Source organism: Saccostrea cucullata, unplaced genomic scaffold, assembly GCF_032062105.1.
Source record: "Saccostrea cucullata isolate Sc308-1 unplaced genomic scaffold, CSIRO_AGI_Scuc_v1 ctg1087, whole genome shotgun sequence".
Classification (NCBI taxonomy): Eukaryota; Metazoa; Mollusca; class Bivalvia; order Ostreida; family Ostreidae; genus Saccostrea; species Saccostrea cuccullata.
Window position 1 is genome coordinate 106912 of NW_026925623.1, and position 144179 is coordinate 251090.

General features: G+C 32.7%; 3 protein-coding genes across 3 annotated transcripts; all 3 read left to right on the top strand.

Annotated features, from left to right (window-relative positions):
• Window positions 1-50209: 50209 nt before the first annotated feature.
• On the top strand, window positions 50210-89857 carry LOC134269378 (unconventional myosin-IXb-like). Its single transcript, XM_062751573.1, has 21 exons — window positions 50210-50338; window positions 52813-52878; window positions 52966-53193; window positions 53438-53552; window positions 53831-53984; window positions 56113-56221; window positions 56331-56442; window positions 64991-65059; window positions 65152-65275; window positions 65791-66022; window positions 66278-66445; window positions 66612-66754; window positions 66946-66996; window positions 67177-67243; window positions 67605-67660; window positions 67767-67916; window positions 68252-68381; window positions 86487-86681; window positions 88080-88199; window positions 89440-89523; window positions 89783-89857. The coding sequence occupies exons 1-21, from the start codon at window positions 50243-50245 to the stop codon at window positions 89855-89857; spliced, it is 2544 nt and encodes an 847-aa protein (XP_062607557.1). The 5' UTR covers window positions 50210-50242.
• Window positions 89858-94410: 4553 nt separating this feature from the next.
• On the top strand, window positions 94411-95622 carry LOC134269376 (uncharacterized). Its single transcript, XM_062751572.1, has 2 exons — window positions 94411-95364; window positions 95477-95622. The coding sequence occupies exons 1-2, from the start codon at window positions 94412-94414 to the stop codon at window positions 95607-95609; spliced, it is 1086 nt and encodes a 361-aa protein (XP_062607556.1). The 5' UTR covers window position 94411; the 3' UTR covers window positions 95610-95622.
• A 2801-nt stretch (window positions 95623-98423) lies between these two features.
• Window positions 98424-117069, top strand: LOC134269379 (chitin synthase chs-2-like). Its single transcript, XM_062751574.1, has 16 exons — window positions 98424-98500; window positions 99105-99128; window positions 100992-101108; window positions 101185-101300; window positions 101409-101499; window positions 101635-101788; window positions 101984-102124; window positions 102928-103063; window positions 106470-106670; window positions 109157-109384; window positions 112376-113091; window positions 113694-113884; window positions 115748-115919; window positions 116101-116201; window positions 116435-116634; window positions 116744-117069. Exons 1-16 carry the CDS (start codon window positions 98424-98426, stop codon window positions 117067-117069), a joined length of 2991 nt encoding a protein of 996 aa, XP_062607558.1.
• Window positions 117070-144179: the final 27110 nt, after the last annotated feature.

The window sequence follows — 144179 nt, forward strand, 5'->3', positions numbered from 1 at the left end:
TCCGTTTCCAACGGAAGACCTAATTGTTTTCGTTCGTTTTTTTTCCCTATTATTAAGGTCTTCCGTTTCAACGGAAGACCTTCTTATTTTTCTGTTGTTTCTTTTCAACTTTTCTTATTATGGTCTTCCGTCTCCAACGGAAGACCTTATTGTTTTCGTTCGGTTTCTTTTTCCCTATTATTAAGGTCTTCCGTCTCCAACGGAAGACCTTATTGTTTTCGTTCGGTTTCTCTTTCCCTATTATTATTATTTTTTTTTTCTTACTGATTTTGTGCACGCGATTTCTCAGAAACGGCTGGACCGATTCTCACCAAATTTTCAGATCTGATAGATATTTATCTGAACCTTGTCGGAAATTTTTCGTAAGTACGTCGTCACTTCCGGTCGTGAGATATGGACGATTTACTGATTTTTAGAGGGTCAGCTTGTCCTGAGATCTCCTCCTAAACGACTTAAGATATCGACTTGAGATTTTCAGTGAAGGTAGAGGAAGGATAGTAGATGTGACATTTTGCATATAGAGCTTTCCAGGTAAGAAGGCATCGACGCTCGCCTGGGATCGAAAAATAGCCTCATACTCATCTCGCAAAAATTGACACGTTTTCTTTTATATCTTTTTACCTGTTAATATTTTGTTAAGACATATATAATAAAAAATGTGCAATATAGTATGACCTTTCCATTGATATCAAGTAAACGGGGTTAGTCCTTCAAATTAGGGGCATAGAGGGGCCAAAAATCTCTCGTCTTTAACTTTTTTGTTTTTCAATATTTTCAAATGATATTAGTATAGTTGATAGAAACATTTCTTATTAGGCTGAATATATAATTCGTTTGTAAATTTATAAATTCAAACTCGAGATATTAACATTCAAAAATCTGAAGCGGGAACTAAATGGCGGCGGTCTCTGTCAATTCCGACATTTCGCAATAGCTGTTAACAGAGGCAGCCAAGCGTTTGCTTGAACGAAAGTAACATAAGGAGCAATGAAATGTGTAGGGATACTTGGATTGTCACGTCGTAGGTTCGTTGCAATTCTGTGTCAAACTACATTCATAATCCAAGGTCTCCTTACACAGTTACAAGTTTTCTTTAATTGGTTTTGGTTGTTTCTCAAAGTAGAAAAAAGAAAAGAATTAATGTGCAAATTAAGTACGCATTGATGATATTATCTAAATCAAAAGGATTTAATCAAAAGAGAAAAGGATTCCATGATGTTTTATCAAAGATCATAGTCAAAGTCATATCTCATCTTATCGAAAATTCGGACGGAAGACCTACTCGTTGCTCGCAACGAGATCGCATCTAGTTATTATTATTCTTACCGATTTTGTGCACGCGATTTCTCGAAAACGCGTCGATGGATTTTCATGAAACTTTCAGCATTGATGACAAATGATATGAACTTAAGACGTCTTTTTTATTCGATGACGTCACTTCCGGTTCGGAGTTTTTTGCGATTTAGTGAGTTTTAGAGGGTCATTTTGTCCGGCAGTTTTCTCAAAAAGCACTCAACGCAGAAGCATGGAATTTTCAGTGCTGATAGAGCAACCTTTGGAGATATGTATTTGGTATATCTCAACCACCGGAAGTACGAAACGCCGACGCTGGCTATGGTCCGAAAAGAGTCCTATAAAGAATTTAAAAATTTTAAACACCTTTTCTACGATAACTTTTTATCTAGAAATATTTTGTTAAAGCATGTAGAACAAAAGAAGTGTAAAATTTGAAGATCTTTCAAATGATATCTCGAAAAAAGGGCTGGCCCCTAAAATTAAGGGCCAAGGGGGGCCGAAAGTTTTTCCTTTATATCTCAAAAAGTATTGAGAATTTGTAATACCTCAAAGAAGCAAAGTTGTAAGATGTCAAGATTAATCTACCGTATTCAAAACAATACGATCGGCGTCGTAACTTCCGGCCGAACCGGAAGTAGTCTAAAAACGCGTATTTTTGCCATTCTTGACAAGTTTCGGGGTAACATATGTCACTGGAAGCCTAAAATTTCCGTCCGTTGTTGTCACTTCCAGCGGCGTCGTCACTTCCGGCCAAACCGGAAGCAGTCGAAAAACGCGTATTTTTGCCATTCTTGACAAGTTTTGTGGTAACATATGTCACTGGAAGCCTAAAACTCTATTTTCCGTCCGTCGTTGTCACTTCCGGTTTAACCGGAAATAGCAAAAATTGCTTATTTCTGCATTAATCAACATAGCTTTAGATGATTCAAACCATTTTAAAGCGTTATTTCCCCTTTTTTTTTTTTGTTAAAAATTAAAGCTTCTTCCGGTCAAACAGGACGGAAGACCTACTCGTTGCTTTGCAGCGAGCTTTGCTCTAGTTATTATTATTCTTTTTTTCTTACCGATTTTTGTGCACGTGATTTCTCAGAAACGGCTTGGTCGATTTTCACGCAACTTTCAGATATAATAGATATTGGTCTGAACCTTATTGGAAATTTTTTATAAGTACGTCGTCACTTCCGGTCGTGAGATATGGACGATTTACTGATTTAAAGAGGGTCGGCTTGTCCTGGCAATAACTAAAAACGAATTAAGATATTGACTTGAGATTTTCAGTGAAGGTATAGGAAGGATTGCTTAATTGCTTTTTTGAGTCTTTTTCTTTCCAGCGCAAAAGGGGTTGAAGCTCGCCTGAGCTCGTTATAATTATTATTTTTCTGACCATCAAATTTTGTGAACGTGATTTCTCGAAGACTATTGGGTGGACTTTTATGAAACTTGCAGGAACAATGTGTTGCTATCTGAAGTTATTTTATCCTGGAGATTTTTTGTAAATTCCTTTCTGGTGCCAAGTTACGGACAATTTTCTGATTTTTAAATGACATTTTGTTCGCGGATAATCTGAAGAACGGTAAAAGATACCACTGTGAAACTTTCAGGGATTATAGATCGTGATAAGTACTATCCAAGACGCGATCTTTTGTACGTCGTCTTTACTTCCTGTCGTAACAACATGCAAATTCAAAAAGTCGAATTTTTAAAACTTTTTTGTTTTTCAATATTTTCAAATTATATTAGTATTGAAGATAAAAACATTTCTTACTAGGCTGAATATATAATTTGATTGTAAATTGATAAATTCAAACTCGAGATATTAACATTCAAGAATCTGAAGCGGGACCAAAATGGCGGCGGTCTCTGTCAATTCCGAGATTTCGCAATAGGGGTTTACGGAGGCAGCCGAGCGTTTGTTTGAACGAAAGTAACATAAGGAGCAATGAAATGTGTAGGGATACTTGGATTTTCACGTCGTAGGTTCGTTGCAATTCTGTGTCACACTACATTTATAATCCAATGTCTCCTTACAAGTCTTCTTTAATTGGTGTTGGTTGTTTCTCAAAGTAGAAATAGAAAGAATTAATGTGCAAATGAAGTACAATATCTACATCTTTTGTTTTGCATCACGGTAACACATAGCTTAAATCACAGTTATGATTAATATTTTTTCAAGAAAAAATATATATACATGTAGTAAGTACAAAACGTGACCACTGTTTTCCCATGAACACTTGTGTCATATTAAATTAATAGAAAGGACAACTGTTACAATAAGAAAATATTTTATTTTTAAACAGAACAATTTTTCATTTGACCTTTATAAACATTTTATTTTCTCAATGCATGTTATTGAACATAATGGAATCTTATTCATTGACCCTCGTAGGGCGATCGAGGGATTTTTTTTCGGTGAAACATACCACTTTTTTCTTGAAACTGTAAGTAATCGGAATGGTCAACTTTCGTGATTGAAAATTTTAAAATTAACCATTCATAGCTGTTTCACTGCTTTAGTGTTATTTGCCTATATACGATATGTTACATGTATGTGTTAAATATACTTTCCACACTTCAAAATTTAGGCGATAAGAACGCTCTTTTATTATTTGATTGAAGCTATCTCACCTATTTAAATGAACATTCCAAGAGAAATTCGCTAAGATTTACTCGTTGGGGGATTCCAGTAACGTGATGAGCCGAGCGTAAGTGTTTTTTTCCAGCTCCGCTGTTTGTCTCTTAAATTTGTCTTTTTAATCTTCGTGTGAGATCTTCAAAATAGTTAAAAACTGTCCAGCTGTTTAGAAACAGCTACACGTAACTATAATTGTGATTTGTAAACTTGTAAACTTTTGTTGTAAAGAAACAGTGATTTTTCCCAACACCATATGTACCGTGAGTAGCTACTCACAATGTCAACAATGTCTATTACAACGCAGAAAGATGGTAAAAAATCAGAGAGTGGGGGAATCGATAAAAAGGCTAAGGGTGACAAGAATACGCCAGACAGAAAATTGGTGCAATTGAACCTCCAGTCAATTCCTGCTTCAATTAAAAATACGGTGGTGTCAGGAAAAAATGCCGAAAAAAAAAACATAAGAAGTAGCAGCTCTGATTATGAGTCAACAAGTGGTGTCAGTATTGCATTGAGTGAGCTCAGTCTTATACAAGAAGGCATATCGGATATAAGGCGAATAATGATCAGTAAAGATTATGTAAAAGAAATGGTTGCTTCAATTGTGACCGAATTAAAGGGTGAACTAAAAAAAGAAATCCTCGCTGAAGTCAAAGAGTCACTCATACCTGAAGTTAAACAGAGCGTGACGGAGCAGGTAAAGAAAGAATTCGGGGAAAAGATAGACAGAAAAACAAAGGAGTTTCAAGATCAGACCAAATATATCTCAGAGGGGTTTAATTTAGAGTTTGTAACATTGAGAGAAAAATTTCACGAGCAAGCAAAAGAACTCAGGGCCCTAAAAGAAAATTTGAAACGCTATCAATATTTGACTGAAACAGCAGTTACTTTAGCAAACAGCAATCAGCAGTATTCACAAAAATACGATATTAAGTTCACCAAATGGAATGAGCAAAAAAACGAAAATCTGCGTGCAGATCTCTGTGCAATCTTGAAGGAGACAGTAAACGTTGATCAACAACCAACAGATACTAGCCATACACAGAGTCCCAGGATCGGGTGGTAATTTCGGACCACGGCCAGTCATCGCCAAATTTAGAAATACCGAGACGAAAGTGATGGTCATAAAGAATCGCTCAAATGCGGAGTTGAAGAAGCGTTTTGTGATGCACGATCACGTAACTCCTATGAACGCCAAACTTATAAAAGACTTCAACGAGGACGAGCGTATTGAAAGTGCCTGGTACTTTAATGGCAAAGTGTTTGCTTTGGATTACGATGGAGACAGACACCGATTTGACATCCTGGACAGTGTTTCTGACAAACTTAAACACAAATAGCACGATTTATGCTTAAACAGCTGGAGTACGAAAAACTTTAAGAACTTTTAAGATCGGGATCGGGAAACAGTAAGTTTGTGATCGGGATCGATTGAAGCGAGAGAATGCGAAAGTGTGTGACATGGTATGTGTGCGAATATTATCCACATTTCTTTTGTTTTGTTGCTTATTTCTCCAAAAACCATATACTGCATTCGACATCCGCTTCATTGTTTAAGTATTTTTCTTTCATTTTGTATCAGATTCAATGTCAGATAATATAAAAGTTGTTACAGTGAACTGTCAGGGCCTTGCAACACCATCAAAACGACTAGATGTTTTAAATTTTTACAGAAAAAAAAGGATATTCGGTTATATGTCTGCAAGATACTCATTTTACTACAGAATTTGAACCATATGTTGAAGCGCAGTGGAGTTTCAAATGTATATTTAATTCTTTTAAATCTAATGCAAGAGGGGTTGCTATAATGTTTAACAATCATTTTGAATTTAAAATACACAGTGTAAAAAGTGATAATAGTGGGAATATGCTGGCATTAGACATTACAATTGAAGATAATAGAACTACTATCATAAACATATATGTTCCCAAATGTGATAATCCAGATTTTTATGACACAGTTAGAGAAACTTTTCTTGAATTTGATAATGAATATCTGCTACTTTGTGGCGACTTTAATCTTGCCTTAAACCCTTCTTTAGATACTTTCAACTATCGTAGTGTCAGTAACCCAAAAGCACGCGAGAAATTATTAGAGGTTATGGAAGATATTCAGTTAATTGACTTCTATAGAATTTTATACCCAGAAAAAAATATATATACCTGGTTGAAAAAAATCCATTAAAACGAGGTCGCCTTGACTATATCCTTCAGGGTTCTCCATGAGCTGTTTTACTGTGTTGCTCCCGACACAGTAAAATTTTCGCCGACACAGTAACGATTCAAATTTTATGCGTGCGACACAGTAAAGATTTTGCCGACACAGTAAAATCTGTGATAATTAGAAAATCTAAACATAAAAAGTTCCCTAACTAATTCTTTAATCGAACAATTTTACCGTCTTTCAATTCTAAACCGTGGAGCACTTAATTACAAGGGCTTCACCTTGCTGATTAATTATCTCCTAGACCCTCACCGGACTTAACGCATCAGGGAACACAAACAAATAATTTGTTTTCACACTTCCATAACGGTTAATTGGTAGTTGCAAAAAATACATTGTATCATTTTTGAAAAAAATATTTAAATATGTCTTTTCTATAAAGCCACGGCTCTAGATTTATGTTACATGTAGCATCGTATCGAAGTCATTTCATTGATGTAAATAAATTGCTTAAAATTTTCAACATTTTCAAGGACCTCTTAAAAGTATTTTACCATTCTAAAGTTCGGTAATTCGTTTCAGACAACGGACAAGTAATCACTGCAAATTTACTTTCAAAAATATTAAGTACAAGTAGTTCGACAGTATCGACCAGAATTTCCTCTGCTTTTCAGAACATGTTTTTACTTCTATCAATTTGCACGACCATACCATTTGTGTAACGGATTATCGATTTTTAAAAAGCATGTATATGCATTCTTTTGTAATTATAATGAATAGTGATTCAGTTGCGAATTTAACCGCGAAAATATCGCGAAATTTTAGTGTTTCGCGTAAACTCTGCAACACAGTAACATTTAAAATGATGGAGAACCCTGATCCTTATTTCAGAAAGTCTTTCAAATTTGGTTGAAAACTTAAACCTGAAATATTAAACCTGGTTACAGATCTGATCATTCTTCAGTTATAATTGAATTAAAATTTAATGCTTTTGAAAGAGGGCGAGGTCTGTAGAAATTCAATAATAGCTTATTAACAGATAAAACATATGTTGAAAAAGTAAAAGAAACTATAAAAAAGGTAGTTGCCCAATATTTACAAGTTCCAAATAATGATGGTAATCAATGTAATGTTCAAATTGATGACAGTCTGTTTTTTGAAGTCCTTTTGATGGAAATTCTAGGGGTAACTAGGGGTTACTATTTCTTGTTCATCTTTTAGAAAGAAAGAAAGACAAAATTCAGAAAAATTATTACTTGAGGAGCATTTAGAAACAATGGCAGAAATCAATTTTGAACTTTAAGAGGAAAAAAAGCTGAGCTTTGAAAATTTGAGAAAAGAAAAATTGCAGGGGCATATTATAAGATCACGAGATTGATGGATTGAGGAAGGGGAAAAACCAACAAAGTATTTTTGTAATTTAGAAGCCAGGAATTTTTTAAATAAAACTATGAAAAAGGTAGAATAGAAAGGGAGGGTACAATATATAATCAGGCTGAGATCTTAAATCATGTGAAATTATTCTTTAAACATTTATATACAAGTTCAGATTCTGAGCTCTTAGATATTAATTTAGAAGAAATTATTCAAGGACAAGATGTCCCAAAGTTAGATAAGCATGCATCTGAGAAACATGAGTGTGATATTAATGAAAGTAGCAGAAGTGTTTAAAAATATGAAAAATAACAAATCTCCAGGTAGTGATGGTTACACAGTTGAATTTTTTAAATTCTTTTGGAACGATTTAAAAACTTATTTACTAAAGGCAATTAAATGTATTTTTATCAATAACGAGCTCCCAATATCACAAAGATTAGGTATAATTTCATGTATTCCAAAAGGCGATAAACCTAGACATTTTCTAAAAAATTGGCGCCCAATAACACTTCTAAATGTTTTATACAAAATAATATCAGGATGTCTCGCACAAAGAATTAAAACAACGTTAGATTATTTAATATCAGATACTCAATCAGGATTTATGAAATGGAGGTATATAGGTGAAAATACAAGATTCATGTATGACTTAATGCACTACACAGCTTCTAAAAACATTCCAGGTTTATTAGTTTTGATTGACTTCGAAAAAGCCTTTGATTCAATTTCATGGACATTTACATATAAAGTTTTGAAGTATTTTGGTTTTGGTTCAAAGATTATAAACTGGGTCAAGATTCTAAATTTTAATTTTAAAGCTTCTATTTTACAAAGTGGATTTTTATCTGATCAGTTTGATATACAAAGAGGTTGCAGACAAGGTGACCCTGTTTCTCCATATTTATTTATTCTATGTGCAGAAGTTCTGGCAATTTTAATTAAACAGAATAAGGACATTAAAGGTATTGTGGTAGATAATAAAGAACATCAATTATCTCAGTATGCTGATGACACTTTTCTTGCTCTAGATGGTTCACAAAAATCCCTTTGTGCTGCTATTGATACCATTGATTTTTATTCAAAACTTTCAGGATTGAAAATCAACATATCAAAAACTAAAATAGTGTGGATTGGATCAAAAAAGTATTCAAAAGAAGTTTTCCATCACACAAGGTGGAAACTAGAATGGGGAACTACAACTTTCAACTTACTAGGATTTCAGTTTCAGTTCATCTTAAAGAAATTGTTGATATTAATTATGACTCACAACCACCTAAAATAAGAGCTTTGATTAAAGAATGGAAGCGAAGAATCCTAACTCCAATTGGTCGCATAACTGTTGTTAAGACTCATATCCTACCTAAGCTTAACCATTTATTTATTTCTTTGCCATCTCCTAGAAAACAGTTTTTAGTTGATTTGCAAAAAGACCTTTTTGAATTTATATAGAAGTCCAAATCGGATAAGATAAAGCGATCCCTTGTCACACAAGACTATCTTTCTGGAGGTTTAAAAATGGTCGATTTAGATAATTTTATAATTGCTTTAAAATCTTCTTGGATGAAAAGGTTAACTCAAAAACAAAAGCCATGGATGGAAAAGCCATGGATGGATTTTTTTTTGCATTGAATGGAAAAGATGTTATTGAGAAGCTATTACATTTTGGGGATCTGTTTATTTTAGAGCATTTACCTCCTAAAGACAATGCTTTCTGGCAAGATGTATTAAAATCATGGCTGGAAGTCATGAAGTGTTTAAATAATTGCAAATGTGTAAAAACTAATTTTTTAAATATCCCGGTGTGGTACAATTCTAATATATTGGTTGGCAAACGGTCTGTATTTATCAAAAATTGGTATGAGGAAGGTATCAGAGTAATTGGAGATTTTTTAGATAGCGAAGGAAAATTTTTATGCTTTGATTCTTTACAAAAAAGTTTTTGCCTCTTACAAACAGATACAAATAAGCAGATTATGCAATATAATAGTGTTCTTACTGCAGTATCAAAATATTTGAAAAGTATGTCTATTGACAAATCTTTATCCACAAAATCTTTCAATACACTTATGCCATTTTATTATGAATTGTTGTTACAGTCAGAAAAATGCACTAAGCCAATATACTCCATTTTAAACACAAATAGTGTTAAACCTACATCTACATCAAAATGGATTTCCATTTTGAGTATTTATGGGCAGTGTAATTTTGAAATACATGATGTTTTTAAAGTTTGTTTTAAAGTAACAAGTGATACAGCTGTTCAATGGCTGCAGTTTAGAATACTGCATAGAATTCTTCCTGTAGGTTATTATCTTAAAAAGATTAATATAAAAACTACTGATTTTTGTACTTTTTGTAAGAATGAAAGTGAAACAATCCAACATGTATTTTTATTTTGTAATAATATTTTGGCATTGTGGAGTAGTCTAAGCCAACATATATATAGAACTACTTCAAAAAGGGTTGGATTTAACATTAATAATGTTATATTAGGAGAGATTCCTTTGTCAAAAAATAATAGAGCTGTAAATTTTATTATACTATACACTAAACAATATATATTTACTTGTTTAATGCAAAAGAAAATGCCAAATCTCAGTCGCCCTTTATCTCATCTAAGAATCAAATATAATGTTGAAAAATTTGTTTCAATCCAAAAGAACAAAATTGTGTATTTTAATTCCATATGGTCTACATGGAAACCTGTTTTTGATGAGTGACAGTTCAAATGTAATTTACTATTGTTAATGTCTTTCTCTTTTTTCTTTCTTTTTTATCTCTTTTTTATCCTCATATTGATAAAAGAATATATATGTATTTAATAATTTGGATAATTTATGCACAATGTTATAAGGTGTTGGAGGAAATAGTGACAAATTGAGTTTATGTATTTTTTTCTTTTTTTTTCTTCTCTCTTTTAATATTATCTATAGAAGGATAGTGGATAGTGTAAAAGGGTGAGTTTGTGTGTGTGTGTGAGGGTGTGTGTGTGTGTGTGTGTGTAAATGTAAATATGTTTCAGTTATCTCTTTGTTTATTATGAGAAAAAAAAATTAATTAAAAAAAAAAAGATTTACTCTTTGCGTTTGGCGCGAAATAATGAATAGTGACACTCCTTTCATAATTCCTTTAACAATTTCTTTAATAAGACAGATAAACTGTTGCAGAATTTTATGTACATACAAGTGAAGTAAGAGTAGTTGTTCAAATAGCGTAATCGATAAGCGTATTGGACTTTCGCGCTAGTGACCCGTTTCAATTACCAGTGTTTCCAAAATATGTTTATTCCATTTTCAGCTCTATTTTATGGGTTATTCGGACGGAAGACCTACTCGTTGCTGGCAACGAGATCGTTTCTAGTTATTATTATTTTTCTTCTTCCTGGGAAAATCTTGTAAACTACACATCCGACTTAAGCAAAACCTCTTTAGGGTCAGTAGGCATGTTATGTAGATTTGCGGAACGACGGTCATTTTGAGCACCCGCAACACCTGAAATGACCAATATAATGAAATGAAATGTTTTGAAACTCATAATGTAAGGATGTATTAGTAGTGTAAACAAGATGATATGGTCAAAATAGCAGGATCTCATGTGCATGCACGTGCGCTTCGCTCTGATTGGCTGAAATTAAAGTTTCAATATCTTTCTTATTTCTGGATAAAATCCTCTGAAATTTTGAACATAATCATACATTACGAAGATCTATAGCATGATAATTATATTATAATTATCATAAAAACAGGCGCATACGCGTGTGCTGCAATCTGATTGGCTGAATCTTTAAACGCCTATAACTTTTTGGTTCTCAACCAAACAGGATGAAATTTAGAATATGAATAGGCATGATGGAGTCCTACATTATGCTACTATAAAAAAAATGAATGCAAGGAAATGCATGCACGTGCGCGCGCACAAATCGTAAAATAACCGATATATTTTAAAATTAAAAACGATAACATTTATGTTTTTATGATTCTTTTAATTGATTCTCACAATATAAAGATATATTAAAGGTTTGGACAACTTGCCATGATTACTTGCGTGCGCATGCAATACGTTAAATGACATATAGTAGATATCATTGTAGTTTTTATAAATCTTTGATGAAATCTTTCGATACTGAGCACATTTCTAAAACAAATGGCACAAAAAGGGAGTTGTGGAGAGTTTGGGGAACATCTGTAACGGTCCCAATAAGAATTAGAACTAGTTTACCTAGCATCAAGTATATACAGTCTTGTTTTCTATAAGAAAAAAATCCATGTTTGTTCCTTTAAGTGGTACTTTGTTTGGTAAAATTAAATCCCAAAATTATCAGTGGTCTTTATACTCTGATATCAAGATATTTTAAAAGGTACTTTTCATTTATTAAAAGATACTTAATAGTAATTTAAAATGGATACAGATTGGTGAAAATATGAGTAAAATATCTTTATTAAAAGATGAAATATAATGAATTATTTAACACATATTTAAAAAAATCTTTTCAAGAAGGGCGGATTACTCTACAAAATCGTTACTACTAGATATTAAATTTAAATAACCGGCTTTCAGTATATCATTAGTCAAATAATTAGTCATTTTACAAGTCACTATTTAATTTCTTGCACAGTGTGTACGTGTATTTCATCTTTTATTAGTTAATGAGAATGTCTAGTCCTTAACAGTAATTAAAACTTAATAACTGATTTTTTAGCCTTTTAATGAAAATAATAGAAAAAGGTTAGGAAGAAAAGTATGAAAAATTTTATACTATTTGTTTTTAAATCGAAGAATCGAAGCCAAATCGTGTTCAAAGCGTGAAATAATCGTGAAGATGTGTACAAAGCGTGTAAAAAACGTGCACAAAGCGTTGCTTGCAGCCTTTCGTGTGCAAGACCGTGCAGCCTTTTGAGCAAAGCATTTCGTGCAAACCTTGTATCTGACTTATGTGCTCGACTTGTTATGTGCCTGTTCTGACTTTCAAACACGAAAGGGTTATAAAACCACTAGATTTAACAAACAGGAAGTTGAATTCTTCAAACCCGTTCATATAGACCGGAATTTCCATTCTCTAACTAAACACATCAACCTTCCCCTCAACACACAAGTAAGAATATTGGAATTTATACTGAAAAAAATAATTGTCGACGCAAATGTGCTAGTCAAACGGTACAAAATAAGGCATTAAAAAAATGCAGAATCAAAAGACTAAATAATAAAGGGAAAAACATTAGAACTTTTAATAATGAAGAAACTCAAAAGAGATATCCCAAGTCCTCAATTTTCTAGAGGTTTATACGTTGTCAAATAGCTCTAAAACCATTTCTTTCATGTGGTTCAAAGGCTTTAATGAATTAATTTAAATATTTAATTATTTTTATGTGTATATGTTTGAAATTTCGAATTTGAATAAAAGTTTTTAATTTTGAATTAATGAAACTAAGAGAATTTTTTAAAAATTCATTTTGGAGATCAATTAAGAGAAAAATTGATTTGAAATTGGGATCTTTTGTAGAAGTGACTGATTTAACAATGTACTGAGGGAATATTGAGCTGAGGATATTCTCTCTCTCATTATTTTAATCATAAACTTAAACATTATACATTTATTGACTGAGTTCGAGGGCAACATGAGTTTTGTAGGACCCAAGAACCAAACTTTTCGCCGAAGGCCGTTAGGCCTGACGGATAAAAGTTTGATTTGAGGGTCCACAAAACGCATTTTTCCCGAGAACATAGTCAATAAATGTTTTGTTATACCTTTCATTTTATTTTATTTGACTTACATGTATTTTGTTCTGTCTTCTGTGATGTAATCTCTGGTCTGTCACTTTTGAAAACCAATGTGATGCAAGGCTCTCTTAAGTTTTTAGACACGTCTGATAAAAAGTCGAAATTTTTAATCTCATAAAAGTGTTTTAAAATGACATTTTGAAAAAAAAGTGATTATTTTTTTCATTTAAACATAATAAGCAATCTAAATTAACATAATATATAATATATAAGATTTCTGGTGCAATACTATGATACGGAAGTCTTTACACACTTTTTATTGTAATATGATCATACACCGAAGAAACTAAAACACATATGTATTGAAATCATGTAATTTCTTATAGGCATGGATACCTATAATTTTTAATTAAAAGTATTTTTGATATAAAATCTGAATTGGAAAATGCATAGTAGGTGCTGTAATTCGCATTTCCTGAAAATCTATTTGAGATTTAATAAATTTCCCTATACAATCTTTATTCCTTGTTTATTTACTGCCTACATTTACAAATTAAAAAAAAAATTAATAAAATAAACAACTACATAATGAAACGATTACATTCGTGTTTTACTTGCTCTGTGTATTATGCTTTATTATTTCATAATAAGGCTATAATTATGTTTTGTCATCAAGACCAGCATTAATTGTAGAATGGACAAAGCCAAACTGAAAAAAAAAAACGAAAATTGGTCTGATGAGTATTTCGATTGCTATGCAATAAAAGCAGTGTTCAGAATTACTCAACAGTAAAATGTATGACTTTTCATAGGAAAGGTGAAAGGTGATTAAAAAGCCTAAATTAGGTGCGAAGTGATGAAGAAAGGTTTGTCAACGCATCTTGATGTACCATTTTGATAAACTTGAGGTAATCACATTTTGTTTTCAATATAGATGTTATACACTTTTTGCAATCTCTCTACCGCTGACCGAAGTTCATTGCGGTCTGGTTTTTACATTGCCTGCAGTGGAGTAAGGACAACAGCAACGACGGGTTGTTGTTTATCTTCTTGTAAACCCCCTAGAATGTATTATCGGTCGTCAGAGTATCTGGAATGGATTCAGACAACTGTAAAGATAACACTGACCTGTTATTGAGCCACCTTAATATCTGGTTATTCTTACCTTAAATGATACCTTACTATCATAAGAACTGTTGTACATAATATTATAACAATAACATTCACCTTTAAGCTGAAAGAAAAGGATTGCCTGATTGTTTTTTTTTCAGATTCAGCTGGAAAACTTAACGTTTTTGTTTTCTTCTTAATGGCACATGCCCAACTCCTTTATTTTTTCGTCGTGCTTATAACCAACACAATGAATTCAGAGCTTATCAAGACTTTCTCGCAAGCAATAACATATACCACCTCTATCGCTTATTCTTAGTTATCGTCATCTAACAACAAAGTTCTGTGATAAACTTGATGAATTCAAATTTACAATCGTCAACCTCATTTTTTTAAGCAGCACTATGCCTTCATCACTAGCATACAGATTTTATATATCTTAGTTGCATCAATACACAAAAGCATGTTCTACCGTACGTCTCAGTTTATAAAAAAAAAATATCAGTGGTCTTGTTTTAATTCCTCACCTCGCAGATTCTATGGTTGATACAAAGACCTTGTCAGCAGATAAAATTTATCATTTTATCAGATTTTGACTAACATTTTCATACTAATTGTTAGTCCATTATTTGCACACTGAATTGACGACAGATGTTTTGGTTAAAATTGAAGCATAATATCAAGGCTGACAATGTCATTCAATATGTTTATGATTTTTTTCAAAGCCTCCAGAATTTTCCTTACGTTGATATTGAGGAGATAGGAAAGAATGTTATTTGATTGATATGTACAGGTATTTATATTACGATACGATTTGCATTTTTAGATCCTTCACTTGAACAGGATACTTAGTGGGTAATTTGCCGAAATAAATTAGGTGACAGTTACAGTCTGTTTTTAAATGGAATGAAAGGCACAGCAGGGGAGAACATAATTTCATTAATGTGAAAACTTAGGGATCTCATATTTAATTTATTTCAAATTTATATGCTCACGCCACAGTTGCAAATACAAACTTTAATAAAAAAGAAAAGAAGGAACTTTAAATTTTTGCAAGTAAAGATAACATCTTCTATAAAAAAAAAACCTTTGAAAACAGAGCATTTCTGAGATTTATAATAGCTTTTTCAATAAAGATTTTCAACCATGTATGTTTTCTTTATAAGTAAAACTAGATGGTGTCATGAGACGGTGATACCCGCACTGAGGTGTTTGCCTCTAAACAAATGCACTTCAAGGAAGAATTTAATATAATTATATAATTTACATAATATATGTATTCGTCTAATCAAGCATATAAGGCATGTGACCAATGTGTCTCTTATGGGTATTTTATATTCTTAATTCGTATTTATTATCAGTCTGAAACAACAGAATTTAATTAATGATGTAAACTAGATTTTAATAAAAGGGATTATATGAAATTTTGGCCCACCATTGGAATTTTTTTAAAATTTATTTTCTCATATAGATCTACAACAAATGATATTATTCAAAGTAGTAAAAGCATTTTTGATATTTTTTTTTTTCAAAACATGCAAACTTTTTGCTAAGTTAGGAAAAAATCTCATCGAAACCCGCGTATTCCCGATCAATTTTCCCCCTATTCCCTATCACAAACACACACACACACACCCTCCCTCACACACACCCTCACACACACACACAAACCCTCACTCACAGACACACACACACACACACAAATACATACAATATGACTGCATTTAATAAAAAAAAGTGCGTCAATGATAAGTTTCATGACTTTGTGTGAACCTACCCTCCTAAAATTGAATGTAAAAACAACGTATTTGTCAAATCAATCTCAGTAATTGACCACTTTAAGCTATTTGTATATATTGATATTTGTTTAAATTTAAAAACAAAGTATTAGTTTGCAAACATTATACAAAAGACGGCCTGGGAAGGAACGAGAGGAAGTATTGAGTTAATACATCTTTATGTCTGAATCGCTGTAAACTCTTCAAATAAATGTTTACCTCATATCTGACCTGTCCACATTATTTTCAAGTCGCATTAAGAAATATGCAGAAGATTTTTACATCATAAATCTTCTCAAGAACAAGAAGGACATTATTGTCCCCCGTTTTTGCGCAAGGGAGGGAACATTAAATATTATTTGCTGTCACTATGTAATCTTATTGACAGTATGTGCAATGTGTGATGTTTCCGAGCATGCTATGACTTTTTACCCCTTGACCCCGATGTTTTACCTCATTTCCAAAAATGAAAATATCATAGGAGGTGCATATTTCACACAAATCTGCCATAATTATGACATCCTATTTTTAAACAAGACACAGAAAGCAGAGGACCACATTCCTATAATTTGCCTGTTAGTTATCTTGATATGGAAGCATCCTCAAAAAATAAAATGTAGATTCAACATTTTTTTGCTACGCTATCATCAGGCAGGGACATACATGTACAGGTCTAGTGTTTGTCATGTCAGTCTTTGATCCTTCCATCAGTGTTCCATCACGCTCAAAGAAACAATCAACTATAGTTTTATCAAACTACATATTCTGACAGATATATTAATAAGAACTGCGTCAACATACTGTGATCTTGCCCTTTCCTTTGCCCTAAACTAACTTTTCTTAAACCAGTGTTTACCTCTGTTTAAAAGATCTAATCAGGAGCTTTTTGCATAAAAACGTCATTTTTGAACCCCATTTGACCTCCAGGCAAAATGATAATTCCGAAACCTTACTGCACATCTACATGACAGTAGCAACCCTCTCCCAAAACATGATTAAGCTACTGTGCTAAATGTAGAAGTAGTTCAGGGAAAACGGAACTTTTTGCACAAAAACGTCATTTTTTGATCTTACTACACATCTACATGATATCAACAACCATCTCCCAAAAGATGATTAAGGTACTGTGTAAAATGTAGGAGGAGTTTGTGGAAGGAAACTGTGACAGACTGACGGACAGACGGACATTAGTAGTAACAGTATATCCGAAACTTCTTCATAAAGTGCAGGTAAAATGATGAAAATTAAAGCAAGGCTCTAGTATTTTTTTCATAATTTGGTTATATAATATTTTAAATATTATTTTTTTAATGTTCCAATGTACTATATATCATAAATAGGTGCAGTCCCATTACGACATTTAAATGGGAAATCAAAATTCAAGAAACCACTTTTCATAAAAAAAAGTCCCTGTCTTAAATTAAATATTCTTTAAATAGGAAGTATTTTCGTGTAAATATGAACATATTATTTTACTCTGCTTTCAGGTACGCAGGTATTGATCTATGAGGGAAGCCTAGTGGGCTGATTAACTATCATAATTCACAATTTTATTTTCAATTTGCCGAAGATGTATAGGAGATTCAACCTTTTAAACTTTAAAAAAACACTGAACCAGTCGACTAAACTTGCCATGAAGTCTTTTTAAGGAAAGGGGATTCAAAGGACTATATTCTGTATTGAGTAATAAACTGCCCCTCGCACAAATCAAACTTTAGTTGATAATTCTAAATGTCATAGGATCTCAGTTTTGTTCGATAAAATAAAACGAAAATGTAAGATCAGTTTTACATTTTTTTCCTATCAAGATGATAATTACCTGCTATGTGGGATTTAATAAGGGACATTTTTAATGCATTGATAAGTTTTTATGTTTATTATGCTAATATAGTTTTAAGTTGCAAATTATTTTATTTTCTGGTATCATGAGTAATAATTTTTTTTGTAGGTCGTCACAATACAATAAACATTTCCCGTCTTAATTAGGCCCCGCCTCTTTTTCTAGCCGTAACAATGCTGCGATATGCATTAATATTGAATTTATTCCGAACAACGGCACATATGTTAAAACAAGAGGCCCATGGGCCTTATAGGTCACCTGAGCATTATGCAACAACTTTCCAGTGATTAAATTTAATTCATCATAACAATTCACTTAGCAGTTGCTTAGTTTGTTTACTCAATACCCATACACAAGGTAGGGGAACAAAAAATGCATTTCAACTAATCAGTTATATTCAGCAATAATCAGTAGTGCCCCTACTACACATGAACCCCTGACCCTTAGGCCTTGATATTTGATTAATACCAAGGAGCAAATTTCAAACCATTCATTCATTTTCAGTATATAAGTACACACCCCCATATTACCCCTGACCCTGGGGCCTTGAAATTCACAATTCTGGAAGATTAGGGCCCTTGTAGATAATAACTATATAGGTAGTTCATCTGCTTAATACCCTAGAGCAGAGAAGAAAATTTTTAAAGATTTAATGAATTTTCACTATAAAATCTATAGAGCCCCGCCCTAACACCAAAACCCGACCCTGGGGCCATAAAATTCATAATTTTGGTAGAGGCACTCTTGCTCATCATAATTATGCACTTAGTTAGTTTATTTAATACCCAGGAGCAATGAAGAAGATTTTCAAAGAATTCCTGTATTTTCACTATATAATCAATAGAGCCCCACCCTAACACCAGAACCCCTGACCCTGGGGCCATAAAATTCACAATTTTGGTTGAGGCACTCTTGTTCATCATAACTATGCACTTAGTTAGTTTATTTAATACCCAGGAGCACAGAAGAAGATTTTGAAAGAATTCGTGTATTTTAACTACATAATCTATCGAGCCCCCCCCCCCAGCACTAGAACCCCTGACCCTGGGGCCATAAAATTCACAATTTTGGTAGAGGCACTCTTGCTCATTATAACTATGCACTTAGTTTATTTAATACCCAGGTGCAGAGAAGATTTTCAAAGAATTCATGTATTTTCACTATATAATCAATAGAGCCCCCCCCCCCCAATACCAGAACCCCTTATCCTGGGGCCATAAAATTCACAATATTGGTAGAGGCACTCTTGCTCACCATAACTAGGCACTTAGTTAGCTTATTTAATACCCAGGAGCAGAGAAGAAGATTTTCAAAGAATTCATGTATTTTCAATATATAATCAATAGAGCCCCGCCCTAACACCAAACCCCTGACCCTGGGGCCATAAAATTCACAATTTTGGTAGAGGCACTCTTGCTCATCATAATTATATACTTAGTTAGTTTATTTAATACCCAGGAGCAGAGAAGAAGATTTTCAAAGAATTCATGTATTTTCACTATATAATCAATAGAGCCCCACCCTAACACCAGAACCCCTGACCCTGGGGCCATAAAATTCACAATTTTGGTAGAGGCACTCTTGCTCATCATAACTATGTACTTAGTTAGTTTATTTAATACCCAGGAGCAGAGAAGAAGATTTTCAAAGAATTCATGTGTTTTCACTTTATAATCAATAGAGCCCCACCCTAACACCAGAACCCCTGACCCTGGGGCCATAAAATTCACAATTTTGGTAGAGGCACTCTTGCTCATCATAACTATGTACTTAGTTAGTTTATTTAATACCCAGGAGCAGAGAAGAAGATTTTCAAAGAAATAATGCATTTTCACTACCTACTTATTTAGCCCCGCCCTAGCACTAGAACCCCTGACCCCAGGGCCATGAATTTCACAATTTTGGTAGAGGACTCATTGCTGATTACAATCATGCAACCAGTTTGACTGCTTGATGCCCAGGAGTAAAGAAGAAGATTTTTAAAGATTGCTTTAATTTTAGTGGTTTTGGCCCCACCCCTCAGGCCCCTGGGGGGCAGGGATCATGAAATTCACAATTTTTGTTCCCCTTCACCCATAGATGCTTTGTGGCAAATTTGGTTGAAATTGGTTCAGTGGTTGCAGAGAAGAAGCTGAAAATGTTCAAATGTTAACGCACAACGCACGACGCACGACGCACGACGCACGACGACGGACGAAAACGGATAGCAATAGGTCACCTGAGTTTACTCAGGTGACCTAAAAATTGTAAACCTAATGGATTAAATAATTGCAGAATTTGAAAATACTGAATGATAAAGGGAAATACTTTGGTACGTTTAAATCTAGTATATTTCATTTTGAAAACTCGACTTTTAATATTTTTTAAAATTTTGATTCAATTAAGCAAATTGGATTTAGAGAAATTCGTTTTTGAGATTTTTTAAGACACAAAAAAGTGTGTGATTTCACCTGAAATTAGATTAATTTGTACAAGCAACTTCTAATAATGGGTGAAGCGGGAGCTGAGGATATCCTGTCTCTCATTATATTAATTATAGAGTTAAACTTATCCGAAGGTCATGGATTGAGTTTAAAGGGGTTGCTTACAAAATGTGATGGATTCCATGCTGCGTTTATGTCTTCTTGTGGCGAAAGTGGTAAATAATAATGTAAAGCATAAAAGGCTTTCAGTTCGTAAAAATCTTTCTAAGTAACAAAAATATGTATGTAATGTTTTCAGACCAAAATTGCACGAGGTCTATTGTTTCAAACGGACACTCGACTGTCTCAGGAAACTCTGACGAGCTCCTTGACGTCGTGTGACGTCACAGCTGGTCGAGAAGTCTCGTGCATATTGATGTCTGAAGTGGCTGATCAATTTTTCAAGTGTTTTTGATGGTACAATTGCGCTGGTCCCAACGGTCACACCGTAAAATGTATTAAATAATGCATTTTTTCATACTCTTTTATTAGTGTAAATCCTTGTTTATGGATTTTTTGCTTACTTGCGAGCATATAGAGTATATTTTTACTGTGATGAGGTCTTGACAATCTTTTGCAACTTAAAAATATCAAGATATAATTTGAGATAAAATATTATGAGAGGCACCTATTGTCACTATTCCAGAGTGAGCACTGTTTTCTGTTTCGTGAATATAAATTGCAGATATTTAAAAGTACTTGTCAATAAATACTTTCCAAAACTCACTTTCCTTTTCCTTCAATTTAACGTTTCTTCCTGAGAAGGGACCTTTGTTCACCCAATTTGGTTCTTCATCCTTAATCATCTTTTAAAACAAATATTAGGCATTATATCTATGAATTTGCTGATTATATCATATGTCTAGTAAAATATTTTAATGATATTTCATTATGAGAAAAAAAATTCTCATACCTTCTCCCTGAAAAGTTTTTCTGAACTCCTTTGAATGTGTTCCTGTAAATGGTTACCCTGCAGTGGTGTTGCCCCTGTAAATATCTCCTCTAAATGTTCGTTCTCTGGACGATTTATTGCAGAGTCCTTCCGAAACCCAACCATGTCGGTCATTGTGGCCAATATCCTAAGAAGCAAGTCCTTTTCTGAAGGCTTTGATTGGAAAAGATTTTATTTTATTTTTGTTAAGGGGGAGAATATTTTGTACAATAATCCTTTATTTTCCTTCTCCTCTTTAGCTGTACCACTCTCTGGAGTTCCCCATGAAATATCATTCAAATTGCACAAAAAAATAAAATAAATAGAAGTAAGAACCCAAGCGGAACAAGTATATAGTACAGCAATCCGTAAATAATATTGCCGCATACCCTCGGGTGAAGTAAAGCGGCAATAATGAAAATAGCTACGAGGCTCATGATGAATATGACACTGGGGTGATAGGGAGACTCTAGCTGTCACCGCTGTAATTATCACGCCGACTTAAAACAACCATCATAATTAAAAGGTAAAATCCGCTTAGGATTTGAGCTATAACAAGTTTAACGTTTAGGCGGAATGTGATGTAGATAATGAAATATACAACAGCGGGAAGTAAGGAGTCGACATATGACATCATAAGATCCAAGCCAAAAAACGGCAACAAAAGCTCTTGTAATCATCATTAAAATTGTTGCTGGACCTATTAGTGTTACTACCATCAGGAAACCTGAAAGCAGCAAAATATTAATTATATGATGAGTGAAATCGTGTATATGTAATTTAAAATCATTATATAAAAAGAAAATAAAGCGCTCAAAAAATTATTTTTGTTTTCATGTCCATTGAAAAATATTATCTAATCTTGGTCTGAAATTTTTTGTTTCAGGTATGTTATCAAAATAGTGTTTATAAGCAAATGGATAAGCAGTACTGATCATAAGCACGGATTTCTTACCCCCCAAAAAACATATTTTGAAATGGGGAGAATGTTTGGGAATTTTGTTGACGTACTTACCCACGTTATGTATTCATTTAATCCAGCATATAAAAAAGAAATTGACAAACTGACTTCAAGCAAATAAGTGAAATTTCCTGTACCCTGTCGAACATTGACTTTCATATTTCAATTTTTCCACAATACTTGTAAAAAATGTCTTCATTAAACCTGATGTATACATGTACATTTGGTTTCATCATGCTTAAGAGAACAATTGAACTGAAAACATTAAATATTATCAGGTTTGTGTTTAAAGAGTCACACAAACCTTGATAGGCTACATAAAGCCAACTTATATTTGGATTTACCTTTTCTGTATTTTTGCTATCTTGTAGAAGAGTCATGATATTGGCAAGCTTTGAAGGCATCCATCTTTTTCTTTGATTGAAATATTCATTAAAGCTTTCTGGGGCATAAGTGTAGGCATAGCACCGGCAACATATTCTACCCTGTATCCCTGTTGTAAAAAGCCAGCGATCTTCCCCTAGAGGAAAGAGGAATGGTCTCAACAGTATTGCTTTGAAGCAAAAAAAAAATAATAATAAAATAAAAAAATAAAAAAATAAATAAAAATAAAGCTAAATTTAATTTCAATTCACATTTTTTTTTTCTGCCATATTGTATCTTGGAATAACAGTTAAATTTTACTTCCATAAATCCATATAGGATTATTATACACTTAACAAGAGATTAAAAAATCATATGTGCGAAACTGTATATTGAATTTAATGAAGATGCAAATCTGAGCGGAAAGGTTCAACAACTTTGTAACTCATACTGAGTAACTCGGGTGACCTATTGCTATCCGTTTTCGTCCGTCGTCGTGCGACGTGCGTCGTCCGTCGTGTGTTAACATTTGAACATCTCCAGCTTCTTTTCTGCAACCACTGAACCAATTTCAACCAAACCGTTTGCATGATTGTAATCAGCATTGAGTCCTCTACCAAAATTGTGAAATTCATGGCCCTTGGGTCAGGGGTTATGGTGCTAGGGCGGGGCTGAATAAGTATATAGTGAAAGTACATGAATTCTTTCAACATCTTCTTCTCTGCTCCTGGGTATTAAATAAACCAACTAAGTACATAGTTATGATGAGCAAGAGTGCCTCTACAAAATTGTGAATTTTATGGCTCCAGGGTTAAGAGTTCTTGTGTTAGGGCGGAGCTCTGTTGATTATATAGTGAAAACACATTTATTCTTTGAAAATCTTCTTCTCTGCTCCTAGGTATTAAATAAACTAACTTAGTGCATATTTATCATGAGCAAGAGTGCCTCTACCAAAATTGTGAATTTTATGGCCCCAGGGTCAGGGGTTCTGGTGTTAGGACGGGGCTCTATATATTATATAGTGAAAATACATGAATTTTTTAAAAATCTTCTTCTCTGCTCCTAGGTATCAAATAAACTAACTTAGTGTATATTTATCATGAGCAAGAGTGCCTCTACCAAAACTGTGAATTTTATGGCCCCAGGGTCAGGGGTTCTGGCATTTAGGCAGGGCTCTATAGATTATATAGTGGAAATACATGAATTCTTTGAAAACTTTCTTCTCTGCTCCTAGGTGTTAATTAAACTACCTAAGTAGTTAGTTATGATGAGCAGGAATGCCTCTTCCAAAACTGTGAATTTTATGGCCCCAGGGTCAGGGGTTATGGTGTAAGGGTAGGGCTCTATTGATTATATAGTGAAAATACATGAATTCTTTGAAAATCTTCTTCTCTGCTCCTAGGTATTAAATAAACTAACTAAGTATATAGTTATGATGAGCAAGAGTGCCTCTACTAAAATTGTGAATTTTATGGGCCCAGGGTAAGGGGTTCTGGTGTTAGGTTGGAGCTCTATTGATTATATAGTGTTGTAGTTAATAAAAATGTGATAGAAAAACATCTTAACATTGTCCAAATAATGAAAAAGATAAATTATGCACGTGTCCTGCTCAAAAGAAAAAAAAAGGAGAAAAGGGGTTACTGTTTTACCCGTGTTAAACTGTCTGTCTGTCACAAACGATCGTGATTCAATATTCACCTACAGACTTGTTGTCATATAAGCTGAATATATGCGCTTTGATATGAAACATTAAATATATTCATTAGGACATTCACGTGTGTCTGTCTGGGAAAAAACCACAATTTAGACAATAGAAACGACAGTTGCAATACGCTATGAAGTTCAGGCTAATTGTTTCACAGTAAATTAAATAGAATTTTTTATAATGAAAATTTAGGGATCTTGTTTGCGTAAGTTGTAAAATCTTTTTTATTCTACTTATACCCAATGCAAGCAGCAACCGTTCTTTTTCAACTTAATATAAATTTGATTTTTTCAAGAATGTTGTAAGCGAGTTAGTTTACGCCTTGATCAGTGTCCAGTGGTCTTATCGATGTTTTTTTTTTCAGTAGTAGGTATTGAAATAAGGAATTGCTCAAAATCCCTTCCCCAAGCTGTTACCCCCCACCCCCCCTTTGATGGTGCATTTGCAAGAGAGAAATAAATATTTTCTGAATATTTTACATCTGGACATCGAAGATAAATATGCAATCAAAGGCCTCTTTATATAAAAACAAACCATATAATTTTGAGAAATATAACTTTTAGAATTGAGAAATGTCTTTTTCAGTGCGAGAGATTGGTTTGTACGCTTCAATTCTTTGACACATTTAATGGATGTAAAAGGTCCATGGAAGAGCTTCAAGATGCAATGTGTATATTTATTTCTTCTCCTGAAAAGATCCTGTTCTTATCTTCTCTGTCTCTGTTTTCTTGTTTCACTTTCCCTTGGTTAGCTTTGTTTGCAGCAAAGAGAAAAAATTCGCAAAAATTCAACGACATCAACGAATGTTTCTGCTGTAGACAAACCAAATAAAACTTAGTGATAATACAGGGAAACACCCGTTTGAGATGAAGAAAAAAAGAGCTCTTCGGCAATAACATTTAAAAATAAAGAGTTAACAGCAATAGCAACAAATTTAAATACAATTACGAAGATTGATTGATTGTTTATTGTTTAACGTCCCTCTCGAGAATTTTCACTCATATGTAGACGTCACCGTATGTCAGTGAAGGGCTTCAAATTTTGACCTTTACACGGCACTCAGGGCCATTGAGCAGCGAGGGATCTTTATCGTGCCAACGCATGCCGCTGACACGGGGCCTCGGTTTTTAAAGTCTCATCCGAAGGACCCGCAACTTTCACTTCAAAGTGCCGAGCGCATGGCGAAGGAACAGTTGCTACCCATTTTAACGACTAGGACAGTCGCGGCCGAGATACGAACTCACGACCTCCCGATCACGGAGCGAGCGCTCTACCGATTGAGATACCGTGAACGGTCAATTACGAAGAAGTAATGCATGCAAAGCTTAATCTCAATAGATATCTTAAAGCAGGACTTGTTGTGATTTATGGAAGGGAATTACCGCCAAAAGTCTATGTATCTTGCTTTTATTCTTATTCTGCCTACTTCTTTATGCTTTGTTGTTATTGTAATTATATGTCACTTTATTGTTTTCATATTCGTCTTAATTACATTTCACTTTGACTTTTAACATTCTTCATTTTGTCTTTACTTCTATGTTTCTTTATATATTTAAACTTAAACAATTTCTTTAATAAATTATTAGCATTATTTCTACTACGAATGTTAATTCAATTACGCTAACAATGAAGCATATTCAATGAAGACGAATGGAAGTTGTCAAACCGTCAAAATTTAGTGCGGCATTATAACGCTAGGTGGCGTGGTGTTCGCTACGAGTGTTGGTAAAACTAGGTAAGCAAACCCGGGTCGGGTTATTTGAGATTCTTCAATACGCCTTAATACTTTATCAATCGAACTTCTGAAGGCCGGATCCGATCTCCCGATCCAATGATGGAAACTCCATATTTATTTTCTCTGGGCACACAGGAAAAGCGGCTTCTTTTTTTTCAGAAATAGCTCTATACTATACTGAATATGTTCATTTAAAGCCCGACCCACTTTTTGTAAGAGAAACAGAAAGGGTCAAATAAGTTAATGTAGTACGTATAGTAGGAAGAAAATTTAAATTTGATTCTATAGAAGAATTTGAATCTAACTCAAAACCCACCCCGCCCCCGAAATAGGATTTCATTGACGTCGGAAGCTAATTGAAAGTGTGGGGGGTGGGGGGGGGGGGGGTAAGTGTAAGAATTTATTTTAGACCTTCAAAAAAAAAAAAAAACCCTGACAAGCAAAAAAAAAAAAATGTCTATTTTCCAAACACAAAAATCCTATTCGTGAGAAGAGGTGGGATGGGGGTGGGTTGAAGGTTCGAACTCCAGTGCCAATTTTTTTTTTTCCCAAATACCACCACTTTCCCCATTTTAAACCTTTACTACATCTTGTCCATGGGAAGTGTGTGTGTGTGTGTGTGGGGGGGGGGGGCTAAACCCACGCAGGAATGTTCAATATCTATACTAAGTCTATCTTTGGAAAGAAGTGGGTGCTAAGCCCCCCCCCCCCCCCCCGCCCTCCCCGGTTCCGACGCCTATGTATTTTCAAGTTTGGACAATTTCCTGGGGTTTATTTTGCGCTTGTCAAGTTGTTTTCAGCCGGTAGCTTGAATATATATTCTCTTGTTGCCCCCCTCCCCACTTTCAAAAACGATGATACGTCACTGTTTTCTCGCCTGAAAAATAAAACTCTACTAAAGTTATTTGTTGGATATTTGATTTACAGTTTAATTGTTATAAAAATGTTAAATATTTTGATACTAGTTAACCCTTACAAATTGGGTTGTTTTTCAAAACCTTCCACTCAACTGAACTTTATTTCACGACAGATAGTAACTGCTGAGGCCCTTGATTCTAGGGACAGGGCTTTGCAAAGGAGTGAGGAGCGTTATGGGTAGGCAGGCGCGGATCCAGAATTTTTTCCAGGGGGGGGGGGGGGGGGCAACCAAGAAAAAAAAATCCAATCCCAGAAATTTCTTGACAAACATAAAAAGAAGAAGAAAAAACCTATACTCGCTCAAACGTCAAAATTCTGTTTTGTGGGGGGGTTAACTTTTTTTTCTTTGTTTTAGTAACCTTGTTAATTCCAGGGGGTCCTACCCCCTACCCCCCCCCCCCCGATCCGCGCATGGAAGGCGAAGTCTGAACCAGACTACATGCACCCAGGCATACTAGAAAAACCCCGGTCTTTTTTCTGCGTTAATATTTTATATTAGAATTGCACTTTTCAATAAAGAAAGAAATATCGTTAGTACGCACCGTGTTTGTCATCAACCAAGAGAGCTAAAAAAATTTTAAAACTCGAAAATTCTATTTGGTGGTAGTGAATGGGGGGGGGGGGGGGGTCGTCAACTTTTTAAGTAATAAATTTTACTCATATGCCACTAAGTACATGGCTTTTAATATATAAATTGACTATTAGTACTGCAACAAAAAGTGTAAGGGATGGGGGGCAACAAGCCTTTCGCTGAACTTTTCCAGTAGTAAAAAGTTACGTTTAGGAAAATGTTTCGTGGCCACCCTCCCCTCTACCGATGAAACTTACCCCATAGGAGGTCGTCCACCCGGAAGTCAGTATGAGACTTTGGTGATTGTACATTGTATAATTTCCTTTTCGAGAATCTTTCACTCAAATGAAGAAGTCACCTCTTGCCGGTGGAGAGCTGCAAATTTGTCCTATATACTCGGCACTTATAGCCATTGAGCAGTGAGGGATCTTTTTTCGTGCCAGTACCTACTGCGACACGGGACCTCGGATAATACGGTCTAGATCTCATCCGAAGGACCAAACGCCACACCCTATAGTGGGATTGAAATCCACGACGTATTGGTCGACTCCTTACTACTGTACTTCGTGACTCTGTAAAGAGCAGACGCCGTAACCACAGTGCCTCGCGGGCGACTGCATCCGGGGGGGGAGGGGGGGGGGAAGAGTCATTATCCATATGTACTCGTGAAGATTATCTATGTTTAACTAAATGGTTAAAATGATTAAATTATAAAACACTATTAAAATGATATTATTTAAATATTTATTCAAGGAGAACCAGGGACCTTTATACTAGTATATACCGGTAGGTCCCTGATAGAACAGATAAATTTTCTTCAAAAACTGAAAACATTAGTATAAATATTGTTTTACGATTTGTTTTACGATTTAAAAAAAACTATTTGGGGGAGGGGTTGCTAGGAATGGGGGCGAATTGCTATATATAGCGATATTTCCCACGGAAGACTAGCTATATATTAAAACTTCCCCGGGGGGAGTCCCACTGTGAAGTCTTCCGAAGGAAGCATCACTATGTAGTCAGTCTTACAGGGGAAATCTTACCATCTAGCGAGACTTCCGAGGGAATGGCATATATCGGGTACATACCTGGACTTATAACAAACATCAGTCTTTAAAAAATTTTAAGCTTGATTTATAAAGTATTAAGGCAGAAAATTGAAAAATCTCGAAAAATTCCGGCACGGGTTTGCTTACCTAATTTTACCAACACTCTTAGCGAACACCCCTGCCACCTAGCGATATAATGCGGCACTAAATTCGGACAACTTGTATTCGTCTTCATTGAATATGCTTCATTGTTTGCGTGATTGAGTTAACGTTCGCAGGTCTGGACGATTTCTAAATATGGAAGTCAAGAACGATAACCTCAAGTTGCTATAAATATATTTCCTAGACACATGATATGGTTTTCTGTCCAATCAGAAAACAGGATTGTGACACACCTATGAAAAACCGTAAACAAAGACCGCATGTACACGTGGATTTTCGTTTTTCGTGAAAAAGATTTTTTTGATACATTTTTTTTGGAAATCAAATTAGATATATTGGTTAAAAGAGATATTTACTACATTTCTACCGTGAACAAGCGATTATTTTCAGACATTTTACAGCATAATGACAGCATCATAAATTGGTATTGCAAATGACATATGTATGGAATGCATGTTGTTTAATTCTAGTTTATTAATACTTTTTTTTTTCAACAGATAAAATTAAAAAAAAAGCATTTCTTTCTTTATTTTGTCAGAAAATGTACATCAACACCAATGAATTGCAATGAAGAAACAATATCACCAATTATAAGCATGGCTTATGAATTTATAATACAATCATGTAGTATCTTGAATACGAATCTTAACAAATAAAGAAATGACCGCGTGATAAAGAGAAATGCAAACATTTGTGCGCAAGTACATTTTTGCACACATACAAAATCAATTTAATTATTTCGTCGGTGGGAGTATTTTCATTTGTAAGTGCTGATAGTATTTAATGTACTTCCTCCTCCATTGTCTCGGCTTCAAACGACGCATATTCGACACGAATGGAATGAAGGAGAAGAAGTAAAAGTTATTTCGTACCATTTTTAATTTTTGAATATTGGAGTTGAAAAGAAGACCTTTCACTTTCTAAAATAATGGAATTAGATAACAAGGATTCAATTTCGTTTCGAATTTCATTTTTAGTTTTCTTTTCATCGGAATTCAGATAAGCTGATTCGTTTTCTGTCAATGGAATTTTTTTGACGGATTCATATTTCCTATGATGTGGATAACCGATCTTTTTGATGGTTTCAGTCAAGTTTTTCCTGCGTTCGATGGAAGAAATACCGATGTCATAAAATGATTGTGAAAGTTGCATGTTGGATGCAGATTTATCGGAAGACAAAATTTTATTATTATTTCCAAATAAGAAATTGCGGGATCTGATAATTAAACGAAATGCATCCCGCTCTTCTTGGAAAGGGGGTAGTATTTTAGCACCTGAATTATAATTTAAGTTACTAAAAGATTGAAATACAGACTTTAATTCCGACAAGTGATCAACATTGATGATAACCTTCTCCCATTTGTCAAATGAGGCAGCGCCCGAAATCCAATTTTTTACAGATTTGTTATACTCCTCCAATAAAAAATCTAAACCTTGGTGGGCATCTCTTCTGCAGCTTTTCGAAAATGATTCATGTGCTTTTAAAAAATTGTTAATAGCTGGTGGCAATAACATTCTTTGAATTTGTTCAAACAAGATGATAATTTGATATTTTGTGTGTCTTCTGGCAAACCAGACCTCTGAAAAAACGGATCGTGCTGTTTTATCATTTTGAGATTCAATCCAATTTATAAAATTATCATAATGAATGGGGGATTTTTCGTTTTCAGATTGTTTCACAAAGGGTCTTAATAATTCCAACCAAAGAGCTTCTCTGAATTTATCGAGGTTGTCAAATGAAAGGTGATGGTTAGCGCAACTTTTCATGAGCTGCTGTGTTTTTGGAGATAAGTAACCCTGAGATTTTAAAAATTCTTTATATATGACTTCCCATAAGAGTTCTACCACACCTTTAGTCATGTTCATTTCTTCATGTCCCAACCCTGTTATCGGAATAACCCACCCATACATTTCGGGATCTTCAAATATTATTTGCCAAAGGAGGGTCATCGGTGAACCGTCACAAACAATAAAACACCACTGCCGATCACCAGTGCCGTATGTAGAAATTCCTGCGTCTTTGCCAATATGGTTTAACACTAATTTTATAGATTCTTTACTGCCAGGATTTACAAAAATAGGTGAAATAAGACCAGTATCCAGGGAATCTAATTCACGTAATACACACTTTTTTTTCGGAACGCTGTTCTCCGTGATTTTTTCAAAAGTTGATGTTTTATTTTCAGGGGTTTTTAGATGGTTCATAGAAATGAAATTTTAGATTTGATGTGAATTTTCAGTCAAATTTGGTTTTTCTTGATTGCTTTCATTTAAATTCTCTTCTTAAATGCATGCATATTAATTTTACAAATATCACACTTAACTTTTCTTTTTTTTCACAACTTTCCACAAATCGGACATTTAATTGTGTCGACAGAAGCTAAATTTTCTTTAATTTTCTTGTCAATTGTATCCAGTGAGCCATTTATAGTTAGATGTGGAAGTATTTCAGAGAAATATACATTCATAAAATCTATATAAGTGTTCCTTACAACTTCTTTATCTACATCAAAGGGAAAATCAGCATTTGCCTCCGATAGATTCTGAAATAATCTCCAATGACTCGGGTGGTATTTACGATCAAACTGGAGAAGGTTATCATCTTTTACACTAACTTTTACTACGTTTGTCATAATTTGTACAACTTGTTTGTTGAAATTTCTTGAGAGCCAGGATCTTAGAAGTCGTTGGTTGTTATCAAAAGCATAAAAAAGTGAAGATGTTTTTGAGTATATAGAATTTTGTTGACTATAATTTTCATGAGCATGAAGCTCAAATAGCCAAGACGTTAAATGATCATAGCTTCCAGATGGAATCAACTGATTCATGGTGTTAATGCTCACTTTACTTCCGCTTGTGCCATAATTTACAGAAGCCGCAAGTGCACAAAGTGGAGAAACATATTTGTTATTTCTAGAGCCAGCAATACATTCTCCAATTACAGCATTTTTTTAACAGTTTAACATTATCATTTTGAGGGAATTGTTTATTTTCTGTTAGATATTGAATAAACGTACTCATTACTTTATTTTGATTTTCAATAATGTTTCTTGGATTAATATTTTTCAAATACTCGAATGAAAAATCTGGCGTAGATAGAGAGGAGTTTAAAAGATTCATTTTTTCAATGATACCTAATTGTTTTGCAGTTTCAACTCGATTTTCCTCTGTATCAAGCGTAAATGAATGATGACTAGTATTAAGTAGGTTTTGTATCTCATTTTTTAAACTTGCATTTTCTCTTTTGAGCAGCGTTATTTCAGTATCTTTCTGTTCTATCTCTCTGTTCTTGTGATTTAACAAATTTTTAAACATAGATATAATTTTTAGTGCAAAATTAATCCCTTTGTCCATGACTTTTTGAAGAAGGCTTTTTTCATCAATTTTAACTGCCATTTCAGCATCCTCATCGTCAAACGAATTGAAGACACCACTACAGTCCTCTGTTAATTCAGTTTCTGTAATCAAATTTACTACAAATTGTAATACAATATCATCACTTCTCATGGCATAAATTTCGAAAAGTTATATGCTGATGAGTACAAAAGTGATGTGATGTTGTCCAATGTGAAGAGAAAAAGTGTGTGCGTTGGGGGGTGGGGTGGGGTGTGTGTTGGTTTTGCATTTATAATTATACCTCTGCCTTTAATGGACCAATCCGCAATAGATCTTTGTAAACTGAACATTTTTAACATACCAGAAGAAAAAAGAGAAAAAAGGTTTCAAAGTTAAAAGTTTGTATTTTAGTTATCTATTTGATCAATGTAAAATGAATCCTTTATTTAGAGTCGTGTTCAAGAGCCAAACACAGACCAAACTGGTGGAATTGCGACGGGCACTAACTGTGCTCCATTATTGACTTACCTGTTTTTATATTCCTATGAAGCAGAATTAACTTTAAAAAATGGTATTTATATTTTTCTTTGAAAATCCTCTTCTTTTATAATGAAACTTTTTTGCCAGTATTCCAATATTATGAGTTATTATATATATACCACAGTGTCAAAGAATACATAGATCTATATTTGTTGTTTGATGTAACTTTCTCAACATATACTTTCATGATAGACATTATACCAAGCTTATGCACATTTACCTTCTTATTCACTTTATGTGCAATGATAAATTTACTCATAAGAAAAAAATTGAGAAGTGAAATAGAAAATCGTGCTTTATTGTTATTCTAATAGTGCATCGTGATACATGTAGACACTAACCAGGAAGGCTATCTTCCTCTATGCAAGGTTTCCTAGGGTTGATTGCTGCATTATCCTCTGTATTCTTCCTCTTCTTCGATATCTTTTTTTTTTTAAATGATTTTAAAATATTCATTCTTTTCAACCATTAAATTATTCTTGTATGCACAAAATGAGAGAGAGAGAGAGAGAGACTCACTTGATCTAATCCTAATACTCGCGTCTGGTCTGACGTTAGATTAGCAGCTGTTTCAATACAAAGGTCACAAAATTTCCTTTCTCGTATACGTTGTATACGTGTTACCGAGAGTGAATTAAAGACATCAAGTGCCTGCTTTGGGATATTTTTTATGCCCTTTAGCCTGACAGGTCCTTTGCCTGCTGCCCATTTCTCGTGCATAGTGCAAGAGCAGCTGGTTTCAAACTTTCCTAATCCAGGAAACATAAGAAACGCCAACAACATAAGAAGTCCAGCCATTTTGCTTTCTACTGACTTGAAGCTAGATGGACGGATGAAAACTTCATGTATTTTATGCGATTCTCTTTCGCATAACCGGTGGAGTTTAAATTTTCAGCTTAAACGTTTCTCTGCATATGGTTATCAAAAAGATATTATAATGAAATGTATAGAGTATATATATGTGGAGGATTAGATTAACAAGAGTTTTTAATGAAATTATATCTTAAATGAGATTATTTCATTTCCTTAGAAAACGGGAAATGTCGATTGATTTTTTTAAGTTTTGAAGTAGTCAATGTGTCGTAAAATGTCTGAAAATAATCGCTTGTTCACGGTAGAAATGTAGTAAATATCTCTTTTAACCAATATATCTAATTTGATTTCCAAAAAAATGTATCAAAAAAATCTTTTTCACGAAAAACGAAAATCCACGTGTACATGCGGTCTTTGTTTACGGTTTTTCATAGGTGTGTCACAATCCTGTTTTCTGATTGGACAGAAAACCATCTCATGTGTTTAGGAAATATATTTATAGCAACTTGAGGTTATCGTTCTTGACTTCCATATTTAGAAATCGACCAGACCTGGTTTGTAATAGTTATAATCATTTAAGAAACTGTATCAATTTAAAAGAAAGTAAAATGAATTTACAAGAATAAAGCAACAAAGAAGTGAGGGCAAAATGAAGAAGGATAAAAGTCAAAGTGAAATGTAATAAAGACGAATATGAAAACAATAAAGTGACATATAATTACAATAACAACAAAGCATAAAGAAGTAGGCAGAATAAGAATAAAAGCAAGATACATAGACTTTTGGCGGTAATTCCCTTCCATAGTGATTATGCTCAGTTCCCTCCGGATTCACTTGATTTGTCTTCTTTTCACATTGAATTGCACAGGTCCATTGATATCTTATAGCTGTCGTCAGATAGCAAGCAAGTGCTACAGAATAAACTATAGCTACGACGGTCACTGTTGTAGTGACTACATGCAGGGAAGAGAAAACAAAATCAAGTAATGCTATCTGAATCAAATATATTATAGCACTTATCAGCATCCGAATGGTAAAGCATCTCTTCAGTACTAAATGACAAATGAATTCCCAAAGTTCTTCATCATTACAGGGACACAGGAATAGTGCCTTACAATCTTGTCCAATATACAGCACTTCGCCCATTTCTAGTCCACTACATGAAGGTAGTTTAATTTCTATCCATATAATCAGGAGCGATAAAATATCGACTACTCCTAAATCGGTCATATCCAAATAAACAGAAATAAAATCCAAATGACAGTCTTGTAAACGTAGTTATTATCATTAAGTCCTCTGAAATGTTAGAAAAAGAAATGCCAATATTTCTTCGGTATTTTCAGAAATGCGAAGATGGATATGCGAGAATGGGTATTTTCTGATCCAAAATACGCATAAAAATAAGAAATATTATACAAAAACTTGTTTTAATATCCTTCTGTTAATAAGGCATGGGTCATGGAAAATAAAAATCCTAATGAAATGTTTCACTCCATTTATATACGATGATTTTATTTTAAAAAGTCAACTTTTAAATGTCATACGAATATTCTGACTTTGTTTATATGTAACCAGGAAAACAAACCATTTACCCCATGGAAAAACCGTAAAATTATAGTTAAAAATCTTTAGCTAAATATCATTATTAAAAAAAAACCACTTGTCTCGTAACAGATCATTTACACACATTTCCCTTTAACTGTTTTGGCACTCGAAAGCGAAGGACAAAGGAAGGAATTTGTTTAAAGATTTCGGCACAACCTGGTTCTATTGAAAAAGGCTTGCGAAACCGAAACTTAATTTAAAAATTAGTGGAATGAAATCTTTTCAATTTGATATTGATTCCTGTGGTAAATGGAACTTAAGACATTTTAAAAGAATTCTATAATTGGGATCATAGACTTAGCATGATAAAAAGTCTGAGAATAATTTTGGAGATAATTTATTTTTATTTGAATAATTTGAATTCATATTTTGTTTTGTATAGGTAGTATATTGATAAACTGAATTTCACATTATCCACAGGAGTGTTACATTTCGTGGCTGTACATCTTTTGTATACATGTATGCATACACCTTAAATGTGTTGCAACGGAGTTGGTACATGTAAAAGGTACCTCTTAGCATTTTGATGAAGTTTCTATAAATGAACGAATGATACTTGTAAAGAATAACCTTATTTAATCTGATTAAAACATGAAAGTCAAAATATATTTTTCTTTATTAAAACGATAGTTGAATATTTTGTACATTGTGTAAACAATATATATAGATTTGTTAAAAAAATTGCAAATAAACTCCAAAACAGGTGCATTAGAGTTCGTACATTATGTACTTTCTCCTCCAAAAATAGACTAAGTAAAAGGCACTGTTTGTAAACTAAATGAAGATTTCACTCGCATGGAACGTATCGTGCATTTAATCAAAAATCTATTTTAATTGCCTGACTTAGTAATTTGAGGTTAGAAATTTTTGTCTTGACAATTTTATAACTCAATTTCAATGATATTTGAGTATTATTTTGTTTATCATTTAAAGACAAGAAACTTTGAATAACTCTGTATGATTAAATGAAAAATCATGAAATTGAGCTAAAATTGTCTTAACAACAAGTTTTTATAAAAATTGGTTTTTCAATGAAATATATTGCGAAAAAATGCAATTATGACTCTCTTATGGCCACATACTGTACACTCCGACAAAATGTTAAAAATATACATGTACATCTTTTAAAATGTTCACAATGCATGACGTCATTACAGATATTATTTATATAAGTGTAATGTAGCTTTCAATTTACGTTCAAGGGCAGATCACGTACTCCACTTCCAGACCCCCCCCCCCCCCCCCCCCCCCCACACACACACAACAGAATAACAACTCTTTAGTATGCAGTGTAGAGATGATTCTTCTGTCTTCTGTAAGTTAAATAAAATCAAGAATTTTGTTTTTACACAAGGTTTTCAAAATATAAAGTAAGGACATAATTATTTACAACCCACAAAAGTATAACTCAAAAGGTTTATCACTCCTCATTCAGATATTGATTGATTTAGTCAGGCAAGCTTTTTAAAAGGCTGTTACTTGTTTTCTATTAACAACCATTCAGTAGAAAAACGTGAGTATGGTAGCTTTTTCGGTAGGCGGATCAAAGCTACTGAAAATTTTTAATGATAAAGAAAGTAAGTTATCTAAAAATGTTAAAGTTTGATAGTTACATAAGATAGTTTATGCTAATTCTACATGAAAAAAGCACTATACCAGACCATATCATTTCAATATTTTACATGTATGAGAGAGAGAGAGAGAGAGAGAGAGAGAGAGAGAGAGAGAGAGAGAGTACAAAAATCCTCTGCATAACATATATAAATAAATGGTAGGTAATTCATACATACACCTTTTTACTATGCTAATATACTGATAGGAAAAAGATACGCACAAGAACATAATATGGGGAAATTTTTTGACTATGTGGCCGAAAATTATGAAAATTGGTCAGATGTGTGTTTTGGTTACTTTTCATTAAAATAGTTGGTTAAAAGTTCTTAACCATTATTAGGATGCCGTCACGTTGGGGAAGTGATAAAATGCCAAAATTACGCGCATATTGATGATTACAATCTTGAGATCACAATTTGAAGTGCAAAACGATGCATGAGAGTTGCAGACTATTTTAATATTTACATTCATAATTATAACTTTCTTGCAATCATGGATGTGTGAGTGTTAAATATCCATTGTAATGTTGTTGCTATTTTAATTTGATTCTGTTTGTTCATGTTTACTAATACAATGGATCAAAAAAAAAAAAAAAAAAAAAAAAAAAAAAAAACCTTTTTGCAATCGTGGTATGGCTGACGGAAGTTACATTGGATATAGTACATGTAATTGAATTGCAAAACTTTTTTTTTCGATTTTCGGAGAGAAAAACTTAAAAATGTTTCCAACCAACCATTACGGGGAAGTTGGCACGGAACAAGGCCACGTCAAGGTAGGACTTTTTAACATGCCACATTGTTTATCGTCAAGGTATTATCACTGAAACCGATATTTATACAAAAGACTATCATTCTCATAATTTTCACCCTAATACTGACAGAAACTCTCTGCTCTAATTTGGTCCTCGAGCTTGGCAACTTCACGTCGATTTTACTCTCACACGCGCACGTACGCGTTCTCTACCGGTACATATTTTTTTTTTGCATGTCCACACTGGAAAAATGAAGACAGTATTTGTCGAGACTTTCTTACAAACATTCACGTGTACCAAACCAGGTATATTCTGTAAATTCTATCCTTAATCGAAAATTTGTGGGATTCATTGGGCGGGGGGGGGGGATTTGTTAGCTTTAGAACCTTAAATCTACTCTCAACCTTTAAGACTACCATCGCAAGGTTTGAATAATAATCCTTTGAAAAAGATGAATGCTCCAATAAACTCAATGCACAGGTTTGATTCTGATGCGCAGGGAAGGTGGTGAGAATTTATATTTCTATTTTGGGGGTATCGACATATAGATTTCAATAACTCATAAATTTTCAGTCATAGTCACCCAAGATTTTTGGTAACTTATTTTTTTTTAAAGATGAATTAAAATAGTTGATAACAATTCTGGAAAACATTTTTGAAATGATTGTTTTAATTTAATTTAAAAGTTTATTATGCGTTTCTTTGTGCTTTCAGTATATATGTCTCCAAATATATACAACATATTAGATATCAACATCAAGTGCTATTGGGTATTTTCAGTCTTCTTATATATCTCGGTTACTTTTCTTTTCTATTCGATTTTTATAGGCCATTAATTTTAATTTGTTTTTTCTGTAGTTTTCCTAATCGCCATTTATTTGCTTCAAGTAACCTTAGTTGTTTTTTCTTCTTCGGCTTCCTCATTTTCATTTTGTTGTTAATGTTACGTTTCTTTCTTTGTCAAGCAACATTCCACGATTTTGAACACGCATTTAGAAATATGCCATTTGCAGATAGGCAAAACAAAACGTAATAGAAATGAAGGGAAACGTCTGATCTGGCTTCGGAACCGTAAAACTTAAACAAGCTCACTTCAGATCCCAGTCTCACTTTTCAACTATATATTCCTTGGTAAAAGTGAGACTTAGATCAAATGTTAGCTTGTCTAAGTTTTATGGCCCCCAGGCCAGGATTGGAAGCTTGCCAACTCATTTGCACTTACAGATAAAAGTAAATTGCTGACAGCTAGATCAATGATCTTTAAAATAGTTATCAAAATAGTATGTGTACAAAGGCTTTCTTCTTTATTTACTTTGAAACAGAAATGTCTATGTGAATGATTCTCAAAATAATTTTCCGATGCTACACGTACTTTGTTCCCACCTATATACTGACCTTTGATTTACATATAATCTCAATATCTATATAAAATCGAAAAAAGGAAGCAATTGCCAGACAAAAAAGTTTGGCTCCAGCAGTTACATGTACTACGTAGTCAGGACGTGTTTTTTCTGTAGTTTTCCTAATCGCCATTTATTTGCTTCAAGTAACCTTAGTTGTTTTTTCTTCTTCGGCTTCCTCATTTTCATTTTGTTGTTAATGTTACGTTTCTTTCTTTGTCAAGCAACATTCCACGATTTTGAACACGCATTTAGAAATATGCCATTTGCAGATAGGCAAAACAAAACGTAATAGAAATGAAGGGAAACGTCTGATCTGGCTTCGGAACCGTAAAACTTAAACAAGCTCACTTCAGAACCCAGTCTCACTTTTCAACTATATATTCCTTGGTAAAAGTGAGACTTAGATCAAATGTTAGCTTGTCTAAGTTTTATGGCCCCCAGGCCAGGATTGGAAGCTTGCCAACTCATTTGCACTTACAGATAAAAGTAAATTGCTGACAGCTAGATCAATGATCTTTAAAATAGTTATCAAAATAGTATGTGTACAAAGGCTTTCTTCTTTATTTACTTTGAAACAGAAATGTCTATGTGAATGATTCTCAAAATAATTTTCCGATGCTACACGTACTTTGTTCCCACCTATATAACTGACCTTTGATTTACATATAATCTCAATATCTATATAAAATCGAAAAAAGGAAGCAATTGCCAGACAAAAAAGTTTGGCTCCAGCAGTTACATGTACTACGTAGTCAGGACGTGAAGAGAAAAAAAAAACAAGGTGAAGTAATGCTATTTGTACTGCATATATGAGAGCAAAAGCTAACATCCGAAGATAGAAACAAGTCCATTATTTATACACTGGATTGACAACAGATTTTTTTCCCGTTATTTCCTGATCATGACAACGAACACACGGCGGGTGTCACCGGTCGGCAGGGGATGCTCACTCCTCCATGGCACCTGATCCCACCTCTGATGTTTCGGAGGTCCGTGTTTGCTCTGCTCTTATTTTGTATATTGTTTAATGGACTTTGAGATTGAATACTGTTCGTTATCTCCAAATCCTTCCGCATGGAATTTGTAAGATTCGGGGCAAAAAAACAAAAGCCTTCGATACTCAGGTTTGTTAAGGCAGCATATATATCAGAATTCGGCGAATTAACAATTTTTTATAATTATGTAACACTACTAAATCGGATAAGTCAATGATAAAACTTTTTGTTATAATTTTGCATTCTAAAGACTTCAATGGGGCTTATTCTACAGGAAGCACTTCACCAAGACGTCACCACGTGACGTCTATAATTAGAAAATATGCCTTAATGAAAAAAGTGAAAAGTTCAACACTACCCCGGTGATGATTAATTTCAATCTGTAATAATAATTATGTAAAACATCTCTGAACCATGAAAAGTACTGCTAGAATCCTACTGTCCTACCACAGAAATAATTATTCAACACTTTCTGACGAAACCTTCCCAAAATTTTTACATATTGTTCATAACATCGAAAAAAATGCATCAATTCCCGTAAACCATACGATTCTACAGTGCAGAGAAATAATTTTGTTACAGCATCAATGCTGATTTTGATGCTTCCTTTGCTTGCTGATTTTGATGCTAGTTATCTTTATCCTGATTCTGGTTTGATCCTTATCCTGATGCTGGTTTGAAACTAGGTCAATGCTAGTAATACTACCGGAAGTAGGATTATCCTGCCGGAAGTGGATAATTCAGAAACAGCATCGCTATTTTAAGCCAATAAAAATAATTTTTGGGGTTATTTTTAACTTGTATTAAATGACTTTCCTTTATCAGTTTTCACTTTATACCGAAATAATGAGCGATTTTAAACAAATTTTGTTTTGTCGTATTGCAATTGTAAAGAAACAAAATGGGACACAATGGAAAGTAAATCTTCAGTTCATGGTTATCTTGAGAAGTTATCGTAACAATAAACAGAGTTATTTGATATTGATTGCAGCTAACAATGCGATGATTTCTCCTTTTTGTGATGCGATTTCAGTAGGTGGGATAGCCCTAGTGTTTGCAACGTGTAAGCATGGAAACGGATGGACAATGAACATGATGTTCAAAGTTTATGTTAAATCCAAATGAAAATTTATTATTTTATTCAGCGAAAATATTATGCTTTAAATGGGAAAGTCGTAATCCAATAAACCAATAGATCATCAGTACAGTCACTACAACCACTCAGAGGGTATGTAAACAATGTTCTTTTTTAATCGGATTGTATAAAAAAATGATAAAGATGATGTGAGACAGATTTAGTGTTACAAAAAATCTGAGCGATTAAGGCATTTAAACATGTTAAACCCATGGGATTTTAAAGGTTAACTTCTACTATTGAATAAGAAATAAATGAATTAGTTTTTTTTTTTTTAATTTAGTAATTTAGAATCTGTAGATGCAGTATTCTGTAGTTAATCCACAAGGTATCAAGTCGAAGTATACATATTAAACCCTAATCTGAGATTCCTCTGACTCTTACCACCCACTTTCATATTGTGACTTGTGCGGGGAGAGTCAGAGCGGAAGCCATATTGAAAAGTGGGAATTCCGCGATACCAGTTGGTGTCGCAACTCTGCCTACCTTTTACAACTTTATTTCGCGGAGCTTAACTCCCAAGACGCGAGAAATAAGTAAAACAATTATTCTCCTACTTGTTAATCGTCATTAATATGATGCTTTCGCCGTTTAAACGACCCTATCACCGACAAATGAAGCATCACTTGAATTAGGTCGCCTCCTCACCATTCGACTTCTTTGCGCATGACGTCAGCGCACAAATACACAAAATTCCAATCGATTTAAATGTAACACGTTTGCGCAAAACACGTGTGGACCTTTCGGAAAAAATATGAAAGTGTTGTGAAAAAAGACATAAAACAACATAATGATGTTTCATTTATTTATTCATAAGGAAAGCAAGTATCAAAAACGACGTTTATGCTAAAATGAGGTTTAAAACACAGCATTAACGCCACACATGATATTTTCACGTGATAATTTGTTTGTGTATTTGTGTGTGACGTCATGCGCAAGGAAGTCGAATGGCGAGGAGGCGACCTAAGTCACAATATAAAAGCAGGAGTTAGAGTCAGAGGAATCTCGGATTAACAATTTTCTCCCATTCTGACCGTGGTCAAATGAGAAAGAATATTATGTAGGTCGATCATTAATATTTTGTAGCTCATTAAAATGTTGACCAATGCAAATAAAGCAAAGTTAGATATTTTACTTTGATCATGATACCCAGTCGCAGTGTAAGAAAAACTGTAGAATGAATGTAAATTGTTCATTTCAATTGGGATGGAAACAAACCCATGTTCACTTACGATGTCATATAATTATGACGTCACAATAAAGATTGAGGCATCAAGATAAAGATTAGGAGGTTTTTTGTGATCAAGCAGCCACGAGCAGGAGAGCTTTATGCATACAACGATGTGGTAATGTACATATATAATCTGACCGACTATTCAAGTTCACTCAAACGTAGTAGATGTATTTCAACTTTTGAACCCATCTAGAAGTCAACTCTTAAACAATAGTATGCATGGTGACGGATTTTATCTTTGCAGTCTTGGTAAGGCTGTACCCTATCATGTACTGTCCTGTGTCTTGTTTACGAGTAGAATCTAGATTGTACATAAGGCTTTAAACAGATATATAATTTTTTCGAAAGGCAGATATGTATCTATCCTGATATTTGAGCTACTACATATACAAAACAGTTATTCGATGTCAATATGTATCAAATATTTGAATTGGTTATGGTGATCAGGAAGTCTTTTTTGTATTAAACAAGATGTGTTTGTGAAACACTATGCTGCCGGCGGTAACAACGTTAAAAAAACATTGTTTTAGCATACATGTATAGATCACAGTCAAGGTCACAAGGTCATTGATCTTAATGTCATTTGAAGGAACTTTATTAGAGGAATATGCATACTAAATATAAAGTCTCCATCTCCTATGATTCAAAAGTTATGGTAAAAGATCGAAAGAATTATTTTAAGCATGTAGGTCACAGTCAAGGTCAAAAGGTATTTGAATTTGGTGTCTTTTGAAAGAACATTTTAAGTTGAGTACGCAATTATCAAGTCTCTACCTCTTAAAGTTAAAAAAGGATAATGGCGAAGGTTCAAATTGACAATAGACAGACAGATAAACAGCTGAAGAGACAAACAGATAAACAGACAGGACATAAACAATAATGTCTCAGATCTATCAATCCGGGCGCATAAAAACTTTAAGAACAAACCATTTCTTCACAATTATTTTTGAATAATTTTCAATTGATTTAAAAGAATAAGCTGTATATCTGCCGTAAAACAAAACTATTTTACATAAGTGGTGAGAATTATTACTGATATGTATTTTTATATAAAAATTTTGATTTTAAAACATGTTTATCGTATGATTAACACAAAATATAAGTATAAACAAAAAAAATACCTTATTTTTTTTTGCAAAAAGAATAAAGCATTTTTTTGTTTATACTTATATTTTGTGTTAATTATATACATATTGATATGCGTTCACTACTGGACGTAAAAAGTGCTGAGAACCCCATTTTTTTTTTTTACTGATACATGTAATGTTTGATAATTACTTATACGGTGCTGTTCTTGCTGATAATTACTGATATTTACTGTTATTTTAACTGTTGTTGCTGATAATTTTAGTTGTTGCTGATAAATACTGACAATTACTGTCGTCTTTACTGTTGAGTCTGATAAATACTGTGGCCACTTTTTTTTTAAGCTGGGAAGGGGTTAAAATAGTCTGAGAAACTATTATTTGTTTTAAGAAAAGTATTTTATTGAAAACCATAATGTTACAGCATACTTACCAAATTAATAATTCTAAATGAGAATTTAAAGTAATGACTGTATTTTTATTATTATCATTCTTAAATCATAATGTTCAAATTAAATCAATAAAAAGGTTTTAGGGGAAATCTTTGTCAATGGTTGTAATAATTATTTCTCGAAGAGAACTGCATGAACATATACATGTATGAGCTCTATTGCATGTATAGTTATGGATAACCCCCTCCTTTTCGATTTACTTACGATTCTCAATTTCATAAGACAGTATGAAATATTTCTCGACAAAATGTATTCATGAGAAAGCATACCTTATGCCCTAACTTTCATTGAAGTATGTGAAAAGTTCGAACAATGAAATCAAATTATTTTTAATTTTTTGAAAATATATGAAAGACCGAAGGACGGACGATGGACGCATTACTATCGCATAAGCTCTTCTAGTCTCTGACCAGCAGAGCTAAAAATTATGCATACGCGTATTTGTCCTCCTTCAGACACAAAAAAAACAGACGCGCAAGAGATTTACATGCACATGCATATTGAAACGCCTTAGCTCCTGACCTTTTGATTTTTTTTTTATAAACTGACCTACCGATTTCGCCTAATTTGCATTCCGCTAGAATTATCAAGAAATCAACTGAACTAACTCTCAAAGAGTTATCAAAGAGAGAACAAATAGAAGTTGAAATATGATGATTTTACCACTTATATATATATATATATATATATATATATATATATATATATATATATATATATATATATATATATATATATATATATATAAATTAATGACTTCACCACTTAACATACTGGTTATACAGGTCTGGACGATTTCCAATTAAGGAATTCAAGAACGATAACCTTCAATTGCTATTAATACACAGAATAAACAAGGCGCTAGTGAGAAAATAAATACAGCACATGGGTTTTAAGTTTTTTTGCAGGAAAGATTTTTTTTAGAACAAACTTTTTGTAAACGTTATGCGCATTTTGGGAATAATATAATATGCATGACAATTCTACCGTGAACAAACACGACTTGAAAGCTTAGAATACGTTTTAAGTGGGATCAAAAATATGTCACTAGGAGGTAGCAATTCCAAAAGTTAAACCTACGTTAAAAAATTGATATAAATACGGTAATTTTCAGTTTTTAGGGCTGACATGAAAATCTTATCAAATAGATATCAGTCTATTATTTTTTCAGTGGTTTTTTCCCAAATATTCATTAGTTTCTGATATGCGTGGTAAGATATTGGGATAAAACGCATGCATTCGTGGATAAGCACGGGATTCTCTTCTTCACGTTATACGCCTTTCCTTGTGCCCATTTAAAGTCTGCATATCTTAGTATTCGGCGTTCATGAAACCCATGATGATTTAAAACTCTAACATGTGTATAGCCCATACAATAAAGACTTGTGTGAGTAGATCTATAAACATGGAAATCAAGCATTATCGATGAAAATCGGACGGCTAAGCAAAATATTTTAAATGTTTTCATTTAACTTTTACAGATTTCTTCTTTAAAAAATCTTTTTGAGGAAAAAAAACTAAATTTTAAAGCACGTGTTATCTTTTTGTTCTTTAAAGATATGTTTTGGGGGGTGTAAAAATGTTGTTGTCTGATTGGTCAGAAAAATAATAACTTGTACTAAATGTACATTTATAGCAACTTTCGGTTATCGTTCTTGACTTCCATACTTGGAAATCGTCCAGACCTGCTATACCACTTCATACAGTACAAGTAAAATTCATGCAGAACATCAAATCGGCCGCAAACAATATTTAGCATTTAAGAATTTTCATTCACAATTTTAAAAGTGTCCATGCTAGGAAAGCACGTCAAGATAATGCTAATCACATTGAACAATATGAAAAATGGTTACACAGAGAGAGGCCAATATTGCCTCGGAAATTCAGAATAAAGCCGATTCGTGGAGAACCTGAGGAAGAAACAGCAATAAGGATAGAAGTAGCAAAACAACCGATTCATGGAGAAATTCAACTACTTCGACTAAGGTAAAAAATGAGCCACAGGAATGTAGCTGACTTCGACTCACAAATGGAAATAGGATAGACAAAATGGGCCTCCGGCAAAGTTATGTAGCTATCTGACTCTGAGAATGAAGAGCAAAAACCCGTCAATAGATGGCGTTATGCAGAAACTTGGCTACTTGACTATGAAAAAAACTACGTTGAGAAGAAACCATCAAAACAACCTCCTCCTGGAAAAAGCACAATCCCATCGTCAAAAGCTTAAACATATCCAGCAGCTGTTAAATCTACTGGACCAAATATACCAGGTTATATTCAAAACGCTCAGCGCCCCAATCGACCATTAATGAAAGTAAAAACTGGAAAAAGAAAAAAACTCTGCATTCGTAAAAAAAAAATAAATAAATCTGGGAAGCTCAGCTATCCGAGAAAAAACAACGAAGGAAATACCCAAAACCTTAACTACGGAGGAAACATTGGTATTAGTACAAACAATTACTACAGGCAATATCGTGATACATATACACTGTATAGGGAGAGGCAAAAAGAACCATTTTTATGGGGAGGCAAACCGAACCAGGGACAGAAATACAAACCCAAATGGTAAATAAGTGTTGAAAGTGAGAAAACATCTAAATCGACTAAAGAAAACAACCAAATAGAGCCTGAAATATTAAATTTATCCAACAGAGAACTGACAGAAACAGAGACAACATTATTGCTGAAGGGGTTATATGTAAAATATACGCCAACACCACAGGCTAATAATCAGGAATTGCAAACGGATGTCAAAGCATACACTAGACGTTTGAGATTGTCTGAATATTTCGATACGGAGGACGAGGACATATCAGACCAAGAAGAAAGTAATATCTTGTAAGAAATAAATCATCATTTAATCCGAAAAAAGGCAGTTATCGGACACTTAATGCTGTTTGTGAAACACTTGAAAATATTTCTTTCTTTAACTGTGAATTTTCAGCACATAAAGGCAAATCTCTCTTAAGAGGAAGAAAAAGCAATGAGAAATCTTTCAACGGATCCAAATATTGTGATCAAGGAGGTCGACAAAGGGGGTGCAGTTTTTATTATGAACAACAATTTTTAGAAGAATAAAATTATGGACATGTTGCAGTATAACAACTTTTATAGACAAATTAATTGAAACGATGATAAAAAAACCATGAAGAAAATAAAAAGTCTATATCATGGACCCCTTTGCCCAGACGTAACAGAAAAAGAGAAGAACTATTTTATTAATTTCGACTTCCGCGAAAGCAATTTTTTTCTAAAAAAGCATAAATCCGCTCTAATAAAAGAAACTATCAAAACTCAAAATAGGGAATACATTATCTGTCCAGATCCAGTAGACCTGATTTTCAGACCGATAGTTGGAGAACCTAATGCACCTACGTATACACAGAGACTCAGTCAATTACTGTATATTCTTTTGAAACGTCTCTGCAAAAAGGTAACTAGCTATGTTAGGGATGATCTCGATTTTCTAAACCACCTCCTCAGTAATGTCAACAAAGATTTAAAATTGGTTACCTCTGATGTTGTGAGCTTATACACAAATATACCGACATATTTAGGAATACAGGCTGTTAAGTTTTGGATGGAAAAATACCCGGATATAATCAACAGCAGATTTCAACATGATTTTATTTTGGAAGGATTGAAATAAGTTCTTAATAACAATACTTTTGCATTTGCCGAAAACCATTACATCCAAACCAAAGGCACGGCAATGGGTACCAAGGTAGCGCCAACATACGCAACCTTAACTGTAATGTTTCCAGATTTATTTTGGAACAGACATTCCGCCTCGAGAAGAGGGTAAAAAACATCAAGCAATTAAAAAAGAATCATAAACATTTGACATACATATCATCTAGATTTACTTAAAAACATAATAATTGACATTAACACTAATTTCTCGTACATGACTATGGACAAACAGACTGACGTTTATTAGAAATTATCCAGACATGTGAATTTAATTTTAAAAGTATCATTGGTATAAAACAATATGAATATGCTCTAAACATTATTTTTCTTGAAAATGTATGCATTTAAATAATCACTTACTCCTGTGAGGCTAGGAAAAGATCAGACACATGTTAAAATGCTGCAATATTGACCTGGGCGGAAACATAAACAAAACACATAGAAATCAAACCTGTACCGGGAAGTATTCCGGATTGGGAACTTTACACTAACTTTAGGCTACCTTGAAACGTTACTTAAAAGTGAACTTATTAAAGTTTGGGGAGAAAAAATTGCTGATTTGAAAGAAGCAAAGTGGAAAAGATTTTTGGACGATTGCTTCATTATTTGGCACGGCGATATGGAGAAATTACTAAACGGGCTAAAGTGGGTTAAACTCTAATATTCTATTCAATTTAGAGATAAATGATACCAAAATTACCATTTCTTGATGTTTCGGTGGAGAAAAAGAACACTAGAATAACTACTGATATATATTAAAAAGCCACCGATACACATCAGTATTTACACTTCGGCTCATGTCATCCAAACCATACTAAGAGAGCGATAGCATATAACCTGGCAAGAAAAGTGTCCACCATAGTAAGTGAGGAAAGCACAAAGAATTTACAACTAAAGAAATTAAAATTTTTCTTGTGAAACTTAAATACCCTATACGACTAGTGGATGATGGTAAAAAAAGGTTGTCTTATGAAAGAACACAACTACTTGCGACGGAAGGAAAAACAAATTATAGCTTTGTTCATACCCAAAATCAAAACCTAACAACAGTGGTAAAACAATTAAACAGGATACTAAAGGAGGATGAGGACACAAACGCAATTTACTGAAATGTTCAATTTATAAATAACAAACGCCAGGCTAAAAAATTAAAAAGAATTCTTTGTACATCCAGTTTCAAGGAAAAGAACTGTTCCGTAACAAAATGCAAAGACACAAGAAAGTAGCACTACATTTGATTTGCCATTGACCCCGTTATAAGTCGGTACATTTTATTTTGCCGAAATCGGGTGACAATTTCAAGTAAATCAATTGATGTTTTAACTTTGTTTTAAATAAATATTTTTTTTATCGAAAGAACACCGATATCTAATCTTAAATCTTAAAACAAATATGTAATTCACACTTAAGATACAATAAAAACTATGAAATTATGTAAATACTTTTACTTTATTTACAATCTAACAATTCATAAATTTTCTAATAAATTATAAGAATGTAATAAACAGAAAAAAATTGGTTTTAGTCGTAAGTTCTTTTGTAAAGTGGGCCCTTATTTTAAAAATCAAAACAAAATCAAAATCAAAATTATCATAGATTATTTCAAGAAAAAAATTAGAAAATATAAAATATCTTTGAGTTTAATATAAGTAAAGTACTGGCGTTTTTTTTTTCAATGGGTTTTCGATTTGTTTATAAAATAGCCAAGATGGTGGAGGGGGGGGGGGGGCAACAAATTAAATAAAGTATAATTGAAAGCTTATATTTAAGTTATAATACATTATATAGTCACATATTGCGAAATAGTCTTGATCATAAGTTTCTTCGAAGAGCACGACTTTTATTTCTTCCGAAGTTATTTAGTACATTCAATCCGAATGTACACGAAAGGAGACACTCAGGCACAAGCGTGGTATTTTTATTACACTTTTTGATACAGTAAACCTGCTACACTCAAATTCAAGGTCTTGAGCCGATGTCTCATGCAAAGGATGAAAACTTTCTTTTTTTCCGTCGAATATATATAAATATTTTTTTTTTCACATACTGCTTTCGACAAATTAAAATTCTAATATCCTTACCTTCAATTACATTTGTGATGTTACAAGAATTTCTTATGATGCAACTACAAACATACAGTACATGTCCAAGAATTAATTCGATATCGACGATATCGACAATATTATATCGTATCGGTATCGATCGTGATCAGCACTATTAACTGGAAATAAAACAGGAAGTATTGTACATGTATTAAACACAAGTGAATAGAGAAATATAATAGAGAACTATAACAAGTAATGTGTCGATATCGTAAAGTTCTACATCGTGTCTTGGACATAACTCAGTATAAAAGAAATATCAGAATCTTGAAAATATTATTTATTTGAATTCAGAAAAAGGTGATGGGGCAAAATTTACAGCTACAAAGGTATGTGTATTTTTCAGAGAACGGAAGATTTGGTTCTCGGAAAAGAGTGTTTTCTACGAACTGAAATCTGTAACAATAAATTACTTTAATTTTGTTATTCGTTAAAACGCGCACACAAAGGCTAGTGTGCTAACGAAATAAAGAGCCCCAAAGCCCTATGTATAAGATCATATCTGAGATATATACCCATCCTTAATAACCCTGAAAAATGCACAATGATATTTAAATGTCCAATAAAATAAACTTGTCTTTTAAACAAATATACCAAATGCTACCTTGCATTTGCTTGCAAAGCATGAGGCGTGTTACATGTAAGCGATGATTTCAGATTACCACTGGAAGAACAATTTTTTTTATAGATAATCAGACATTTACTGCCCAATATGAACAGTCCAGATGACCTTTCACAGTTAGCTGACCTTTCGGAGGACAACCTCACTAAAGTAGTCAAGACCAGATACGAAGAAGACAAAATATATGTAAGTAGTCGGTAATTATATTAATGATTGTTAATGATTCATAGCTCTACGATTACCTGTTTTTTGAGTTTGTATGTTTTGTTGTTTATCGTCCCTCTTGAGGATTTTTTCCCTTATATGGAGAGAATCCACTAGCGGTAGGAAAGTAACACATTTTTTACCTATACTCGCACTCATATATAGCAGTGAGGGATCTTTTCCTGACAACATTTACTGCGACACGGGATCTTTTTTCATCCAGTCCCAACTCAAGGACTGGTTTGCACGTCACGCATTTTGATTCGAGAAGGTGACGTAAGGAGCAACTCCTTACACCGCGACTTTTCAGGAAACACTCTAAAAACTGCGCTACGTGGTTGAGGGACAACTTCGGACATGAATATTATATGTACTGGACATTCCGTAATCAAGAAAGTTTTACTCTGGGCTATTCCGAGTTATTAAAACGTGTGTGTGTGTTTGCATGTTCGCGTTACAACTCTTCTTTGTTTTATGTGACTTGACCTGATTTTTTTCAATATACAAAATTATATATTTCACTGCTTGACTTTCGTTTAATAAATTTTCATTTAGACGTCTCCATATCAGTGAAATATTCTGGAGAGGGACCTTAAACAGTATACAATCAATCAATCATTACAAGTTAATTGTGGTAATGTTCTTGAAGATCTAAATACATATATCTCCTAACATAAAGGTGCAAGGGGTTCCGAGCCTCTCGCCTTAGAATTTTCAGAGTTGTTAAACTTCTACGTAAAGGAAATAAATCATGCCCCCCTCCCCAACACACACAAGGACACAAGGATATACGGAGCCTTAACAATGTAGGCTGTTTATCTGAAGAATAGGATTATGAAGTAACTTTTTTTAAATACATTTTTTCTTGCGCAATAAGGTTTTATAGTTCTTTTATTTAAGTAAAACATTTCCAACATATGTTTTTGAGTTTATTTGTTTTTTTCAAACCCACTTCCCGGGGAGGGAATCCCGAATTCGCGCATGATCAACCATAAATTGGGATTTAAATAATATTTTCCAAAAATCTCCTCTCAGCCATTCAATTTAGATCTGCAATAACCAAAAGAGCGCTAGGGTTTAATATTTGAAAGCCACAAAAGCCTTGATTCCGATTATCTTATCTATAGAATCTACAGGGTTTTTTAAATTCTTATTTTGAAGTAAAAAATAACTCCTGACAGACAACCTACCTTTCAAGAATTATAAAATGGCTACTGGAATTTAAAAAAAAAAACACAAAACCATCATATTGTGCCAGGCAAATACCATGAGTATCGATATCAAATTTGACACTCCTTTGGCATATATTTTAATGCATGGGCCCTGAGGTCTACGCAGACAATATGTAAGTGGAGGTAAACCGGATTCCATGGGCTTAATCCAGGCTACGCAGGCACGAGAATGCTAGATTGATTAATCGATTATATATTGTTTAACCTCCATCATAATTTTTTTTTTGAAATTTTTGAATTTTTCACTTATATGGGGACGCCACCACTTGCCGTTGGAGAGCAGTGAGGGATCTTTTTCGTGCCATCATTTACTGCGACACGAGACCTCGGTTTATACAGTCTCATCCAAAGAACAGATCTCCACATCCCAATGTGGGATTCGAAAACGCGACGTAAAGATTGACTCCTTAATAACTTCTGCGACTCTAGAGCAGACGCTTTAACCACTGCTCCACACGGGCTACTGAGAATGCTATAGAGTTCGCCCCTAAGGCAATTTGCCCTTTTTGGATTAGAATATGTCATACATTTGCACCCCCTCTAAGGTCTGCTCATCGTATTTATATATTCATTTGAGTATCCGAGATCTGAATTTCTATTTTATGCACATACACTTTTTAATTACACACTTAAGTAAATTAAAACAGGCCGGATTTTTTGCATATGCGATATGTCTGACATAACAATAGCCGTTTAAAACCTGCTGGGCTTCCAACGGGTCTGACAGGTGTAATCTATTTCTTTTCTTTTCCCTTTGCCGATCTGGAAGTTTCAAGGACAGAAGACTTGGCAAACCGAGGTTCACTTTTAAGAACATCCCTCATGTAGAATGAAGTAAAATGTGTTGCCTAATGAGCTGTCTGTAAAATTTCTTCTACTGTTGCTCCTTTGAAAAAGGCCAATGAAGTTGCCAGTCGTCTTGTGCACGTACGCTACATAAGGAATCAAATTTCCGCTCATACGCAAATTTGAAAAGAGATACAATCCATCTTGATATGGAACTCTTGGGTGCTGGTTTTTGTAGACCAGATTAGTAAGTTAAAAATAAACACTTTTCATTACCACAAGAAGTCTTTGTTCTTTCCAGATATATTCTTTATGTTCTATACGGATTTTCGGACCTGTGTCCCTTCAAAATGATTGACAGGAACTGATGATATGTTTTACGTCTAAATATCATCATCAATGTTTCTAAGTCATTTTTCTTTCTTTTTGTATTTTTAGACAAACGTTGGTGAAATTCTTCTTGCAGTTAATCCTTGCAAAGATCTTTTAATATACACAGAAAATGTAAGCTATGAAGAACTTTTTATGATCATTTTTTCCAAGAATTATGCTTTGCTTTCGAATTTAATTAAATATAAATATTACATTTAGACCAAGAAGCAATATGACTGGAGAAATTTCGAAGCAAAACCTCCTCCACATGTGTTCGACATTGCAACTAGAGCGTATCGACGCATGCGTCAGGCAGGAGGAAACCAGGTTATACTGGTGTGCGGCGAATCAGGTGCTGGAAAGACCGAGAGTGTAAAATACATGGTTGAACACCTTATGCACATGGTTGGTCATGGAACCGAAGACCTAAACGAAAGGATCGTTAAGGTATAATATCTGAAAGAAAAACAGTGAATTCTATAAATGAAATAGCAAATAATTATGGTAATATTGGCAATGCCAATGATTTTTTTTTTAATTTGGAGTTGGAGGGGGAGAGATTGGAGTTAATCAATGAAAGAGAGATAGGGAGAGAGAGAGTCTTTAAAAAATCAAGTATTTTTTAGAAACAATTTGATTAAAAATTTATTTCTTTTTGCTTTTAATTAATAAAAAACTCGAAATTTTATAGATTAACATCTTACTTGAGAGTTTTGGAAACGCCAGAACAAAGATGAATGTCAATTCTAGCAGGTTTGCCAAGTTTTTACAGTTGAGCTTTGGAGAAGACGACCGAGTAATAGGAGGTGAAAAGATTATGACAATATACTGTTATTTATTTATTATTTATTTATCTATCATCAATTTTCTTTCAAAACTTTTAAAACTTTGACTTAAAAAATGGAGATCATAGTTTTTTTTTTTATGAAAAGACTATCAAGGAATTTTCACAGTAAAGTAGACTTTACAGTTTTTTTCACTTATATTTAATCTGAAATTTTATAATCAAAGCATTCAAAAAATGCTACCTTGAAGTGTATGCAAAGTTCAGGGAAAACTGATACTCTTTTTTTTTCAATTTAAGCAAAGGTTCAGGATTACATGCTTGAAAAATGTCGAGTTGTATCCAGGACTTCTAATTGCCATGAAGGAAACTTCCACATCTTTTATGCCCTATTTGCTGGATTGTCCGAAAAGGAGAAACAAGACCTTTATCTACAGAAGCAAGAAACTTACGAGTTTGTTATACTTTTCTTTTTGCTGTTTGCTATATATAAAGAGGTGTATATAAATATTGCTTCACGTCAGCAAAGAAACATAGTAGTGTCCGAAAAATTCCCTGAAATGGTCTTACAAATATTCTTAATGAATTTCAATGGAGAAAATAAAATCGTGTTCTTGAGTCAGTATGTATTTATATTGATTAAAAGTTTCATTTAGAAAACAACTTAAGAATATGTGAACCTGACGATTTTATATTGATTAAAAGTTTCATTTAGAAAACAATTTAAGAATATGTGAACCTGACGATTTAAATCTTATCGTGCAACTCGATTTGCTAAAGATGGGTCAATGTCGTAATCATAATTAAAAGATATGAACTTGCTATAAAACTAGTTTAAAGATCGTAAACGCTGATTTCATAGTGAAATGAATCAAAATTTAATTAATATTGCATCGATTTTATAACATTTTGGCTTTTTGCGTATTCTACCGAGCCCACTTGCTACAAGTGCGAACCGGTAGAGCTTCAGTCTCGACAGAGACTTCTGGTTATTCTAACATGCGATATATTTAAAATTAACTGAACACATTTTAATTTGATTTTAAGCCATCGTAACAAATAAATGTGCTTTAAGAGTCAGTTTCTTTAAAAAGACAATTGTAAATTTATAACATTTTTAGCTCTACTGGTCAGAGACCAGAAGAGCTTATGCGATAGTAATGCGTCCGGCGTCTGTCTGTCTGTAAACAATTTTTCAAAATGCTACTCCTACAGTTTTGGTCTGATTTCTCATTATAACTTGGCACACAAGTAGACTACACTAAGATACATAATTCTGTGTATCGGTTTTTGATGTTGATGAACGGTGTTGCCGTGGTTACTAAAATAGAAATTTTTGTGAAATGCTTTCAAAATGCTACTCCTCCTTCAATTTTGGTCTGATTTAAAATTAACTTGGCACACAAGTAGACTACTCTAAGAACATAAAGAGACTTTATCAAGGATCATTATTCTATTTATTGCTATTGTAAAGTTTCAATTTCCAACTGCTTAAGTACTTTTTTCTTCCTTTGCTATAAGTACAAACCAGTAGAACTTCAGTCTCGACAGAGACTTCTGGTTGTAGGGAAGCTTGAGAAAATTAGGCAATTTTAATGAGGACAGAGGAAATTCAAACTATAGTAATGTGCTTAATGCATACTATAACCATGAAAAAAAATAGAATATAAGATTTATACACCAATGTTTTATAGTATGGAATCAAGTTATTTTAAACTGCATTTTATAAGTTTTTTTTTACTTTCTTTATTTCAGTTAAGATTTTTGAATTTAAAAATGGTCATTTCCAGGGCCTGTTAACATAGAAACCAACGTATGTGCATTTATCAAAACTCAGGCTGTCATTTTCAGGGCCTGTTAACACAGAAACCAACGTATGTGCATATATCAAAACTCAGGCTGTCGTTTTACAAGGAACTTGTCCTCTATCTGTTGATACCATAAAACTGTTGTTTTATAAGGAAATTGTCCTCTTTCTGTTGATACCATTTTTTTAAAATTACAATTTTGTCAGGGTCACATATCCTTAAGGAAAGGAAAACTATTTTAATATAGGATACCAGGTCTTCCAAAAATTTACCGGAATTCCGATGAGTCTGAATTATTATTATAAGCAGATCTATTTATGCATTCAAAATCTTATATATTATCTTATCTATATAGCTAGAAGAAGAAGAAAACGCTTGCTGTTATCTCCAACTCGACATATAGAAAAAATAGACACATTGTCAATTCACAATTGTCACTTCCATTCATAGGTCGACTCGATATATTACAGTGTGTTTGAAATTAAAGATAAAAAAAAAGTTTGACGCGGCTGTTTTCTGTTTGGACATTTTATTTAAAACGATCTTAATATTTACCTAAAAGCCAAGTTTTTTGATAAAAGTGAGAAGACTATGTTTGCTGTACTTGTGCTCCCGATCTGCATTCTTTGAATAGACATCTGAGTTTGAATACTGTTTGATAAAGTATTTCCATATTTCAAACTGAAATGGAGTTTCATATCTGAAGACTACTAATACGTTGTTTAAATAATTTAGTTTTTTATCATTCTAACTTATCTTTTGTGTATGTAACAGGATACTTCAAGGAAGTGCTGAAAATTTACAACATGAAAAGAAAGAGGAATATCGCAGCAGATTTAAATCAATTCAACAAATTTTATCACAAATCGAAATGACAGAAGAAGTAAGAAATTTATTTACAAATTCAAACTATAACATGAAATTCAACTAATTTCTGATATTCCATTAAATTAGTCTTAAAGTTTTGTAATCATCACCATACTAATCTCTAGGAACAAAAGATAATGAAAAAGATGCTAGCTGCCATGTTGCATTTGAGTGAAATCAAATTTGATGAAAAGGAAAGCAGTGTTAAAATAAAGTATGAGGAAACTCTAGAGCAAGGTACACTACATCCTGTTTCACATTTAAATCAGTGTAATATTCAGTTTTCAACAAATACAATACAAAGAGCTGTTCCCAGCATTTTGAGAAATATGTTCCAAAACATGACTTATTAAGCAGTATACATTGACTTTGACATAGTGAAAACTTTAGTCATCTATAATTATGAATCTTACATTTTGATTAACTATAGAGAAAACATTGATTAAGAAATGTAATTACTATAACACATAAGTAATCACTATGACAGAAAAGTAATCACACCGAAACAATCGTAGACGATTAAATTCACAGGATATTCAGATATTTTTAAAACAGAGGTATTTACATCATCACAAATGCATGTGGTTCAAAAGATTTATGATAACTAATGCATCGTTAACGATGTCAATTTAAAAATTATTTTTAGAAAAATAATTTCACTGACATTTCGAAGAAATTATATTGTCTTTTGCCAGAATTCAAGTATGATTTTGACATCGCATTTTTAAATGTTTGTACGTCATATTTACATTCCTAATAACATTACGCTACAGTCTCGAGAATCCTTGAACGCTCCGCCCACTGTTCATTTTGATTTGTCAAAATTAATAAAAAAATATTCAACAGGGAGTAGCCCAGGGTGTAGCTCTGATTTTTCAGGATGTAGTCCTCAGATGAGGGAAATAGTTTCTTGTCATAGAAAAAGACAGTTTTATGTTATTAATTTTATATAGAGCAACAAATTTGGTATAAAGGAAATCACTATGACACAAAGTAATCACTATGGCAAAATAGTAATCACTATAACACAATAGTAATCTTTATGACACAAACCGTTCACGGAAGCTCAGTCGGTAGAGCGCTCGCTCCGTGATCGGGAATTGGTGAGTTCCTATCTCGGCCGCGACTGACCTAGTCGTTAAAATGGTTAGCAACTGTTCCTTCGCCATGCGCTCGGCACTTTGAAGTGAAAGTTGCGGGTCCTTCGGATGAGACCTTAAAAACCAAGGCCCCGTGTCAGCTGCAGGCGTTGGCACGATAAAAATCCCTCACTGCTCAATGGCCTTGAGTGCAGAGTAAAGGTCAAAATTTGAAGCCCTTCACCGCCATACGGTGACGTCTCCATATGAGTGAAAAATTCTCGAGAGGGACGTTAAACAATATACAATCAATCAATCAATCTATGACACAATAGTAATCACTATGAGACAAAAGTAATCACTATGACACAATAGTGTATGAGCTACAATTTAGTTCTCCAAAACAAGCTGAAATGTAATTTGAAAATTGGATGTAAGAGAAAGATTTCCTGACTTCATTGGGCATAGAGTTCCAGAGGTTTCCTGCCTCAAATCTAAACGATTTCATCCCATACCTCGTTGTTCTTAGTCTTGGGGCCTCCGCAATTATTATATATCTTAAATTGTATGAATTATATTTAAAAACGGGATCTTGCAAAAATACAAAACATAAATCTTAGATAATTCCAAAAGTTTTTAGGGCAATGACACGAATTCTTCTGGATTTTAGAGATGGTAGTTCAGATTTATGTAAAAGACTTTCATAAGTACTTTTAAAACCTTCATAAATAAATTTTAAAGCTCTCTTCTGAATTTTCTTTATCTTACGAATGTTCTGTTCTGGACAAAAATGCAATGTTAAGGGGCAATAACTGAAATTTGAATTGATGAAAGAGTGATATATTGTAAGTTTTTCTAACAGAGTCACTAAAAATCAAACCAATGATCAAATATGAAATTAACCTATCTCTGTAGCTGCAGACTGAGTGGTATAACCAACATGTCTATTGTTTTCCGACAGTCTGCAACTACCCAAAAAACACACCCTATAAAAATCACAAATTCACAGATACATCTAAAGACACACAAACACAAGCTCAAGTCTCCAAGACACCATAGCTATCAAAAGGACACTGTACTTTCGGTTAGACACAAATTAAAATCACAGAGACACCATATAGCTAGTCACAAAGACACTAGGGAACCAGTGTAAATCAGTTATTACAAAACACCTCAAACATTATTCTATTGCCGCTTATAAGTAGGAGATAAAATATTTAACCTTTAACTTTTTTTAAACCTATTTAGCCTTTATTTTTCACAAAATTTGTTTGCATTTGTAAAAATATTTAAATGAACATTTTCGAAGTTTTTATTGATTTATTAATCCATAATATAGATAATTATACCTAAGGATCTTTTAAAAATGCTTTTATATAATGCAAATTTTTTTTAACTCTTGAACATGTTGAGTTCGGTAAGAAACTACTTTTTGATGAATTCTTCGCTCTGTTATTCGAAGATTTAAAGATTAAAATGATGATTGTTATTCAATTGATTAAAGATAAAACACAAAAAAAATATATAATCGAAATAAAAATGAAAAAATAGGTTCTTGTTCTTTTAAATATAATGTGGATATTAACGGTTTATGTGTCAAAAATTTATTGACAATCATTGCGAAACAGTTACGTTTACAAAATGAATTTTTAGTATATTATCTTCAGTTTCAATTCTTTTTACCCGGGGTATATCATAATGAGTATCAAAATAATTGTCCCTTTAGTAAGAATTATAATTTATAATTTTTCATATGCTTCGGTTAAATTCAAGTTTTGTAAAAATAATCATCAAAATCTATCCCTGTACGATGTGTATGTATAGTTTCCTGATAGTTGACCGGGGACTGGTCGACACAACAATTAAGGTCTATTGTCTGATTAGTCGATATAATGTACACTGTTAATCTGTTAAATCTTACGCCGCTTCCCAATGTGTAAAAATCTGGTCGGGTGTCATATTTAATCTGATCGACTGTTCTTCCGAAAATCGATCTTGAAATAACAATCATTGAACACTGACAATTACTGCTACATAATTAAAAAAATACTGACGTTTAACCACGAAATAATTCAAATTATTAAAGATGGAATAGTCAAATTTTGCCTATTGAACATTTTTATATAGGTGTCACTCCACCCGAAAAAAGAGACTACATTCCTATGAATTAAGCAGCGGAACGTTACTTCTACACATGAAAGAAAAATGCCTTATTTTCTTTAAAAAAAACCGCACATTGTAATACAGATTTTGTGTTTATGGATGAACATAATTTTTAGAACAAGTGTTCAAACAAATGATTTTTAGTAGTGAAAAAAATTAAGATATTTGCTTTTGTTCTCAGTGCCCGAATTTATGCATGTTGACAAAATTTCATTATTGAAACGACGATCGAGACAAAATAATATTATATATTGAATTATATTTAGTCTTAATATTGAGAAAAAACTTTAAACGTATCAAGAAAATTTAAATATTTGATATAGGATGCGCAAAGTTGGATTAATTAGGTTTGGCCATTAAGTCACCATTAAGCTTAGTATAAAGGTGGCTTTATGGTAGCTTAATGAAGTTTTGACATTAGGCACCTATTAGTTGCAGCTTAATAGTGGCTTAAAGGACTTAACTTTAATAAACCACCATTAAGTCCCAATTAAGCCACATGAAGCAAATGCATAAAGGTGGTCTTTTGTCATGTGAATTTTGATTCCATTTATATCAAAAACAATGTTTTTATTTTGTGTTTTGTTTCCAATAGAAAATGCCGGAAATTTTCAGGGTTGGCTTGTAGATTTTATTTAAAGAGAACCATCTAATGGGAGATCAACTGTCATGTTTTAAAGCTGCGACAACCTGTTCTAAAGATTTATCAGACCGTGACAAGGTGTTATTGTCTGCAGAATTGTAAAGATTACATTTATCAAATTAAGAACGAATCATTTTTAAATATGTTAAATGGAAGGGGACCAAGTATAGATCCTTGTGGGACACCTTTAATGATGTTTAACATGTCACTCACGTGATGCGTTAATTTGACACATTTTATTTTCTGCATGAAAGATAGCTATATAGCATTTATTGTGCTGTTTCAGATAGTCCATAGGCTTTAAGCTTCAAAAGGAGTAGTTCTTGCGGAAGACAATCAAAGACCTTTGACTTTGAAAGATCCATTAAAATAGCTGAAATGTATTTATTTTTAGCCATGGCATACTTCCAGTCTTCAATAACTCTTAATATAGTTGACTGACATCCGAAACCTGACCAAAAGGCTGACGAAAATGGATTAAAAATGTCATTAAAGAAGTTTGGTTTCCCAATCATAGTAATACATATTGCTTTTTAAATGATGTTTCTGGCATTATGCGTATCATATATTTCACATAGTACAGAGCTTTTATTTTTGTCAAGAATGTTGAAATTTAAATCACTCGCTATGATGTAGTTGTCATATCTACTTATGATTTTAGTAAGAGTTTGAATGCAGTCATCAAAACAGACTTTGTTTTCCATCTGAGGCAGTTTATAAGAACCCACAAAAACCATGTTGGAACATTTGATAATACCTCTATGCTTACTGACTCTATGTCTTTGAATTCAAGGGTGATTTTACAGTCTCCTGCTGCATCAGATCTTAAGTATGCTAGGACTTCTCCACCATGCTTATTTTGGTTGGCCCGCCATAAGGTGTAGTTGTCAGTTGTAAACTTGGCATCAGGATAGGAGTCATCGAGTTTAGTCTCTGCCAGGAACAGCGATGCGACAAAATAACGTCTTAAAATGTCTTGAATCTGCTCATACTTTCCTGCAGGACTATTAATATTAAGATATCCACAGATCAATTGTGAAGGATGTGTTCTGACTTTAACAAACTCCTGCCAGATTTCGTAATAGTTAATTTGGTCTTCCTCGTTGGATTCACATTTGTTTAGGCAATGCACTGTTTCAGGTATTTCGATCCTGATAAAATTCATATTTATCCTTTCAGCATCTGATGCAGTTAGTGTGGTGTTATATATGACATATTTGAAAAAAGTTTGCATTTTGGGACATAACCAGGATGACAATAAAGAAGCTTGATTGCCAGTTAAACATTTACCTTGACATCTAACATTACATTGTGTGCAGATCACAAGTTTCTGATTTTTGTCGGGTTTGTTTACTGCAAACCAGACAGGGGAATTCTATAGGCCAAGGGTTTGAAAACATGTCACCGAGGATAAGAATTCTCAGTATTAAAACATATTTTTCAACTGAGCCGTGTCTGAGGGATTTGTCGCTGTTTCTGACAAACAAAGGAAATTTTGGCGGGTACAATTTGCACAATAAACAACGTCTTAAAATTGTTCATAGTTGTAACTGGACTTACAAATGTCTTCTATGGATGTTACAGAGTCATCCGTAGAAGCACTTTGATGAGTAGACGGTGTAAGTCTTCATAACGTCGATGTGATGTTCAGAGCTTCTATACAATGAAAAGTCCGTTCCGCCATTGTTATTCACATTACATCACACATTCGAGATTTCTTGAACGCCCCACCCACAGTTAAATTTTTATTAGGTAAAATATTAATACATATTCACATATTATCATATACAAATACAAATAGACAAAAATAAAACAGTAAAACAGCAAAAGAAAACGTCCCTCGCGAGAATTTTCACTCAGATGGATACGCCCAATGTATTTTGAATAAGAGCCAAATTTACCACTGAAAAAACATTACCAAATTTCTTACATAAAATATGAAAAAAAAAATCTGTAATGTTAGATAAACCTAAGCTGTAAAGTTATATGAGTCTTCTTTTGCTTAAATTGATTTCAACTTGAGGATTAATTATGACACTGGTTAACTATAGCTATCAGCTTTCATTTACTATAATCACTGTGATGATTATGAAACTACTTTACTATATAGAGTGAATTATTGATGGCTATGGTCCCAAGTTAGAGTAGTACGTTTGACACTATTGTGACTTAAAAAACTATGATTTCCTATAATATAATATAATAACCCTGCAGTTTTGATTAGATATGATAATTTTAGTTTACTATAATATTTTACTTAACATGTAGTTTTTTAGGGTAAATGAATGACACAACATTAAAAAAATAATGCTTTGTATTGTCAAATGGACAAGCTAAGTGGACTGAGATTGATTTTTCCCAGAAATACAAGGGTTGATCCAAAAGTAATGTCACAACTTTGATAAAAATTGCTATAGATTGACGTAAAGTACCAAAGTTATACATGATGTAAGCATTATTTATTTCTAATCATACATAAAAAATTCAAAGGAATATAATGTATACTTTCTGAAATATCAGATTTTAAACATTGTGCGTTTATAATAGTCGCCGCAACTAAATATATAACGTCATATGAAGGATACGCAACGTCATACTTTTAAGTGTTTACTATGGAATCCGGAAAAGGCCATGCAGTTCACTATCGCATCATCACACCATCGAGGTTTTGGTTGATAATGCAATGACACGATAATGCGATGACAATGGAGCGATGGTACGATAACGATTAAGTGATGGTGCGATAGTGCGATGACGATGAAGCGATGGCGCAATAATGCGATGATTATGGTGCGATAGCACGAAGAAGCGATGTTGCGATGACGCAATTTTGCGATAGCGATGACACGATGGCGCGATGACGATGGCCGTGGGTACAATGACAATGAGGCGATATTCACTTTTACTCTATCGTTTTATCGCACCCTCGTAATCGCATTATTGCGCAATCGCATCATCGTTATCGCGCTATCGCACCATAGCTCCATCGTCATTGCACCATCACTTATATCACTTATATCATTATCGCAACATCGTATTTTCGCGCCATCGACCTATTAGTCGATTATCAATGGTGTGATTGTGAACTGCATGGCCCTACCCGGATTCCATAGTTTTCCCTTTATTTTAAAAAAATATGTGTGAATGGCAAACAGTTTCACCAATTCCACTTTTTAAAAGAGTTTTTGGTACAGTAATACGCTCCAAATTTTATGATTAAGCACTCTGTCAAAAGTTTTGAACAGTAGCAAAAACAGACTTAGAAATTCACATATATGCATGTCACTCTATACATCTGTCTTTTTCACGTCAGACACCATTGAACTTTTCCGTCTGATCTCCTATATTTCAGTCTTCTTGTCCTCTGCTGATCATTCAGTGACCGATCACCCGCCCAAAATTGCTGAAACCATCTATTAAGATGTGTCTTATTTACATTTTTTTATTCTGTAAATCTGATTAATGAACGTAACTGTCACTTGTGATGATTCTCATATTTTGAAGCAACAAATACATTACAACTCGTCGGTCCGTTTTTTCCCATTTCGACAATCTTTTTGTTCAATCCAACAGAATTAAAAAAAAAGTTTATGATCGCAAATAGCAATGCCGTCATTTAATTTTCAATTAAAGACTAGAAAATGACGAGAATTACGTCTAAAAAATTGGGAGATTGGGTACTTTTTAGAATCTTTTTAATGTGTTTTTCTTTTTCATACAAAAAAAACAAAAAAAACAACGCGGGTATGTTAAGGCAGCACATGGACCAGAATTCGGCGAATTAAGACTTTTTTATAATTATGTAACACTAATAAATCGGAAAAGTCAAGCATAAAACTTTTGCTTTAATTATGCATTCTATAGACTTCAATTGGACTTATACTACATGAAGCACTTCACCACGACGTCACCACGTGACGTCTATAATTAGAAAATATGCCTTAATGAAAAAGTGAAAAGTTCAACACTACCCCCGGGGATAATTAATTTCAATTTGTAATAATAATTATGTAAAAACCTCTCTGTACCATGAAAAGAGCTGCTAGACTCCTACTGTCCTATCACAGAAATAATAATTCAACACTTTCTGACGAAACCTTCCCAAAATTGTTACATTTTGTTCATAACATCGAAAAAAAAATGCATTAATTCCCATAAACCCTACGATTCTAGCAGCACTTTCCAAAAACAATAGAATAAGAACTTTAGATAGAAAAAAAAATTAAGTTTCAAAGTGTGCGGCGTAGTGTTGAACTTTTGCATCTTATTTGTTACGAGCGACAGAGGAAAGGCTGATCGGGAAGTAAACACGTTCCCTGCTTTAATTTTACGAAGAAATTGTTGAAGTATATTACCATACCTTATTCATAAGCTTTATTCCCACATGAATCACACATGATATTAATTCTAAATGCTTTTAAACTCCGATTTCTTGTGTTTGTTTACAAGTATACTCGTTACGTTTCACTTTCACTCTGCTACTGCATGATCAACAGTTATGACGTCACGGGTTTGGTATTTAACCCCTGTGATAACTACAGAGACCCAGAAACGACAAAATTCTGTTTGTATTATGCCTCTGCATATTTTGATTAATTTTACGACCTCAAATCAATCTTAGATATCGAATATAATAAACTGTTATCTCTAAACTTCACGTCATGTAGCTTACTATGACGTCATATCATATAGGCAAGTAGAATATTTGGTTGTAACCTTAACCTACCTGCGCGTCAAAATTTCAATGTAAATAACATTTAAATTTGTGCACGTTGTGATATATTGTATTTGATAATGTGACGCCAAATATAAAAGATATGGACACTGTGACATTACTTTCGGATCAAAGCTCGTAATAGAACAAGTGTAAATAATTATAATAATAAATGTCCATTTATAGCTGCTGAACTATTAGGGGTGGAAAAAGAAGATCTAAGGAAAGGCTTGATTAAAAAATCCGCAACTGCAGGTAACTTACTTAACTTTAATCACAAATTTTTCACGGACTTATGAAAAGTATATTTACTTCGATTACAAATAAATTTAATTTTTGATTTATAGGTAGCGAAAATACAAAGACAGAAGCTGAAGTTAATAGAGATGCACTAGTAAAGCATACATATGATAGATTGTTTGGATGGGTAGTAAATAAGATTAACAAAAACCTGGATCCGAATAGAAAAAGGTTTGTATATTAAGTCATATTTTTAAAGATATGTAATTTTTTATGAAACTTTTTACTCTACTGTGGATGGATATTAATGTTTTATATATATTTCATTAGACCATAAACCGTTGAAAACAAATAAAAGTAAAATAATAAATCAACAATAATATACAAAAGCATAACCTATGATTTATAGTTGAATTTATTATTAGATCATGTTTCACCTGTGACAGACGGAAATTAGTCTTTCATTAAATGATGAATTTTTCTTTTCCTTAACGGTTTTTTTTCTCAAATTAAATCTCGTTTAAATAAAAGAAATCTTAACTATCGACTTAACAAAACATGAATAGTGAAAAATGCCTCATCCGACAACTGTGAGATCTGTCTAATTTTTAAACTTCGAACATTTTAATATCATTTTTGTTGTTATTTAATAGTACGTTCTTAACATTATAAAATCCAACACACTCTCTAGCCCGACACAAAATCTGTCTCCCAGTGCAATATGTAAATTTACATTGATGTCACAGGAATGTTGGGAAGAAAAACATCGGAATTTTGGATATTCCAGGATTTGAGAAGCTTCAGGATAACAAATTTGAACAACTGTGTATAAACTTTGTAAACGAGCAACTGCAGGTTTCCATGAACCGAATCCTCATTGAGGAAGAAAGGCGAATTTATCAATCAGAAGGAATTTATCTAGACATTGGAGACATAAGTAAAGGAGATTCATGTGTGGTTGATATTTTTGAAATGAAGGCAAGTTATTTCATATTCTTTAACTTTAAACGATATAGATACAATCCATTTGAACTAATATAACATCATATAATATTTCAGTGGATAAGATTGCACTATTCAATCAAATGAATTACCACTAAAAGGTCATGAAAGCTAACTTAAATGGCAGATTTCTACTATTCAATCATCTTACAGTAAACATTCAAGTCTGTAAAAAAATATTTTAGGCAATGTATCAAATCTTCAAATATATTATCCAATGATATTCAATAGACAAAGGGACTGTGGTCAGCACTTGATGATATTACAAAGCTTGGGAATGATGATAGAGAATTTCTGGAAAAATTGCAATCAAATGCTAGGGACATAGACAAGCATCATAAACTGAAATTTACCAGAGGCAAAGAGACTAAATTTAGTATTCAACACTTTGCAGGCGAGGTAAGCGATAAAGGCCAAAAGAAATATAATCATCCTATTTACTGAAACATACCTGTGATATATTTTCTTTTGCAATACATATTTCAAATACAAAATTTCATTATCAAAAAAGGACATTTTTTTTAATTTGCACATCGATATCCCCTTAAACATAAATTTCTTATAGATTTGGTATAACTGTGATAACATTCTTGAAAAAAATCGAGATAAGCTGACGGAAGGACTAGAAGATGTCATGAAGAAAAGCAGTGAAAAAGTGATACGTTCCTTGTTTTCCGCCGACAAATCAATTACTGGCACATTCTCTGTGTAAGTTTACGTGCTGGAAAACAAGAAAAGATTTTGTTAAGTATATAATTTTAATATATTTATCTACATGAAGCTTTTAATGACAACATTTAATTATATAATCCTTAACTTGTCAACATTGATAGTTTGCTTTTCAGAATAGTGTTTAATTAAGAACAGACTAGAAATTTAACATTCTAATTGATTTTTAGCACATTAGCAATGGAACAATTCTCCAGCAAAGAAATGTTGACTGAAAAACAGTGAGTACATAATATATCAAAATCTGATGGAATTAGTCATATTCATTGTATTTAAATGTGAAACATTGAATGAAAAGTAAAATTCATATTAAAACATTCAATTAATACGAGCACATAGAAGTACATAAGTGTTTAATTAATTACTTAATAAAATTACATATAGTATTTAATTACTTACAGAGACCATATCGGCAAAAAGGGAATTCATGGACGAAAAAAACACAATACAGTCGTTTCTTTCTACAGGGTATCCTGAAAATCTTACACAGCATTCTATCTGATTCTTGTTTCAATGACTTTTAACCTTCGAAATAATTCAAATAACAATTTTCCAAATGTTTTATTTTAAAAGGGATTGATAAAAAAAAATTATAGTAGTATTTCTTTTAGTATTCCTGGAATATACCTTTTTTTATATGTTTAAATAAATATTATATATTTTTTAAGCATTGACTGGATTTGGTTCAGTCTCTGTTTGATATGAATATTTCTTTTTTACTAAAAGAACTGGAAAGATAGCTACCGTCTTACGAATACTAATATGAAAATACCGGGGTATTTATATTTTATTTTTGTGACATGCAAAATGTGTTTTGCATTAAATCTAGGAATCGATAAAGGTATTAAAAAGAAATTTGAATGAGGCAACACCACATTTTGTCAGGTAAATAAATTTTCTGTATGAGATAAATATTTGAAATATTTGTCACTTATTATTGTCGTTTGTTAATGAACCACTGACATATTATTGCCTGAAATCAACATTTCAGATGTATTAAACCAAACGAAGAACTCCGACAGGACTCTTTTGTCGTCCCATTTGTCATGAAGCAGTTGAGATACAATGGCATATCTGAGCTCTCAAAAATAAGAAGTAATGGATTTCCTGTCCGGATAAAATTCGCAAACTTCTTTGAAAGGTTGTGATTTTTTTAAGATACCTAGTGTTATGAAGATTTTGCTGAAGTCATTGTGAACATGAAAAACAAAAAATATTGTTGTTTTTACGTTTAACAAGTACTTTTTTCAAATCTATCTTTAAATGTAATAACGAAGTGCCAATTAACACTGGAAAAGTGAATAAAATATTTTATTCTAAATGCGTTTAAAATATTTGTTTTTCGATAAAAGCATTATTTAATAAATGGCAAAAGTGTGTAAAATATTGTTATAGAAATATTTTTAAACATTAATGCAACGTGCGTGACAATTTAATTTACTTTATTGATTTCTATTTTTAATTTATATATTTTAGGTACCAGATGATTCTGCCTATAGAACACACAAATGAAACGGGAGATTGTGTGAAAACTATTATAAATACTTTACTCAACTCTCGACCTGATTTGAAATTGAATGGGTGCTTTAAAGTCGGAAAGTACACGGTAAAAACTAATTTCATTTTCTTGAACAAATGCATGCATGGAATATCCTTGAAAAAAGTTTTATTTCAATTTTGAAGTACATCTTCAACAATTCCTTGTAAGTAGGTTTTTCCAGTTTAAAAAATGTTCTGAATCTCATCAGAATAAAAAAAAAAGGTTCTTAAAAGTGAAGAACAGGAAGAATTACACAAGCTTTCTCTTTATATATTTTTTTTCAGAAGTCAGTAATATTTCAGATAGATTTAGGGTCCTATAGCCTTAAATATATGTAATGATTGCCATAATAAGTCAATCGATTTTTAGGTCACCTGAGTAACTCAGGTGACCTATTGCTATCCGTTTTCGTCCGTCGTCGTGTGTCGTGCGTCGTGTGTTAACATTTTAACATTTTCAGCTTCTTCTCTGAAACCACTGAACCAATTTCAACTAAATTTGGTATACAGCATCTATGGGTGAAGGGGAACAAAATTTGTGAATTTTATGGTCCCCGCCCCCCTGGGGCCTGAGGGGTGGGGCCAAAACCACTAAAATTATTGCAATCTTTAAAAATCTTCTTCTTTACTCCTGGACATCAAGCAGGCAAACTGTTGGCATGAATGTAATGAGCATTGAGTCCTCTACCAAAATTGTGAAATTCACGGCCCCAGGGTCAGGGGTTCTAGTGCTAGGGTGGGGCTATATAGATTATATGGTGAAAATGCATGATTTCTTTGAAAATCTTCTTCTCTGCTCCTGGGTATTAACTAAACTAACTAAGTACATAGTTATGATGAGCAAGAGTGCCTCTTCCAAAATTGTGAATTTTATGGCCCCAGGGTCAGGGGTTCTGGTGTTAGGGTGGGGCACTATTGGTTATATAGTGAAAATGCATTTATTCTTTGAAAATCTTCTCCTCTGATTCTGGGTATTAAATAAACTAACTAAGTACATAGTTATGATGAGCAAGAGTGCCTCTTCCAAAATTGTGAATTTTGTGGCCCCATGGTCAGGGGTTCTGTTGTTAGGGCGGGGCTATATAGATTATATAGTGAAAATGCATGATTTCTTTGAAAATCTTCTTCTCTGCTTCTGGGTATTAAGTAAACTAACTAAGTACACAGTTATGATGAGCAAGAGTGCCTCTTCCAAAATTGTGAATTTTGTGGCCCCAGGGTCAGGGGTTCTGGTGTTAGGGCGGGGCTATATGTATTATATATTGAAAATGCATGATTTCTTTGAAAATCTTTTTCTCTGCTCCTACGTATTAAGTAAACTAACTAAGTACACAGTTATGATGAGCAAGAGTGCCTCTTCCAAAATTGTGAATTTTGTGGCCCCAGGGTCGGGGGTTCTGGTGTTAGGGTGGGGCACTATTGGTTATATAGTGAAAATGTATTAATTCTTTGAAAATCTTCTCCTCTGATTCTTGGTATTAAATAAACTAACTAAGTACAAAGGTATGATGAGCAAGAGTGCCTCTTCCAAAATTGTGAATTTTGTGGCCCCAGGGCCAGGGTTTCTGGTGTTAGGGTGGGGCACTATTGATCATATAGTGAAAATGCATTAATTCTTTGAAAATCTTCTCCTCTGATTCTTGGTATTAAATAAACTAACTAAGTACATAGGTATGATGAGCAAGAGTGCCTCTTCCAAAATTATGAATTTTGTGGCCCCAGGGTCAGGGGTTGTGGTGTTAGGGCGGGGCTCTATTAATCATATAGTGAAAATGCATGATTTCTTTGAAAATCTTCTTCTCTGCACCTGGGTATTAAATAAAATAACTAAGTATATAGTTATGATAAGCAAGAGTGCCTCTTCTAAAATTGTGAATTTTGTGGCCCCAGGGTCAGGGGTTGTGGTGTTAGGGCGGGGCTCTATTGATTATATAGTGAAAATACATTAATTCTTTGAAAACCTTCTTCTTTGCTCCTGGGTTTTATGCCAATGATCTAAGAATATATATTTATGATGAAGAAAGGTGCATCTAGCAAAATGGTTATTTTTTTATGCCCCCCCCCTCCTGGGTTGGGGGGGGGGGGGTACAGAGTCTGAAAATAAAATTAATGCTTTGAAATCTGCTCTTAGGTTTTAATCAACCATTTTATGATAAAATTTGCAAAATTTTGAAATATGTGGCCCCAAGGTCAGGGGTTCCTTTGGGATGATGTGCACAACTAGTTATAAAGCGGAAGTGCATTTTCTCTTTGTTACTCTGATCTACCTTTTGGTATAAAGTAAATAGAGTAAGCATGCTAAGTCTATAATTATGATAAGCAATGGTGCCTCTTTCAAAATTCAATTGTGAATTGCGAATTTCATGGCCTCTGGTTTAAAACAGGAACCAAATTTAATAATTTGAAAGTTGTTGCACAATACTCAGGTGACCTATAAGGCCCGTGGGCCTCTTGTATAAGATAAGGTGCTAATTTTAAGAATTATGTACAAATATTTGTAAACATTTATACAGAGAGCTATATCTGACAGTTGATTATATATTCAAAATCATTCAAAAAAAAACAGATATCTATCTTTTCTTTTTGAAAAAAAAAAATCGCTTATTTTTGGATATTTAAGAAAAATTCCCTTAAAATTCAATTTCTAAGGTCATATTAAACGTTTTGTTTGCCCTCTCTCAACGCAGGAGGCTATATAGTGTAAATGTATTCTTAGACATGCAACCGACAGGACAATACATTACAAAAATAATATATAATCAAAAGTTTTGCCCCTCTCCTCAACCAAATTAATTCTTTTAAATTCATTTTGAAATCCAATAGCGGCGTAGGTATCACATACATGATCTTTATATACTGTTGTTAGATTACGATATCTTTACAGGCATATACAATATATAAAATATATCTGCAAAATAGGTTGAGATTTCATACGTGTACGTGTACGGCCGGTACGTTGAATTTTGGAATTCCCTAAATTCCTTGCATATTACATTATTAATTTAAGCGATGACATGTTTTCTACAAGATTTTTAAAAATTGTATAATTACATTTTCATGTAAGTAAAAACGTGTAATCTTTATAATAAAATTATTCAATTTATCTGTGAAACTTTGGTTGTTGTACATTTAAAAGGATATTAATTTTCATTATCACTTATTTTAACAATGATTTGTTTGTTATCTAAAATTAAACTGACGTAACAAAACTTAAAAAAGAGAGGGTTAAGCATTTGACCGTGTAAATCAACTTGTATCCTTGAAGTATTTTTACAAATAAGGGTGACTATCATCGTGTTCGGTTAAACAAATTTCACGTGTTCCAGAACGTCATTTCAACATGTCACTTTACAGTCTTTTGTAACAAATAGTTCTATGACTTTAATACGAAAAAAATATATATTGTACACAATAAATTCTCAACTTCATAGCAAAAATCCCCTAAAAAACATATATTTTATAATTTGAGATTAAGAAGCTACAGGTTCTTACCTTAGTTTACTTATGGATGTACACATTGTGTACTGCTTGTAGAATAACGCGGTATGCAAAACTGACGTAAATAGCAGTAAATTAGAGGATTTCCCTAGGTACAGTCCCTGAAACGTTCTACTTAAATGTCGAAATAACGCTGGAAAAATGGGAACGAACGCTGAACGAACGCAGAGCGAACCGTGAGTGCATAATGTGCGAACGCTGTACGCAACTTGGTAAATGAACGGTGAACGGCGAGTTAATGCATAACGCGAACAGAGCGCAAATGCGAGCGCAAAGTTAACAGTGAACGAATGGTGAATTATTTATTCGGAATTTATCTAAACTTTTCCTTGCATTTAAACTATTCTATTATATTGTATTGTATTATCAGATGTTAAATATGAATAACCAGTTAATAGATGAATAAATAAATACTGCAGTAAATAAGAAAATAAAATAAATTTTACTACCTTTTCCTAGGAATAACGATATATACCCATTAAAGGTAACGTATGGTCAGAATTTTAATTACCGTATATAAAACTGTACCTCTCACATAAAAAGAAAAAAACTGCATCTTATAACACTCACTACTGATAACAGCAGTTAAATTTAATTTTGATTGTTTAATTGGAGCAGCATTGGAGAAACTTTATTATTGCCGCTGCTAACGTAGTGGAGGAAGATTATATGCTAGATGTATAGAGTCAATGTGTACATAAAATTCCTAATATCAGAAGTAAGCTAATCCAAGCAACTGTTAATTTATAGCAGATAGATCAAAATCCTTCTTGGACACATTTGAACTTTCAAAAAGTTTGAAGTAAAATGAAAGAAAATTCACAATCTTTCCACCTATTTTTTTTAAATGAAGTTAAATACCGACCATTTAATGGCTTTTTATTACTAATTCCTTCTTTATTTTCCTGAATTTTGAAACACAAAAAGCATTAGAATGTAAAATTATATTTCCTTTTTTGCATTCAGATTCAAAATATTCAGTCTTTTACCTATAAAGACTGAATGATAATTTAACGACGAAATCAAGGTGAACGGAAAGTGAACGAAACGAAGAGCGAACGGTAAACACTTTGTGAACGGTGAAAACGAGCGCAAGGTGAATGGTGAACGCGAAAGTGTGAACGGAAAGCAGACAGTGAACGTATGCTGAACGAATGGTGAGCGAAGGTAAAATGGGAAAGTAGAACCTTTCAGGGACTGTACACGTTCTCTATTGTTGAAAGAGAGACACCGATCGCAGTGTACACGTACTTGTTACACGTCTTTAAAACCTGAACAGACAAATAACAAAAATCGGTACGTACAAATATATACAGTTCCTGAAACGTTCTACTTTCCCACCTGAACAGTGAACGAACGGTAAACGAACGCTGAACAAACGCAGAGCGAAAGGTAAGTGAACTATGTGCGAAGCTGAACGCAACTAGGTGAACGATGTGTGATGTGTGAACGGTGAACGCAGAGCGCGAACAGAGCGCAAATGCAAGCGCAAAGTGAACAGTCAACGAACGGTGAACGCAAGATGAACAATTTATTCGGAATGCCTCCGATCTTTTCCTTACATTGAAATAATTCTTTAATTCTAATTTCAGGTGCACAGTAGATAGATACGCGGTTATGTTAAGGAAGCATATAAGTAATTTCTCGGGAAATTTAGACTTTTTGAAGAAAATTTAATTTAATAATTTACCAAAACCACTGATAAATTTAAACTGTTATTTACTATTGCATACAGATAAAAGCGTGTCTAACGCAAAGACGTGCATCACCGCCACGGCATCATGTGACTTCTATTAATAGCAAAATGTTCCTTAATAAAAAGGCTTACAGAACAACAATACCCCGGAGTTTGATAATTTCTTTGAGTATGTAATATGGCTGAAAAACATCTATTTTGTCTAAAAAGTGCTGCTAGAATCCAACTATCTTGTCCGTAAAATATTTATTCCACACATTCGCACGAAACCTTACCCTTTGTTTTGAATTTTATACATATGAATCGAGATTTTTCGTACAACCATGCTTAACTCGGGATTCTAGCAGCATTTTCCAAGTTTGTCGAAACACAAACTTTTAATCTTTACAAATCGTATGTTTTAAAATCCCCAGCTTATTGTTGTTCTGTTGCATTTTTCGGTCAAGAATGACGGACAATAGGCCGACCGGGATACGTAATATAGCTGACTGTCTTCGAAAGAGAATATAATCGATGAAAATAAATTAGCATACCTGTTTAATCAATTGAACTCAATATGAATTTAACACAATATTTCCGATATTTCCTTTTAACCTCCACTTTACGTATCTTTGAACATGCCATCTCAGCCAATTTCTCTTTACATGACATGATCAATTTCCAAGTTACTCGATGTACACATCTGACGTCATTGGTGGTCGATTTCAATCATAATGACTGTTACAGCATAACAAAATAAAAACATTTTATTTTTGTTAATGTTTACACGTTTCTAATAATTTTCTTGAGTTGAATTACAGCGCTAAATACCAATATCACGAAAACCTGATTTCTAAAATTGACGTCATCTTGCCTACTATGACGTCATAATGCAGAACCGATTTAGCCGAGGTAAAATATTTTGTATGCTTCCTTATTCCCCCTGCGTAAATAAATGATAAAAACATTTTTTCTGAACGCACGCGAAAGGAGCGCGATTGAGCGCAAAGTGAACAGATAACGATCAGCGAACGCAAAATGAACAATTTATTCGGAATGCTCTGATCTTTTCCTTGCATTGAAATTATTCTTTTATTTTATAATTCTTATTTCAGGTGCTAAAATATATGTATAAAAAAGATAAATAGACAAATGATAAAAAAAATGATTTTTTTTTTATACATAGGTATGTTTTAAGAGGCAGTCCGCTGAAAAACCAGGCAGTATTGTATTAATAGGCGACACATTGAATGTGACGAATATTTGATAATTTATTGAAAATAATATCAATATAATTCAAAGGGAGTAATGTAATCGAAGAATAGTTAGAAAATTCCTTACTTAGTAAAATATTCTGACTTTTGTTTCGTGTTTTTGAAGTCCCTTGTATAAACTATTGAATTTCGATGAAAACAAAGAGCTATAATTTCCAATACTTTTAACTGGACTATAATTCATGCTGAAATAAATCTGGAAATATTTCGTTTTTCAGTTTCACAAAAAATCCCTTGGCAAAATACTTTTGATAGTAGTTTTCTGGCAAGATATAGAGACGTTTATGAAATTCTGCAATGTAAGAGTTATCTCCCGAGGCATCTGTAAATCTGCTAACCACCTTACTATCAGGATTCTATTGAAATATTTTGAATATATACACAAAAGAAAAATTATTAAACAAAAAGTAATTCTTTATTTTCAAAATAGAATTCAGTTTCGCCTCCAAACGTTATATTTAGCTTAGAATTGGCAGCATTATCTACGTTGATGTATCAGCGACGTCATATACATGTACCTGACTTATATTGCTTCACAATGAAATAGTTACAAGTTTTCCACAACAGTTTGCGGAAATAAAACGGTTAAAAATAAACAATTTCTCTTTTTCTGTTCAGTTACTCTCCAGAGTGCATTATCCTAAATGTTAAATAATCATATAATTTAATATAAAATGTATTTTATTCACGTGAGGTGTCTTAGCTAGAAGTCCGTTTTGATAAGTAATTTGATACATGTCTGAGAACTAATTTTTTAACTGTCTAACTAGGCCATGCGTAAAAAGAATTTACTAAGTGCTTATATGAAACATTTCTTATAAAATTGGAATATGAGGATATTTCATTTTCTTCAGATTATCCAGGAAAAATGAATATTTTAGATTTACGCAACATTTAATCAAATGTTTATTTCCTGATTTTTGTAAAAAAAAATAATTGAATAAAACTTAATTATATTTATGTTTGCAGTCAAATCAGAATAAACGCTCCGTGGTTCAAATAAAAATATTTTATTTAAAAAAAATGGAAATATTTATTGAGGAAAATTACTGTTGAACTCCCCATTTCAATTTAGAACTAAATCGGAAGATTTCGTAAGGGATATTTTTGTGTAATGTATTTTTATTAATTTATTTTTAGCTCACCTGAGCCAAAGGCTCATGTGAGCTTTTCAGATCAAAATTTGTTCTTTGTCTGTCGTCGTTGTCATTGTCGTCGTTGTCGTCGTAAACTTTTAACATTTTCATCTTCTTCTCAAGAACCACGGGGCCAATTTCAACCAAACTGGCTACAAAGTATCCTAGGGTAAAGGGGATTCAATTATAGAAAAAATAATGGCATCTTTATTAAATCTTCTTCTCAAGAACCACTGGTCCCGGAAAGATGAAACTCATGTGGAATCATCCTCAGGTAGTGTAGATTCAAGTTTGTTCAAATCATGATCCCTGTGGGTAGGGTGGGGCCAAAATGGCCGATCAAAGTTTTACATAGGAATACATAGGAAAAATCTTTAAAAATCTTCTTCTCAAGAACCACTGGGCCATAAAAGATGTAACTCATATAGAATTATCCTCAGGTAGTGTAGATTCAAGTATGTTCAAATCATGACCCCTGGGGGGTAGGGTGGGGCCAAAACGGCCGATCAAAATTTTACATAGCAATACATAGGAAAAATCTTTAAAAATCTTCTTCTCAAGAACCACTGGGCCAGGAAAGATGAAACTCATATGGAATCATCCTCAGGTAGTGTAGATTCAAGTTTGTTCATATCATGACCCCTGGGGTTAGGGTGGGGACAAAATGGCCGATCAAAGTTTTACAGAGCAATTTGTAGGAAAAATCGTCTTCTCAAGAACCACTGGACCAGGAAAGATGAACTCATGTGGAATAATCCTTAGGTTAGTGTAGACTCAGTTTTGTTCAAATCATGACCCCCAGGAGTTGGGTGGGGCCAAAATGGCCGATCAATGTTTTACATAGGAATATATAGGAAAAATCTTCTTCTCAAGAACCATTGAGACAGGCAAGATGAAACTTCTGTAGAATCATCCCTAGGTAGTGTAGATTCAAGTTTGTTGAAATCATGACCCCCGGCGGTAGTGTGGGGCCATAATGGCCGAAAAAAATTTTACATAGGAATATCTAGGGAAAACTTTTAAAATCTTATTTTCAAGTACTTCAAAGCCATACTTAGTAATATTTATAGGGAATCATCCTCAGGTAGTGTAGATTGAAGTTTCTTCAAATCATGACCCCCGGGGATTAAAATTCAAGCCCCCTCCCCCTTGGTAAACTTTCAGTTCTGATCTGATGTGTGCTTTTTCTTAGTCAGTTGCTCAGGTGAGCGATGTGGCCCCTGCGCCTCTTGTTTTTTGTTAAATTTAGTGATTGAAACAATCACATATTCACATTCAATCATGGAGTTAAAACGTGTGACTATGTTGGCCAATTCTAACAATTTTCACATTAATTAAGCCAGCTTTTTTTCTTTAAAAATTTCCTTATTTGTGTAATTATTCTGGTCTAGATCAGTTTGATTTGGAAATATTGTAAATTATAGGTAAATTTGGCGGCTCCTTTTTATTTCTCTCAATATACCATTGCCCACTGATTTTATTAAGTCATTTATTGAGTGACTCAAAAATTTGTACTCTGTATTCTACGTAAACCCAGAAGGCTCACTCGAGATTCGAAATACGAGATTCGAAATTTGCAATTCGAAACTAACTAATCAAAAGGCGGTTTGAGGTTCAATTACCCCCTTTATTAATTTTTACTATTAAGAAATCGTTTAGTATTTTAATACTGAGTAGGTCATTTGATATAATTGCAACGCAAGAAAAAGTGTTATATATTGTCAAAACTAAATTTAAAGTAATATTTGATTTTGGTCTGCAAGATATGGTTAATTAAATTATAATAGCTTTTAAATGTCAAATTTATATAAAGAATATATTATTTTATATTATGTACTTTGGATACAGGGTTGTTGACATTATAGTAAAAACAGATTAACACTAATTGCATCCCCTTTTTTCCAAACAAAATATATTTACAATTGAAAATATCCAACGAAAGGTCTGTTGACAAGCCCCCCCCCCATGTTTTGGTGCAGAGGTGCAGTGGTGAAAGAAGTATACGTAGTAGTGTATAAAAAGAATTTAGGAACGAAATGAAGTTCGACGCCCCCCCCCATCCCCCCATCCCCCAGATTTTCACGCATCGGAAGTTTCCAGTGACCAAGTTTATGAAACCAAAAGACAGCTCCTTAAATGTGGATGGCTAAAATACGCATACTTGATAAAGATAATGACCCATTTGGAATAATAAATTAAAAAAAGATCATTCTTAATCTCCTTATCCACACCCCAACCCCGAACAATAGGGGTTATCGTGGTTATTGAACGTTATTTTTGATAGACATAAGCATAAAGTTACTGTTTTCTATAGTATATCATATTTGAAAAATTCAGTACCCGCATCGTTATTCTTTACAAATCTAACGTGCCCTATCGTGTGTGTATCCTATCGTATCGCGTTTTCCGTTTATAGTGTTTTGTGTTTATCTTGTTTTGCGTTTATCGTGTAGATCTTTTATAAGGTTCTATCGTGTATCGTGTTTTGCGTTTATCATGTATATTCGGAAACCCTCGCTTTTTTCTTTACTATAGGAAGAAACCTCTGAGGTATTCCGAGTTTCTTTTTCGTTTTGTTAACTAAAATAAAATTATTTTAACCAAGAAAGAGAAAAGAAAGTTTTATCCCATGTGTTTTCATCTTAAAGCGTGGAAGGAAAAGAATAAATATATAAATATTATGATTAATAAGTTAAATAGTTAATAATAAATCAAATAAAGAAAATAATCATATTATAGTCAAGGAGAGATTCAAAATTATTTGGAAAATGAAATAATTGATTCCCTGAGGTAAGCCACGGTGTAGTCGTACCCCTCCCTCCGAAGCTGAGAAATTTTACTAATAAATAGCAGGGGATTGATATGTATCTTTTTTTTAAAATACAATATTAATTTTTTTCCCGATCAATCGTCTGATACTATTAGGAATGTGTTTTCGCCTCTGATCTGCATGTATGCACTATTATTTAAATTTGATTTAAAAAAAAAAAACAATAATAACGAAGCATTTAAGACATTAATCAAGATAACTTTGACACTGATTTTATCAGTATAGAATCATTTTTTAAAATTTATTTTTATCACTATCTAATTAGTTGAATCCTTAATACGTATATGTTTAAATTAAAAAAAAAAAAGATTAAAATTATAAAATGCAATGCATGAAAATGCTCTACCCGATTTATCACACCATGGCAGTTACCATAAAAGAAAAGTTTTTCAATAATTCTATCTGGCATTAGTTAATCTAAAAATAATCTAAAAAAAAATAATGCCTTCCTGTGCCATCAACATCCCCCCCTTCTCCCCTATCCCACTAAATGACAGCTCGGCCCCTCAAAATACCTGAACTGCTCTCTTACCTTGTGTCAAACAGTATCTATTTTCGGGATTCTGTTCATACCTTGTGTGCACTACATTTACACTCATAAAAGATTTTTTTCTAAATCAAATAAATATAAATTGTACAAATTATTAATAAAAAAATCATTTCCTTGCTTGAATTTTAATAAACAAATCTAATAAATCAATTTAATGAAACAAAGTCCCTTAACTCAGCCCGCTGATTTATTTTATTTGTACGATGTTTCCATAATGTTTGTGTAAATAATACTGCACTTTGTACATGAACTTTCGGATCATCGGGTTTTCATCTGGTTACAGACAAAATTAATTCTAGAAAACAATTTCTTTGATGGTAGAAAAGAATAAAATAATTCTAACGTTCTAAGCTATGAAAATTTGGTGGAATTCATATTTTCTACGGTATTTTACTATATTAATGAAAAAAGAAGTGTGATTCCGTCGTGACTATGCAAGACCATTTAATGTATTGCACCCAATCAATTTATAGTATGAATCGATTTTATTCCACACGTAGATAACTTTATTTAAGATGTCAATATTATTCATTGCTATCTGGTTAGATCATGTTCATCTAAATTTAAATTGGTTACGGACTTTCAACATCCTGCTCTTCGAATATGCCGTAAATGAGATTACCGGGTAAGTCTAAATTATTTTTTTAGGGTTAAATAATTCATTTCAATTAGAAACTGTACACTCAAAGTTTAATAGCAATGATTGTTATATCCATAATTGACAATGTTTGAATCCCAACATTCCAATTTAGCATACTTCCATGTATATTCAATTAGTATGTATTTCCTCCGTTCATGTAATTATCCATTCTTAACCTCCTGTGCCCTCTTATACATGTACATATTCATGCATGACACAGAAAAAAAAAAGTTATGTTGCACTCTGCCACCACTGTAACTTTATTAATAGCCCAAATTTTAATTACATAAAATAATAAATTGATGTAAATCACATTAAATGGTTATGTAATCATAACCTAATTAAGATTTAATATACAATAATGAATATTTGATTATTTACCTCAAAAATATTTTAATGATAATAATATTAATAATGGGACACATGGGATGTTTTTAAGTAATAGATTTGATAATAATGTTGTCTTGTTCCATCACAATCTGGTTAATATGGAGTAAATTATTATTAATCACTTTCTTGGCAGATGTTATTTCTCCGATCCTCAAAAATCCATCAAATACCAACAAAAACATTGCTTTAAACATGGCTGATTCAAATGCATTGGAAGATTTTACTACATTATTATTATACATAAAGTATTTTAAAGAACCTTAAAATTCTTATAACTATTTAGTCGGAAAAGTCACATTTCAACCATCTATTTTTTTTAAATAAATCTTTGTGTTTTATATTTTAAAAAAATATTTTGCCATTCAATGATAGTTAATTAGTACGAGGTGTTAAGTAGCTGATATATGAATGTTTACATGTTCATTAGTAGAACTTAGCGTAAACGTACATATGTACATGTACATCTGTAGTTGTAGCAGATTCATATTCTGTTGACAGTTTACATGTATCAATGCATAGCGCCATCATATTAAGAATTATCTAGATTTTTACACTGGAAATTTGTTTTCTCGAACTATATTGTTCTTTAAAGTCGATTTCTTTGGACCTTTCTTTCGGCCGGTCCTCTACATGTATTTTTCCCTAATATTTTTATATTTAATTGCGATTTTTGCATACAACGCAGATTGTAAGCCTTAGATATTAAATACAAATATTTAATTTATTGCGTACATTTCTTCCGTTAAATAATTTGATACTTGTAGATAAATTTAGTAGGTACATATGTATATTTTGTCATAGGTAACAAATCTATTTATAGAGGTTCATAGATTTATAATAGTACAGAAATGGCACACAATTATGCAAGGGATTTTTGTGCAAGGAGTCATAGTTCAACCTTAAGTTGAGAATTTCAACATTTACTCAAATTATCGTAAATCCACACCTTTGAGTAGAAAAAAATTCAGTCTCCATTTCATAATAATCCATTTAATCATTGCCAAAATATTGATATTAATAAAAACTTTTGTGAAATTACCAGTGAGCTCAATTTTTTATTATGATAATTAAATGTACTTTATTATTAAGATTTGAGACTTTGCAACTATTTAAATTAAAATGTTGCATTAACTAAACAAAATAATCTTTTCGTCTTGTCAGAAAACGTTCCGCATTTTGAAACAATCCTTTCAGCTTTTGCCTTTATCCTATCGTGAAGATCGTTTATCAGGACTATCGTGTTTTGTCAGGTTTATCGTGTTTTGGGTTTATCGTGTTTTGCGTTTATCCTATCGTGCGTGTATCCTGTCCTATCGTGTATGTATCCTATCGTATCTTGTGTGTATCATATCGTATCGTGCTTGTATCCTATCGTATCGTGTGTATATCCTATCGTATCGTGTATCCTGTAAAGAATAACGATGCGGGTACTGTATAACGGGAATTGCCAAATGGGAGGGGTAGGGGTAAATGTGTGGTTATCAACATTCATTGTCAATCTTGCAATGCATGATACAGTAAATATATATTCGAATATTATTTTTAAGGAAACCGCTTGGGTCGTGGAAGATAAATAACCAATTAATACACAAATTTAAACATCTTCAAGATTAACATCATCCGATTCTTGATCTTCATTTTCATGTAGATTTATGTAAAAATCATTATTTATTAAGTTGTTGATATTCTCATCGACGTTATTTCGTTTTTCTAGGGCACAAAAATATTGTGTAGGTTTCCAGATAGAGGAAATACATAAAAAATTAGTTTTCAATTACTTACATCTTGGTTTAAAGCTTTGATAACTTGAATTAATTAAAATCATTGATTTAATACAGACTTGAATTCATTTTATTTTATATCAAGTAGCAGATGAGTCTAGCTAAGCTGCAGCACTGTGGCGTTATTGTTTTATATTCTTGTCTATGTCCATAGTGTTATGGTTAAAGACTTAAATATACTAATAAAAACATAACGCTCATTTCGTTCTTTTTTTTTGGGGGGGGGGGGGGGGGGCACAGCCATACATTTTCAGTCTTCAACTACCAATTTTTTTTTTGACAACCAATAACAAAACAAAAAAAAGTCATCAGATGTTTCTTTTTTTTTCTTTTGAGGGGGCACAAGCATATAGATTGATATAGTAGTAATCATATCTATAGTATTCTATATATCGGCAATTTTTTTTTGGGGGGGGGGGGCACAATATAAAGAAATGTACCTTCATTACTATTTCAAATAAATAATAATTTTCTCCCTCATCAATGTTATTATTAAAACAATTTCAGTATACTAAATCCGCAATTAAAAAAAAAAAGACCATATAATATTCTATATACGTATCTATTGTTTTGTTTAATGAGGAAAAACAGAATGTATATATATATATATATATATATATATATATATATATATATATATATATATATATATATATATATATATATATATATATATATATTCAAAATGTAACCCAAAATTCCTTTTTATTTTGTTTTAATATATAACGGTACATATATATAATTTTTTTTGCATTATTATTTAAGCAAATGACCCATTTGTTATGAATATATTCAACGATTTCTTGATAGTAAAACATAATAAAGGGGAATCATCAAAGTTGAGCGTGTTTTTTTTTTATTGCAATTGGTTAATTTTGATCTAGAATCTCGAAACTCGAATTTCGAAACCTGTATTTCGAAACTCAAATCTCAAATGAGCCTTTTGGGTTTTCGTAGTATTCAAAATAGCATGAAAAAAATGCTCTCATTGTAATGTATTAGGTTTTTTAACGTAATGAAAATTTGTTAATGAATTCAAAAAGTTACTTGCTTAACTCAGTTTAGGACCAAATTTTTTTTCTAAAGAAATACAAATTGGAGTCTTAGTCATTAATAAAATCAAAGATAATATTCTATGGTATAATACACAATATATTGCATTTTAAACAGTTGGTCTATACTTAAATTCAAAATCACTCAATCAATTTACTTAGCTCTAAAGATAACTAACTGAATATCTACAGTTCTGTTTATAAGTCGCAGAATTACATGTAGGTCTAATATATATTTGTTTTTGTGATTTTTTTTTTCATATATGTTAGAAATAATTTGTGTGTGTGTATTTTTGTCTTGTAAAAGACTTGGACTATTGTCCATCCATTAACGATTTTTCGTCTTTTACATTACAACAAAATAATGCTTTCCTTTAAGAAGGATATGGAGATACATGTAATGAACAGTATTCAATCTCAAAGTTCATTAAACAATATACAGAATAGAGTAGAGCTAACGCGGACCTCCGAAATATCAGAGGTGGGATCAGGTGCCATGGAGGAGTGAACAGCCCCTGCCGATCGGTCACAACCTCCGTGTGCTCGTTGTCATGATCATGAAATAACGTGAAAAAAATCCGTCGTCAATTCCGTGTATAAATTATAGACTAACAATTGGTATAAAAAATGAGTCAGAATTTGACTCAATGATAAATTGTATTTGCTGACAAGGTCATTGTATCAACCATAGAGCTTACGAAATGATGACTTTCAACGAGACTGCTGATATTCTTGTTTCATCAACTTGCTTGTCAATAATTTACCTCGTTTAAGAAATAGTTCCTACGTAGAGCATGCCCTTGCATATCGAATCAATTGAAATATATATACTCCGTATGCAGGTGATGAAGGTATATTGCTGCTTAAGTAAGGGAAGTTGACGATAGAAAAGTTAAAGTCAACACGTTTATCATATAGCTTGGTTGTTAGATTACCCTTTGTGTCTTTTTCAAATAAAATATCCAACTATGAAGCAGAATTGTCGGACTCTGTGGTATCTTTTATCTCAAGCTCACCAGGATATATCATATCGACGCAAGAATGGAAATTATCGTTATTAATTGACAATACGTCCTCGATATATCTAAATGTCGAGTTGAAAGCAAGTGTTTTCTTTTTTTCACGCATAAGACTTTGCATATATTCTGTTTCATATGAATATAAGAATAAGTCTGCTAATAACGGAGCACAATTTGTACCCATTGATTTCCAATAGATTTATGGAATACCTTGTCTTCAAAAACCACATAGATATTGTCATTCAGAAACTCAAAAATCTTCTTGATGTCAATTGCAGAGTACTTGTGTGTGCAATCAGAATCTGTTTTAACAAAATAATTTTGTGAATGACCAATGATGAGGTAAGTAAATTAACGAGTTCCATTTTTATTGAAGAAGCAGCTGTCAATGATATCAAAAAGCCTGGATTTTAATTTGTCGTGGGGAATTGTGTGTATAAAGTTGAAAAGTCGTAAGTTTTCAAGCTGTTGATTTTTGTAAAGTCTTTTGATTTCAAATTGTCCAAAAGTTCTTTAGAATTTTTAAGTATCCACTCTGTTTCCTACCACATCTTGAATATATAGTTGCACAGTACCCTTGAAGTTTTTCCTTCATGACTGTTAATATCTTAGTGAGGAGTAACGAAAGAGGCTTGGTTGAACATTTACTGGAACTTGCAATGTATCTTTGTTTGTAAGGATTCTTATGAAGTTTCGGAATCAAATATATATATATAAGGTAGTTCAAATTCATTTTGGCTCTGTAAAATATTAAAAGTATTCATAACTGACAGGTGATTTTGAAGACTTTCTTCCTTAGAAAGGGAAGTATGAGTATAAGTAGGATTACCACTTGCAGAATGAAATCCAAGTTCTTCTAGAATGCAATTTATATAATGAGCCTTACAAACGAAAACAATGATGTTACCTGCTTTGTCGGCAGGAACCAATACGTACTGATCGTGTAATCTATCCAATTCTTTTTTCACTTCTGGTTTATTGAACACAGAAGAAAAGATGGCTTTCATGTTGCCCCTCAGTCTTTTAATACGTGACTTTAACATGGATCTGATAGATTTAATCCATTCTGACAAGGTGGCAAAGTCTTTTCAAATCTTGCCTATCGTCTGGCGTAATTTTCAACAGAATCCATAATATTTATGAAATTCCGACGCAGGTGAAAGATCGGGGTTCCCTATATTTACGACCTTTTAAAATAAGTGTTCTAAGGTCCTCATTACGAACTATATTTACGTCACATGACACATACGTCACATGGACAAAAAGTTATGGGGCGAAGAAAAAGATGAACACGAAGGGGGATTATTTTTCAGATAGTCGGTTTCCATGCCATGTAAAGTGTTTTTGTAATTGAAAACTTTTGAAGCAATGGTCGATGTATATTTGTAGGAAATACAAGGTGTAGTCATTAACTTGAAATAATGTGGAAGAAAAGACTGGACCCTTTTGTCATTAAGAATATTATTTATATTAAGCGCGTCAATTCCTTTATTGGCATATTGAAGTTTAAGGAAAAGACGGATTGTTTTAGCTGCATTTTCTTCCGTGTAACGAGGGGGTTTAAAAAGCCTATGATATGCAAAGTTGAAGTATTTGTACATTGCCCTTATTTAAAATCAAAATTTAAAACTCCTTCTACATACATGTAGGTACATGTACATGTATTTAATGTATTATTTTCTATAGAAATTTCATGGATAATGTAACAGCTAAGTTATAATAATAGAAATATAAATATAGTAGATACATGTGCGTTTTGAAATGAAATAATTATTCTTAAAACACGATATCTGAGTTATTTAATTAAAATTACTTGTAAGTCCTTGCCATAAAAAAGATAAGTCCTTTCACTTCGGAGTTCCGAATGACAATGAAGACTGAACGATAAGTGAACGGTGGACGCAAGGTAAACGCAAAGTAAACGAAACGAAGAGCTTACGGTGGAGGTTTTGTGAGCGGTGAACGCAAAACTGTGAACAGAGAGCGAACAGTGAAAGCACCCTGGACGAACAGTGAGCGAACAGAAAATTGGAATTTAAAGTAGAAAGTTTCAGGGATTGTTCAAGTGTACACGTGCGTGTACAAGTATAAAATTTCAACTTCTCATTTATCGTTGGCTAAACACTCGCAATTGCTTGTAATTGAGTAAGCATAATCTTTGAGATTACAAATAAAAATGCATTCTTAAAAAAAATAATAGTTAGAATGGGGATATTCACGTTTTAGTACTGATTAAGGTTAAAATTAGATAAAAGAAATATATATATTGAACAGTGAAAATGGACATAATTAATTTTAAATGTACTGAACATAGATTCGTATCATAGGTGTTTATGAAAGAAGAACTGAGCAACTTCATTGAGATGCTTTTGAAAAAGGAACAAGATAGACGGGAAAAAAAATTGATTGAGGAAAAAAGGAAACAGGAGGAGAAATTCAAAGAAGAAGAAAGATTAAGGAGAGAGATGGAGAAAAACAAGACAGGGAAAAATTCAGACAAAAACAGAGAAACAAGAGAAACTGTATTAACCTATAAGTTCATATCATTATCAGTTTCCCTAAAACATACTTTACATAGTAATGTCAATATGAAAGAAACACTCCACTTTTACAAGTAGTGAAATAAAGATTAATGTGAAAATTACATTAAAGAAAAAACTTAACCTTAGGCCTTTTTGGGCCCAGTGAATTTTTGAAAAAAACAAAACTGCTTATTGTTGATTGATAAATGCATCAAACATGATTTAGGCCTTTGGTGACTGCATAGCTATAAAAATAATCAAATTATCTGGCTAGTCAGTGCATTATGATGTCATAAAAAGCGTGCTTGTCCCCATATCCCGAGATATTCTACGGATAATTTTAAAGCTATTTTTCGATATTTAAAATAGAGCGCAAATTCTGACCTAAAATATGCAACTATTAAATGACAGAACTGTGTCTGAGGATTACAAACCATGTTTTATTTTTGAATCAAAAGCGTGTGCTCATATTATTTTTTCTTTGAATGTTATCAAATATACCTGATTTCCTTAAAATTCAAGAACATTGCAATTCTATAAAGCTTGTTTTCCAAGACCCTGGCTCTAAGGCTAAGATCTAGTAAATGAAAGGTGCCTACAGATTTATAAAATTTGAGAAATAAATTCCTTTAGTGAGGCTTCATAACTCTAGCTTGGTAAAATAAGGTGCTTCGGCACATAATTTATAGGTAAACAAGATAGAAAACCATATTTAAAACTGTCATTTTTAATGAAAAATTAAGAAAACCAGTCATGAATATGGTAGTTTTTTTTCATATTCGACAAAATAAATGTATCTAAATTGCCTACAGTCTCTCAGAAAACGGTAATTAGTATGTTCATGGCCTCTTCTTTAAATCAATATAAAATTTGATATAGATATCCGGTTTATTTTTCACATGAGTTCAAATTTAATGTCATGAAAATGCCCTATTCTCTACAAAAGTTTGCTAAATCCGTAAAGAACGGGAAAAGGAGAGTTAAAATTGATTATGACGTCATAATGGATCTAGCACCAAAATATTAGTCTAAAGTAATTTACTAAATCTTGACCTTAAGAAGAAAAAAAAAGAATAGGAAATGAAAGCACTAAGTCTCTTCTTTATCATGATGTTTAAAATGGAACATAAAGCGTTGGTCAATAATTGGTATATATACAAGGTCATTTTAAGCATAAAGCGAACCTTGTTCTTTTTCTCATTTATTTTTTTTTCTTTTCTTTGACAACAAAGAATAGAAACTAATTAACACAAAGTTAGATTTGCAAGTCAAGATTTAGTTGCATAGTTTTATAAAGATTATAGAAATGTCTGTAATTATTTATAAACAAAAGAGATATTACCGTATTTCCAAAGGCAGATATTCAATATAGCACTTTACAGTCTACTTGTTCTTCAGGTGAAGTGGGAAGACGAAGTAAATTCAAAAGAGAAGCTCGGACACTCCACTATTACAGCTGAAAGTAGTCGCTTGTCTTTGTCTAATTCTGAATATGTACATGGTGAAGACAGCCAAAAGGTATATGAGCAAAATTCGATGCCAATTTTCGCCCTACAAAAGAGTTTGATCATTGACAAAATTATTTTTATTTTTAAAATACATTCATATGAACACTGACCTTACAGGTATATCTCTAAAATTATCGCAAATATATTAATATTAATGTCAACACAAAATCTTCATATTTTAATTTCAATTAAAGAAACATTAAATAGATATTCCCACTAAGCTAGAGAATTGCCTTTTTTTTTTTATTTTGGTCCGACCCCATTGGACTCTTTTCAAAGTTATTAACGGGTGATTGGAGCTTTACAAGGATTTTTACAACCCCTTGAAGTTAGCATAAAATCAGCTTAACGCAAACTCTATGGTCGTTATGTTGACTTTGTTTGCAAATGAAACCTATCATGGGGTCGTATTTTTTTTTGACGTTTCATGTCGGTTGTTAGGTGATTGCTTTCTTTTGCTACCTAACTCCATGGACCTAATCAAGACAATGGGAACATAGCAGGTATGGAGATCAACAGGGGATTCCCCTCAAAAGCACCTTCCATCACTGTTGCTTTGCATTGTTCACGATTGGATTTGTTTACTGAATATCTGAGATTGATCACACCTTTCAAACACAAAAGCACAAAACCAAAACTCGGCCAGGGCACAAAAAAGGACACATAATTATACTGTAAACCAACTTTTATTCGCATGCGAGAAATATCCGCGAGTGCCGTGACCTCTTTTAATTCGCGAATATTAATCGCCGCGAACCATTAGTTTTGCTAAAGATTTGTAGGGAATGTTTCCTCAGTCGCAGAAATTAATCGTCGCGGGTTGATTTTGCATTGAAGAACCGCGAATAAAAGATGACGAGAATAATAATTGGTTAGCAGTATATTTGAAAAGATATATCAAAGTTTTTCCTTATGAAATATACCAAGACCAATAAAACAGATGACCTTTTTTTCTAATTGATTGGTAAATCATCTCAGTTTGAACTCCTGGAACGAGCTTGGAAATTGTTTAAAAAAAATTATGTAGAATTTAATAATATTCACAATAAAATACACAGCAATTTCTATGTTGTTAAGATGAAAACACTTGATACTCTGTATTCAAATTTTGATTTATTGAAATCTTGGACATTTATTCAATGGCCATAAATGGATCATTGTGTTTAACGTATTGGGCACAATCACTTGTCGGAGGGAAATTGTAACTCATATTAGCATTGTATTTCAAAAGATAAATTTTATTTTGTCAGTCGCAGAATAAAGAGGAAATACAACTGAAAGATATAAAAAAAGATAAAGAATCAACAGCTGATTATAGTCAAAGCAGTGTAGAGGTATTGTTTCTCGGAAAAAATGATATATATGTACTTCATTTCCTTTGTTTCTTTTATGTCCTTTTTTTCTTATAACGAAAGCAATTTAAAATGATAGATAAAATCTGATAATATCTGTTATAAAAACTGCATTATTTATTTAGCAATATATCTATTTAGAGTTTCAACACTTAAAACAAAGACATCATTAATTACATATATGTATCGAGATTTCCCGAAATAAATAAAAAGAAAAGGAAATAACGTTTTTTTTTTAAAGAAAACAACTGTAGAGGACCATAATGAAAGAAAAGATGTCGAGAAACCACCTCCTTCAACAGCAAAAAAGGAGTAAGATGCACAATAAGGATTAAACATAATTTGATAAAATAGCCTAATTAAAAACGCCTGCATGTTTTAACATTCTTTTAAAGTATTTTTGCCTAAAAACAAAAAATGCATTGAAGCAACCGCTAATGATATAACGAGGCTTAATGATAAAAATATCATTAAGAGTTGCAACTTTAATGCTTAATGACATAAATTACTGTATTAATGAATGACTAATTTAACCGCTAATGCTAATCGCCGCTAAATGTCAGAATTATACCATTAAGGTATACCTTTACTAAGATGGCTAAAAATTCCACTGATAAGAACGAAAAACCACCTATTGCACATTGTACACCTATGATTCTTATGTTAAATTTCAATTTCAAATAACTAGGTCAATGACCTCGTTTTCATGCTAGGGGCCCCTAAGTATTTCTCAGGAAATACCACAATTTTTCCCACCATGACCATGTTTTTCTTCACTCATAAAATATAACAATCAACAAAACTCTTCAAATAATGAAATAGTATAGCAATGGAACAGAATTGCTCCATATAAAGAAATGAGTAGAGTTTTGAGCATAAACGGGATAATTACTACAGTCCGAATTTCCTCTGTCATTTTTATATTTTTTTCCCTATTTTTAATGAAATATTGCAAAAATCGCACTGATAAGAACTCTTAATTATTTATACCCTCAGGCTACTTATGTTACCCTCATTCTCATGATTTTAATATTATATGGGGTCAATGATCAAATTTTTGAGATAGGTTAACCGCAGTGATCATGCCCCCGTAACGAAGTTTCGGGGGTATATAGTTTTTGTCGTGTCCGTCTGTCTGTCTGTCTCTCTGTCTGTCTCTCTGTCTCTCTGTCTGTCTCTCTGTTTGTCTGTTTGTCCGCAAAAACTTTAACCTTGTCCATAACTTTTGATTTGGTGGAGCTATGACTTTCATATTTCATATGTATATTTCTTGTGACAAGACCTTTCTTAGGGTACCACCAAATTTGACCTTTTGACCTTGACCTTGGAGTTTGACCCACTTTTACATGAAAATTTTAAACTTTTTGTTTGGCCATATCTTTTGAAAAGTAGATACCAGGACATTTGTTCTTCACATATATAATGTTTGTTGAAATACCTTTCATTGGATACCAACAACCTTGACCCTTTGACCTTGACCTTGTAGATTTCCGTACTTGTGAAAAAACTTTAACCTTGGCAATAACTTTTGAACGATAAGTAATAGGACTTTCATACTTCATATATATAATCCTTGTGACAAGACCCTTCGTTGGTGTACCACCAAATTTGACCTTGACCTTGGAGTTTGACCCACTTTTACATGAAAATTTTAAACTTTTACTTTGGCCATATTTTTTGAACAGTAAATACCAGGACATTTATACTTCACATATGTAATGTTTGTTGAATGACCTTTCATTGGATTCCAACATCCTTGATCCTTTGACCTTGACCTAGTAGATTTCCGTACTTGTGAAAAAACTTTATCCTTTGCCATTACTTTTGAACGGTAAGTAATAGGGCTTTCATACTTCATATATGCAATCCTTGTGAGAAGAACCTTCGTTGGTTACCAAGAACTTAGACCCTCTGACCTTGACCTTTGAGATTGACCTACTTTAAAAAAGCAAACCTTGACCATAACTTTTAAAGAGTTAGGGCTAGTGCTTTCATACTTTACACATTTGATACCTATGACAAGACCTTTTATTTGATAACAAGAACGTTGACCTTGACCTTGGAGTTTGACCTACTTTAAAAAAAAAATGAACGTTGGCCATAACTTCTGTTAGTTAGGACTAGGGCTTTCATGCTCAACATAAGTATTCTATGTGGCAAGACATTTCATTTGATACTAATTACATTGACCTTTTGACCTTGACCTTGGAGATTTTTGTACTTATTTAAAAAAAAACTTTAAAATTGGTTACTTTTATATTTCACAATTGTTTTCCAGTGAGAATACCCTACTTTTGGTACTATTTAGTTAAATTTGCATTAAAGAAAAGCTTAATCTTTGCTATGTTGCCATACGGGGGCATCAGTGTTTCACAAACACATCTTGTTTGTACATGTTCTTGAATTTCTTTATTTCATAGCATTCATTTATTTGAAATATTTTATGAGCCTAAATACATATAAAATTTGCAAAATGATGTCTTGAAATAGCTGTAACCTTCACTTTTTGATAAATATTGCAAGGTATAAAAATTTCAACAAAAATGAAAAAATTAAAAATTTAGTCCGAATTTCCTAGCCATACATTGAGTTTTGTTCCTGTATATTTTCTTCAAATACTTACATATTAATTTTTTAAATTGATATTGAGATCAAACTTAATATTTTGTCCATTTAGAACAATTTTTAATTGAATATATTATACTTTATAAAATTTCCTCTCTGATTTCTGAAACCTTAAGCGAATGAGTATGTTTACAATTAATGCAATGATTTATGACAGTAAGCGCTAAATGTTATTTGTATTGTTAAACGGCGCGGCGTTTTGTCATTAGTAGTAGCTACAATGCATCAATATATTGAAGTAATTGTATAATATATTAATTATATTTTATTTAATATCTATTTAGAGATAAAATTGAAATTTTAAAAACATTTTCATTGAAATCAATCAGAACAAGCAAATTCAAAGAATTGTGGTCCAACGCTTTTGGTGTCTATGTTGGTAGGATGTCATTTTTTATGACATATTGTGTCAAATCTTGTGAAAGGTAATGCACATGTCAAATATAAAAGCCCTTTCTCTTCTCAACTAAAAGTTATAAGGGAGTGAACCTGATGAACCCGTATGACATAATAGATTATATATATTGATAGTTTCTTAAGGAAAGGCAAAAGAATTATATACGTGAAGTATGAAAGTCCTTGCCCAAACTGTTCAAAAGTTCCAAACTGTGGCCAAAGTTAAAGTTTTAAAAAAGTAGGTCAAACTCCAAGGTCAAGGTCAACGGGTCAAAGTTCTTGGTATCCTATGAAAGGTGTCCTCACATTGATTATAGATGCGAAGATAAAAGCCCTAGCCCTTACCATTCAAAAGTTATGGCCAAGAATAAAGTTTTTTCATAAGTACGGAAATCCCCAAGGTCAAAGGTAAAAGTCAAAGATGCTGGTATCCAATGAGAGGTCTTGCCACAAAGAATACATAAATTAAATATGAAAGCCCTTGAATCTACCGTTCAAAAGTTATGACCATAGTAAAATTTTGGAATTTTTATGGTTAAAGTCCAAGGTCAAGGTTAAAAGGTCATATTTGGTTGTAACCAGGGAAAGGTCTTTTTAGTAGGAATACAGATGAGAAATTTGAAAGTCATAGCTTCAATAAATCAAAAGTAATGAGCAAGGTTTAAGTTTTTGTGACAGACAGACTGACTGACTGACAGCTAGACAAACTGAAAGAGGAATGACATTTAATTAACCCACGCTTTGGCAATATCGGGAGACAATAAAGCTTATACTCAAAATTATTTAAAGCAATATGAGCTGCATTCTTGAGAATTTTATTTTGCTGGTAATTTGCTATTATGATTAATATGCATGTAATCTAAGCCCTTATGATCTAAAAGACCAAAGTAAAGTTTATAAATGTTCAGAAGAAATATTTATGTATAAACAAATATACAGTATTATATAAGAAATCATTATTGTACAGGACGACAGTAATTCAATTTTGCGTCAATCAAAGATCATAAAAAGTTCTGCCATTGCAAATATGAACAGCAGAAGTTTATAAATGTTCTATTTTCCTGTCATTGAAATGGTTAATTACAAATTTGAAAAAAAAATTCTTATGTCAATCATGCAGCTCATATTGCTTTAATTATCTTTATGCATCATGCATTTTACTTTATATGATAGATTAATGTTTTGCAGACCTTGGGATATGTTCCAAATCATGGACAAAGAAAACCAACGCGTCGATGTTCACACACATACAAGTTTTCGAATTATAAAAATCCTATTATACATGTTTCTGTTCCTCGTCTTGCTGGCATCACTTGTAATACAGAAGATAAGTCTATTAGTTGCAACATCAAAACTTCAAAATATCAACCTTGAGAATGCAACTAAAAATGATACCATCGAAAACGAGGTAGGTTGTCTTTAATAGAATGCATATAAATGTGAGAAACATTTTATTTTGCTTCCTGCATAATAGCCAGTTAGTTGTTTTTTTTTTCCAAAATAATAAAAGAATTAAAAGTAAATACTTTTTTTAATGTAATTAATGTAAGTTTTGCGTACTCTATGATCATAATACTTCATAGTCATGATTATTTTGCTAACTAGGTTTCAAACCCAGAAATTCATAGTCTACTGCTCATGTTCGTGATGTGTACCCCGTATGTTATGACATTTCTAGCAAGCTGTTGGAAAGTTTTCTTTGGAAATATAGAAAGGCCATCATTTACAACCGTCCTCATGGTAAATAATTATGTCAATAAAAATGAATATTATCGAAATTGATACAATAATCTGTTGTATAGTGATATGATAGGAAAGTTAAAATAAATCATTTTAATTACAGTGTGCGATGACAGAAATGCTACATTCGATTGGGCTGTGTGTACTAGTGTTTGAACTCTTGCCTGATCTAGGCGCCGTGCAAAGGATATGTCTTCTGAGTGCTACAGTATTACTTCCGAGCGTTTTCAAATTATTTTCGATTCGGGAATCGCAATCGTTTAAAAAGGGAAGAAAATTAGGAAATGCAATTATTATAATTTTTGATATACTCGCCATTGTCATGCAGTTGTCAGCTATTCTTTTTCTCCTTCTCCCGTTTTTTAAGTTGAAGCCAGAAACAGATCAACTAATAAATGATGAAGAAACGCAAGTACTCGACAACGGTATTTTCAGTGAACTCTCCACAGATTTACGGTGGTACATCAAGGTATTACTATCGTTACTTCTCTGCTCCGTATCATGGTGGGAGAATTTTGTACTTGATAAGGATTGCTGCTCAAAAGCTGCTCAACAGAATATCCGAAAAGTTAGATACGAGTTACAGGAAAGCCGACCTTACATATACATAATTGTTTCATTCCTGAAAATTGCCACAACAATTTTGTTTGCACGTCTTCTCGTCGGGGAATCCATGGGATTGTTGAATGGTGAATTCTGGTCTGAAGTAACAGATTACAAAAATGTAGCCTTCTTCTCCGATATAATTGCTCTTATAGTATCCAGTTTCGTTGGATACTATGCTGCATACACATCCTGTAAATTACAGATGCAGCAAATCTCGTTCTCCCTACCTTGCCTACTATCGACGCCGCTTTTTATTACACTTTTAACATATTACTGCGAAACGAATGAAGATTTTATTACGATGTTTTCCACTAATAATATAGATTCGGATTGCGACGAAGAAATGTTAGGCAATAGGATTCATGTTCTGATTTCTGTAGTATGGCTTTTGTCCCTATATTGGGTTGGACAACACATCTGGTTTCCTACTCAGGAACGTCTGGCTAAAGTGAAAACGTAAGAATCCAAAAAATTTGCAAATAATATTATTCAATTTTCAGAAAATTCATTTTGTAAATAAGAAACATAGAATATAAATGATTTTTTGTAATCAAATTTCCTTTAACAGGTTGTTTGTTAATCCGCTGTATTGTGGGATACTATTAGAGCAACATTTGGTAATGAACAGAAAACGAATGCATCAGAGAATATATAAACGAGATATAAAGAAAAACGAAAAAAATAAAGTAGAGTTTATGTAAGTTATTAGTTGTTATTACGTATAAAGCATACAAAAGTAACTTAACGTGATTAGTAACAAATTAAAAACATATTTCGAAATAGATATATTGTTAACAGTTGCTCAGGAATATGACATAATCATTTTTTCATTTTTTTTAAGTTTTGCTTTTCATGATTGAAATTTGCATTGATGTATTTAGTTGATGCCCTCTTTTTGAGTGGATAACAGCCTCACTGCTTTTAGGGCTGTTAATAACTAGGGTTTTCATTGTACCTTTTAAAAATTGAGTACCGTTCTTGCAAGAGTTCACTCTCAATTGATTAACATTCATATAATGAGAGTGTGTTTGGTTTTCCGATACTCAAAAGCACGTTCTAAGCATGATGCTATTTCAAACCGAGACAGGCTATTGACCAGAAAATGATGTTACAGGGATTTCAACAACCTTGGTAAAAGTCAGCATTTCGTCAATTTCTTTGCCTTATTATGGTCTTGTTAAGGCTACAACCAAATATTCTATTTGCAAAAACAATATGATGTCATAGTAAGCTATAGGACGTGAGCTTAGAGATAAAGATTTCTTAAAATTTATTTTTAAATATTAATTTGAGGTCGGAGAAATGAATCGAATCGTGCAGAGTCTTAGATTGAGAGAATCGTGTTGTTTCTGGGTGGTATAAATATCCATGTATTTGTCAGGGGCTTAAATACCAAACCACTGACGTCATAACTGTTGATCAGTATTAAAAGTATGAAAATGAAACGTAACTGGAATTCATGTTAACAAACCCAATAGTCTATATTGGGTATATCTTCTTACCTATGGAGGTCACATGATGACGTCGAAGTGTAGTGCTTCCAAAAGTAAAAGTATCATTGAAGTCTATAAAATTCATAATGATAGCAAAAGTTTTATCCATGACTTTCCCGATTTATGAGTGTTACATATTATAAAAAAAGTGTAACTTAGCCGATTTCTGACCTGTGTGCTGCCTTAACATACCCACGTAGCAATATAACTTGTCATTGGTTTTTCATACAAATTGTTAGTCTGTTATTTATATACTTGGTTGACGACAGATTTCTTTCCGTCATTTCCCGATTATGACAACGAGCACAGGCCGGATGTGACCGGTCGGCAGGGGATGCTCACTCCTCAATGGCACCTGATCCCACCTCTGATATTTTGGAGGTTCGTGTTTGCTCTGCTCCTATTTTGTTTCGTTTTCTTGACTTTCGATTTTAAAACTGTTTGTTATCTCCATATGTGTCCTTCTTACGCTGACCGTTGTGTTTCATATCAATTGTTACAAGGCTTTTCTATACTAGAAGTCTTACTTATAAAAACCTAGGGCTCAATACTTTAATATCTCCCCTGCGCATCCATCCCATTTCTTGCTTTACATGCAGACTATGTTTTTGCCATAGATTTTGTCAAAGAAGGCATCAGGTGTGGCATCTTCCTAAGTCAAAAGTTTCTGGGGCCCGTTTACAAAAGGACTTTTGACTTATTTATATAACTTTTTAATAAACATTATATCGAAAATTATTTTAAACATTTTAAAAAGAATGTGGTGAGATATTTTTACACAATTTCAAACAGAATTCAATAATCTGAATTTTATGGTCTTAGTCATAAGTTCTTTTGTAAAACAGGCCCCTGATCCGCTTAGTTCCACATAAACTTTTGACTGAATAGACCAAGTTTGATGGGGTTAACTGTCACGCCATCTAGTGAGATTACATATATTCATCTCTACTGACCTCTGCTATTGGCCAATCAGAGGAAATGAATTCAACAGAGAATTTTAGATAAAAGTAGAAGTTGATAATACATTCAATTTATTATACATCTATTGATTATACTCGAATTTGATTGGCTGGAAAGTCAACTTTAAAACACAACAATGACTCCAAATGGTACTGTTTACAGCAACAATGATCAATGAATCATTGCATGTGGGATATAATGACCCAGTCATTATCAACAATTCCTTTATGAGTGAAGTTAATGCATAAAATGAAAATTATTCGAGACAAACAACGTTCATAAAATTGTGCATGGTCTATTATGCATGACCATGCAGATTACAGTAAAATCAACGGTTTACTCATTTCAAAATACCGTTACAATTCAGTTCAATGGGATGTAGAAGCGGCTCTTGAAGAGTTGAATTATGTTTTAGTTTTTACTGTGTAAAGGAGAAGTAATCGTTAGGTATAACAATGTATGTCGCTATCAACCAAGCATTGTTTTAATCAGAAAAGCATAGGCTAATGCAAAAACTTACGCGACTTGCAAAAGTCAAAGTAAACAATTTCACTATACAGATTGATGCAAATCCCGATCCCGATCAAAGAAAGAATTCGTAATGGTTTGTTGAGATTCATACTTTTCAATATATATCGGTATATTAAAACAATTGAGTACCACTTGTGGGTTCAACATGGTGAAATAAGGACCTTCAACCTGGCCAACTCGATGTCCTGCCCTGACCTCGGCCGCTACGCGGCCCTAGAAAGGAATGGTCACCTCGTGGGTCAGGTGGAAGGTCCTTATTTCACCATGTTGACCTCAAAAGGAGTGATTAATTGAATAATAATTCAATTTTAAAGCTGAGACAAACCTTTAAATGGGCGTTATTCTAAGGACTAAAACTGGCTTGTTTTTCCTGTTTCCAATTCTGTTTCAGTTTAAATAAAACAATGATTTTGATTGGTTCATGCTGAAAATTTGCATGAGGCCAATGAGAGAACAGATTTCTAACCCCTCAAACTCAGCCTAATCGGTCAAGGATTTATTTTTAGCGGAACGGATCAGAAACTCGTGACTATGGAAGATGCATGTGTGGCTAACTGCAGGGCTAACTTGAGTCGAAAGATCACAAAATGGTCTTTGCTACAAAATGGGTATTGATCCCAATTGGTTCTGAACAAAGAGGTCACAGGAGAAGAAAACACATTTTGAGTGTTCTCATTTAAATTTATATTTATAAATTTTGACGCAAATTTTTTTTCAGAAAAAAAAAACAGGACACAAACTTGCATGTCTGCCAAATTTTATATATTTTATGCACCAGTGCAATCATCATTTTTCTGAAAGAAAATCTCAGATGATCAAGCTTATGCTCCATGTTTTCAGAGGTAAATAGTATCTCTGATATGACAAAATGTTCAGAATTGAGGAACTTCGGTTAAATGTACCACTTTGTCGCCCTCTTGCGGCCTCTGTGTACGTTTTTCATAAAATTAATGCCTGTTTTAAATCAGGCATAATATAAAGACCTCAATTCTACACTCTCGTAATTTTGACTGTTATTATAGAAGCAAGGGACTAAATAAGGCCGTTTCTTTTGCTTGTCCATTATTGGTTCTGTATGAAGGATGTATGTGAGGGTGAGTAAATGTGTGTAAGAGAGAGAGCACGTTACATTTATTTATGCGATTAATAAGCACATGATCATCTATAGTTTCAAGTATGGAACTATGAACATACTGTTACATTATTTTTCAGCCTAGAGACGGACAACAAACAAAGGTTTGTATTTTTTATATTTGATTTTTGATTGGAATACCGATCTTTTTGAGGAAAAAGCAATTCTTACATGAACTGGTACATATTCAATATAAAAGTATAAATCGGGATATAGTTCGTAGAAGATTCTAAATTGGAATATCCCAAAGCTAGAGCAATAGAAGCCCATGTTATTTTCAATTACCGGGGGAATGCATTGCTCGTTGTACCTGGAACTAATTATAATACAGGAATCAGGATAAGTGAGAGGCAAATACGCATCAACACCATTTTTTTTAAAAATGGTCTTTCCAGGATTAATGTAAACAAGTGAAGGATAGAACTAGCATTTCTAGTAAAAACCTACTTAAAATCAGTTTTGACCTACTTAAATAAAAAAAAATATCTTCCCATCAAAATGGTTTGAAAATGGAAACAAATAACTAAACAATTATTCAAAATATGTTATGAAAGAATAATAATAATAACTAGTAGACTAATTGTTCAGTGAACAATTACAGGCCTTACCACCTTTTAAAAGAGTTTTCCTGTTATTTGAATTGGAAAAAAGCAGAAAAACGCAAAAAAGTGAGCCCAAACAGGATACGATCCCTAGAACTTCGGATTTACAGGCGAACGCTCTTTCCACTACATCGTGGGTACCATTAAAATTTTCTTGTATTATTGTCGAGTTAAAGTTGCCGCGATTTCCTTGAATTTCATTGACAAGTCATGTAGCGCAAGTTAAAAAAAAACTTCTGACAAGCTCCTGAGTGTAGAATGAGATTCTTTATGAGTCAGGATGTAAGGGATATTGTCTGTTTACAATTATGATATTGCTATTTACGGGAATACATGCAGGCATGAGGTTGTGTAGCAATTTATTTATTTGAAAAAGGCCACGTGTGTTTTGACAGATTTGGTAAACTCACAAGTCCGATTAAATTATAATTTCTATCTGAATTGAATAAATAGTTACAGCATAAATTGAAATTGAAACATGCATGAAAAATGTGTCATTGGACATTTATTTGAAAGGAAAAAATCGCTATTTTAGAGATTCATTCCATTAATTTTAAATCTAAATAAAATTGAAATAAATTTCACATACTAAAGGAAGCAAGGATACTTGGTATTAAAATGTAGAATTAGAGCAGAAGAATCGAGAGATATTAACAACGTGTTACACTAGGTGCAGACACAAAGAAGACCCCTTCCCGCTCAATGGCCCTCTGTGCCAAGTATAGAATAAAATTTGCAGCCTTCCATCGGCAATTGGTCGCATCTCCATATGAGTGAAAAAAAAAAGATTCTTGAGAGGGGCGTTAAACAATATACAATAAATCAATACAATCAAAACAAGTATTTCGTAGTTTATCTGCAGCATGACAATTGTCTTTGCACGCGTACTAACCTTCCGCTGAATACGGCAACCAACCCTATGAATATGTAGTTTTTGAAACCGTTTACGCTTGCATTCATAAGATAGGGACGATACATAAACTGTAAAATGCATATCAACGACGATAGTCATTTAAAAGCTAGCAAGGACGCAATTAAATATGAACAGATATCGCACTTTATTCAAAAACTTAAAATAAATGGTAAGTCATTTGAATATGACACATATGTGAAAAAATCACAGGTTTAAAATTTTAATGCATTTTTTGTTCGTCACGTGACTTTCAACAAGATCTTCTTGATTCCTTGTATAATAATATATCACAAAATTACAAAATTATTTGCCGATGCTCAACTGTTACTTTTTGTTCTACTCAAATTGCCTTTTCATCATCAGCGCAACAAGTAAATTTGTCTCAATACATGATATGAAAGATATATCCCTATTTCCATGTAGAAAAAAAAAATATCGATTATTTTTTTAAGGGATTTGAATGAGGAAACCAAAACAAATTCAACAATCCCTCCTCTTGTTTACGCATGCGCAACTATGTGGCATGAGACCCGCTTTGAAATGGTTCAACTACTAAAGTCTTTGTTCAGGTTGGTATTGTGTGATGTATTTCGAAAATTGATGATTATTTCAATATCGTTGATAATTTTTTTCTTGTTTTTAAAGATTAGATGAAGATCAGTTTAACAGAGCAGAAACATACAAATTTGCAAAGGAGGAAAAAGAAAAAGGAACAAACGAAACCAACCTACATGTACCTGAAGACTACTATGAATTTGAAGGTAATTTACGAGCTATTAAGTTTTTATATGTTATTTTTTTATCACTAGATAAATAATTCCTGCTTTCAAAGTAAATCACATATTCTCGCTTACTCTTTTTTTTTTTAGCTCACATTATGTTTGATGACGCATTCAATGACGAAGGTCGTGTGAACGACTTTGTGAAAACATTTGCATCCGTAATCAATGAATCAGCAAGGTATATAATGATTGAGCGATGTAGACACAAGAAATAATTTTATTTAAAATGTGCTTTCTCATCAGCGTGAGCTCTTTCTGCTTGATCAACTGCAAGTATACACTTTTTATAAAGCATAAAATACAATCTTTTTAGCGCTGTTCACGGAGAGGCGATTGAACTTGAAAAACCCTTCCTTTTTAACACGATATATGGAGGTCAAGTGATATATAGGCTGCCTGGTGGAAATTTAATGTTCATTCATTTGAAAGATAAATCAAAAATACGCCACAAGAAAAGATGGTCACAGGTTAGGCTTTCTATTAAAACAATAAACAAATGCTATTAAATTGAAGAATGTTATAACCTTTCGAATACATGGGCATTTTAGAATGTTTTATACCATTGCGCAATCTGGCTTTTAATATCAAATCAAATGACAGTTAACAAAGTTTTCTGTTTAAATCCATTACCAATATTCTCTGAATTGGATATATATGAACAGGTGATGTACATGTACTACCTGCTTGGCTATCGCTTAACAACTGAGATATCTCACAAAATCCTCAAAGAAGCTGAAGAAAACAGCACAGGAGTAGAAGTATCAGAGAGTCTGGATGATTTTGACATTAAACTAAAAACAAAGGTATCACTAACTCAATCTAATTAAAATTAGATGTTCGATCCGCTCGCATACTCTCTACACTAACATCTAACAACATCCCATTGAGGGTCACGTCAGAGGTCATATTTTATCAACCAATCAAATCGTCGCTGGCAAAATCATCGTATATTGTTGAAGCTAATAAGTCTAGAGCTGTTCTGAATTTGACCTCTGACATGACCCTCAATGGGATGTTGTTAGATGTTAGTGTAGCAAGTATGCGAGCGGATCTAACATCTAATTTTAATTAGATTGTCACTAACTAAAACTAAGGTAAAAAGAAGCTTTGTTAAAATGTGTTATTATGAGTAATCTGTATGAAATCCAAATCCTTATGATCAATAAAACCAAAATAAAGTTTTAAAATGTTTCAGAAGAAATATTTCTCTATAACTGAATATGCAGTATTATAGAAGAAATAATTATTGTACAAGAAAACAATAATTCAAATTTGGTTAAATCAAAGCGTATATGTTCTTTCATGGCAAATATAAACAACAGAAGTTTATAAATGTTCTATTTTTTGTCATTAGATAGTTTTTTTTTTTTTTTTTTTTTTTTTAATTACAAATTTGCTACATTTTTTCCGATGTCAAACATGCAGCTTATATTGCTTTATTAATACATGCAAATTAAAGCAAAAGTAAAAAAAACATGATTTGTATATACGTTGTAATTGCTTTAAAAAGATATTGGCTTCTAATCACGATCAATTTCATTTAAAACATTTAAGAAGTTAAGGCTTGATAAATTATGAAAATTGTTTAATTTCATGGAATAATTAGGCTGAAAACACATTTCTCCTTGCTTTGGATGGGGATGTGGACTTTACACCAGGTTCGGTGAGACTTTTGATTGACAGAATGAGGAAAGATGAGAGGGTTGGAGCCGCATGTGGACGCATTCATCCAATTGGCAGTGGTAGTGTAAAGATAAAATATCTAGAAACAGTTTATATTATGTCTTTAAATAACCATAACAAAAGATACCATATATGAGTTCTTTATCATCATGCATCATGGGACCTGTGCCCCAAACCCAAAACCCCTGAAATATATACTAGGATTTTTCCGGGTCCAAAGATTTTTTTGCTTTCTTTCATTAATAAGATTTATAATTTTCAACATACAAATTCAATACTGCAGTTAAAAAGTTAGAAACGGTTCTATGAATTTTTAATAAAAAGTGAATTCTATGTACCTTTCTGATTTGTCATATGAAATACGAGGGGCATTTCAAAAGTACTGGCACATGTTTAATAAAAGATTAACCTTCTTACGGAAATTATTAAGTTTGACATCATTGGAAAGATCAGAAAAATATACACATATTGTGACGTCATTTTTTAATGTTTATGACGTGATAACTCCAAAAATGACGTCAGAATGACGTTGGACCCAAATGCCAGTTGGTGGAATGTTTACATAGACTACAATCTATCATATGATACTTTATTTTGGGATCTTCTTGTTCTGAAATTGTTTTAGCGAGTGTCAAAGGAGTATATATGATAAAAGCCAATTTTGGCCCCCTAAAAATCAACATTTTAGAATGACATTCAAATATGTTTATTGATATTTATTTTGTAGAAGAGATTATATTAGAAATATTTCCAATATATTTTTCACATTTATATGCACTCACTAGCTGTAAATGACATTAGAAATAATGTAATTTTTTGCTATCTAACAAAAAAGCCAAAAATATGCCTTTTTCTTGATGTTTTTTTCTTCTGGGAAACATAGAGCGCAGTGTAGAACATACATATTTTTCTTTCACTAATTAGTATTGGATAGATACATCTTTGTTAAAAAATAAATCTTGTTCTAGGCTGCGCTCTATAGTTTCTGGAAGAAAAACTGCTTGAAAATACGCAGTTTTATACAAAATATGCTAAAATGGCGGGAAAACGTTATTTTTATGATGTCATACATCTAAAATAACGGCATTTTGATCAAAATGAAAATGACCAATAAAGGCCGCATATATAGTTGTACAAATTAAAGCTATAAATAAAGTACAATTAAGATATTCATTTTAAGGTGCTAATTGAGACACTTACCATATATCGCTCTTTAGCAAGTTAAAACTTCGATTATATATTTAAATGTATATATTGGTCGTTGTGTCAAAATTACTCTGTGTGCGGTCAAAAGTATAAAGTATATTTTCTTATTATACCCCCCGCTTGAAAGCGGGAGAGTATATAGTAATCATCAATTCCGTCCGTCCGATTGTACGTCCGTCCGTCTGTTACGCTTTGGGGTACCCATCTCTTATCCGCAACACCTCTTTTACCACTGAATGAAATTTGATGAAACTTTCACAGAATCAGGGCACCCCAAAGCGTAACAGACGGACGGACATACATACCGATTACTATATACCCCCCTGCTTTTCAAACGGAGAGTATAAGAAGGCATATACGTCGATTAACAAGTATAGGTTTAATCACTGACGCAGACAAACGTTTTTCCTAATCAATCCAAAGTATTATGGCGTATTTTCTATAGTCCGCTTTTAAAAACATTACAAAGCAAGATGTGTTTGTGAAACACTATGCGCCCGGCGGCAACAAAGTTTTTTAAAAATCTATTTTTAGCATATTGATCACAGTCAAGGTCACAAGGTCATTGACCATGGTGTCATTTGAAAGAACTTAATCGGTTGAGTATGCATACTAAATATGAAGTCCCTATCTCCGAATGTTCAAAGGTTATGGCAAAAAGTGTAAAGAGATATTTTTAGCATATAGGTCACAGTCAAGGTCACAAGATCATTGACCTTGCCGTCGTTTGAAAGGACTTTATCGGTGGAGTATGCATACCTAATATGAAGGCCCTATCTCCTATGCTTCAAAACTTATGACAAACAGTGGAAAAAAAATATTTTCAGCATATAGGTCACAGTCAAGGTCACAAGGTCATTGACCATGGTGTCATTTGAAAGAACTTAATTGGTAGATTATGCATACCAAATTTGAAGTCCCTATCTTCTATGGTTCAAAGGTTATGGCAAAAAGTGAAAAAAGCTATTTTTAGCATATAGGTCACAGTCAAGGTCACAAGATCATTGACCTTGCTGTCGTTTGAAAGGACTTTATCGGTGGAGTATGCATATCAAATATGAAGTCCCTATCTCCTATGCTTCAAAAGTTATGACAAACAGTGGAAAAAGCTATTTTTAGCATGTAGGTCACAGTCAAGGTCACAAGGTCATTGACCTTGATGTCATTTGAAAGGACTTTATTAGTGGAGTATGCATACCAAATATGAAGTCTCTATCTCTTATTGTTCAAAAGTTATGGCGAAGGTTAAAGTTGACAACAGACAAACAGACAAACAGATAAACAGACAAACAGACAAACAGAAAAACAGACAAACAGACAGGACAAAAACAATATACGCCCGGGATCTATCGATCCGGGCGCATAAAAATTGACATGCGTAAATTTCAATTACAAAGTGTATAAAACACAATCCGTTCTTTTTCACACATATACTTATTTCTACCGATTTTAAACTTCATATGAGTACAATAACTGGTCCCGATAAAAAAAATCGAAACACGGAAAGTTAAGGTTACGTATGTTCTAAGAAGTCGGTGTTTCTTTATACGGGATATCTGATCCTTAGCCAGGAAGGGTAACTCCAAAAATTAATAATTTGATATGCATCAAAATGAAGCTTGAGAATGAGATTTTTTTTCATGCATCAATTTTCATTTTATTCATCTTTATAAGATTCAAGGCCTTTGGAAGTCTTACAAAAGGTCTTATAAAAGTTGATATTTGTACCTTATAAAGGGAAAAAAAATACAGTTTTACAGAAATAAGATTTTCAAGACTCTAGGCCTAGATACCAATGCTAATTAGCATGGTATGAAATAAGAAGCGATTTGTGGTTGCAATGGTCGCAAACGCCTTTTACACTATGTGTTATAGAATGCATAAAGGAAAGAAAAGACCAAAAATACCGAATAGGTATAAAAATCATAACAATTACTTTGAATGCCTGGATACCTTTTGTATTTTAACCTAAAATATGTTTGTTGATCAACTTGCAATTAGATGACGCATTGCTGATATTCCAGTTAGCTTTTTTTGTAAACATATTGGAGATATGACAAATTTCCCTGTGAAATATGTTTTATTTTAATCTTTAACTTTAAAGAAATATTGTGGATAAATTAACATAACTTTGTGAATTCAGCGATACTTTTATGAGTATTTTTGATTATGTCACTGCTAGTTTTATAAACCTGAGAATCGAACTACCTTAAGCCCGTCTAAATGTTTTTGTCAGATCAAATTCATACTTTATTCTAGGTCCAATCGTGTGGTATCAGAAATTTGAATATGCTGTGGCCCACTGGCTCCAGAAAGCAACCGAGCACGTCCTAGGCTGCGTTCTTTGTTCCCCCGGATGCTTTAGTCTATTTAGAGGTTCAGCATTGATGGACAATAATGTAATGAAAAAGTATACGTTACTGCCGTCTGAAGCATCACACCACCTTATGTATGATCAAGGTAAGAGTAAGGCGAACATGGAGATCATACCGACATTCATTTATAAACACATTAACCATTAATACATTATTCTAAGGGAAACCTTTAATTTGAAATGTCCAATCTATAGCGTATAGTTGAGGTTATTCCTCAAACGATCAATTAATTTTCCAGTAAGTGTCCATTCTTATTGAAATATTTGACAGGTTTTTTATCAACGAGAATGGACAAAAAGAAACAAACAAAATTGGCAGTACCAAGTACAGATTGGCAACAACAAAAACATTAACTACAAGTTTTATTTTACACATCTATAATTATAAATTAACAAATTTTAAAAATAAACTCTGAATCGGCTGCACAAAGTTCTAACTTAAGCCTGTAGGAATACACTAGGTATAAGGTGTTCTCTGTAAACATTATTCAGATTTCACTGGCATAGTCATTATCATGAATTTAATTAAAAGTGTACTTCCATTTTCAAATTGGCATTTTTACAAAAAAAAAAAAAAAAAAATAAGCAAGTGTTTATTTATTTCATAAAAGATCATTTATGAATTATTCAATCAAAACTTAATTTAAGTGATATAAAAGAAATAATTTTTGGTTATTGATTAAAAAAGTGTGCAAATCCTCTCAGTTTATGTCCGATCTCGCTATTTGTTGAAAGATCTATAAAGTCAGGTGGCATCTAACCCGATGTCTAAAAGAAAATTGAGGCAATTATTTGTCATGAATGGAATGGAAATAGATGTAAAGAAATTAGTAACACAATGATTTTGTGAATATGTCTTAGTAAGTTGTGCTAATATTTTAAAATTTAATGTCGATTAATGGTCATGGTTATTGGTTCAGATATATAAAATGGTACAATTTGATTCCTACATACTTTACTTAAATACTTAAAAATGTGTTCTTTCATTGATTTTCAACATACGGTCTTTTATTTCTAAGTTATTCATACCTCTTAGGCCTTTATGTACAGTTTGGATGAAAACTAAGCTTTTTTTCAATATTTCATATGTAGTACATGATGTATCAGACACGTAGCAACAGGAGGGCATAACATTTTACTACTGAAATTTTTTTTATTGAAAGGTAGGTTGCCCCCCTTCCCCAGTTTTGTACTACAGTAAAGTGATGTCGTGGAAATGTAGTATTGGAAGCAAAAATGGTACTGAAAGAAGCTGGCATCAGAAAAAGTTTGCCCCCCTCCCCACCCCCACCCCAGGGAATAGAATTTTAGAGCTTGGGGACAATGTTTCTTTTTGATGCTACGTCACTGTGTATACATAGTACAACGGATAATACTTGCTTCATAACATATAAGAAGAAGAGTGCTTTAATTAAATTGATATTTGTTGAAGTAAAAAGAAATCCCAAAATATTTGGAAATGTATTTCTTATAAATATCTATTTCTGTTCCTAAACTCAGTGCGGGACTTTGAAGTATTTCATCATGCTATATATTCCTGTGTAATAAACTGTAAATAGAATCTGAAAGATAGTTTTGTGAAATTATAGTTCTGTTAGCATTCAATACAAATACCATTTCCAGTCCATCATTGCTCTTTCAAAATCTTCAAAATTTTTACTCAAAATAAATATTGTCAGTTTAGCTAGATTTTGATTTCAACGTAGAGCAGTTGATCAGTGGTTCTCGTTGATAAGTTGTTGATCTATTCCAGCTTCATTTAATCTCGCTGCTGTTGTTGCACCCAAAGAATAATTTGTAAAATGCAATTCAAATCCTGCTTGAGATCCCCTGCTGCTTTGGAATAACGTAGACGCCAACAGCTGCATTCTGTGTTGTATATTTTAGAGGTCCTAAATATAAAGCATCACATTTGTCAGTTTTTTTGTCTCTCTCCTTTGGTATTCAAGAATATTAATTTAGCACCACTGTTTACTTATAATGGAATTAATAGCTGAATCGGACAAAAGAATGAATTTCTAAAATAAGCAATATAATTGGGACGACTTTATTTCGCGATTTGCAAAGATTAATTTTCGCAATCAAGCCTTTTTGTAACTGTCTTTGATAGGAAAAAAAAAGACTTTAAGCACCCGTTCGCGGCGAACCTAGCGAAAATTTCTCGCACGCGAAAAAAGGTTGGTTTACAGTACTTGACTAGCAAATTTGTTCCCGAACAGCCTATACCTGTTGCCTTTGGACAATTTTCTTTATATATCAGTTTATATATATTTTTTATCTTTACTTCAGCCTATGGATCATTTATAGCGTTGTATTATACTCAGATGACCGTTAAGGCCCCTTTTCCTCTTGTAATATTACTAAGTTATAGGAAATACAATCTCTAAAACATCTTCTTCATTTATAAGAAAAGACCATTTCAATTAGGTACATTGTAACTTTTCTTATCATTGTAGTGACAACTTTTTTTTTAAAATTGTTATTTGAATCAATGACCGTGTTGAAGCAATATATATATATATATATATATATATATATATATATATATATATATATATAAACTTTAAACCAGGCGAAGACAGATGGCTTTGCACACTTCTTCTTCAACAAGGGTATAGAGTAGATTATTCTGCCGGAGCTGATGCTTTTACGTATGCGCCTGAGGGCTTCAACGAGTACTTCAATCAAAGGAAGAGATGGGGTCCTTCAACGCTGGCCAACATCATGTCTTTATTACAAGACAGCAAAAATACAGTGAAAACTAATTCGAACATTAGCTGGCTGTACATCTTTTATCAAGGTATCTGCCTCTTGTGGATGATTTATTGTTTCTTGGAAGAATGCCTCGTTATACATGCTTAATTCATATGTTTTTAGGGACCAAGTCTCCCAACAATCAATTTAAATTCCCATGGGTACCAATTGTATCCCGTTTTTAACAGACCTATTTTTGTATTCGTATGAAGCAGAATTCGTCAGAAAATCTTATACGTGAAAAGAATGAAATACTTGATGAAGCCATCTACTCAACATTTAGATATATCGACGTTTTGTTTATTAACAATGGTTACTTCCATTACTATGTCAATATGATATATCCTCGTGAGCTTGTGATTAAACATACAAAAGCGTAAAACGCATCTGTTTCATATTTGGATATTTTACTTAAAAAATAAGTTGATGGTAATATAACAACCAAGTTTTATGATAAACATGATGACTTTAACTTTTCAATCCTCAGCTTCCTTTACTTATGCAGCCATACAGTACCGAACAGACCCAACCTGACACCCAAATAGTCCCAGAGAGCAGTCCCAGGGACTCCTTTGGGACCCCTCTGGGACTGCTATGGGACCTTTCTAGGACTGCTGTGGGACTGCTCTGGGACTGCCGCGGGATCGCAATGGGACTGCTATAGAAAGCAGACCAAGCAGTCTCAGCTGTCCCTGTCCCTGGGACTGCTTTGTTACAATGGACTTTGAAAAATTACGCACTTTGAAAAAAAAAAATTCAAAGTGCGTTAAATATTGGGACCAAAGCAACGCACTTTGAAAAAATAAAAATAAAAAAGTGCCTTAATATCGACCATATTAACGCACTTTGAAAAAATGTGTATGGATTGGTCAATATTTTTGCAAATCTTAGGTATGATGAATAATTAAACCTGTTTGATCACTCTTCTGTGATGAGGTCACTTCAGGATGTGAAAGTTAGCGATTTCGAATTTTCCATTTTTTAAATATTCTTTCTCTCTTAAATGCTTTATTGTACTTATTTTTTTCCAGTTTGCATGCAGTTTATGTAAACTTAAATCTATTGAATGTTTTCAACGTCACACCATTTATGTAAATACATATATTTGGGTGTAGCATAGGCATTGGTACCGGGAACGGTGGGTGTGTGTGTGTGTGGGGGGGGGGGGGGGGTTACATGTAGGCACACAACTTTTTTGCAAAGATATGTACATAATATACATGTATGTACGCATTAAAAATTGGGTCTAACCTGGGGAAGGGATCAACTTTCAATTTGCTACCGACGGCTATGTACAACGTTTAAGTGAAAAAGAGTCGGGATGACAGACCTTCTACTCGTCGTCTCCTTGTTCTCAATGAGGTTAAATGAGTATATGTAAATAAAAAAAGTTTTTTTGAAAGACATAATGATTACAAATTGATTTTATCTATAACTAAAATCTAAGTCTAGAATTTTTTGTTTCATACTTATTTTTTTTTCAAAGTGCGTTAAATGCCTCCATGGTAAAAAATGTTTATGTACACTCATAACTTTTAAATATGAGATTTTTAATTGAAAAATCTACATCTTTTACAAGTATTACGCTAAAAAAAGAGTATTCCGTGAAACTCTCAAATAAAACCTAAAAATTTATTTTATGACCATGGAATAAAATTCTGCCATCATTCTTCCTTAGCATAAACAATGTGAAGAATTATTTGAAAATTTATTAATTAATTAGTATTTAATTTATAAAAAAAAGATATTAAAAGAGTACATTTACTTGAAAAATAAACAGTTTAAAAGATTTGTTTATTTTTTGGTTTTGCTTGTGTTTACCTGGCCGATAGTGTGAATTAGTAAAGTGGTCACAACACTTCCGCTTTCATTTGCCTTTGGGCAGAAAATCAATCATGCATGCATTTAGGTACACATATCAATGTTACAAATCATTGAACATGCTACTCAACAATGGCCCTAATCTCAATCTATGATTAGCAAAAAAATCGTTTAATGAAATGTGTATAAATTTCTTCTAGAATTAATTAATTTTGAACATAATCTGAGGGTTTCATACATTTATATATTCAAAAAACCTAAATTAAAACTGAGTATTGTAGAGCTAGAGAAACTCATAGAAACTAATAATAATTAAATTGACAATAGTGAAATAGTTATTGAAAATAATTATGACTGAAGAATAATGCTTGGCAAAATTAACCAACATTTTTTTTCGAAAGCCACCATACTTAAAAGTACTTGAGCACAGATTTGAAGTTAATATTCTCTGTATCATATCACGAATTATATATTTTAATGGCATTTCACACAAAAATTAATTAAAAATCTAATATCATTTAAAAATTAATATTTAAACTTAATATTTTTTGGCGGGTTTGATTGACACATCCTTGCACTTTCACAAATTTTAACTTTATTCTTAATCCTTAGGAAAAGTTGCATTCTTGTGTCAGGCTGGGTCTGGTAGGTACTGTATACTTTTGTCACCTGCATACGGAGCTTGTATCCCTCAGGTGATTCGATAATATGAACATTCTCGACGTATGGGAAATTTCTAAAACGAGGTACATTATTGACAAATAAGTTGATGAAACAAGAATATCTTCAGCCTTGTTTAAAGTCATGATTTAGTACGTTCGAAAGTCGATACAATTACCTTGTCAGCAAATACATTTTATCATATGCTGACAGACGTTTTTTGTACAATCGTTAGCTATAGGCTATCATTTACACACTGAAATGTCGACGGATTTTCCCGTTATTTCCCTACCATGACAAGGACCACAAGGCGGGTGTGACCGATCGGCAGGGAATGCTCACTCCTACAGGGCACCTGATCCTACCTCTTATGTTCTAGAGGTCTGTGTTTGCTCTGCACCTATTTTGTATAGTTTAATGGGCCTGAATACTGTTTGTTAATGGGCCCGAATACTGTTTGTTATCTTCATATATTTCATCATGATAAAAAAGCTTCGTGTAAAATGTTAACTTGAAGCTTTATCTCATACAAAAATTCTTTTTTTGATTTATGTAGCATCTTTGATGGTTGCCACTTTAATTGGACCTGCTACAATTTTGATGATGATTGCCGGTGCCTTTGTTGCAGTCTTTGGTACTGATCTGGTCATGTCATATATTGCTTCCCTCATTCCGGCAATTCTTTATTTTATAATCTGTGTCACGTGCAGCAAGAAGATCCAATTAATTGTTGCTCAGATACTGAGTGGACTCTATGTTATTATAATGATGGTTGTACTTGTTGGCGTCATCATAACCGCTGTCACAGAGTCTCCGTTTCACCCCAGCGTTGTATTCCTCATTGGAATAGTGGCGATCTTTGTATTTGCTGCACTGTGTCATCCGAGAGAATGGAGCAATCTTATTTTTGGTTTCCTTTACTTCATTCTGGTGCCATCTGGTTTTCTGATTTTGATTATATACTCATTATGTAATTTAAATGACGTGTCATGGGGTACACGTGAAAGTGGAACATCGGAAGCCAAAGTAAAGCAGAAAAAAGGTGTTCTTTCCAAAATACTATACCCATATCACAAACTAAAAAAATCTCTTTCAATTTCACGGAACTCTGAAAAGGACGCCTACATAAACCTGCTCAAATCGATGACCGATGTTATGGAGCAAAGTAAAATGACAAAGAAACGTACTTCCTCTGAAGGAGATTTAAGAGAAGTCATCGTTGACACTGGTAATAAAAGGGAGGAAAAAGAGACTGAAAACAGCAAAGCACAGGTAATTCCACCGTATATGTTTTCGATTACTTAGTCTAAAAAAAAATCCTGTTTAAGATTCATGTAATTTCACGTGCATTTTGAATGGAATTCATTTGAAATTTAGATGTATTTGCAGGATATGTCACATTTTGTATATCAAATAATCAAAATGTAAATGTTTTCAGTTCAAAACAAAAAAGAATTTTAAAAACCTTATGATAAATACTACTGACATTTCCCTTCCTTTGGATGTGTTACAGAGAACTTACTTACTTTTTTTGAAAGCCTAAATGCAATCTAAAACTGTAAAATCAAAGACTATGGAAGTTCTTAAGGTCATTTTATTAACTATTACCACACATACTATAAAGGGGAAACAACTCTTGGTGTTAAGTTTCGTTATTTGAGCGTTCTTTAAATAATTTACCAAAAAAAAAAAAAATAAGCGTAACTTTCTGCTTAATATTCTAACCTGTACTATATTATAGTTAGCTCTAGAACCCCCTCAAAACCCTATAATCAGTGTTAAATCTGTGTTATACTAAAATGAATTGCTTATATGTGAATTGCTTAGAAGTGTGTAATGCAAAATATGCCTGCTCAGTTTGAATATATTGATAGTTTATGCCCAGTACTGTATTTTTTTGTTTTATTTTTGGTCATGTAATTTTGATTAAAACACATCAAAAGGTGAAAGAAGTGAAAAGTAACAAGGACTCTGGAACGGGATGGATTGCCAATTGTGTGTTTCCAGGCACTTACACTGAAATGAAAGAGCAAGAGGCTAATTTTTGGAGAATATTTGTTAATGAGTATGTATATATTTTGATAATGGTATTTTCGCATTGAGACTAGATATACCGATATTCAAATCTTTTATCAAAAGATACACCTTTTAGATAATATTTTCAATAAAATTATTCTTTTTAAACAGAATTTTTTCTATATGTATATAATATTAGAGACAGTACGATTTTTGTGTTTTCTTCTGTTTGGCGAGTGTTGCCGGTACTTGTATTCTAAGTTCAAACTCCTTACTTTTTTAAAAATGATAGTCATATACAATAACCCTTTCTCTACCAGCGCATTTTACGTGATTTTGATATCTTTTGACATGGCATTTATTTCTACGTTTTTTTTATCCTAGGAGAAAGCTAGGTATAAGAAATACCATTTTGTAGGGAATTTCATATAGGTGACTGTTCAGATACTCAACGACTTACCTTTTTAGTAATGATAGAGGTCAAAGGTCAATTAAATGCAAAATTTTGAGGAATTATTTAAATACTTTTTAATCTTCAAGCTTAATATTAAAAGGGATGTTTCTTGAAATAGGATATTTGGACTTTTTTTAATTATCAAATTTAAATACGAGGCCATAAAAATTTAGAAGGGACATACAGAAGATAAATTGACTTAAACTTAGACTTCTTAAGAGCTAATTTTAGGAGGTCAAAGGTAAAATAAGTGCAAATTGTCATCAATTTTTTCAACACTTTTTAATATTCTTGCTAAAATTTTACACAATGATTTCTGAAATGGAGAATTCTGAATAAACTTTCAAGAATGGGTCAGAACTGCAATGTCCATACTTCATTTTAGTTCGAATATTTGTAAAAAGGGCTTCAAGTGTTTGCTAAGCAACAACAATTTCAATTTTTTGGTTTTATGCATGTACAAGCTTGTTATTTTACATTCTGGACACATTCTAGACACGTTGTATAGTCCATGATATTGTATGTAAGATAAAGGCCCCACAAATGAAAGAACATTTTGTATTAAGTATTGACCTTGACACTATTGTTCTTTGGGTTCAAGGTCATATCAGTACAGAATTCTGTTTTAAATTGTAAGTATATATCAATTTTGAAATGTTTCAATCATAGATAAATCATCTAATAGTTAACGTAAAAAATAGCAAATGACAAAATTTGCAATCAAAGAATTCTGGTCCGCTACTCTTCTCACAAACCTCTAGCATATCATGCTATCAAAACCTTTATACAATCTTTTTGTTACAAACACAAAAAAATCCTTTCTCTTGATGCCATAAAAAAACCTTTATTTTCATGAATTTAATCTTAATTATGTGATTCAAGTATTTAAATGATAACGCAAAATGTAATAATCGAAGTTTATTACAATTTGCGTTGTTATTAGATATCGCGTTGTAACAGCGTCTGCTATAGAGTCGATGAGTAAGAAGTTGATCCTTACGTTGCGGGTTTGAATCCCACTGTAAGACGTGGAGATTTGTCTGTCGGATGAGACCGTATAAACCGAGGTCCCGTGTTGCAAAAGGTGCTGGCACGAATAAGATTCTTCCCTGATCAATGGCCCTGAGTGCTGAGTATACGTCAAAATTTGAAGCTCTCCACCAGCAAGCGGTGGCTTCTCCATATGAGTGAAAAATTCATGAGCAATAGGGACGTTAAACAACAGATAAACAAACAAACAAACAAAAAATTAAGGACATATCTTTAAATCAAAACTGCACTCGACATCAATCCCGATGCAAATTACCTCGTTTCCATTGCGCATAGCAATACTCACCCAGAAACAATCACACATGATTGGCTTTTATAACTTCTCCAACTCCTTTGGAAGGGGATAATAATATAGTTGAAGCATTTCATATTGTCAACACCAGACTATCACGCATTGTTTTTAAATAGGTATTTAGAACCCATCAAAGAAGACAAAGATAAGGAAAAGAAAGTGGAAGAAGAATTAAGAGAACTGAGGAATAATGTATGTGGAGGAATGGCCCTGATTAACCTCCTCTGGATATCAGTGAACTTCCTGTTCCAATTGCGCAGACCAACAGTCGTCACATTTGTGAAACTGGTGCGATGGCTTAATTTTAGTTGTGTCTATTTTAGTTGCTCCTCGGCTTAAAGTACTATTTAGTGAATCTTATAGCTTTATTTGCACAACAAAATCTATCAATATAACAAATGAACGACAGTTTTATTTTTTCAACTGAATTTGATTAAATGAAACTAATTTATGACTTTTCATATTGTAGGAAAATGGGGAAGAAATAAAAACTGATATTCTTGGCTTATTGTTCATAATTTTCTTCACCTTGATTCTGCTTATTCAGTTTTGTGGTATGATTATGCACAGGTTTGTATTTTAAAAAAAAAAATACAGGTAACCCAGATGAAACACCTGTACATGTAACAATACACAAAAATAATTGTAAAACAGAACGCAGCAAATTAACGTAAAAGATCAAACTACTTTTAACAAGATCAACGTTTTATTTCAAAACCTAAACTTTTATAATGAATAAATAGAGTAAAGCAAGTAAATGCATGAAAAGATGTTGCAATATACTTAATTATAAATATTTTCAGATGGGGGACATTTTTACACCTCGTAGCTATTACCGAGATTCCCAACCCTTTTAAAAGTAAAGGAGGAAACACTGTTAAAGAAGTCAGACGATTTTGTAAAGTTACACAAGCTGATCAATTCGTAGAAATTACGTCAGAGGAAGAAATGATGAAAGAACAAAAATATATAAAACAACAAATTTTCAGTCTTCAGGAAACAGGTTCACTGAAGCTATAACTCCAATGATGAAATATGGATTTAAACTTTCTCTTTCAGTATGAATGCAAGTATAGAAGAAAAAAATCATTACTTATTTTTTCTGATTGCAGGTAGAAAAGATAATGTTGGACATTATGAAGAAGAATCGCCAACAGATCTCGCTTCGATATTGCGATACACTCAAACGAGGGAAAGGGATCTTAATTCAATGGAGGCAACTAGATATAACAAAAATACAAGTAAGACTGAAGAAGCAAAACGAGTCAGATTTGCAGGAACAGCAGAAGCTAAGCGAAACATCCGTGAAACTATAATGCGAAATAGAGGAATGGAGACCGATAACGTTGATACACAGCAAGGAGAAAATTTTTCGTATAGTGGAGGACTTATGCAGCGAAGATTGTGTAGGTCGAAAAGGGACGCAAAGCATTTCTAAGCGGAAATCAGTCTTTTCATTAAGGATACTCTTATAAAGTGGACGTAAAAATAGCAAAAAATATCTTACCCGTTTATAATTATCCTTTTTGGTCGTATAAAACTTAAATCAGCGTATTTTTTTTTATCTATTAATTAATTAAAAAAATATATTAGTAAACTGTGTCATTGGAGTTTTATGCATAATAATTATATGTTCATGTATTCAGTATTTGCTCATTGTATGTTCTTTACCATAGCATCTATCGTCAAATGAAATGTTTGCTGACGTTTATCATATGAATTGTTAGACAGGTATTTTACGGTGATTTGCCAAGGGATAATACTGTAACTGTTTCAATATGTATTCTCAGAGAACCTGTTTTGCTCTGAAAATATTTTCTGACTGAAAAACAGTTGTTATCCTTTCATTCCATTCATTTGTGAGTGAGAAAAAGCCATTACAATATACATGTACCTACATGTATTTTACTATGAATAATTCTTTTAATTCTATGTAATAAGCTCTACCTACTTTGAAATAAAATGCCTTTATTTAGTTAGGGTTCCGATCTGCTTCTTAAACGCTATAAAGATATACATACATTAAGTGATTTTGTTAAATCATATTATGATATTCTCATATTTAGAACTTATATTTTATTAGTTTATATCCATTAAAAACGTAAAGTATCTTAGAATTTGCGACTCGTTTGAATTGTGAAACACCACGAAACCTTGAAATGTTTGTAACTTTTGATCAAAGGGTTAGCCTAAGATTTCTCAACATGTGAGTTGTATCTCTATTAAAAAGGAAAGGAATATTGCAAAGGAATTTCCGGTCCAGGTTGGATAAAAAACAAACCAAAAAAAAGACCCAAAAAAAAAAAAAATAAAAATAAAAAGAAATTAAAAAAATAATCAAGAGAAAAAGAAACATGACCAAAGAAAAATAAATTTTAAGAAGGTCCTACACAAAACTTGAGAACGTCTAGATATAAAAAACAATGCAGAAAATCAGCATTAAGTTTAATATTATCTTCGAAAAAATCTTCCTTACCAACCTAACCGATTTTATCATCCTTAGTCTTAATAGGGCAAGCAAACATTATTGTAATTAAAAGTAAGTTTGAGGATTATGTCACAATTTGTGATAATGGCGTTGAAATAATCTCTAGCTGTAACCAAAATTTAAAAAAAGAGGAAAGAGTACGTGAAAACAAGTTTTTCAATGTGATCAACAACAAAATACAAAATCATCTGCACACAAACACACTCACAGCACGTATACCCACAACACTCATACAAATAAAAAAATAAAGTAAAAAAAAAACAAAAAAATAATAATAGCGCCTATACACCGAATTAAATATTTTCAAACCCGACCAGACAAATGTTTTTGACACATGCAAATAACTGCAGATCTTTTTATAAATGTGACCCAAGACGTTATCGTATTGTTCGTTCAGTTCGTATATACGAGGGGTGATTAAAAAGTTCTCAAACTAATTGAATAACTTCCATACAAGAAACAATATTTGGTTTTAATGTTGATTATATTTTTAATTAATCCTCCCCGATTTTAATGCACATCAACAACCATTATGCGCATGCGCAAATCACGTGATATTGGCGGTCACGTGACCCCCTCTGCACCGTTCTGTCACAAAAGTTAAAAGATTTTTCCGATTTTATATTTCTTTTCATGCGAGTTAATTTTTATGACTAGAACAGTTTATTTGTCAGAAATGGTCATATCTCGGCAACAGAATGGGTGGATAAGGCCACGCCAATTTTTAAAATAGTTTTTCGGATTTTCAAAACTAAAAAGAGAGGCGAGCGAGCGAAAATATTTTATAAATATAATTTTTTTTATTTCAGTTTTCAAAATTATGAGGCGAGCGAATATAATTAATATTAGTGGCAAAAATTTCTAAGTTCTTCTATAGTACACAGGGGTGTGCAATCGAGGAAAAAATCAAGTACTTTCCCACAGGCTAGTGGCAGCTTTTAAGTTAATAGCCCCTAGTAAAAAGTTACTAACCCAAACAGAGGGACAAAAATTAAAATAAATACTTATCTGGAGAAGAAATTAATTGCTGAAAAAGTCAGGGTACTGGGGTCATTCTTTTTAAAATTAAAATTTCTCACTATAAATATTAATTCATGCATAAATTATTATGATAAAAAAATTAAACTAATTTAAATGAATTATCTTCCCTTTTTCTTGATCATTGCACTAGCTAATCTAGAATAAAATCAAATTCATTTTGTTTTCATCATTAATCATTAAATACACTTGAAATATATTTTATGTGAGTCACAAAACACTTATCTTTCAGGTCATTGGATAATCGTAAATAATTTAATGAGATATCTGCATGTATTTACCATAAATACAGGAATAGAGGAAATTCGGGCTAGGAAAAAACGATCGTTTTCGGAAGTAATTAAATCAGATAGAAGTACAAAACATATAAGATTATGGAGATCCATTGACAATAGGAGCATGTTGTCTGGAAAATTTTAACTGGTTGGGAATTTTATAACAAATACAAGTGAAAATACCGATTGTTCTTTTTTGTTGCTTTGCTTGTGTAGTTATGTTTTTTACTAGCCAGACGGGCTATCTCCTTGCAGAAAACAACTAGCCCGATCCCCAAAAATGGTAGCCCCGGTTGTTTGAATATGCTAACTGCTCAACCCTGCTATATACAAACAATTACACGAGCATCTTGCAAAACTTTACAGACTGCTACGAAGTACAAACACACACTAAATCCTGCGCTTTTGTCATACAAAGAAGATGGGCGCATTTGGCGGGTGATCTGCAGGAATCATTTGTACGAAACATTTATGGTTTAAATGTCCATGATTTGGTTGGCTGAACATACCTGGTCAGATTTTACAAGCACGTCCATGGGTTATTTTTTTCATTTAGTTTGAAAGACATTGTGAAATTGTAACATTTATGTCCATTTTTTTCTAGGGGGTACTATAACATAGTAATGTTTCACAAAAAATTAAACCTAAAATATTTAATGCATAGATGCATGATACGTGTACATGTACATGTATAGATTAGAATTGATTTCGCTTGAGAACCAAACTGAACCAAAATTTATCTAATTCAAAATTTTTAAACATCAGTACATAAAACGAAACTGACAAAATAAATGGTTGTTTGCCTGAATAAAAAAAAATAACGCCCCATGCCAGACTCGAACCAAAAACTTCCCGTTTCGAGTGCACTGAACAGGTAGAAATTGGGCTACCAGAAGATTTAAAGAAAAAAAATATACTTAGTGTTTTAATTTTCCTACTAACAATGATCGGGAGAACCGGGATCGCGACTTGCTTCCGACGCATTATAATTAATTATCTTTAAAAATCATAGGCCTATCCGGTAAAGATGTTTAAGTATATGTTTCATGTAAAATTTTATTTTTTTTCTAAACTGTCTAACTGTACCTGCATAGCAGGTTTTTCTGTATGCAATTCTCAAAAAGAAGATCTGACTAGACCATAAACCAAACAGACAAAGTCAAAATGTAGATCTAGAATATTTTGACTTTCACATATTAAATATTTTAAATGTGAAATTGTCTTATAATTATATCAAATATTAAATGTATGATTTTTTAAATTAAATTCATAATTTATTCTTTTTTAAAATTTCAGTTCATCATCTGTCGTATGTGATATTTTTCAAACATGCAAAATATATAGTTGCTTAATAAAATTCAAGATGATAGAATTTTTTTTTTTTTCATTTAACTTCAGTTTCTTCTCAGTTTATGGTCAGCTCAGTGCCGTACAAATGTATTTCAATTTCCTATTTTGTTTTATGTGTGAAAATTTAATAATTTATGTTTAATAGAATATATTTTCTAAATTTGATATTGGTTGACAGATTGACAGTATATAAACATGATAAATATTGCATGTAGTTGAGCGTAACATTGACAATTTTCACCCCAAGAAAACCATTGTCAACCGAGGCGCAGCCAAGGTCGACAATGGTTTTCGAGGGGTGAAAATCTTTAATGTTACACTCAACTACATGCAATATTCATTATATTATACTGAATGTTTTATACAAATACATATTACAGTGAACCGTGCAGGCATAAATTCCGCGCAGTCACTATTTTTTGTAATACCACCCGTCGTCAAGCAATGTTGACTGTTGCTACGCAGGAGGGCATGGCTTCATTATTCAGCGGGTAGTAGTGCTTTTTTTCAAATGTTTCTCGACGAATCAGATTCAAGTAATTTACATGAAAGTATAATATTAATAAATATTGTATTGAGGTCACACATGTTCCTAAGATCTTATAAAACATGCAAGAGAAATTCAGAATTCACAGTATTTACAGTATTTATAACTCATTCTTTTAATGTTTCAATGTTTTACATGCATTTAATTTGACTTTCTTATTCGACGCTCAAATTGAAATTCAAATGTCAGAGTTATTGTCAGAGAGATGGTCATAAACTGAACAGTTCAACAAATGTCAACAATGCACAGAAAACATACACTGATCTCCTTAATGAAAGCACTATGATTTCAGTCTTAGGAATCTTTGACACTGGTTTGAACATCTTTCATCATTTACTCTAACAGCATATGGCATGAACTGCATTCTGCACAGCTGCAAATCTGCAGGGTTTCCTGAAAAAAAATCACATAATTATAGGCATGTAGATTGTAAATCTTGTCATACACATTTCATACACATTTAAAATGATTTTGATTGTGATTATCTTTCACATTTCATGTACAATTGGCTTTAATTTCACCCTTTTCTCTAAAAAAAAATAATGCATTTAGAAATCATGAAAAATAAAATCTTACACTGCAACCTCAGTCATATAAAATTAAGGAAAAAATCTTATTTAAGATTATTTACTTTATACTTTACATTATAATTCATTTTATCTTGACAACTTGCTAACAAGTATAAATACATTTGTTTTAGTGACTTTTCTCTATTTTCTCTTTGTATTTATCTATTTAATGTTTTTTCTTGGTTATTTTTTTTTTTGGTCTTGAAATTTGAATATGTAAAAGAAGAAGAAAATATCTATGTAACAGCAACATGATGACCAGAAAAATTCAACATTTCTTTCTGTTTAACTCTCAAGATTTTTGAAAGAAGAAAATCACTTGTTCCGAGAAACTGCAGACATGTCACCTCAAAGCAGATAATGATGTTTATATAGTTGAATGACCATAAAAAAATACATGATAAAAATAAAATCATACATACTTTTAAGATTAAAATCCTTTATACCATGTTATACTGTGATGACGCATGATGACGCATGAGTACAGGCAAATCCATCACTGTAATGATGAATATTAAAAGATCAACTTATGTTTCATAACTCACAAATAAATTATACATACATGTACAATATGTAAGTGCACTGCTGAATGAGCTTATTAAACATTTCAGCAGTAGCATTAGAAATGGTCATGATGATTCTACAATAATTTATTATAAGTTACACTGAAATGAAAGAATTAAGGAAATAATAAGATTAATAAACTGATTAAGACATAAAACATATGATTGTTTTAGTCTTAGAGCTCATTGATAGCTAATTATGTTCCCCAAACGAAGTTGGGGAACATATTGTTTTTACTCTGTTTCTTATTATGTTCCCCAAACGGAGTTTGGGAACATATTGTTTTTACTCTGTTTCTTATTATTATTATTATTATTATTATTATTATTAAGGTCTTCCGTTTCCAACGGAAGACCTTATTGTTTTCGTTCGGTTTCTTTTTCCCTATTATTATTATTATTATTATTATTTTTCTTACCGATTTTTGTGCAAGCGAATTCTCGGAAACGGCTCAGCCGATTTTCACGAAACTTTCAGATCTTATAGATATTGGTCTGAACCTTATTGGAAATCTTTTATATGTACGTCGTCACTTCCGGTCGTGAGATATGGACGATTTTCTGATTTTAAGAGGGTCAGCTTGTCCGGGCAATCACTAAAAAACGAATGAAGATATTGACTTGAGATTTTCAGTGAAGGTAAAGGAATGATTGCTGAATTGCTTTTTTGAGTTTATATCTTTCCAGCGCATAAAGCGTTGAAGCTTGTCTGAGCTCGTTTTTATTGTTATTTTTCTGACCATCTAATTTTGTGTACGCGATTTCTCAAAGACTACTGGATGGATTTTCATGAAATTTGCAGGAACAATGTGTTGTTATCTGAAGTTATTTTATCCGAGAGATTTTTTGAAAATTCCTTTCTGGTGCCAAGTTACAGACAGTTTTCTGATTTTAAAATGACATTTTGTTCGCGGATAATCTCAAGAACGGTAAAAGATATCACTGTGAAACTTTCAGGGATTATAGATCGTGATAAGTACTATCCAAGACGCGATCTTTTGTACGTCGTCTCTACTTCCTGTCGTAACGGCATGCAAAGAAAAAAGTCGAATTTTTAAAACTTTATTGTTTTTCAATATTTTCAAATGATATTAGTATGGTTGATAGAAACATTTATTATTAGGCTGAATATATAATTTGTTTGTAAATTGATGAATTCGAACTCGAGATATTAACATTCAAAAGTCTGAAGCGGGACCATAATGACGGCAGTCTCTGTCAATTCCGACATTTCGCAATAGGGGTTTACAGAGGCAGCCGAGCGTTTGCTTGAACGAAAGTAACATAAGGAGCAATGAAATGTGTAGGGATACATGGATTGTCACGTCGTAGGTTCGTTGCAGTTCTATGTCAAACTACATTTATAATCCAAGGTATCCTTACAAGTCTTTTTGAATTGGTTTTGGTTGTTTCACAAAGTAGAAATAGAAAAAAATTAATGTTCAAATTAAGTACAATATCTACTAATTTTTGTTTTGCATCACGGAAACACATAGCTTAAATCATAGTTATAATAAATATTTTTAAAAACAATATTTATAGTAAGTACAAAACGTGACCAATGTTTTCCAATGTACACTTGTGTCATATTTGAAGCTCGCCTTGGCTCGAAAAATAGACTCACAAGTATCTCGCAAAATTTGACACGTTTTCTTTGATATCTTTGTACCTGTAAATTTGGTTAACAGATATGTAATAAAAGTTGTTCAGAATAACAAGTTTTTTCATTTAATAAGAAGAAAATGGGTCTGACCCCTCAAATAAGGGGCCTAGAGGGACAATAACGTTTCAATTCATAACTCTTTAACTATCAAGATTTTGTTATATATTTCTAAAAGCAAAAATGTTTTTCTTAACAATCTACAACAAAACATTGAAAAAGTATGATCATACGTTACGTTAAAAAGGGCCATAAGGAGCCAAGATGCTGAAATCTTTGCTTCTTTTTATCTCCAAAGGGAAAAATATTTTGATAAGGAGTATTGAATAAGAGATCTTTAGAATCGTATTTTAAACAATATACAACAATTCAATTTTTGCAAAACGGCCCCATTAAGGACTTGAAGGGCTGGCCTCTATATATTTCTATCATGCATAGCTAAAAAACGAAAAGTTATTTCTGAATAGTTGTTGAACAAAAATCATTAAAGTTACAAGCCGTATCATTTGAAATGAAGAAAAAGGGGCTGACCCCTAAAATTAAAGGCCCAGAGGGGCCAAAAGAATTTCATCTATAACTCATTGATGATATTATCTAAATCAAAAGAATTTGATCAAAAGAGAGAAAGCATGATATCATTATGTTTTAACAAGGATCATATCAAAATCATATCTCATCTTATCGAAAATTCGGACGGAAGACCTACTCGTTGCTCGCAACGAGATCGTTTCTAGTTATTTTTCTTATTTGTTCTCCGGTACTTTTTTGTCCGCGAGTGTTCTCAGAAACTGTTCACCCAACTGAGCTAAAACCTTTTTAGGGTTAATAGGTGTGTAGTGTAGATGTGCGGAACGAAGGTCATTTTGCGCGCATACGCCTGCACGTGCGTGCGCGTGAAATGAGTGAATTGACTGACATACTTAATATAGCTATAACTTTTACATTTTTTGATGAAATGCTTTGAAACTCATTACATAAGGATATATTAAAAGTGTTAACAATATGACAATGTCAAATTAGCATGAACTCACGCGCATGCACGTGCGCCTTCCTCTGATTGGCTGAAACAAAAATCTCAATATCTCTTTTGTTTTCCGATGAAATGCTTTGAAATTTTTAACATTGTCATGAATTAGGATATCCTGCAATATAATATGGAAAAAATTTCATGAAATTACGCGCATGCACGTGCGCTGCAATCTGATTGGCTGAAATTTTAAATGGCTATATCTCCTTTATTTTTTGATGAAATGCTTTGAAATTTAAATATAGTCATGCATTAGGATATCCTGCAATATGATATACAAAAAAATTCAAGAAATCACGCGCATGCACGCGCGCTGCAATCTGATTGGCTGAAACTTGAAATGGCTATATCTCCTTTGATTTCTGACGAAATGCTTTGAAATTTAAAACATAGTTATGCATTAGGATATTCTACAATATGATTTAGAAAAAAATTCTTGAAATCACGTGGATGCACGTGTGCTGCAATCTCATTGGCTGAAACTTGAAATGGCTCTAATTCCCTTGGTTTTCAACCAAACAGGATGGGATTTAGAACATAAATAGATATAAGGGCCTCCTACAAGACAGTATGGTCATCATGCAAGTGCACGCACGTGCGTGCATTTGGAACGAGTGAAATTAAAAATACACTTGAATGAGTGATTTTTAATACTTTTGAACTAAATACTTTCATATAAAGTATATTTTAATATATAGAAAGTGTAGACAAGATTATATGATCATTATGCACGTGCATTCACATAGGCACGCGTGCAATGTTAAAATTTGAATATAATTAGTATCCTTTTGGGAAAACGTTATTAAAGTCAAAAATGCACAGATGTTGTATTATTTAGTAAGGCTTACAGGGAATATGGCACCAAAAGGGAGTTGGGGAGCGTTTGGGGAACATCTGTAACGGTTCCCGTTACAATTAGCACTAGTTATTATTCTTTTTTCTTCTTATTTCTTCTCCGGACTTTTTTTGTCCGCGAGTGTTCTCAGAAACTGTTCACCCAACTGAGCTAAAACCATTTTAGGGTTAATAGGTGTGTAGTGTAGGTGTGTGGAACGAAGGTCATTTTGCGCGCATACGCATGCACGTGCGTGCGCGTGATATGAGTGAAATGACTGATATACTTAATATAGCTATAACTTTTGCGCTTCGAACTGATTGGCTGAAACAAAAATCTCAATATCTTTGTTTTTTGACGAAATGCTTTGAAATTTAAAACATAGGCATGCTTTAGGATATCCTACAATGTCATATATATTAATTTTCATGAAATCACGCGCATGCACGTGCGCTGCAATCTGATTTGCTAAAACTTTAAGTGGCTATAACTCCCTTGGTTTTCAACCAAACAGCATGGGATTCAGAACATAGATAGATATTATGGACTCCTATAACAGGAAATGGTCATTATGCACAGGCATGCACGTGCGTGCACGTGAAATGTGTAAAATTTTAAATACACTAGATTAAAGATATTTTTGGATTAAATGCTGTAATATTTAGTATATTAAAATATATCAATAGTGTAGACAAGATGATATGGTCATTACGCACATGCATTCAAATGCACATGCATGCAATGCTGAAATTGAATACTTCTTCGCGTTTGTCTTATTTAATGAAGCTTACAGGGAATAAGGCACCAAAAGGAAGTTGGGGAGCGTTTGGGGAACATCTGTAACGGTTCCCGTTACAATTAGCCCTATTTATTAAGGTCTTCCGTCTTCAGCGGAAGACCTTATTGTTTTTCTTCGGTTTCTTTTTCACTTTTATTATTATTTTTTTTTTCTTACCGATTTTGTGCACGCGATTTCTCGAAAACAGCTCAACAAAATCTTATGAAACTTTCAGGACGTATGGAACATTACTTGATCCTTATGCGTTTTTTTCCGTTTCGATGACGTCACTTCCGGTCTAGAGATATTGTCGATTTTCTGATTTTTAAGGGTCATTTTGTCCACAATTTTCCCGAAAAACGGCTCTAGATAGAAACTTCAAACTTTGAGGCTAGGTAGAGCTATGTCTGGGGAGGTGCATTAGGTATATCAAATTTACCGGAGGTGACGCTCGTCGGCGCTCGCTATGGCCCGAAAATAGACCTATCACAAATTTCAAAATTTCTCACACCTTTTCTTCGATATCTTTTTACCTGAAAATATTTTGTGAAAACGTATAGAACAAAAGAAGTGCAGAATTTAAAGATCTTTCAAATGATATCTCGAAAAAAGGGCTGGCCCCTAAATTTAAGGGCCTAGAGGGGCCAACAGTTTTTTCTTTATATCTCAAAACGTATTGAGAATTTGTAATACGTCAAAGAAGCAAAGTTGTTCAAAATGACAAGCTTAATCTATTGAAGTCGTCAGAAAAAGTCCGGCGTCGTCACTTCCGGCCAAACCGGAAGTAGTCGAAAAACGCGTATTTTTGCCGTTCTTCACAAGTTTTTTGGTAACAAATGTCTCTAGAATTAAAAAAATAATTTTTTCGTCCGTTGTCGTCACTTCCGGTCGAACCGGAAGTAGCAAAAAATTGCTTATTTTTGCATTAATTAACATAGCGTTAAAGGATTCAAACCATTTTTAGGCGTTATTTCTCATTTTTGTTAAAAATTAATGCTACTTCCGGTCAAACAGGACGGAAGACCTACTCGTTGCTTTGCAACGAGCTTTGCTCTAGTTATTATTCTTTTTTCTTCTTATTTCTTCTCCGGTACTTTATTTGTCTGGAAGTGTTCTCAGAAATTGTTCACCAAACTAAGTTAAAACCTTTTTAGGGTTAATAGGTGTGTTGTGTAGATGTGCTGAACGAAGGTCATTTTGCGCGCATACGCCTGCACGTGCGGGCGCATGATGTGAGTGAAATGACTGATATATGGAATATAGCCATAACTTTTACATTTTTTGATGAAATGCTTTGAAACTCATTACATGAGGATATATCAATAGTGTTAATATAATGACACTGTCAAATTAGCAAGATCTCACGCGCATGCACGTGCGCTTCGCTCTGATTGGCTGAAACTAAAGTCTCTATATCTTTCTCGTTTTTTGACGAAATCCTTTGAAATTTTGAACATAGCCATACAAAAGGATATCCTATAACTTGATATATAGCAATTATCATGAAAACACGTGCATGCACGTGCGCTGCAATCTGATTGGCTGAAATTTTAAATAGCTATAATTCCCTTGGTTTTCAACCAAACAGGATGGGATTTGGAACATAGATATTTATAATCGACTTCTACAAGAAGGTATGGTCACCATGCACATGCATACACGTGCGGGTACGTTCGCTGCAATCTGATTGGCTGAAACTTGAAACAGCTATAACTCCCTTGGTTTTCAACCAAACAGAATGGGATTTGGAACATAGATATATATAATGAACTTCTACAAGAAGGTATGGTCACTATGCACATGCATACATGTGCATGTACGTGCGCTGCAATCTGATTGGCTGAAACTTGAAACAGCTATAACTCCCTGGGTTTTCAATCAAACGGGGTGGGATTTAAAACATAGATAGATGTAATGAACTTCTACAAGAAGGTATGGTCACCATGCTCATGTATGCACGTGCGTGCACGTGAAATGGATAAAATCAAAATACACTTGAATGAGCGTTTTTTTTATACTTTTGGATTGAATACTTTAATATTTAGCATATTAAAATAAATAGATTGTGTGGACAATATGATATGGTCATTACGCACATGCATTCACATGCGCAACTGTGCAATGATAAAATTTGAATGAACATGGTACACTTCTGGGTAAACGTTGGTCAAGTTTCAAATGCATACGGTTTGTCTTATTTAATTACACTTACAGGGAATATGATCATAAAAGGGAGTTGGGGAGCGTTTGGGGAACATCTGTAACGGTCCCCGTTACAATTAGCACTAGTTGAATCATATGACAGCCCATAGCAAAAAGAAATGGCATTTTTCCATTTTATCTCCATTCATTCAGCATTTTTTTAGCCATTTTTCATTTCAAAACCATTTTTCCTACATTTCTCTATCTTTCAATTTTCATAAACCATTTTCTCAGAACCATTTAAGAACCATTTCTGTTAGAAAATGTATTTTAAATGGTAAAGTTCCAACATTTTCTTTCCATTTATTTGAGTAAATGGAAAAGAAATGCTAGTTTGGTGATCCACCTTGCTTGATGGGGCCATTTTTCTCCCATTTATTTTCTGAGAAATGGAGACAAGAAAAAAATGGTTAGTCTTAGCCTTTGATATTGCGATAGATTTATCAGTGGTTAATTGATGCCATGTGCCAGGTTTTTATAATGGGGCACTGGATATCAGATTTCTTCCCAAGCTCTGTAGTGACCGCCTTTTCCAGTTTAAGTTTGAATATTGAACAAGAGCACTTTGATCTAGCTAGTAATGAGTTTAAATGGATGGACTATTCTTCAAGGAATATATAGGTGTTTAGTGTTTTTGAAGCTGACAAAACTGTATATTGATGGTCAAAGCTGAAATAGATAACTTATTTCTTGGAAGATGATTATTTGTGACTGTTTATTTGCCCAACTGGGAAGCTAGTTTAAACGTACGTTACAACAGAAGAAATGCAACACATTCGTTTTCCATACACTGAAAGGACCCTATTCTTTTTGAGTGGTAAGTATACATATGTACATAATTTTTATTAATTTCAGTAACAGAAAAATGTTGTTTCCCAAAGAAAACGCAAAAGGATCGAGTGCCCATTAATCATACTGATGCAATAATCTATAAACCAATCTTGTAATGAAATTCTTATTGATTAACATCAATTTAAAAAAAAAATTGTAAATATTTTCTTGCATTTCCTTTTATTTTTAGAATACTGCTTGCATACGTACATTGTCATATGGACATGATGGAGCACAAAAATGAGCACGGGAAGATATAAATTTTCAAAGATGAAGCAAGACTACAACAATTCAGATCAAAACGGGATTTTAATTGATAAAAATTTCCAGGAATTCAAAAACCAAATATGTGTAAAAATTGAACAAGTGACCTCTATTTTGTGACTTACTCTGCAACTAAGAAGATGGATTTTTAAAGTGCTTAATATTTCTTGCATATGGATATCTATTAAGGGCCCACCTAAACTTTTCATTATTCAATTATGGAGAAAATGTTTTAAAATGGATATTAAATGGTTAAAACAAAAACCATTTATTTTTCATTTTTCATCACATTTGCATACTAGTAAATGGTTTTGAAATGGTTAATTTGCATGTTACAGGGCACAAAAAAATGGTGTTTGAATGGACTTTGAATGGAGTTTGAATGGAGATAAAACGAAAAAATGGTTTTTAAATGATCAGCCTTTCTGTTGAGAATTCTTGAAAGATTTGACGAAATAAAATGGTTTCTGAATGGTCTTTAAATGGTCAGAAAAGAAATGGCTTTTAAATGGTTTTTGTAAATATTATATCCCCCCTTCTATCTACACTACTTCTTTTTTCCGCACCTAATTTTTGTTTATATTAAATAGAATAAAATGTTTATATTTTAAGACACGAGAACATTGTTTTGAGGGATAAATAAGTATAAAAATGCAAACATGTTGTCTGTAGTGTAGTATACTTACATGAACTCGCACATCATCTATTCAAGTCCGCTGTTGACGGTTCCTGTGGAATTATCCAAACAAACAGAGCATATTTAACAGAAAACATGTTAGATCACTTTTACACAAGTAAGAATCGGTTAAATCATCCAAACAAGCTGAAGAAATACGGTCTTTCGATGTCTGGACTCTTCGTTGTTTACATTCCCAAATCTTCCGGTGATCGTTCACGGTTAGATCGTAATTTTTATATTTACTGAAAATTTTCGTAAAATTGATAGGTACACACATTTCTGTGATTTTTTTTTTTAATTCATCTAAAATTACATCCCCAAGACATTTCATTCATTCGACATATTATTTAATGATAAAAGATACATTTAATTGTTAATTTTAGTTTGACCAACAAAGCCGAATTTGTTATTATTTAGGATATATTTTTCAATTTTGTAGTAAACTGAGTGCTTGTAAGTTTTAAAACAATAAATAAATACAAATAAGAAAAAAAATAATTAAATTTATTTCCCCAAAGTTTTAAACATTTATTTTCTTCCAGGTATATTTAAAACATCTCTATTTTTTCTAGTATTTGGAAATTAATATTTGCCTACCATGCAGTCTCTCATAAATTTTGTACATTAAAAAGTTCATTCATTTCTCCAAAGCTACTTCAAAGATTTTTGATTCATTGTGTCCAAAAAAGACTTAACACAACATGATAAAATGCATGACAGTGAGTTCTACTATAAAATTATAAATAAATAATTTATTTATTGTGTATTATACATTTCGTGTCAATTTAAAAAAAATGAATATAATTAAGCAGAGACACTTGTTTGACAGTTTCTGTAATTAATCTTTGATACATAGTATTATTATACGTACTATGGATCAATTTTTTTTTACAGAAACAAGTTTCTGCAAGTGGAATGAGGACTGAAATAAAAGAAGTAATTAATGAACTTCAAATTATTAGGGAATTTTTCATATTGTCATCAACTTCAATGAATGAGTATAGACAACAGGTATTCAAATCAGGTCATTGGCGAAAATCAGGGCATTCAAAAATCAGGACATTATACCCCGTGTTAACTTTAAAAGCGCATTTGAGCAATTAAAAATCATTATTTTTGAAAATTCTTTTTTAAACCTTTATTTATCTTACTGAAAATAAATTGGATTTGAAAAATGAAACAAATATTATGAAAACTTGCTTTTATTATAGGTTTTCATTTTATCAGGTCATCAGGTCATTATACCCTAAAATCAGGACATTATACCCCTGTCAATTTTCTCTGTCAAATAAAACTTAATAAAAATATTTCATTTAGGAATTTCTTCATGATTCTTATAGAAAATGATGATATTCACAATTTCCATTAAAAATAACATTGTTTATGCACATAAAAACTCTTTATTTCAATAAATATATGTAATCAGGTCAATCAGGGCATTATACTATCAAGGCATTATACCTTTCTAGATCGTACGCCGTGTTACTCGAAGTTTATAATGTAAATCTGTGTTTTGAGAAAAAATGTTTTATTTTCTATTGAAATTTTATAAATATTTCTTTTGTAAACATTTTATATCGTATTTCGTTTTTGTAATTTATTCTGAAATATGAATGAACCTTTGCTCGAATCTGATTGGCTGTAGGATACAGGATAGGATAGAATAGGATTGGATTAACTTCTATATGTTTCTATCGTGAATCCTCAATCCTGAATCCTATCCCATCCCATCCCATGTCAACTTGTGGGATAGCAGCACTGTATTGGGATCCTTAATTTTTGATTGGCTTCAATGATTTGTTTTCAATGATGATCGTTGAAATATGTGCTGTTATCTTTAAAACATGTTTAAATTATTTAATAAACGGTACCGAAATCCGGCATGCAGAAATTAAATATACCGCTACCAACTTAAAAATGTCAAGAAATAGTACATTAAATTGAAGATTGAAAAAAAAAATTTAAGTCAGCTCTGTGGAATAAATATAGAGTATATGGGGAACAATACGACAATTCATTGCAATAACCACCGTTCCTTCTGCTTCGAGCTTCCCTAGTGTGGTCATTACAAAGGTGCATGGCAGATTGATTGAAGCGTCTTTCTAAACAAGAACTGTAAATCATTAATTTGTGATTCTCGGTGAATCAAATTGATGTCTTTTATGTTAAATGAATAAATTAAGTACAATAAATCATTTTCGGTGGACTCGACATTTTTAAACATGCACTAAAAATGTAATAAAAAACAGCATTGGGGTTAAACAGAGCTAAAACTTTGTTAAAGATTAAAATTAACAGACGTATATACAATTTTACCGAGTACCCGGGTACTCGATGGGAAAAACGTCCGAGTAACCGATTATCAAATATTGACCGATTTGACATCCCTAATAATTATGTATGTGGTCTTCACGAAAGGACTACCTAAAGCAATTTTTCAAATAAGTAATAGACATATACAACCATATTACTAGAATATCTTACTCTGTAAGCTTCCTCATTGTTTAAGGTCACCCGAATAAACTCAGGAGACCTGTTGCTATCCTGTTCTGTCCGTTGTCGTCCATCGTGCGACGTGCGTCGTGCGTTAACATTTTAACATTTTCACCTTCTTCTCTGAAACCACTGATTTAATTTAAACCAATTAAAATTTTTGGCGTAAAGCATCTTTAGATGAAGAGGAACAAAAATTGTGAGTTTCATGATCACTGTCCCCCAGGAGCCCAGTGGTGGGGCCAAACATCTAAAATTAGTGCAATTTTTAAAAACCCTCTTTATTCTGGACATCAAGCAGTCAAACTGTTGCTATGATTGTTATCAGCATTGAGTCCTTTACCAGAATTGTGACGATCATTGCTCCCGGGTCAGAAGTTCTACTGCTAGGGCGGGGCTAAATAGAATATATATATATATATATATATATATATATATATATATATATATATATATATATATATATATATATATATATATATGGTGAAAAAGCATTATTTCTTTGAAATTCTTCTTTTCTGTTTCTGAGCTTAAAATAAAGTGACCAAGTATATAGTTAAGTTAACAATGACTGTCTTGTACAAAATTGTGAATTTCATGGCCCCAGGGCCAGGGGTCCTAATACTAGTGTGGAGCTATATAGATCATATAATGAAAATGCATTTCTTTTTTTAATTCTTGTAATCTGTTTGAGTGCATTAAATAAACTATCCAAGTACAAATTTATGTTGAAAAAGACTGCCTCTTCAAAAATTGTGAATTTATGGCTCCTGGATTGGGGGTTCTGGTGTAAGTGTGGCGCTCTTTTCATTATATAGTGAAATGCATAAATTCTTTAAAAATCTCCTTTTCTGCACCTGGGTTTTAAACCAATGAACTATGTACATAGTTATGAAGACGAAGGATGCCTCTTTGAGATTTGTGAATCTCAATGCCCCGTGGGTAAGGGCTACTTGTGCTATGGTGGGACTGTAATGATTATATAGTAAAAAAAAAAACCATTAATTCTTGGAAAATCATTGCCTTTTCTTTTGGGTATTATGCCAATGATCTTAGTGCATATTTATGATAAAGAATGCTGCCTCTTCCAGAATGGTTATATTCGGGACCCTTGGGATAAAGATAATTTTTATTCAGTGAAGGGGGACAAAATAATGGTTTGAAAAGAATTTAATGCTTTGAAATATACACTTTGGTAATGATCAACAACATGACGAAATAAATTTTTTAAAAAAATTCCTAAATTGCGTAAGATGCGGGCTCAGGGTCGATGGTTCCCTTGGGATGGGGTGCAAAATTGATAAAGTAGAAATACATTTTCCCCTTGTGACTCTGGCCTACCTCTGGTTATTACGTAACCAAAGTAAGCATTCAAAGTGTGAATTTATGATAAACAATGGTGTTTTAAAATTTTGAATTCCATGGCCTCTGGTTTACTTGTAAAAGAGGAATCAAATTCAATTGTTGGAAAGTTGTTATATGTAAGTGACCTATATGGAACATGGGCCTCTTGTTAAAGTTTATGTGTGCGCAGTATTGTTTCCTACCAGGCAAAATGACTTAATTTAGAAAGTTGTTTCATGATACTTAGGGCCCGCGTGGCGCAGTGGTTAGAGCGTCTGCTCTAGAGTCAATCCTTACGTCGCGGGTTCGAATCCCACTGTGGGACGTGGAGGCCAGTCCTTCGGATGAGACCGTATAAACCGAGGCCCCGTGTCGCAGTAGGTGCTGGCACGAAAATGATCCCTCACTGCTCAAAGGCCCTAAGTGCCGAGCATAGGACAAAATTTGTAGCCCTCCACCGGCAAGTGGTGGCGTCTCCATATTAGTGAAAAATTCTCGAGAGGGACGTTAAACAACATACAATCAATCAATCATTCATGATACTTAGGTGACCTATAAGGCCCATTGGCCTCTTGTTAAAATTTATATGTGTACATGTATATGTTATTCTTAGTACATGACCATACCTGTAAAAAGGTATTTCTTTCATTACATATTCTGTTTATTTATACATGTAACTATTGAATTTCACATCATGTCTTTATTTCCTTTAAGTTTACAAATCAATTGTAAAATTCTAATTATCACTTATCTATTAAAATAAAATCTTTATGAGTGACTGAAAATAAATTTGTATGTACTTTAAACCAACTTTCATTCGCATGCGAGAAATTTTGGCGAAGTTCGCGAGTGCCTCGTGCAAATATTTCTCGCCGCAAACCGGTCTTTATAGTATATTAATTTTGTCTATTAAAAACTGATGCAAAAGGGCTTGCTTGCGACGATTAATCGTTGCGAACTACTTTATCCCTGGTTAATCGAGAAATAAGGTCGTCGCGAATAAAAATTGGTTTACAGTATATAATAGTGACGGTGTCATTGTGCATACAAAGCATTTAATATACATTATATATATGAAAATATTTACGTTTCCAATAAATTTCCCCTATAATTCTTTACAAAATAAAATGCAGTATATTTTCTCATGAATTACATTAGGTATACATCACAAATAAGCATGTATATCTCCATTGTTGCGTCATAATACCGCTCTTGACGTCAAAAAATATAGTGCACAGTATTTTGTTTTAAACATGACAGTTGAACGGTTTAAATTTATGGCAAGTCATCAGAAAAATAATGTAAATATAAGAAATGAATTTTATTTTTTGAAGATTCATGAGGTATATGAACTACAACGCTTCACGCCGGCATATCTATCATGAAGCGCTAACGCGCTTCATGAAATATGCCGGCGTGAAGCGTCGTAGTTCATATACCTCATATCTATCATGAAATATGCCGGCGTGAAGCGTCGTAGTTCATAACCTCATGAATCTTCAAAAATTAAATTCATTTCTTAAATAAACACTTTGCACTATGTCCATTGGATCTATATGTCATATAGTACATAAACAGACATTCTTAATTGCTTTGATGGATCTAAAGCTTTCTATAGTTTAAAAAAAAACTAGCTTTATACCTATTTTTATAGATTTTGTGTATATATCATCATTTTAAAATTTCCTTTTTATTCAAATTTTGCGAAGAATAATTGAAAAAAAAATAATCAAAAATGGGGGTATACATGCTTAAAAGGCTATTTTGTTAAATATTGCTCTGGTAAATTGTAATTAGATTTGTGTTTTTGTTATAATTAACTTTTGATAAAATTCTTAATACTTTAAAGGGAAAAATTGGCATATAAACAGATAAGATTTTAAGAGATTTTAACAAAAGACATTTTTAGAATTTTTTTTTCCGAAAGACGTGGACAGATTTGACATTCATCTGATAATGTTTTCCAATAAAGATTTAAAATATTTTCATGGCAAATTATGGATTTATATATTTTTTTATATTTCTATAGGTTTTAACATAAATTGGATGTAATTTGGTTGATAAATAAATGATATTGATATTATTATGATATTAAATGCCTTTTATTTCGATCAATATTGTCTGTTTGATTTTTAGAGGTATGTACTCTGAGACATGTTGTTTGAAAAGAAGAAGGTATGGTTTTAGCTTTATTGTGCCCTAAATATGTAATGACATCAAAAAGTTTTGAAACTGGCTTAAATATTACTTAAATAAATCATTATAATAAATCAGGTAAGGATATGGCATGAAGGTTTACTATTCTGCAAATATGACATCATTAATGTGAAGCATTTTTCTGTTTTTAACAGAAAAAGCCTCAAAGTGGCACATTTCAAAGATGATTTTCCTTTAGAAAACAGTGTCCACAGCCGTCGTCCACGTTATTTTTTTTTATATTTTGTGCAAAATTCAATAACAAATCACATATCTCAAGATCTTTGTGGGCGATGCCTGTGGACAATGTTATCTGAAAGAAAATTCCATTGAAAATTGGTGTCTTCTGCAACTTTTTAAGAAAATACGGGAAAATGCACATGTTTATGACGTCATTATTAGCATTTAAAATCACATGTGAGAAGAATGATTTGTATGATTTTTCTGCATTGAATTTCAATTATTTAAAAACATGATTTTTCAACTTTAAAACCAGTTTAATTTTTTTAGAAAATCACAGGGCAAAATTTGTATGGAAACCATACCTTCTTCTTAACCTGCAAAGAAATTCATTTTACTGGTATTTTAGTTAGTCCATGACTTATTTAAGGTATTCAAATAAAAATATATCAGTTTGACAGAAACCTTCGAAAGTATGGACCTACTTTAATTGTAATTCCTACACATACAAAAAAAAATATTTTTTATTTTCTTCATCAGGTCAATATTGATATTTTTTTTCCCCTTTTTTTTATTAACACAGAATGGGTGACATTGGAGTTGTAGATATAATCTCTATCCTTATTATTCTCGTTGAATTAAAGCTTCCTGAAAGTAATGGACTGAGTTTGAAAGGACTTGTTCTGAATTAAAAAATAATTCTAAAATCACTTTTAATGGCATCGACAAGAGAAAATGGTGAGAATTCTTGTGGATTACAGCATTTACCAGACTTCATGCGTCATATTATTTTGAAGAAGTGCTTCAGCGTTCGTATTATTATCAGTGTGATTTTTTATACAATTCAGCTAATAATAACTTTAGTTGCTGAGGTGTCTATTTTCTGGGATTTGAAAAAATATATTGTATATGCCATTTGTGCAGCTCTTATTTATTGTGTTCTTCTAGCCGCTTTGTTGATTTTTGTGGTAAAAATCAAGATAACAAAATATTGCCCTCACAAGAGACAACAACCGCAGAAACAAAATCAAGTATTACCAGTAGGAACGTCAATTGTCCAGATCCATAAACACAGCGAAAATTGCTTTAAGATAAAGAATAATTTATCACTATCTGCTCACTACCTTTACGTATTGGGTTACAAAGGAGTGGATATTGCCATTGACAGTTTATTTCTAGTATTATCTGAGCATTTGGAAAAGTCTTCTTTATACTATCCTCTGTTTATTCTTTCTATTGTTGAATTAATTCTCGATGTGCTTGAATTTGTTAGAGTTTTTATTTTATGCATTGTTGTCTAGACATGTCGAATACTTTGTGTAATCTATCATTATCAACAATCTCGATTAAAGTCAATTTTTCGTAAATCCTATAATTGATACAGTGACCTTGTCAGTAAATACAATTTTTCATTTAGTCTAATGCAGACTGTCATTTTCATACTAATTGATATTCTATTATTTATACACGTAATCAACAGCGGATTTTACCGTTATTTCCTAATCATGAAAAGAAGCACACGGTTGGCGTGACTGGTCAACAATGGATGCCCACTCCTCCATGGCACCTGAGCCAATCTTTAACGTTTTAGAGGTCCGTTGTTGCTCTGCTTCTATTTTGTATTGTTTTATGTACTTTCATATTGAATATTGTTCGTTATATCAATATATTTCATTTAAGAGTGAAGACATCTAAATATTTAGATACTAAAATTGATTTTCTTTTGGAGGGGGGAGGGGGTTGGCTTAAATGCAGATTTATCTTAACTGAACTTATTTTTAGATTATCTGTAACTTTTTGTTTTGTTTTCTTTTTGATGGAAAGGAGGTATGCTGTGTTTAGTGCTTTTATTTATTTCAAAGTGAAAGCGCTTTGGTTGATTTACTTTTCATAATTATATATAGAGAGAATAAAACATACCTTTTTTTCTTTTTTATATCACATCCTGATTCAGACCGAGACACCAATATCAGCCAGAGGGCCAAGACCCGAGAGCCGATATTGGTCGAGGGCTGATACAGGATGTGATGTGGAAAAGGGTAAGCATTAATATGATTATTACATACTTAGTGATAAAATACAGCATACATTAATTTGGAAAGAAAATAAGTAAATAATCATGGATGGATTTCTTACAAACATGTGCATGTACATGGTCTATTGTATCATACGGTTTTGGTTTGTTTCTTTTTCTATTTCAATGCACTCGATCCGTAATTTGAAAATAATATATTTTTTGTAAATTAAAATTAACCTTATTAAAAAAAAATAAAATTAAGAGAATATAAACCCACAAGAATTGTGTATGATCACAAGGTTTAATTTACTAGGGTTGTGATATTGATCCGTATCAGCCCTGCAGGGCTGATAACTTATATAGACTCTGTAAATCCATATCAGCACTGTAGGGCTGATACGGCTAATGTGACGTCAGGCAGAATATGCAGAAATCCTGTATTTATTACTAAGTATGTAATAAATTTGATTTATTAATAATATTTTTGGCCTATTAGTTCGATGGAAAATGATATCAACTAAAAAAAAAAATCCGGAGAGAGCGAGAGAGAGAGCAATTTAACTGAGATATATTGTTCTTTCATACAAAATCATGTTTACCTGTGATTCTCTTGCTTAAAATAATGTTGAATTAAAATCTAGAATTTTAGAGTGTTTTGTTTTTATACGAAGTTATTACTGACATGCATATTCAATCACTACAAATGCTAAAAATGTATTTGTCCGCTAATGCAAAATATATATCAATGAACATATACTTTTTCTACTAGAAAAAGGAAAACGAGTAAAATTCAAAGAATAGGATTGAAAATCTAGCTCTAAATTCATTTCGACCTTAGATAAACATGTTTGATCGCAAAGTGCAAATTTATGATTTAAAAGACAAATAGCTATACTAACCATTTAACCACTTATTTAACGTAGCATATAAGCAAAACTAAGTTAAATTACAATGCAAGCTTCAATGACAAAGTAGAAAATATTTCACTCTATTAAATTTTCAATTTATTTTCAGTCTCTAGCCTCAATTGAACCAAGTAGTACCGAAGTTTAAAAAAATCCTTCTTTTGACATTCGATTTTAAAGAGAAGAAAACATTAAAGTAATAGAATATCATCGAGCTGTTTCGTGACAAGTGGTTCTTATTAAGCTGGAAACGTATTGAAATCGAAAGAAAGTTATTCCAGAAGGTTAATGGTTTGTGTTTCTTGGAAACATATAAACAAAACAGAGTATTCGTATAATACGAGGGTTGTCCAAAGAGTTCATGGACAATGTCTTGTAATCGGTTCTGTATATATCCATTTTTTTTTCAAAATATTTCATGAAAAAAACAAGGAAAATTAATTTTTTATTGATCGAACGTTATATTTTGAAAAATTTGCGCTCTTGAAAGGTCAGAGATAGTGCACACAGATCAGTCTGACGTTTAGCTATTTTCATTATACCGTCAAATATTTGGATTTAAAATTTTTAATACTATTCATGGATACCACTACATTTTCTTTATTGTGTCACACTGCAAAGTGCTAGCAATAACCTTTGACTATACGTAATGATTTATTTAATTTTTAAAATTCAAAACAATGCTCGAAAATTACGAGTGTCATCTATATAAACAGCTTATATACACAAGCTGCACAGCCCTTACCGATGCTGCGCTAGATTTAGAACAGTGTCATCAATAAAATTTTCTATTTTCAGTAAAATACATTTGTATTTAAATTCTTAAAGCATAGGCGTCGGAACCGGGGGGGGGGGGGGGGGGGGCTGCGCCCCCCCCCCCACTTTTTTTTCCAAATATATACTTAGTATAGGGACATTGAACATATCTTCCTAAGTTTAGCCCCCCCCCCCCACTTTCCACTGATACGTCTTAGTATAGGTTAAAATGGGGAAAGTGGTGGTGTTTGGAAGAAAATTTTTGGTACTGAAGTTCCCCCCCCCCTCCGAAATAGGATGTTGTGTTTGGGAAATAGAGGTTTCCTTTTTTTTTCTTTGCTTGTCAGCTTTTTTTTGAGGTACAATTTTTTTTTATCACCCCCCCCCCCCCCCCCACTTTCAATTTGCTTCCGACGCCAATGTAAAGTGCCTACAATTTTGTACACAACGTTTAAAAATAGTACATGCCAATCTCATATCAATACACTAAATGTATTTTTGAAAAAAATGAGTTGTTTTAACAAATATTTTGTCTTTTACGTTGTTTCAACAGTATTAAAACATTTTTTTTTATCGGACCTGCCACGTTCGGAGGCCAAACGTCGCTATATCTGTCGAATTTCGACACATATTTGTAAGGGTTTTTGTTTGGTATTTGCACTGTCTAATTAGTAAGCGATACTTAAGATATTATAATATGATTATTGCCACTTTTTTTTTAATTACATAACTTTTTTAAAAATTAATTTTTGACTTGTTTATATGGAAAACAATCCTTTTAATCCAAACACTTTATATAAGAGTTTATGTCAGTTTAACCTTGGTCCGTGTGCATAATCTGCAATCTTTAAAGATCCCGATTTTTTTTTTATTACGTGCAATCAATAAACATTCATCATTCTGACTTGGTATTTCAAATTAAATGTTTTGGTATACAACGGATTTATAAAGAATTAAATATTTTCACAAAAAGTCATTGTACACGATCTGTTTGGACAACCTTCTCATATGTTTATTGAGAGATTAAAATTCTGTTTAAATTACAGTTCAAAAGATTCTTATTACTCTTTTCATTTATTGGTAATGATAATTACATCAAATTTAAGCGAAATTCTCTTCGTCATAAGTTTATTCGAGGACATATTCATTTCCTTTGAAGTTTTCTCATACTAGGTAGGTCCCTCTTAAATTACAAGTGTACGAATTCATTTTCTCAATAGGTTAATAGAACGACACTTCCTAATTTTTTTTTAAATAAAGACAATATACATACGAGGACTGTCCGTAAAGTTCGTGGACAACATTGATAATTACTGACAAACATTGACAAAATATATACAACTATTATTTTCATTAAATCTATGTTTCATTTTATAAATATGCAAGTTTTTAACAAAAACAAAGCACATTTTTATCAGATACAAAAAAGACATTCAGTCATACCTGGAGCACTAAAACGAGAATTGTTTGACGTTATCCGACGTCAAAAGCGAAATACAAGCACATGTAACTTTTCTGAACAGAGTCAACGTTTAGCTCAATAATTGCTTATGTTGTTTTAAAAAGTCATAAGAATATGCACAAAATGTTCAGGTTTTATTTGTAAAATAATATTTAACAATGCCTGTCTCATATATCCTGCAAACATCCAACCACTGTCCGTGTAAAGACGATTTCATATCCGGAAATATGGCAAAATCATGATCACGACACGAAATTCATTTTTTACAGCACTGCTATCTCGGAATGATGGTTTTCCTTCACGCATGTCATCCTTTAAACTGTTTATTCCGTACGAAAATATTATATGCCACTTAAGGGGGCCGACTATAGTTTTATTGTGTGAAAACTACAATAGCGGAACTCTTCATTTTTATACCATATATTACTTACATTAACTTCAGTGTACATGCAAAGTTTGGGCGAAATCTACCGTCCAGGTATTTTTGAGGGACCGTCTCAAAATACAGTTACATTTACTATAGGATTATATAGGGAAATGCCAATTTTTAGTACTTTAAAGTAAATTATACAAATACTACAATAGAGATTTTGTTCAAACTATAGTATTTGATGCGTAATACTATATTATACAATATATGTAAGAAACACAGAATTCTATCGTCTTGTTACCAGAGGGGGCATCTCAAAATGCTAAAAATAAGCAAATTTTACTATTTTTATAGAGTATTACAAAATATGACGTACAGAGTGGATTCACATGAAAACATAATAAAAATATTGGAGATATTCTCAAATTTCCATATTTTAAATTTTCAAGAGCGTATCTTTATTACTTTTTATTTAATAATATTTTTATTACCCCTTTCTTTAAGAGTTACAGACTATCATAACGTCAAAAACACACTGCAACGACGTCAACCTACCTATCAATTGCAAAATCGGTTAAAAACCCAGTTATATCAAATTGTAATTATATTTTCATACCTATAATTTCTTAATTTTGTTTAATTTTAATAATTAGGCGAAAAAAAGTTGCATTTAAACAGTAAATACGCTTCATTTTACTATGATGCTCGAAATATTGCGCAATGGAAACTATAGTTGCCCCCCTTAAATACTAGTGAACGACTTCTTGAACTATATATTGTTTACAGAATGTATTGGTCCCTGTAGGTGTTTTTACGATGTCTACGCAGAATTTTATCACTGTTCACTGATCCACCTATTCCGAAACCGTCTCTTTTTTTGAACAATTCCAATCCTGTCTTAAGATGTTTTAACTTTGATTGCTACGCCGTATTGAAACTTTGAATGTTCAAATTTTGCAGATTTGACGTGATAGCTTCTGTCAATCTCATTATGTAATTTTTTTTTCAAAGTAGTACGCATGTGCAAATTCAGAGTTGGACAAGTTATGAATGAAGAAGGACGTGGTCCTTCAATTAGCAACTTCAGTTCGTGTCTAAGTTAATATGGTTAACTATTTTTTTTCAATTGACACATTGATAAGACTTACTTAATTACAAAACTCGAGGAGTTTTGTTTTTTTACGACTATTATCTACAAAACTTGAGGAGTTTTGTGTTTACGACTATTATAAAGCGGTTCTTCGACTACTTTAGGATAAAGTCGTAAAAATGGCGGAACAGATGATTCAAAAGAAACAATTACGGAGTACTACTAGCTTTGAAGAAGAAGTAGACTCAGAAAAGACGGACGGAACATGTAAAAATAACGATGTTACTAAAAAGAACTCTAAAGTCGAGGTTCAGGGGACAGAGACTAAGAAACATGGTAGTTCTGTCGGTAGTACGGTAAGCGCTACAAGTACAAGGTCCAGCGGGACGAAAAAACCTGTGAAAGTTGTGGCCGATGTCCATAACAGCGGTAGTACACAAAACGATAATCAAATTATGTGTATACTGAATACAATTTTTGAAAATCAGAAAAAAAAACAAGATGAACAGATCGGTACATTGAACAATAAGATCAATATGATAGAAAACGAATTTCAAGAATGTGATGATTATGAAGGTTACGATGATGATCAGAAATACGACGAGAGTTGTAGTAATGTTTAGTATACA

Coding starts and splice junctions, on each gene's coding strand:
- LOC134269378 (XM_062751573.1), top strand. CDS start 50,243: ATGAACAGTCCAGATGACCTTTCACAGTTAGCTGACCTTTCGGAGGAC. Junction 67,917..68,251: donor TTCGCAAACTTCTTTGAAAG/GTTGTGATTTTT, acceptor TATATATTTTAG/GTACCAGATGATTCTGCCTA. Junction 68,382..86,486: donor TTAAAGTCGGAAAGTACACG/GTAAAAACTAAT, acceptor TTCGTATCATAG/GTGTTTATGAAAGAAGAACT.
- LOC134269376 (XM_062751572.1), top strand. CDS start 94,412: ATGACAGAAATGCTACATTCGATTGGGCTGTGTGTACTAGTGTTTGAA. Junction 95,365..95,476: donor CGTCTGGCTAAAGTGAAAAC/GTAAGAATCCAA, acceptor TTCCTTTAACAG/GTTGTTTGTTAATCCGCTGT.
- LOC134269379 (XM_062751574.1), top strand. CDS start 98,424: ATGGAAGATGCATGTGTGGCTAACTGCAGGGCTAACTTGAGTCGAAAG. Junction 101,301..101,408: donor AGACTACTATGAATTTGAAG/GTAATTTACGAG, acceptor TTTTTTTTTTAG/CTCACATTATGTTTGATGAC. Junction 106,671..109,156: donor CCACCTTATGTATGATCAAG/GTAAGAGTAAGG, acceptor ACTTTAAACCAG/GCGAAGACAGATGGCTTTGC.